General features: G+C 37.2%; 10 protein-coding genes across 18 annotated transcripts; 7 read left to right on the forward strand and 3 right to left on the reverse strand.

Moving 5' to 3' along the window:
• The first annotated feature begins 33,394 nt into the window (after positions 1-33,394).
• LOC128021199 (nectin-2) lies at positions 33,395-40,997 on the forward strand. Its single transcript, XM_052608227.1, has 9 exons — positions 33,395-33,692; positions 34,349-34,714; positions 34,798-34,916; positions 34,998-35,151; positions 35,279-35,394; positions 35,511-35,664; positions 37,154-37,564; positions 40,089-40,182; positions 40,271-40,997. The coding sequence occupies exons 1-9, from the start codon at positions 33,632-33,634 to the stop codon at positions 40,365-40,367; spliced, it is 1,572 nt and encodes a 523-aa protein (XP_052464187.1). The 5' UTR covers positions 33,395-33,631; the 3' UTR covers positions 40,368-40,997.
• A 2,090-nt stretch (positions 40,998-43,087) lies between these two features.
• On the forward strand, positions 43,088-47,562 carry LOC128021200 (RNA-binding protein 25-like). Of its 2 annotated transcripts, XM_052608228.1 has the most exons (6): positions 43,093-43,241; positions 44,005-44,124; positions 44,257-44,320; positions 44,455-44,522; positions 44,635-44,708; positions 47,078-47,562. In XM_052608228.1, the coding sequence occupies exons 1-6, from the start codon at positions 43,235-43,237 to the stop codon at positions 47,510-47,512; spliced, it is 768 nt and encodes a 255-aa protein (XP_052464188.1). In that variant the 5' UTR covers positions 43,093-43,234; the 3' UTR covers positions 47,513-47,562. The 2 variants fall into 2 exon arrangements, with proteins under 2 accessions (XP_052464191.1, XP_052464188.1); XM_052608231.1 differs by lacking the exon at positions 44,005-44,124 and having other exon boundaries at positions 43,088-43,241; positions 44,153-44,320.
• A 2,193-nt stretch (positions 47,563-49,755) lies between these two features.
• On the forward strand, positions 49,756-51,668 carry LOC128021202 (mitochondrial import inner membrane translocase subunit Tim10 B). Its single transcript, XM_052608232.1, has 3 exons — positions 49,756-50,035; positions 50,169-50,264; positions 50,971-51,668. The coding sequence occupies exons 1-3, from the start codon at positions 50,009-50,011 to the stop codon at positions 51,496-51,498; spliced, it is 651 nt and encodes a 216-aa protein (XP_052464192.1). The 5' UTR covers positions 49,756-50,008; the 3' UTR covers positions 51,499-51,668.
• A 1,382-nt stretch (positions 51,669-53,050) lies between these two features.
• Positions 53,051-72,639, forward strand: LOC128021203 (integrin-linked protein kinase). 4 transcript variants are annotated; one of them, XM_052608235.1, is made up of 14 exons: positions 53,054-53,223; positions 54,675-54,754; positions 56,205-56,486; positions 65,729-65,894; positions 66,176-66,271; positions 67,006-67,102; positions 67,242-67,325; positions 67,485-67,570; positions 67,651-67,760; positions 68,577-68,704; positions 68,934-69,055; positions 69,685-69,784; positions 70,161-70,291; positions 70,952-72,639. In XM_052608235.1, the coding sequence occupies exons 3-14, from the start codon at positions 56,398-56,400 to the stop codon at positions 71,099-71,101; spliced, it is 1,359 nt and encodes a 452-aa protein (XP_052464195.1). In that variant the 5' UTR covers positions 53,054-53,223; positions 54,675-54,754; positions 56,205-56,397; the 3' UTR covers positions 71,102-72,639. The 4 variants fall into 4 exon arrangements, with proteins under 4 accessions (XP_052464193.1, XP_052464195.1, XP_052464194.1 ...); XM_052608233.1 differs by lacking the exon at positions 54,675-54,754 and having other exon boundaries at positions 53,051-53,223; XM_052608234.1 differs by lacking the exon at positions 54,675-54,754 and having other exon boundaries at positions 56,210-56,486.
• A 376-nt stretch (positions 72,640-73,015) lies between these two features.
• On the forward strand, positions 73,016-77,851 carry LOC128021204 (sphingomyelin phosphodiesterase-like). Its single transcript, XM_052608237.1, has 6 exons — positions 73,016-73,494; positions 73,775-74,550; positions 75,027-75,198; positions 75,674-75,750; positions 76,073-76,218; positions 76,730-77,851. The coding sequence occupies exons 1-6, from the start codon at positions 73,279-73,281 to the stop codon at positions 77,116-77,118; spliced, it is 1,776 nt and encodes a 591-aa protein (XP_052464197.1). The 5' UTR covers positions 73,016-73,278; the 3' UTR covers positions 77,119-77,851.
• A 10,340-nt stretch (positions 77,852-88,191) lies between these two features.
• LOC128021205 (thrombospondin type-1 domain-containing protein 1) lies at positions 88,192-94,892 on the reverse strand. 2 transcript variants are annotated; one of them, XM_052608239.1, is made up of 5 exons: positions 94,716-94,892; positions 93,880-93,999; positions 91,691-92,650; positions 90,893-91,051; positions 88,192-90,816 (listed from the first exon to the last, which is right to left on the reverse strand). In XM_052608239.1, exons 2-5 carry the CDS (start codon positions 93,935-93,937, stop codon positions 89,378-89,380), a joined length of 2,616 nt encoding a protein of 871 aa, XP_052464199.1. In that variant the 5' UTR covers positions 93,938-93,999; positions 94,716-94,892; the 3' UTR covers positions 88,192-89,377. The 2 variants fall into 2 exon arrangements, with proteins under 2 accessions (XP_052464199.1, XP_052464198.1); XM_052608238.1 differs by having other exon boundaries at positions 93,880-94,004.
• A 603-nt stretch (positions 94,893-95,495) lies between these two features.
• Positions 95,496-104,317, reverse strand: LOC128021209 (vacuolar protein-sorting-associated protein 36). The gene is made up of 14 exons (XM_052608245.1): positions 104,077-104,317; positions 103,751-103,819; positions 103,554-103,624; positions 103,338-103,452; positions 103,026-103,115; positions 101,696-101,782; positions 101,343-101,375; positions 101,186-101,263; positions 99,775-99,909; positions 99,564-99,629; positions 98,433-98,497; positions 97,169-97,253; positions 96,240-96,316; positions 95,496-96,151 (listed from the first exon to the last, which is right to left on the reverse strand). The coding sequence occupies exons 1-14, from the start codon at positions 104,170-104,172 to the stop codon at positions 96,070-96,072; spliced, it is 1,149 nt and encodes a 382-aa protein (XP_052464205.1). The 5' UTR covers positions 104,173-104,317; the 3' UTR covers positions 95,496-96,069.
• LOC128021207 (proline and serine-rich protein 1) lies at positions 103,379-111,138 on the forward strand. Of its 3 annotated transcripts, none has more exons than XM_052608241.1 (13): positions 103,379-103,467; positions 104,864-104,994; positions 105,133-105,198; positions 105,279-105,347; positions 105,433-105,527; positions 105,622-105,715; positions 105,824-105,934; positions 106,036-106,119; positions 106,227-106,305; positions 106,491-106,583; positions 107,559-108,993; positions 109,888-110,035; positions 110,163-111,138. In XM_052608241.1, the coding sequence occupies exons 2-13, from the start codon at positions 104,950-104,952 to the stop codon at positions 110,286-110,288; spliced, it is 2,445 nt and encodes an 814-aa protein (XP_052464201.1). In that variant the 5' UTR covers positions 103,379-103,467; positions 104,864-104,949; the 3' UTR covers positions 110,289-111,138. The 3 variants fall into 3 exon arrangements, with proteins under 3 accessions (XP_052464201.1, XP_052464200.1, XP_052464202.1); XM_052608240.1 differs by lacking the exon at positions 103,379-103,467 and adding an exon at positions 104,441-104,520; XM_052608242.1 differs by lacking the exons at positions 103,379-103,467; positions 106,491-106,583 and having other exon boundaries at positions 104,466-104,994.
• Positions 111,139-112,024: 886 nt separating this feature from the next.
• Positions 112,025-115,968, forward strand: LOC128021210 (stomatin). Its single transcript, XM_052608246.1, has 7 exons — positions 112,025-112,186; positions 113,799-113,902; positions 114,280-114,352; positions 114,582-114,664; positions 115,058-115,261; positions 115,355-115,489; positions 115,599-115,968. The coding sequence occupies exons 1-7, from the start codon at positions 112,138-112,140 to the stop codon at positions 115,785-115,787; spliced, it is 837 nt and encodes a 278-aa protein (XP_052464206.1). The 5' UTR covers positions 112,025-112,137; the 3' UTR covers positions 115,788-115,968.
• LOC128021208 (solute carrier family 46 member 3) lies at positions 115,741-121,147 on the reverse strand. 2 transcript variants are annotated; one of them, XM_052608244.1, is made up of 7 exons: positions 120,981-121,147; positions 120,627-120,867; positions 118,881-119,534; positions 118,415-118,661; positions 118,237-118,320; positions 117,849-118,005; positions 115,741-116,296 (listed from the first exon to the last, which is right to left on the reverse strand). In XM_052608244.1, the coding sequence occupies exons 2-7, from the start codon at positions 120,807-120,809 to the stop codon at positions 116,197-116,199; spliced, it is 1,425 nt and encodes a 474-aa protein (XP_052464204.1). In that variant the 5' UTR covers positions 120,810-120,867; positions 120,981-121,147; the 3' UTR covers positions 115,741-116,196. The 2 variants fall into 2 exon arrangements, with proteins under 2 accessions (XP_052464204.1, XP_052464203.1); XM_052608243.1 differs by having other exon boundaries at positions 118,415-119,534.
• Positions 121,148-121,896: the final 749 nt, after the last annotated feature.

Consider the following 121,896-nt stretch of genomic DNA (forward strand, 5'->3'; position numbering starts at 1 on the left):
TTGTAAACCGAATCCTGTTATCGCTTCACACTGCTCATTATTTACCCGGGCTTAACAATTTATCAATTAGTATTCATAATGATGTTTCAGACTGTAACCCTGGGATAACCTTCTTATTTAAACATTAGGGATAACATTTAAAGGTCCTGTTTTTCGCGCTTTTTTGAAGCTTTGATTGTGTTTACAGTGTGCAATATAACATGTGTTCATGTTTCGCGTGTAAAAAAACACAGTATTTTTCACACAATTCACCTATATGTAAACTGCTGTTTTCACGGTCACAAAAACAGGCTGATGACTTCCTTGTTCTATAAAGTCCCTCCTTCAGAAATGCGTAACGAGTTCTGATTGGTTCTGATTGGGCCACGAAAATCGCATTTGTTTATTTGCACAGCCCTGACATCTAGTTAACAAAGCTAAACAGTGTTGCCCTTTGTGTAGTAAGTTACAGAAACTGTTAAACGCACCAACTTAAATAATAAAATACACTTACCGATTGTGGTCCATAAACAACGCCTTCTCCAGACAAAGAGGGAACTGCTCCATCTTTCAAGAATAATTTTTGTGCGAATCCAGCATTAAACTGATTGAGATTGAGGAAGCTGTCCTCAGCATAATGTGCTGCACATAGTTTTACATGTGGATTATAATTTTCAGGAACTGAGTTAAACATAATCTCCAAGTACAGCGTCCATGAGAAGGCCAAACAAAGATAATTGGACTCCGAGATGAAAATAACAGCGTTTCAACGACATGGCGACAAACACAAATGCAGCTCTTCCTCCTTCTCCATCGGAGCACAACAAGACCACGCCCCCCCCCCCCCCCCTTTGTGTATTCATGTGGGCAGGGATTAATATAAAAACTGTTTTAGTGACGTCATTACTGCAGGAACTAGAGAGCTGTAGTCCAAAAGGGGGTGGTTTTTTTGTAGGCGAATTCTGTTAAATAAAATATCTCGTTTGGCATTGATTATTATTTATACTCTATCAAAAACATTACAAACTAACTAAAGTTTAAACCATGGGATCATGAAGAAGGGGACCTTTAAGCGATGCTTAGCTTTTCTGGAGCTTGGTTTCATATTCCTGAATAAACAGCGGTGATAACCCCCTTAGCCGTGTTATTACATTCCTTCACCTGGGGTTAAAAACGGAATTTAGAAAGACAATAACCGGGTAAGCCAGTGTAAAATATCCTATTAAATGTGTAACTGTAAGAATGATTAATTTGGATTTATTGGGGTTATTATTAAGATGATTCATAAAATTTCATTGTTATAGTGTTTTAAGATAATTATTTTTGTTAATGTATATCATAAATATATCTATGAGTTATCATTTTAATATAATAATATAATATTTCAAATATGAAAGTGCAATAATTCAGATTAAATGTAAAAATTAATTTTAACTATTTTACCAGTTTAACCGTTATCATGCAGCCTTACTCACAGGTAATTTACACTATCATAAAAAAGCCACACACAAAAAAAAGATGACATTTTTACATAAATTCAAATACTGCCAAAAGCGTCAAGTATGATCATAATTAAAAATACAAGTGGTTTTAGTAGTGGACAGCAGATGTCCATATTTTATATGGATAGATATTTGGATAATAGGATGGACAGTTTATTTGGATATATATATATATATATTCATATTCTATTTAAAATAATAATATTAAGTAATACTAATTGTAATTAATGTAAAAAAATATTATTACTAATTAAGAATATTTTTTTTTTACAATTATATTGTAATTAAACATATTATGTAACATAACAGTATATTCTATAAAATTATGTTCATATTTTGTAGAAATAAAGCAATATGGAGCATTGACACACCCATCAAGGTGTTTTGAGAGATACTGTTTGTTTTTCTTTTCTGATGGGGTTTGGAGAGAGTCCCATTAGCTAAATGGACTTCAGTGTCACATCAACAGATGAAAATCTCAGACAGAATGTAGCAAGCTGGAATGTTAGAAGCTTCCCATAGAAACTGTAGAGCATGGAATATTTCTATTGGATTGAGAAGACCTTTGATCCTCTAATGGTCTGATGCGGCTTGTGCTCTAGAATATAGTCAAGAATTATAAAATATAGTTGTGTCACTGCTGCTAAGTAAGCCATTGCTCATTGTTTTGCACTGGAGTCAACAAGCTGATTATTAAGTTCAGTGGTTGTCAAGCCCAAGAATTCGACCTTCAAATGTCAACAAACACAATGGTAGTAGATTTTTCTGCAAGCAAAAAGACAAAATTAAATATGCATTCTTAGCTTTGTATAAATCTATATAGGTTTTAAATAATGTGTGTGTCTCAGCATAGCTTAAAAAAATCAGATCAGCCAAGTAAATGAATCGATGCTTGAATGAGTAATGAAGGGATTTCTACAGTTTTGCCAATTTGCTTTTAAGTTTAATTTAATCCCAGGCAGGATTAATAGATTCAATGTGAATTTGTTCATCACCAAAGCCCCTTTTGGCAAGGATTTTATTTGTCAAAAAGTGTTTGTCAAAGATCTCTCCTTTAGGTAACCATGAGCCAGCCTGTCATCCTCATATACTCTGGTTAAGGCGCGGATTGTTTATGCATTGCAGTCTGCTTTGGATAGTGATGACAGGCACATGCACAACGCAGACAAATAAGCATATAATGGTGCACATTTAGACTGTCACGTTTATATACACATTTTAAAGAAAGAAAGAAAAAAGTGTTAATGCTACATTATGCAAAGGCACTGTAGAGCAGAGCTGTTCAAATTGGGTTTCCTTGACATCTTATGGCCAAATGGGGGTGCTAGTGGGTTCGCAATTATTGTTATTATTATTTTTGCTAAATGTTTTTAAGATATCAAAATTAGCATTTTATAATAAAAACTGTAATTTTAACATATTCATTTAATTATAACTTAATTTAAATTTTAAAAACTCAAACATCATTAACACATTTACTGAATTTTGCAATGTTATTGCATCATCATAATAAAAATACAGTTATTATTCCTGCAATATTATCAAATTCATAAAACGTATGTACCATTTATTATTATCTATTTGAATACATTTAAAGTGCAATTTATTCCTGTGCTGGCAAAGCTGAATTTTCAGCATCATTAAAGGGGGTTGAAATGCTATTTCATGCATAATGAGTTTTTTACACTGTTTAAGAGTTTCAAAAATTAAGTTGTATGTTTGAAGGAGTATTTCTGTTACAAAAATACTCCTTCCGGTTTGTCACAATTTCCGGAAAGTTTTTTTCGAGTATGGCTCTGTGTGACGTTAGATGGAGCGGAATTTCCTTATATATGGGTCCTGAGTGCACGTCTGCCAGAAGAGCGCGCGCTCCCGTATAGCACAGCACTAGTGATGGGAAGTTCGATTCTTTTCTGCGAACCGGTTCTTTCGGACGGTTCGATTCAATAAACCGGTTGAAAAAAACGGTTCATCAGTTCTTTCACGCTCGACGTAATGACGTCATTGGCGATGATGTAATGGCGTCACGTCTATCAAACATTCAAATATATAAAGTCAGTAATCATAACTTTAGTCAGTTAAAACCTCATAATCATGAAAAGTTTACATTTGAGTTTTGCAACAACACCTACATACAGTAACAGCAATAATGTGCATATGAGGATTTAAGTCTTGAAGATATAAAGTAAATAAATTAGGTGTCATCAGCGCAGAAACCATGATCCACTGTATTTGTTATTAAATGAACTTACGTTTCGCCAGATTGCCCTTCATCCAAGCCCTCGAAATACCCGCGCTCATAACATTACTAGTACAGAATCAGAATCAATCACCAAAAGAATCCCTTCGGTTCAGACATGCTGTGAGTCAGTTGGCTTCACGCTGAATCGCACATGCGCAGTATCATCAGTTCATCGGTTCTCAATTCAGACGCGTCCGACAGAAACGATTCTCGGTTGAGTGTACTGATGATCCGAAAACCGATGCAACCAGTTCTTGACTCGAGAACGAGAATCGCTCTAACCGGCACGTGCTGCAATTCAGTGTCATCAGCTGCTCTACTCGTGTTCATGTTCTGTTTACTACAAACTCAATTTGTGAATGTCATCATTAACTATAAATACAGTACAGATATCTCATAAATCATCCCTTATTCCTATTAAACATAAGAGTCTTTAGAGTCTTAATTATTGTCCAACTTCCCTGAAAACCCATTTGGCCCATACATACAATATACAGATTGGAAACATTAATCTTAAAATAATAATAATAAAAAAATCAAAATATAGTTATTTTATCACACTTTCCAATGTTTAACAAAATACTTACAAAATTACACGCATGCGCAATATCATCAGTTCATCGGTTCTCAATTCGGACGCGTCCGACAGAAACGATTCTCGGTTGAGTGTACTGGTGATCCGAAAACCGAAGCACAGGTTCTTGACTCGAGAACGAGAATCAGCTCATCGGTTCTCAAATCGGACACGTCCGACAGAAACGATTCTCGGTTGAGTGTACTGGTGATCCGAAAACCGAAGCAACCGGTTCTTGACTCGAGAACGAGAACTGCTCCAGCAGTGGGCGTGTTTGTTCATTATCTGGCTCGGCTCGGTGTTCATCTTCAGTTCGGTCTTCATAGCATTTCATTCAGTGTACTGTTTGAGTAAATGGATTACCCCGGGATATTGGTTTATTCTGACTCAGAGGGAGTGTCAGTCACGTTAAAAAAGTTAACAGTTTAAGTAATTTGTGGATTTATGCTTATTGGAGACGTGAACCATTTCAAACGATTCAGTTCGATTTGGTGAACTGGTTCAACCGGTTCACTAAAAAGAACCGGTTAAATTGAACGATTCGTTCACGAATCGGCCATCACTACACAGCACTGGGAGCACAACAGACTTCACTGATCAGAGCGAGAGCGTCGCGAAATGTCACAAAAGGAGTGTGTTTTTGGTTGCCAGGGCAAGACAACCCTGCACAGATTACCTAAAGAGAAACAGCATTAAGGGACCAGTGGGTGGAGTTTATTTTTACAGAGCATCAACGGAGTTGTGCAAGTGTTTGTGTTTGTTCCCCTGCATTTCGAAGATACTTGTTTTACAAACAAGGCCCAGTTTGACGCTGGATTTGCACATCGTTTATTTCTTAAGGATAATGCAGTCCCAACGAAAAAGGGTCACGATCATGTGTTGGAACCACAGGCGGTGAGTAAAACTGCTTCAAATATATCTGTGTTGTTAACTTAGCTGTCGGCGCGTAAGCACATCAAGTAAACAACATGCGATGTTGTCATCAAACTGCACTTTCCACATGTACAGCTTAAAAAAAAAAAAAAAAAAGACGACAAAGTGGAACTTAGGCATTTTCCAAACCCGCTAAGCAAATATATACAGTTTCAGTACTTACCACATAGAGACATTGTTGCTGATGCTGCTCTTGTTAAATTTCAGCCTCTGTATCTGATTCTGGATCATAAATATAAGCTGAATCTGACTGTTAGCCATGGTTTGTTTTGGTTGGTTTTGTCCTCACGGTAATGTCACAGCTTCCAAACGCTCTCAACGCAAAAGCCTACTGGCGCTCGTGATTCTTTAGCTCCGCCCACACATCACGCCTACAGACGCTCGTGTTTTTCCGTGAAAAATCGGTACAGACTATCTTTCTCTTATGAATATAATAAAACTAAAGACTTTTTAGAGTTATGAAGGATGCAGTACTACTTTATAGGTACTCAAGATTAACAGGATATTGAGTGAAAACGAGCATTTCACCCCCCCTTTAATCTAGTCTTCAGTGTCACATGATCCTTCAGAAATCATTAGAATATTTCTTCTATTATTATTTTTACTAAATTAAATTCTGTATATAATAATTATAATAATTACTTTAAAAATGTATACATGAAAATATATAGTTTTATGTTCCTGTTTTAGAAAACTAGTGCTTCCAACTTTTTGGGACAACAGCTTGAAGCATTTTTTGTGTTCCATCATTACAACATGTCTGTTCAGTTTGAGTGTCTAGGTACTTTTGGCCCCATAAGTAAGTTCCTCAGTTTCCTTGCTCTCTCTCCCCTCACGCATATCCACACACAAACACAGATGCAGTCATGCATAACAGCAGACTCTGCAACATCTATGCTGTATTTCAGAACAGTAGGGAATTGTTCACGAATGGAGCAGTGCCAGAGAGTTCAGTGTGGACCCAGAGAGAGAGAGAGAGTGCTGGATGCTCATCAGATGGGATCGGCCAAAACTAGGAGAGCAGTGTTCTCGACGTTACTGGAATCACAAAACCAGCTTCCCCCCAAAATAGCCTGATGCATCCGAGCACTTGACTCTGAGGCCTATAAAAACAGACAGCCGAAAAAAAAACTGGAAAAAGAGAGAACAGGACAGTGCACGGGACAGTTTGAAGAGTCAAATCCCCAGAAATATTATTTTCTCTTACTTGTTCTATTGTTAGAAGCCCCCCACCCCCCCTACACCCCCCCACACCCCAAGATGTCTCCTACCATCCACCTCCCTCTTTTCGATAATTCCACACACTAACAACCACAATTTCTAAACTGACAGACCCTGTTCACTTTAATAGTTTTTTGGGGGGGGAGGGGGGGGATTATTCACAAATCCTCTTTTGAATGTACAAAATCAGCAGATTTCTGACTTTACTCCTCATAGCACTCACAATTTTCTTCCCCCGCTCTGTGTTTCAGTACAGACCTCAAGTGAGCTGGCATTTAAGAAAAGTATATATGTTCCCAGACAGCATATAATCCAGTGCTATTACAGCTGAACTGTATTGCAACAATTGCCATAGGTGGCAGGACTAATTTACAACAACAAACGGATGAGAAAGTCTGCTACTTTTGAAGATGAGTGTTTGAAGGAAGCTGTTCTGTTGTCTGTGATCTCAGGAAACATTTTTTTTTCTTCTCTATGCAACCATTTGGACTTTTAATGTGTTCTAACAGAAAGACTGAAAGAAAATCTATCAAAATGAGTAATAAGTGGAGTTGCAGTTTTTAATGTCACATCACTCCACCATCAAATCTGCTTTTGCACACCTTGTCAGTTGTTGACATGCCCAGTGGCGCCGAAACGCTCTTGTCATTTCCATTACCCGATTTCTGTTCCATACGCATCTCCTTAATCTTCTCTGTAAATCTCTTGTTTGGCTCCTAGAAGGGTGTTTTATCTGATCAGATCATATACTGTTGAAGTTATTTATAATGTAATTGCTCTGTAAATCTTGTTTTTTCCAGTCATTTGATCAATCTGCGAAGTGTAATTTTCTAAAATATGGATTACAGGAACTTTCATGCAAACAAGAAGATTAAGGTTTAAGCAAATTCAGTGTGGAAAAGTTGAGATAATGTTTCAAAACCATCACAGGCATCATCAAAAACAGTGAGATAAGTCTTTTTACCACACAGACATTCATCCAGGGGGATCATTTTGCTAATCTGTTTACAGCGTCATCTCTGAGCAGGCATATGTCCAGTTATAGGATTTCTGCCAAAATGTATCCTAAACTGACCTCATTTCAGCCAACTCTGTTTAAAAGCGCATGGCAGTGACTCAATCATTTCATCTTCTTTTACACAAGAAACATAATAAAAAGTATTAATGAAATGTAAAAAAAGAAAAAAAAAAAGAAAGTGAACTATCAAAAGGAGAAGACCCCTGTCATATCACTCATGGAACAAATTAATTATGGCTCATTTTTGAATAGTGCATTTACAGTCGTGTTGGTAACTGAAACATTTGTGGAATGCAGCATCCACACCACTAGGTGTCAGTATAAGGTAAAGACAACAGCCATTACAGCTAGCTCAAACAAAGGGGTCAGCTTGCACCGTACAATGGCTAAAATTTGGCAGAAATTGTAAGAGTACTATGATAGTATGCTGTGTATTTAAAATGTCTCGCCATTACATTACACAAGAATAGAATAAAAGACACCACCAGCCTTGATAATGTTCAAATGTTCAACAGTTCAGCTGATGCAAGAAAACAATAATCTATAATCAGAGCAGATATCATTTCCAAAACATTTATTCTTAATATTTAATATGCATGAATGACACTACAAAAGACATTCTCAGGCCCCATCAAAGTCATGTGACAACAAAAGATGTCACTCAAATCAAATCAGTGCTTTTATAATTAAATTTCACTGCATGTATCTGTTATTTATCAACATTCATATTTAATATTCAGTCATGGCTGCTTTGCAGTATCCTTACTTAACCAGATTCTATAACAGTTAGACAACAGATTAACTCTGTTGCTTCTCATTAAAATTCAACTGAACAGTAAGTAATTTATATTTAGAACTAATTCAATATTTATGAATTACATCTGTTAATAATATTTTTGTTGATTACTACAGTATAAATGAGTGCTTTGAAAGTCAAATATGCATTCACAACTGAATAGCCATAAATTACAGGGATAACAGTGATTTATAATAGCTCTACAATTAATTAAAAGCTGATCTAGATTTAGCTACATATACAGTTTTGAGTATTTCAGGAATAGCTTTTCCAAACATGCTACAACCAAAAAAAAAAAAAAAAAAACAATTGGCCACCTTCAAGACCAAGCAGTCTTGTTGTGGTCACTGATAACAACAGAACATATAGGGCTCAAAGTATGAGGCAAACTAAGGTGATGAAAGTCTGTACCATTCTCACTGACACTCTGACAGTAATAATCCAAAAATGCCTGTTTTTTTTTGCCTGCCATAGCAAGCAAAGCATTATAACGGCCTGGAGAGAGGATTGACTGTACTGACATAACAATGACATATTCACCTAAAAGCCTACCTCTTATTGAACCAGAATGTAACAATAAATTGACTAAGCCTGAAGCGGTCTGGCTTGACTCAAAGATATTTCAGTCACAGAATCCGTCTTTGCATGCAGGAGTTACTAACTCTACAGTACACAAACGGTTTATTCAGCCCCAGCATCAACACACATACAGCGTTCAATGGGAAGCTGCAAAAACACTGTTTCAAGTTCATCTCAATGAACTCCAAACACTCCTGATGCAGAGTTCACTTTAAAAGTAGCTCTGTTTTCAGCAAGGGGTGGATATGGATACTGGAAACAAAATTCTGCTTCGCTGTGCAAACCCGAAATCAAGAGACAACCCCAAAGCTGCAAAAAGAGGGGAAAATTGTATAAGAGTATGTTGACTAATGGTAGTTTAGCAGTATGTTTAGTCCTTTAATGCAAAGGCCTTGGGAATTTGTCTTGATGTCTCTCTTTATACTGCAGGGACATCATGGAGTTTTGCCTTCTAAAAAGTGCCAATAAGGCTGGCCAGAAACCCTGCTGATGTACTACAAACTCTAGAAGTCAAACTCTAGGCTGGCAAATGACAGAGCCACTCAAATTACTCCCATCCCATCCTGAGGAAACATTAGCAATGATATGTTGTGACTTGGAAAAATGGTAAATAAAGAAAAAGGGAAAGAAGTACTTGTACTGCTTCAGACAGAACCTGGTCCCATCATAATAACGCTGACCCCATCTGGGACCATCCCAGATGATAATATAACGGAGCTCTCCACTGAAGAGCTCCCTGGCACCCATCTCCTCCATGAGAACTCCTCTGATCTTCTGGCTTAACGCTCTTCTGCTTTCAGACTCCCTTATCTATCAGAGCTGCCTTTTCACATTTTAAGAAGACAAATTAGAGCTCTCTGATGTTAGAAAATATCTAGAAGACTCTCTTAGTCCCTTTAAAAATTAAGGCTTTGGAACAAGCTGCAATCAAAGAAATGAAACCTAGTTGGCCTGTATCAAAATCAAGTTGTAAATATTTCACAAATCAAATAAAAAACACTCTCTTTGCCATAACCCTGTTTAACCCTGCACTTGGAGGGCCAATGTCCTGCAGAGTTTACCTCTAACTTGTCCCAACACACCTGTCAAGTTTTTAGCAATATGGCCTTGATTTCAGGTTTGTTTAATAAGTATTGGAGCTAAGATTGACTGGATGCTGGCACTCCAGAAGCAGGATTTACTAATACTTCTGGATTCATTTGCTCTCTGGTGTATTATCCTAGTAAACAACTCTCATTTGGAAAGACTTACATTCTTTAACCTGCACACTTACCACTGAAATTCATTGGGCTTAGTGTTTGGTCCTTTTTTCTTTTCTCAGTTTTCACTATGTTACTTTAAATGTTCATTCAGTATGGCTTCCCCCACATTCCACTCTCCGGTCCCCATATGTACAGTCTCAGAAATGTTCTCTGCATGCCTCTTTGATAGGTAAAACTAGATGGCAACCGATTACATAAAGCGTGATTTTAATGACTGAGCTCCACTTCCACATGAAATCGTTCTCTGTCTTCAGACATCAGAAGACTACAGAGAACGGTTCGGACTTCTGATAGGATTATTGGTGCTCCCCTGCCCACCCTTCAAGAACTGTATACACCCAGAGTGAGGAAAAGGGCTCAGAAAATCACTCTGGATCCCTCACATCCAAGTTATCCCATCTTTGAGCTTTTGCCATCTGGCCAGCGCTACAGAGCAACGAATACCAGGACAGTCAGGCACAAGAACATTTTCTTCCCCCAGGCAATCTACCCCATGAACAGTTAAATGTTCCCCACTTATGCAATAAAAATGTGCAATATCCTTATTTGTTACCCCCCCCCCCCCCATCCTAGTACATTCCTGCATCTTACTTAATCCTATTATTATTTATAGCACAATTGTTTAAACACTTATTTATTTGCAAAGGGTTTGTGTGTGTGTGTGTGTGTGTGTGTTGTTGTTGTTGCCTCTGTGTACTGGAAGCTTATGCCACTAAAACTAATTCCTTGTATGCACAAGCATACTTGTCAATAAAGCTCTTTCTGATTCTGATTCTGGTTGATCTAGCTCTACTCAATAGATCTCAAAATGACTAAACTTCTGCAACTCTCTTCTTAACAGCCATTTGAGTGCACCTGAAAAGGTGATCCTGGGCTTGCTTTTAACATCTGGAAATTCTCTGACCTTGCTCTTACTACTTTCTTGATGTGCAAGAACTCAATTCAAGACACTGTTCGTGGCTTACACTTTTAGCAATCACTTACCATGACTGGCTGCCTAACTCCCGAAACTTTCCTGAGAAAACTGGCAAGTGGCATCTGAATATCAGCAGTTCCACTCGGATTGGCTTCATGCAAATTTCAGAAGTAAGGGCACAAAGGTGTTTTCGAGTCTACCTGGAAGCAATACAATACAGCTGATACAATGGTTGTATTTGAGGAAGAATCAAAGCTCACCAGGTTATTCAAATAAAAGATTCAGAGTTTTGTTTGAGGCACTTCACTAGCAAGTTAACTAGATTCACAAGCAGAAGACGATAAGAAGTTCAATGCATTTTAATTAACGATGGATTCCTACTTGACTTTAAAGGCCAAGTTCAGTATTCATCTTGCATTCTCAACCTTGGTAATTATCACTCACATGATTTGTGCGTTTCTATTGCACTTGGCTTTAGTAGACAGCATCTGTTAAGATCATAAATAGATAAGTACAAAGTTTAGGTGAGATGCCCATTACAATGCTGTCATACAGTAACCTGGAAGTGCCAATCTCAAGACCCTTCAGTCAACATGAAGACTTGCAGTGCTCTGAACCCGAAGGACATGTTTCCTCCCTACTCCTGTCTTTCAGTACTGTGTCTTCTCTACTCCTCTCACTAAAGTGGCTACTTACAGGCTGGCAGTGAGGAGACAAGTGGGATAGAAAGAGAAAGAGAGAGTGAGGATAGCAAGAGAAAAACATGTCTGAGTCTGAGTATGGCTGCACGATTATGAAAGCAGTCATAATTGTGAATTATGTTCCTCGACACTGCAAATATTACTTTTGATGAATAGAATTTACATATATAAGATTCATGTCATAAGGACCAGATGTTGCCGATTAATTTAAACATCTATTTTGTATATAGTCAGTCTGAACCTAAATGGAATGCTATAAAGTGACATTTTCCAAGATTGCTTAAACATACAGTAATGTTGATAATTTTTTAGATGAATTCTGCAGACCTATGTCTGATTTTAGATGTTTAGAAACATTTGTTCGTTAGAGAGACAGGAAGAAAAGATGAACTGTGCAGACAGAGAGAAATGGACAAGAAAGGTGGAAAGAAGAGAGTGTGAATGTTTTTTTACTTGTCTTGCTTCGGGGAAGTTATGTGTGGCGATGCGTGTTAGCTGCCTTCACACTGCACCTTTTCTCTGTTGTGCAGGAGAATGATACAAAAGCACATCTCACCATAATGACTTTGATGAAAAGTGAATGAACTGGTTTATGGCCGAAACAGCTCTCTGTCTGAACAAGGCACAAGAAGCAACTCCCTAGGAAAGTTCTGAAAATGAGGTGTGGAAATGTCAAAAATGAGAAATTCAACTAATAATATTTTTGTTTTGTATCCCTGGTGAAGGCCTGGCTGATCTCAACAAAGTACGATCATTACTTTGATAATAAATTATTTCCTTCACTGCTCTAGAGGAAGTGATAATGCTCAGAACATCACATTTATAAATAGTAGAAGAAGAAAAAACAGCATGTGTCAGTAAAGCCAAAACCACACAGCCTTGAGCAAAAAAAAAAAAAACCCTAAGAAAAGTCCCAACTACATTTACTTCTTAATGTGGTTTTAGGCAGTTGCTGGTGGCAGATATTTGATATGGTACTGAGGTCTTAGTTTCACTTCAGTGATTTAAGGATGCTAAACCTCTGTTATAGTCGCAGCTAGCAGAGCTCACGCAAAGTCCCTGGTTCACATTTCAGATTCACCCAAGCAACGGTGCATCAGTTGTCTAGCAATGTGCGTCACACATAATAGTCTGTATTTTGAATGTAATTAAATGATAAAGCCAGTCGCAGATAAAACATAGCTTCACAGGGATTTGTTGGAAATGAAAAAAAAGGTTGTTATTGTACAACTGTGAATCTAATGTTATCTGAAATTATGAGGTATGGTATTACAACGTGAACCTGACCTGAATTTAGCAAGCAATTCCCATATGGATCAAATTGCACTTCCGTCTATTCAATGACTTGCAAATTGTCTGCCAGTGGTTTGGGTTTTTTTGCAAAACCCCTAATTAGATCTGGTTATTTACGTATCAAATGCTGAATGAATAGAATTATGATTATCTCTTACCAACAATTTCATCACACTCTCTTCTGTCATTGTTCTGATGATACAGTCCAGATTTGCCTTTTGATGTTCATCTTCATCAAAGAGTCTGGCTCATGCAACTCCTTCTGACACGAACGTCATGGTCACACCTTGAAAACATCAAGAATAAATTTTCTCAATTTAAAGACCTTCAGCTGGCAATAATTATTTATCATGAGACATTGGCTGTTTGTTTTTGGGGTTTTTTTGCAAAACATCTTTACCTAGAGAAAATTTTGAGTTTAATTCAAATGAATCTAGTGGTCATTGCATTCATTAATGTTTGTTTCTTCCTCCGCTGTTCTGGTCTCTAGTTGACGCAATCACTTCTATGTGTAGAGTCATGTTTCATTCATTTTTGCTCTCTTTTTTTTCTCAAAACAAAACCTTTGAAGGAGAGATTGTCTTCTGAAGAGCTTTAAAGTAGGACTGGCTTGATTTTAGAGCACTTCAATTTTAAAATGTGAACTCATCATCCATTGTGTGTTTGAGTGTGTATGAGTGGGCATATGTATGTGCCTCTTTATTTTCTGTTTTGGGACTACTCAGCTTACAATTTACAGAATAGAATTAAATTAAATCAAACATGAGAAAAAATCTCATTTGGGTCACAAAAGAGTTGTTTGAGGGCTGCTTTCAGTTAAAAAAAAAACAACAACAAACAATTGTCCAGCTCGTTCCCTGAGGATAAAATTGCTTCTTTTGATTTTTGTGAGGTAAAAAAAAAAGTACTCAGTGGATGTTTGCATAGAAACTCTCCTCCACCTCCTACATCCTTTTCAGATCCTACACTCCACTTCTGAAGCATGTCCTGAAGATAAATCATGCCTAGCATAAAGAGGAAGTTCAACATAGGTAAGATGAAGATAGCTAGTCCAACTCCTGCTGGCTCATATGTCAAGATTTATGCCCTCTTTAAGGTCTGGATTGAAGGATCACAATTCAAAGAGAATCCACTGGCTAATAGAAACCAGAGTGAAGAGAACTGCCTGCCTCAGATACGCAGAAATAGAAAAAGTGATACTGAAAAAACAATGAAGTATACAGCATAAAGACGGTGAGTAAATATAAATATAAGAAAATATAATAAGTAAATATAAGAAAAAGAGTTATTTCGAATTATTAGGATGCACTGGCTACATTGATTTAAACAACAAAAACTGACAACATTACAGTTTCTGCTTTATGTGAGCTGTTCTGTAGCCCAAACAGTACAAATCAAGGTCCGATACCAATGTTTGATTCTTGAGCAAATAATGAACTGGTAAAATGTAATCTAAGTCTATAATACAATGTTTATTTTTTTGGGATAAAAGCATCTGACAACTGCATGAATGTAAATGTTTTGTATACTGAATAAGTGGTTAGTTGTGTCACAGTTTAGAAGACCCAAAAGCACAGTTTTTCTCTGAGTCTTTTTATGTCTTATGCCAGGCCTGATATATCCACCTTTTCCTCTCTTTTTTATAAGGTATAAGCAGCTGTGAGGAGAGCAAAAGATGAGTAATTGAGGACAGGGTCAGATTTGAAGTACCCTGATTCATTCCAATGATACACAATGTGACCTCGGTCCAACAGAACGCTGAACCTCACCATCACCAGACACAGAACTGTTACATCATCAGAAACACACATGTGCAAACACACATGCTAGCTCACTTACAAACACATAGTACTCATGCGGGCAATCCCTAAGACATGTCACATCGTATGTAAATAAAAAAAAGGGTTCACTAGGTCACAAGGTATTTTTTAGAATAGGCAAGTGCCACACAAAGGCTTTCAAAGGCTTTTTTATTTTCCGTTCTGAATTTTAGAATGTAATCCTTAGCCTGAAACTGTAAAAAAACCCACTTAGCAACTCACCTCGATGACTCACTCACAAGTAATTAGCAGATGAGAATAAGTTAGAGGCGTAAGAGCTAGTTTCCACACGGAAAACAAGGTGGAGTGTACTGGCACTCTGAGCTGGCTTCAAGGCCAAGATATTAGGAATCACTTGCACATGAAGTATCAAGATATTTGCTTTTTTTTTTTTCAGCAGTCATGTTTGACTTGAATGTTGAACTGAGATGTGTGCTCTGTAGTAAAGCAGTAATGTGTTATTCCTGAGTCACTGTTAAGTAAACAACAAAAAAAAAAAAAAATATATATATATATATATATATATATATATATATATATATATATATATATATATATATATATATATATATATATATATATATATATATATATATATATAGGTGTCCTGAACAGAACTCTCTACCTGCCACTGACTGAACAAAAGTTTAGTCACTTATTTAAAAAGTTAACGGTTTTACCATTTATTTATTTATTTATACACACATTTTGTAAATGGATTTATGTTTGTAAAGAGTGCTAAAATTCTCTGGGACAAGTTAAGCTGTTGAAATGTAGCTGACAAGAATTAAAGATGACAGCAAAACTCTTTCAGTGCAAATGAGGCCCGGTGAATACAGTCAGTCCTTGAACCTCAGTAAGACACACATGTATATTTGTGATCAATAGATGCACCCCTCAAAAAAAAAAAAATGAAGTGAACACTCAACTACACTTGAAATTGATAGCAGACAGTACAAAGCATATAATAATGTGCAAATTAGCTTGCACTAATAGTGATTAATTACTGCACATTGCCATTTCTGGTTCTGTAAGTGCAGTCGTATTACAGACAGCTGATAAACCCATCTCATGCCTTCTTTGTTTAATCCATCTCTACAGGTGTGGGAGTATCTGCAGCGTTTCAGTGAGTCATTACCACTCATTCTTCGGTTAATGCTGATCTGACAGCAGCTGAGTGTGCCAGGATGAATGGCCCATCAAAGGAGACTCTCAGTGGAGGTCCCACTTCCTCTCTCTCTGTTATGACAGCGAGGACGCCTCAAATTCTCCAGCGACAGATCTGTCGGAACAGCTTGACATTGGTTCACACCCCCACAGTCCTGCGCTCAGGTATGGCCCATCCAGACGAGTTGAGTCACGGATCAGTTTGTTAGGTATTATCCATGTTGCTGTCTCAAAAGGGGTGGTGGAGTCACCAGGCTTACACACTCATCTCCAGTGAGGGATTTGCATGACACCAGATTTACGTGTGGTACATTAGTTAAATTTATGGGTCTGAAGCCCATAGACAAACACTTTTATTGTTTTGGGGTTCTCTAGAGAACTCCAGCTGTCTCTCAGTAAGGAAATTAGTCATTACTCATTAGTCACGGATTGGCTCCCACAACATGCTGCGGAAAAAGACTGTTTGCAGATGAATATGGAGCTTGTTTGTGTTGCTCTTTGGGATGTTGGATATTTACTGAGACAGCCATGCCAAACACTTATCCAGAAGACGAGTGTTATTCCCACTTGGGACTGAGATAGAGAACCTTATTATCATGTGCTGGAATATTTGCACATTCATGACTACAAACACACCAGGCGCTTGTGGTGAGTTTGGGTTATTTTAGTCCCATATGAATTCACATTTTAGGTTAATGTTAGCAGTTTTCAGGCAAGAAGGAGTATGTTTATACACATAATACCATTCAAAGTGCTGGGTTTATATATTTTAATATTTTTGAAATAAGTCTATTTTATGTTCACCAAGGCTGCAGTTATTTGATCAAAATACTGTAAATTCATAAAATATTTGTACAATTTAAAATCGTTATTTTTATATTTTTATATATATATTTTTTTAATGTAATTCATTCCTGTAATGGCTAAGCTGATTTTCAGCATCGTTACTCCAGTCTTCAGTGTGACGTGATTCTTGAGAAATTATTCTAATATGCTGATTTGATGGTCAAGAAATATATTTTTAATGATCTTTATTCAACAGAACAGCATTTATTCGATGCAAAAATCCTTGTAAAAATTCCATCTGTCTATTTATCTATATATATAAAAAATACTTCTTAGGCAACATCATCCATTACTGAATATACAATCCCAGAATGCATTGCAGTCTCAGAGGAAAAATAAATCCAGATGGTTTTGATGTTGTTCATAAATATAATTTATTCAGTACTGAATTGTATTATTATATGAATACTTTAGAAAACAGCCTTATTTTTACCCAAAAGTTTGTGTTCTATGTTTTTTTTTTTGTTTTGTTTTTTGTTAGCTTATTAGAATATTACATTGCTCTGCTTTGCTATTTTAAATTTACATTTCACAATTAGTCATTTTAGGATGTTTTTATCAAAAGCATGAAGAACATGACAAGCAATTAATCATTTATAAGAGAACAATACTAAATACTGCAATGTCAAGTTTTGGAAGAAGAACAGTACAGAAGCTCCAGCTGAAGTAAAAATGCAGAAATCAGTTGTGAGTCAAGTCTCCCCTGTGCCTTGCGTGTAGAACTCTGATTGTTTGACACACTATGTTGAAAACTGTTCAAAACAGTCACTTGCTTTTGATTTCATGTTGCTTTAGTAGGCAACAGTCTGTGTTGGCAATGTGCAGTGGTTTTAAACAGAAGTAAAAGCACACATCTTGGTGGATCTTTCTTTGTTGCTCTTTCTCTCTTTTGTCCCTCACTCACGGTCACACACAGCATACTAATAAATGCTGCACGGGCTACCTGTCGTTCTTGATGCTAATTGACATCTTTGTGATGGCAGGAGCCCCTGTCTGCGTGCGTCTCTGTCAGGATACGGTTAATAGCTTCTGGCACTCTGCTACAGTAAGTGGTCGTGAGATCTGATCAGGATGAAGAGTCTTGCTTTTCCTCATGGGGTTCCCTTTAGCACTGCTGCTCTGAGGAAAGAAATGAATCCCAGGAATAGAAGGATTCTGAGACGACGGCATCCTGTGGAGGATCGGTAAACAATTACCTGAAGCTTGAAGTGGGTGTTGGTATATTAGTCACTGAAGAGTGCCGTGAAGGTTATCTTGGAAAACATCAGAATATTACAAAATCATAGTTAACATCACTTTACTCCAGCTTAAAAGGGATAGTTGATCCCAAAATATATATTTTTCTTTTTCATTAAAACAATTTTTGTTTACCCGCATGTCATTCCAATCCTTTGTCACTAATTTTGACCGGATGAGAGTTTTATATAAAATAAATAAATAAATACATTTTTGCATAATTGACTACACGATGACTGCATGATTACTATTGATAAAAAAGTCCATAATACTGTTTCCCAAATCACGCATTCACAAATTCATCCAGCTGCCCTAATGTTGCTGTCAGATACAAATGCTAATTTTCTTTGTTCATTTAAAAATATATACAATTATATTCTTAAACACACAAACAAACCAATATAATAATAGTATAAAATAGTATAAAAATTGAATTAAAACTATAAGATATTGTTTAAAATAATGGCTATTATTATTATTATTATTATTATTATTATTATTATTATTATTATTATTATTATTATTATTATATATATATATATATATATATATATATATATATATATATATATATATATATATATATAAGTGTAATCATTTTATTGAAAAAATATATAATTATATACTTTAAAAACAAATAAACAAATGATGATGATGATAAAGAAAAAATAACAGTTGTTTGCATTATTATCATTATTATTAATAGTAGTAGTATTAAAAATAACTTGTTTGTCTTCTTCCTCTTCCTTGGCTTCTTATTCTTCTTCTTATTAAAGGTGCAATGTGCAATATTTACACTGATCCATTTACAGAAATGCAATAAAATATGAATAACTATGTTTTCAGAGGTGTATAAAGACCTTTCTTAATGGACCGTTATATTTTTATTACTTTAGATTGTTCAATTTAAATCTACATACTCCGTGGGTCCCCTTACATGCAAGTCACCACGATGTTTCTACAGTAGCCCTAAATAGACAAATGCTCAGAGCACGTTTCGTCACTTTGTTGTTCTTGCGAATAAAACACTGACACAATGATGAACAAGTGCATTAACATTTGCAATAACATCGATATATTGAATAATTAAGTAAATATAATTCCTTGATTTACCTTTGTAAAGAAATCTCATTGCTCTCTGTTGTCTTTACCGACGACATCTTTACCTGTGTCGGCCTCTGTAGCTTCTCTAAAGGGAGGGGTGTGCGAAGGACTGTGCCGGTGTTTGCAATTCACAACCTCACCAATAGATGCCGCTAAGATTTACACACTGCACCTTTAATAAATCAAGAAAAGTAATAAAAGTTTTTAGCAAAGGTAACATGAGACCCAGTAACACAAATCCCTCCACATTTGCAACAACAAAAACAAATTATCTCAAGGTCTGGCAATATGTAAGGACATTGTGCCACCTCACTTTTAAATTAATAAGAAACTGTTCTACTTTAAAGCACTCGCTCAGTAGATTAAGCATATCCTCTTGTGGCTGGGAACCAATTTAAAGCCTGATTAATTACATGATAGACACTAAATATCTGAAGCACAATCCTGGAACCTGTACATGCCCTGGACTTTAACCCACGTGCCTTTACAGGGCGATGGCATGGATGACACGATCCTTAGAAGGGCATCTTTCTCAAAGCCTCAGAGCGTGTTTATGTTATCCAGCATAGCCTGAAACATCTACAGGCTCAGTATCAGTCATTAGATTAATGAGCACTTCCCTGGAGATCCTTCATGCTAAACAAAGATGTCACAACAGGTTGTTCTTCATGATGAGATCTGTCTGTCCCCAAATAGTGCAACTGACACAGCGTAAGAGCTCCTTATGCACATTTTGTTCCTCTATAATCGACAAATCATCTCTTTTCGGTTACGTTGTGTCCTGAAATGAACAATGTATGCCACTGATGCAAAAAGGTTGGAGATTTTTTTCTCAAGAGTAAACAGTTTGAAAGTCGATTATTAAACAACCAGCACGAGCCGAGTAACCTTAACCACACGGTGTGAGATTGAGGGTTAAAAGACCACCAGAAATTACAGTTTCGGAAGAAAATCAATGATATAGGCTGAGATTAAATCAATCTCCTGCGGATAAGACTCCAACCCTCTATTCAATGTAAACAAAAGTCAAGAACATTTTACTTGTGCACCGCAGACGTGTTCTGACTAGTGGACGTCATAGAGTGTGTGGTTAACTTTCAATTACAGATAGTATGAAGGAAACAAAGGTCAGACCTTCAAAGGTAGCATTACACATCTCGAGGGAGGTTCAGTTTAATCTCCAAAGCAGAGCTGGAAGCAGCATCAGGGGTTTAATTAAGAGTGAAATTTAATTTCCAAACTTCTCTCGAATGAACGAAGACAAACTCATTATTAAAGGCTGCATATAAACAAGCCAATTACACAGAGAGTGAGGTGTGAAAAACATAATAGCCTATGAAATCATGTATTAAATCAATTTCAATTTCATACAGTTAAAATGGAATGAACATTCGCCTGTTGGACAGAACATTAAACAATGGTTAGAGGTGTCGATGTTAAACGTTGGTTTTGGGATGGCACAAGACCGAAAGAAGTCCATTCGTTTAATGAAGCGCTCATTAAAGCAGATTCATGCCACAGCACCAGAGAGCCTGGAGGAAGGCAGTATGAGAGAATCAAATGCAGAAAAAGCCATGTTAGCGGACAGAGAAAGGAAAACAGAAGTTTGATTTTAGCTATCAGAATTTTCCAGGTATTGTATGGATGAGATGTGTGCAAAAAATGGAGTACATAAGGAAAGGTCGGCACTAGTTGTCACACTTTTTGTATTTTGTATAATAACACTTCATTTATAATCTCGAAAAACATAACATAACATAACATAAAAATAATATAATGACATACAAAACAATTCATGAAACTCCAAATGTGTAACATTAAAACATATAAGAAAAAAAATTATATGATTATATGATGTAAGATACTGTTTGAAACAAACAAACAAAAAAGTAATTAAGAATAAGAGGAAATTATTTCTTAATAATTCAATTATAATTTGAATGAGAAAAACTGCAGTTAAAAAAATGCAGGACATAACATTAATGAAATTTATAATGTAGCAAAAATATGATACTGGAAATTAACAGAGCAAAACATTCACGAAAAGAAATATTGAGACAGTTTAGATTTACATTTTAAGAAAATTCTTACACAATATAGAAAAAGAAAGCCTTTTGACTCAAAGATGTTAGTGAAAGTTATAGAGGTATGGACATATTTTAAGTGTCTGTAGTCTTCTACAGTTATGGATGTGTTTAAGAGGCTAAGCAGAGGGAGCATTGCTCTCCGATCCTCCCCTGAGCTCTGTTGTCAGCTGCTAAAGAGTCAGAGGCTCTAAATGAATCGTCTCTTTACACGCCAGTTAAAAGGACTTCAGAGCCACACAACACCCCAGAGAGCAGCCTGTCCAGCTTGCTTCAGCCCGCTATATCCAACTCCTGCCAACCGTAACTGGCCGAAGGTAACAACAACATTAACCTGGGCCGGGTTTCCCGATAACGATGTATCTTAGCTCTTAAGAGCGTTTTCTACGTGCAAACTTACGAACGCTCGCAGCAATTCCACGAGCGTTTCCCAAAAATGCACTTAACATGAACGCGCGAGAACGCGCTCTACGTGCTACTTATGAGTCGCTGTCCATTCGCGAAGTGCTGAAATTTAACCTTATATGGAATCGTATTCTGAACGTTTAACCTAATAATTGTCATCTGTTTTGGATTACCAATCAAGACAATCAAGTCTATATATAAAGCACCTTTATACAGGCGGAGACGCTGACAAAATGGCTGAACAAAAAAAAAACAAGAAAAGATACCTTTCAAAAGACTGAAATTAATGTCCTCTTAGAGGAGATAGAAAAAAACAAAGATGTGATTTTTACCAGATTTAAAGGACACCATACTAATAAAGAAAAACAAAACATCTGGGAGGACATTGCTACCAAACTAACTGCAACCAGGGGTGTTCAAAGGTCAGGGAAGGAGGTCCGCAAGAAGTGGCAGGATTTTGCAAGCCTGGCAAAAAGGAAGAGGGACTGCAATTAAAAAAACAGGTGGTGGGACCAATGAGTCCCCCGTTCTTACAGCCGAGGAAGAAAAGGCATTGTCAATACTTGGCACAAGTGCTTCAGAAGGAATTAGTGGTGGTATTGACATCCATGGAGGAGTAGGGATAACTCAACCTGAGCCTGAACCTGAGTCAGGTCCTTCATGCTCAGAGGAACCATCAGTTTCATCTGCCATCTCCGAGCACCTACCATCTCCTAGTCCTCCAAAAAACCCTCCCAGGACACAGCCTCCATCTTCAGTGGTCCAGACTGCAGCCACAACAACTCAGCAGTTTGAGAATGTCTGTAGCTGTAGTCAGGACCTAGTGCAGCTGGAGAGAGAGAAACTAGATGTCTTGAAAGACATTAGGCAATGCCTTCAAGAAGCCAATGAGAGAGACAACAACTTCCAACAGCAGCTCATTGAGCTCAATAAGGCCAAACTGGCCTTAGAAGAGAGGAGGCTTGCACTAGAGGAGATGAGTTTTGCAAGGCCCTCAATTTCTGTGCCAATTATCTTGCCAGAAAACACAGGTAATGTGATTTATTGTTTCAGTAATTTGTTCAATGTGAAATGTTTTCTATATGTAGTTATGACTCATCTCACTGTACAATGTATTTTGCTGGTTGTGGGGAACTGAATAACCCAAATTAATAAAACTATGCAATGTTTTTTTTATTAATAAAGCTATATGCAGTGTTTTTGATGTCCATGTGTTTGTTGAACCATGCACACGAGGCCTAAGACCATATGAAATAGTATAATATTTGTTATGAGGTCTTCCAAATGTTTCTGAAGTAAATGGCTAATGGTTGATGATTATTTTCAGACATAAGCATTTAAGTTTCAATATTATTAATATAGTCTATATATTTGGCGTGACAGATAACACAAATATATATCCAGTACTTCATCTAGCCAATACATTTCTACAGGTATAGACAAAAAAATCAACAACATTTTTTACCAGTACTGTTCTATGTATACATTTTTATAATAAGCACAACTTTTCATCATTATGAACAGAGGATAGATTAAAGGAATATAATGTGTAATCTATACAGTTTCTAAGCATGCCACACCTTCACTTTCTTCAAGGTAGGGCCTAATGTCATTACTGAAATTGATGATAGGCAGTGGGATATGTGAACATTATCACAGCCTGATGACCTTCACATGGTTTCTTCAATTAAGCTAGGATTAGTATAGAGTTTACACCTCACTAGACTTGCAGAGGAAATCATGGCTGCACTACAGCGTGTTCTTCAATTGAGGGTCAGAGAAAGACAAAGACAGAGACGACCACGAAGTAGACTGGTGACTTTAAATGCCTTCATCAGACAGCATCAAACCCCCTTGGATATCCTTGATGACATGGGTATAATAAGGCGATACCGTCTGCCAAGAGGACAAATAGCCCAATTGCTAAATAGCATTGGACCTCAGCTGATGCGTGCCACCAGGAGAAATTTTGCCTTGTCCCCTGAAATCCAACTCCTATCAGCCTTGAGATTTTATGCAACAGGCAGTTTTCTCCAGGTACTTGGTGATGGGCTTGGACTAAGTAAGGCATCAGTTTCAAGAGCAATTCAAACGGTCACCAATGCATTACTTCCACTTGCTGTGGAACACATTCAATTTCCAGCATCAAGACAGGACATCACAGAAATACAACAGTATTTTTTAACACATCATCACATCCCACAGGTCATTGGAGTGATCGATGGTACCTTGATCCCTATCCTTACACCATCTGTGGATGGCCATGTATATATATGCCGCAAAGGCTATGCAGCTATCAACTGCCAGGTGATCTGTGACCATAAGGGTTTGATTACAGACATTGTGGCAAGGTGGCCCGGAAGCACACACGACTCCTTCATGTTCACCAATTCATCTGTTGGTCAGGAGGCACAAAACTTACAGGGACAGTGGAGGCTGCTTGGGGACAGTGGTTACCCACTGAGGCCATATCTCTTCACGCCTGTAGCTAATCCTATGAATAACAGGGAGACAAATTTCAACGAGGCACACCGTGTTGCACGTAGTATTGTGGAACGCACAATAGGGAGGTGGAAGATGCGCTTTCGGGCAATTCACCAGTCCAGCAGTGGTCTTTTGTTTGCTCCACAAAAGTGCTGTGCAGTAATAATAGTAACAGCTATGCTGCACAACATTGCAGTGCAGATGAGAGTGCCCTTACTTAACAGGGAGGAAGATGAAGAGGTGGAGGAGGAGGAGGATGTGGAGGACGAAGATGGCATGGGACCACATGGCCAACCAAGAAATGCCCAATACATGGCTGGTTTTCGTGCACGTCAGCAAGTCATTGACAGATTTTTTTTAATTCATTCCTATTTTGCCCAGTCTTTGAAGCAAATTTCCCACATTACTTCTTTTATGATTTTTTTTTTTTGTTCATTCATTTAATTTAGATGTGTTTTTTTATCTTGTTTTCCCCTTTTTATTTATTTCATTTATAAATTCATGTAAAAAAAAAAACGAGTACAATAAAGTGTACAATAAAGTACAATCAAAATATTATTATATTACTCGCGTTGCAGTGTGTTAAATCTAGATAAAAGTGTAATCTGCCGGTTGTCCTGCAGGTGTCCTCATAAATCTGTCTTCTTACGATGCACTTGGGGATGTACGATTACTCCAGAGCACTCGTAGATCTACGAAGATTTTCAAGTGCTACTTAAGCTACGATGCTTTTGGGAAACAGACCGTAATATTAAGATCAATCGTACGATCGTTTTTACGATCAACTTAGGCTTACGATGCTTTTGGGAAACGCAGCCCTGGACAAGATTTATATGTCAGTTATGAATCAACATTTAAAGAATTCCCAGAAATTTCTGCATACAAACTGTTTAATGTCAGTGAAATCAAGCGTTCAATCGTGAAAATTGTTTTTTGTGTGTCTATGGGCTGCATACATGTCAGATGATGCTTTAACCCTGTATGCAATTCTTTTCCCCAAATTAATCTTCACAAACTCAATAACATGTATACATACATACATAAATACATAACAAATAAATGTTAAATGTTATTATAATTGTTAATGTTAACAATGCATTCAATTTATTTGTTTATATTGTTTAAAAATAATAATTTAACATTAACTTTTTAGTTATTTTTACTTATTAACTTTTTACTCCTTATTTATTATCCTAATTTCCAAATTATTATTATTATTAAATAAAAGTAAATAAATACATAAATGATTACAAACTAATGAAGGTGGTAAATTGTTATTACTGTATAAGTAAATAAATCATAATAATAATGTATTATTATCATTATTTAATTAATAATTAAATACATATGAATTATTATAAATATATAAATAATTAACTATTTTTATAATCAACAAATTTAATCAATAATAATTATTATTTTATTAATTAATATGAATATATGATGTATATAAAAATTAATAAGTAACAAATACATAAATAAAAATAAAAATAAGACAAGACTATAAGACTAATTATTATTTCTATTATTTTTATTATTATAACAGTGAGTAGACCGCAATAAATAGTCCTCTGACATGGGCACGTAGTGCTGTAGGTTTGATAGGTTTCAGTGTGCAGAGAGGCGTTAGAGGCTGTGGGCCACTCAGTTTCTGACAGCATCACTGCAGAGAGGTGCTGGAGCCCCCTAGAGACTGACCTGTCTGAGAGAAAGAGAATTTTATGGCCCCTATGTATGGGTCAAACTGATTGTTCTGGAATGCTGGAGAAACTGTGCTCCTATGAAAAGAGCACTACTGTACATATACAACCTGACAAAAAGGGCCACAGCAACCATGCGTGTGGGAGTATTTGATTCAGACATTGAGTCATAGCTTAAAAGATGTGAGCAGGTTATCCATCAAGGTTTATTCACTCAAACTATAGGCTACAGCAGCTCAATGGGCTGATTGTATTGTTGACACAGGTCAATGCCATTTTAACTTCTTCCTCATATTAACACTGTTGTCAGTTTTTCAAAGATTTCTATTATTTATCCAGATTTAGATTCAGATTTATTTAGAGATCCAGACCGCAGCCAGGATAACAGACCATGGTGGAGTGGAAGTAGAGCTGGTGACACCAGGGGGCTGACAGAAATACATTAGACTGAACTGGTGGAAGAAGAGCCCAGGATAGAGCAGTAGAGACGCAGAGCCAGGTTGACACCAAGGTTCTACAGGACCAAGGTGGAGCAGACGGTTCAGGCCACCGAGGCGGAGACGGAGATCCAGAAGACCACAGTGCAGCCAGATCGACAGAGGACAAAGGTGGAGCCGGAGGGAGAAAGGACCCTGAGGGAGCCAGAGTTAGGGAGGGATGAAGCAAAGCTGGAAAAGCCATGTCCTGAGGCAAAAGCTGGTGTTTCTATATGGACTAAAATATTTTTTTAATGAGTAATAATACATTTTTTGGTCGACTATCCATTTAATATATAAAAAAAATAATGTCTTTTGGGCTAAGATGACAGAAATCACAGTCAGAGAACGTGACAATAGAATGTGGGTGCAAAAAATGGATGATGACGGAAACTGGAGAGATCAGTGGACAAAGAGCAATGTGGAACATCTCGTCTCTCTCCATCACTGACGTGTCACAGTGGTCAGCGCAGGTTTGAAGCAGTGTCGAGCTTCTCAGCTCTCAGTCATACTGGGTTAATAATGTCACTGCACTATAGAAAAACAGGAACTTGTGGGCTGCCATCCAAAAAGCTGGGAGTTTCAACATCGCTGCTGGCATGCTAGTTCTGTGACAACTCCATGAGATGGCCACTGTGTACCACTAGCATGCCCTTAAGCAAACCACTTAAGCCATTTTTGCAGCAGGAGACAAGTCTTATAGTGCAGCCTGACCTCGCTGATGGATAGAGACTCAGCATCACCCAAGACACCACAACATCCTGTCTAAAGATGACTAATGAACATGAGCTAGTGACGTACTGCATCTTTGCCCTAGATATGAGTTGTTTAGAATAGAAAGTCCAACATAATAAATTATTTTTTATAAATAAATAAGAGAAATGGCAACATAACATTTTTATTTGTTTATAACATTCTGCATGTTTTTTTTAAATAAATAAAATAAAAATCTTTACAAAAAAGAATGTGAAAGAGATAGAAACTGCAATGTTACATAACTACGACATGTTTGTCTTTTCAATAAATAAAAAGGCCTTATAAAATTTGTGCACAGTAAGAAATATTTTTTTTATATTTTGTACCCTGCTTATACCACACCTTAATTTAGCTTAATTTCACCCACTCAGTGTGTTCATGATAATGTGTGACCAAATGAGACAACGATCAAATGAACACGTTCTGCTTATGTGCAACATCTTCACTGAGAAAAAGACTTTAGTTTGGTGCATTGCTTGTGTGCAGAATACAGAAATAAATGACGGACGTGCAAACCGAGGGAGTGAGCTCTTCTCAAAACAGCCTTGTTCACCTTAAAATACAAGTGAATACATAATGCCATACAATGGAGATGTGCTAGCTAGCCTTAAATGTCATAACTGGGCTATTAAATTTAAAACTGCCATGAGGGTCAGTTGGACAGCTTGGTGCCTGATGACAAAAAACTGCTTTATAGTGTATTTAATCATAATCAAAATATATTTATGTCTAAATGACATACCACAAATCACATTATATTATAAAATCTAAAATGGTAAAATTAAGCATTTTATTTTATTCAGTTAGCCTTTGGTTAGCAAACAAACAGCTTATTTTAATTAAATAATTTAACAGCTTAGCGACATATCACATTATGACAGAGGTCAAAATGGTCAAATTAAAGGTAGGGTAGGTGATTTTGGATAGGCTAGCAAAAGCAAGCTAGCTTTGAAAGTGTAAGATCTCACCCTCCCTGCAAATCACTCTCCAAAGCCACACCTCCCCCAAAACACATGATTGTGCACAGGCAGAGCAGAGGCTAACCAGCAACACGAGAAGTGCTCTTAATGCAACGCTGTCAGAGAACCTCATGTCTCATTCACCAGTGAGAAAACATTACAATACAAAGCCAATTATATTACAATAATAACACCTTCCATTCACGCTCAGTCTGCAACAGTGTAAAGGAACATGCTGATGGCATATCATGTCGAACGGGTATGTGGAGGAATGAAAATACATACATTCACAGGCAGGTAGGACAGCCTATCATAGCCTTCAGACTAGGGCTGTAGTACTCGAGTCCGGTCTTGGACTCGAGTTCGGACTCGAGACATTTTCCTGTCGTCTCGGACTTGTCTCGGACTCGTTGAATTTGCACTCGGACTTGTCTCGGACTTGGCCATTGGACTCGCCAAGTCTTCTAGTTGGTCTCGACCGAGTCCAGCAAAAAAATTTAATAAAAAATGTATCCTTCAAAATAAAACCACATTTGCATGATGTCGCGACTGAAAACGTGTGGAAAACGCTAGGCGCGCCGCTCTCCTTATTTCCAAAGCACTCTGTAGCCTGCGCTCGCGCTCCAGTGGCGTCTGCTGTTGCTGGGCAACCATGACCCGCTCTCCATGATGACGCAGAAGTTTCAGCAAAGAATAAATGGAATTCCAGCACTTAAAATCACTTGCAGTAGCTCTGCTAATAGATTCATTTAAAAAATGGCTATCCTTGAACAACTATGATCATCTGTTTCTCCATCTTGCCTTAGCTTTCAGTATTGTTCCGGGAAAGGATGTGCATGACCAGTGGTGCACTTACTGCGACCTGAAAAGTTTAGATGTTTCTAATTTAATTTTCTACCTGTTAGATTGTGTTTTATTTACGTCTACACCTAGATAGCCTTTTTTTGATCAATAAACGCGTATTAATGTATAGCCTTATGCAACAATTACATATGTACATTTTAAAAACTCTATATATGACATTACATATTTACATTTTTCATGTAACAGCCAGTATTTGTATCTGTAACAATCACAATTTTTTTCCTATCTGCATTCGGATACAACATCGTACAGTTACTTGATACGACTGTTATGACTTTTTATATATTTTTTCGTAGTTATCACTGAACAAGTATGTCGTGTTAAACTGAAATAATTATTAATTTCTAAAATAATATTTATCATGCAAGCAGAGAGATGTCATGACAAACGTTTAGTGATCATTTGAACACGACTGAATCCATTCAATGCACACATTCTCATTACGCAGAACACTTTGAGCGAGTCTTAATGTTAATGAACTTCACTAAACAGATGTGTGTGTTCCGCCCAAACCAGCAAAAGGTAAATATGCAAACATGTAGGATAAGTAGACAATGTATCCGTATCGAAGCTGATTATTAACCTAATATTGAGAGAGAACTGATTTGGTTTTTGAGAGACTGAGACGCGCAGCGCGGCTGTTTGATTGGTGAGCCTGCTGTGCTTATTCCATTCATTCGTATCATGGTAGCCTAAGCTTTCAATATTTGCCTTTTTAAATATATACAAATAATATAACGTGTAGCTATGATGTATTATTATAGGTAAAATTACTCTTGCAACGCTCTGATTTCTGAGAGATGCACAGAGAGGCGACAACAATGGGGTGTTTGATTTGCGCTCTTTTCACTCATAAAGTTTACATTCATTCACTTCTGGCGCTGATGCCCTGGCTCACCTGTTATCTAGCAAACACCAGACTCTGTCAGCTTTAGCCGAGTATTCAGGCAGAATTATTCCTTGAGCGTTATTCGTTTTTTAAGCCATTATCCGTGCCATTCCGAATAAGGTATTCGGCTTCAGGCACAACCCTAATTATTACATTACATATTTTATTTTTACATGCAACATAGATAAGGTCATATAGTAACAGCTCCACGCAATATTGTAATTCTAAAATTCACGTCGTACTTGCAAACACTTTGTGTGCATTATGGTTAATACATGCTAGAGTAGTCGATTGTTTCCGACAGCGCTTGACTAGTCTATGCAAACACTAGCACAGTATGACAAAAATTTCGCTGTATTTATGTGCGCATGTCCAGTAGAGCCAAACGTATCCATTCTAGCCTTGCTGCGCGCATTTGTCATATCCCGAGCTTTGCGTGCGTCTGTGCACTGTGCCAATTAGGCATAGTCATATACATTTTTGACCACAGATATAATGTCAACAAAAAATAAAGTACATAAAAATTATTTGACCTTACAGTTCCAAACTTTGTTTGTTTATCCAAGTTTAGCTCCCAGGGGGTAAAACCAGTACTCATTACCAGGGCCCCAAAGGAAGAGAGGGCCCTTGAAAAGTATGAATCTGAAATATATATTTTTTACCTGGATATTTTCATGGGTGGGGGCCATGGGGGGCCATGGGGGCCCATCAGGACTGCCTATGCATAGGGCCCAGGATCTTGTTTAACGCCCCTGTTAGCTTTAACCCTAATTATACACACTTGAACCTAATCAAGCTCTTACTAGACACACTAATCTTCCAGGTGTTTTAAGGCCAGTTGGAGCTAAACTTTTCAGGACATTGGCCATCCAGGATGTAGTTTGGAGACCCCTGTCCTACAGAGTTGTTACTTTGCACATGCTTTTTGATCATTACAAATAATAATGTAAAATGATTTTCTTAGAATAGGAGATATGCTTTCTCTCGCGTCACAAACATTATCAGTAGTTAAGTGTGTGGTCTTGAAGAGGACCCTTTTTTCTTTCATTTGGACTCGGTCTTGGACTTGGACTCGAAACTTTTGGACTTGGACTTGACTTGGACTCGAACCTCTTTGGACTCGGTCTTGACTCGGTCTCGACTAGTCCTGGACTTGGACTTGACTTGGACTCGACAAAGCCGGACTTGACTACAGCTCTACTTCAGACCAAGGAATATGATTGGATAAACATTTTATGGTCCTATGCCTTCCAGAGATATTAAAGAGATCATATGATATCGCTAAAAAGAACATTATTTTGTGTATTTGGTGTAATACAGTGTGTAGGGGTGCACCGATCAAATGTGCATTTCGTCAGTTAACAACGGCACCGTGTAGTAACAGCTGCTCTATGTGAAATTACAGAATTACATGAAATTTACAGCTGATTAGAGAACCAACTTTACTGACGAGATGCTCATTTGATCGGCCGATCTTGATCGATGCACCCCTAGGTGGTTTAAAGAAAAGGAAACAATCCATGTCATGGGACCTTTAAAAAAATTAACCATGGTTTTATTTGTAGTGAAAAAAATAAATAAAATACATGGTTACTATAGTTAAACCATGATAACCACAAATTAACCATGGTTTTGCTACATTAACCATAGTTTAACCATGGTATTTGTAGTAAAACTGGTTGCACAAATGGCAAACAATGCACCAAAAATCATGTTTAATGGTTAATTTTCATAAGAGACAGAAGCTGAAATTTTCTTTAGATGAGGACCACTAGGGTAATCCTAGCATAACTAAATATAAAATACAGTTTGGTGAACTCAGTGAATCCCTTTTTGAAACCTCATTATAGCATAGCTAAACATGATTTTGTGCATTCCAAGTTATTGTTCATTTTTGAATATCTGATTAAGCTTACATCAGAACTTCATTTGGTTTACTGCTCTTGTCTGGGTGCAGTTTATATCTGTTTACAAGCTCAAAGACATTCATGTCATTGCTGATAACGACAAGCAAGATCGAATATTTTGCGCATGATTGCCTGATTACCTGATTTGCACAATTTTATTCATCAAATTATTCATTAAAATGATGCAGGCTGCATTTATGATATTCAGCCTCACTGAATTTGCCCCAGAGTCTTTGCCTCAGAGGCTCTCTCTGTCTCTCTCTCTCTCTCTCTCTCTCACACACACACACACACACACACAATCGCATTTTTAGAGGTTATTAATATGGATTACATCAGACACTTTCAAGACACTCAATTTCTGAATCAAATGCTTTGCTCACAAACACAAAGTCTCAAATGCATGTTCTTTTTACAGGCAAATATTACAGATGACAGCAGATCTTGACCTTCTCAAGTAATACGATTTGAGGACATCAGATCATATATGTACAGATTAAAAATTTCTCAATTTGTATTTGTTACTCTGTATTATCGAGCATGTCTCTGTAAACACTATTAATGTCTATATCAAAGTATGCATGTCCCCAGTATACTTTATCGCATTTCCTCATAATTACCAAGAAGCTGCTTTGATTTGATATTTTACAGCTTATATCTCCCCAAGCTGCTATCAGCTGCCATGTTCATTGATCTATAAACGTCTCTTATATCCCCTCCAAAAGAATTTAATAGAGCCATCAATTCCCTCCCCATTTTCAGCACTCATGGCTTCATTATTATTGGGTAGTCTGTGATTTTCATATTTTTCTACAAGACAGTGATTATGAGCTTCAGACCCCAGAGGCCATGAGGAATGGAAATGGCACAATTTCCGGTTCAGGTAGTTAGTTCAGAAACATGAGATATCTGTGAGTTTAAATCAAACAAAACTCTCGGCTCTTCTGATATTACACACAAACACACAAACACACACACACACACACACACACACACACACACACACACACACACACACACACACACACACACACACACACACATGCACACACACACACACACACACACACACACACATATACTCACCTAAAGGATTATTAGGAACACCTGTTCAATTTCTCATTCGTGCAATTATCTAATCAACCAATCACATGGCAGTTGCTTCAATGCATTTAGGGGTGTGTTCCTGGTCAAGACAATCTCCTGAACTCCAAACTGAATGTCAGAATGGGAAAGATGGACCGGACTGAGTATTTCACAGTCTGCTCAATTACTGGGATTTTCACGCACAACCATTTCTAGGGTTTACAAAGAATGGTGTGAAAAGGGAAAAACATCCAGTGGCAGTCCTGTGGGCGAAAATTCTTTGTTGATGCTTGAGGACAGAGGAGAATGGGCCAACTGATTCAAGCTGATGATGTTGAACTTAATGTGTATGCGTAGGTTCGTGCGTGCGTGCGTGTGTGTGTGTGTGTGTGTGTGTGTGTGTCTGTGTCTGTGTCTGTCTGTGTATGAGTATATGTGGCCGCAGCTTGTCACATAGATGCATTCTGACAGGAAATTGAGGAAGACATGCTGACTGTCAACATTTGACTGTCAACGCAACAAAATAAGGTCATAATTATCCACTGAAGAAGTTTGCTGTGCTTATAAAGAGTATCAAGACCAACCCCTTTACTCCATCTTGTCTATTCTAAGAGCATAAGAGCTTATATCCATTAGGAATCCTTTGCTGTTCACTTAAAAAATTAAATTAAATAAAAAAAAATATTAACTGTGGATTCCGAAAGACTATAAAAGAGAAACAAAACGAAAGAGATAAACCAGTTCCTGTCTCTCTGGTGGTGTAGCTCACTTCCTGTGCCTCTGCTGCTTATGTTTGACTCTCTCTCTCTGTTAAGACTGTTTCCTCACAGATATGGATTTTTTGATGGCACAGCCAACTTATAAACTTTTTATCTTTTTGTGCATGATACGAGGTAAGCGCAGCTTGAATTTTTATTTATATCTACAAAGAAAAGGTTTACAAGCTTTTAAACTGATCGGTGTTTTGGTTAGGAGGTCTATGACATGACACATATTTTTGTTCTATTCATTTACTTGAAATGCATTCAGAATGCCATTCATTCAAACAGTGATGTAACAAATAATCCTATGAGCTTGTTTTTAATCTCTGTTAAAATAAATAAAAGCCAAAGTTCTGGTTTCATAATAAAGGTAAAATATTGAAAAATCAGACAATACAATCTTTTCTCACAAGGCAAGATTTGTTCAAGCTGTAATGATGATATTTATGGATCAATGATTAATGGCATTTGTAATATAAAATACATACATGTATAACATTTTATCTTGAAAAATAGTTTGAACTATTTTAATATTTTAAATAATGATTAAGATGCATCCACATGCATTTAAGGTGTGTGGAAAATACATTGCGTTTTCCTTGATGGTTACATTTTTTTCAGTCAGTAAATATGACCTTTTCTTGACCTCTCCAATAAGGTGTCTATACATAAAATGAAATACAATTATACTCCAGATGACACTGGAGATTTTCTAATGCTTCAATAACACATGTATTAAAATAATCAACAACACATTCAGACTATCACTTATTGAATTGGTTTATCAGGAACGTATGGAGTGCTTATACATTATAATGTGAATGCAACTGCTGTCGTGGGACAGAACGTCAGCCTGCAGTGCATTGTGGGAGAGGAGCATGATGTCACAATTATCCAGCTGGAATGGACTAAACAGCATAAAGAAAATGAGAAGAGCGATCAGAAGATTGTTGTGTTTCATCCTGGGTTCCCAACACATTATTTTCAATCTGGTCCTCTTCTGGAGACAGTGCCCAGTTCAAAAACTAGGAAGTTGCAGGGCTCAATCCTGACCCTGTATAAAGTTTCAGTGTATGACAGTGGAAACTATATTTGCGAAATTACATCTTATCCTAATGGCTCAATTAAAAGAACCACAAAACTCCAAGTCACAGGTAAACTGCTTACTGTTAACCTACATTCTCACATTTAATTCACATTTAAAAGAAAATAAGTTTGATCCGTCTGCTAATTTTAGAGCCTCCAGCATCAGTGAAGATGTCATATCCATATGGATTCATAAAAGAGGGAGATGACGTGAAAATAACTTGTTCAGCTATCCCTCCACCACTCCGTTATAAACTTGCAAGGTCAAAGGTGAGTCAGGTGGAAAGAAATACACATTTCTATATGCCGCAATTTATATAACTATTGTGCTGATCTCATTCATCTCATCAGGACAAGATTTTTTGGCTGGATAGCCCAAATGGAGAGTTCACTTTACCACATGTCACTAGAAGCGACAGCGACGTGTACATCTGTTTACCCGAATGGGACTCATTAGTACAAAATCAGCAAGGCCTCAATGCCACCATGGAACTGACTGTGAATTGTGAGTGTTTGTATTGAGAATATATATCAGTTGCCCCTAAAAATATGTTTAAATACCATTACCTGTTGAATAAAAGCTCTTACAAATAAGCAAATCCATATTAAATCATCCCTACTTTTTCAAACAGTTCTTGATGGCATTGAGTGTAACACAAGCAGCCCTTTAAACGTCAGTGTGGGTGAGGATGTGATCATTTCTTGTAAAGCAAAAGCATCGCAGTACTTGCAGTATAAGTGGATGAAGGTAAGATTGTGAAATATTAAGAGATTGAAATGACATGTTATAGCAGTATTGCTTTAAATAAACCACTTATAGTGTATTAACTGTCTAAAATGACAAATCCATGTGATGATTTTTAGGGTGACACAACACTGTCCCTGTCAGACACTTTGTCTCTGACCTCCGTAACATCTAAGCAGTCAGGAACATACAAACTGACAGCTGTCTTTCTGAGCAATCAACTCCAGACAGACATGCAGTTTTCTATCCATGTTCTCTCAAAGCAAAGCCAAGGTAAGAATTTTTTTTTTTTTTTTTTTTTTTATAACTGCGATCACATGGCAATTTAAAATTCCTTTGTAATAAATAAATAAATAAATAAAACTATTTAAAGTGAATAATAAACAGTAAAGTCCCATTTTGCCCAAAGCAAAGCACACAGCACAAACAACGAAAAAATAAAATACCACTGAAGCCTTTGGGATTTAATTATACATTTTGGAACAGAGGTTAATTGATAAATTTCCCTCTTTTAAAGACTTCCGGGCCTGTTTTAGGAAAAGCTGTAATGGTGTTTTTGTGTGTGTGGGTTAGGTTTTACCTGCACTGTGGGAACTAAATGTCCCCACAAGGATAGTTAAACCTGAAGTCATCCACATTGTAACCAGCCAACGGTCCCAGTGTGGAAAATGCCCTAAAAAACATGCTAAATAATCTTAATGAAAATATAAAAATGCAGAAGGTTTGTGTGATGGTGCGATTTAATGGTAGGGGATAAACAGTATCATTAGCTCACAAATGTGTGGACTGTAAGAGAAAAAAAAAATGTGTAGAAAAAAATTAATATGCTGGTGACATTCTGCCAGGACATTATCTGTTAAATAGACCAATATAAATTCTGTCATTATTCACTCATCCTCGTGTCATTCCTAACCTGTAGGACTTTCTTTCTTCTGTGGAGCATGAAAGACGATATTGTGAATTAGTTGCTAACCAGAAGGTTTCCCAATGACCTCCATTGTGTGGACAGTGGACTGAAACTATAGGTTGGAATGATATGAGGATGAGTAAATTATGATAATTCAATTCATTTCAATTCAAGTGTATATGTATAGCGCTTTTTACGATACAAATCATTACAAAGCAACTTTACAGAAAATTAAGTTTCTACAGTATTTAGCAGTAGCTTATAAGTGTTGACTGTCAGTTTATGTGCATATGACAGCAATTTTCAGAAAAATTCATACAAGACGTAGTCAATAATAGTTTTGATTTTTTTGCTAGACTAACCCCTTCAAGTTTACTGAAATTTAATTTAACCTTAAAACACAAAACAGTGCAATTCATGATTTAAATATGGGTAAAACACCTGAGGAAAATAAATACAGAAAGCTGAGTCCTGTTTTACAAAATCTTCTTAGATTGCGTGTGCATACTGTTCCACTGGCACACATTTTCGTAAACCCACAGGTGGGTGAGCATTTTCTATGCATGTCAGACTAAATATGAATAGAATAGAATAGAATAGAATAGAATAGAATAGAATAGAATAGAATCATTGTATAAACTATATTTACTGTAACTATTTACTGTAGGCTTATGCTATAATACAATACAATATTATTTTCTATTCTATTCTATTCTATTATATATTTTTCTAAACTACTTGACATGTAGGTCTATATCATTATTGTAATATGTATTGTAGTATGTAATTGTAATATGTCTTAATTTACATTATGTATATATCTCATTTTCCCTTCCATTATGATTTCTGCTGCAGAAATGACAACTTCTTTGCCAGTAAGAACCACCAAACATCTGAGCAGCTTCACCTCCAATGGGACCAGCTCATGGAGCACTGATACCACTGTGTCTACAACAGAATCTGGACACTTCATGGCTAGCACAAGAAAACCAAATGCCACTATGACAACCCCACAACCCAGACACAGCAGTCATCCCACTGGCAGCTCTTCTGCTCCACCTGTTGGCAATGTGTCTACATTACATGCAAGCACTGTCAAATCTACAGGTACCTCTACAGACAGTTTGAGCACAACTCCAGATCCAGCTACCAGAAGAGAAAGAGTCTCCACTGTTATAACACAGAGAAACATCACCACTGTTATAACACAGAGAAACATCACCAATGTTATAACACAGAGAAACATCACTGTTACAGCACCTAAAGGTAAATCACACACAAATTACTCAATAAATTCAGTATTATAATGTAGATTCATTTAAAATTAACTTAATTTAATACTTGTGCTTGTATAATACAAAAGAAGAATATTTTGCCAAGCCCTGCATAATAGTTAACACACAATAGCACTAATTTACATAACCTTAATATTTAATGATATTTAATTATTTCTAGATTACATTTGATACATTTCATTTTCATTAAAGTGACTAGTTTGTAAACTAAGCAATCAACTCTCATTTAGACTTAATTCTATTCTGGTAAGAAACAGCACATTTTCAAGATCAAATAATGCATCATGCGACGATCATTATTAAATGTGTGTATTATTTAATTTAATTAGTGAATAAATAGTATGAGCATCACAGCCTATAATGTTTTATAGCCTAAATTCAATCAAAATCATATTAGGCTGTAACTGGAATATTCCCTTTGAATATTGTTTTAATCTGTTTTATATCATGGAATTACAAGTGGTCTTTAAAAAAAAAAAAAATTGTATCAAATTCAATACACACAATAAAGTAATCTGACATGTTTTTCTCCAATGCATGTTGGACACAATTATTGGCACCCCTAGAAATTTTAAATATAAATTAAAGTAAAATATCTCCGGAGTGTATTCCCATTTGTATTCATAATTATTTAACACACATATATATATTTCTGATGTGCAGAACATTGATAAGCTTCACAAAATAGAAAGTGACTATAAGAAAATAGCTAAAGCATTGAAAATCCCCATTTCCACCATCAGGGCAATAATTAAGAAGTTCCAGTAAATTTAAGATGTTACAAATCTGTCTGAAAGAGGACATGTGTCTCTATCGTCCTAATGCACAGTGAGGAGGAGGAGAGATTGGCCAAAGACTCTCCAAGAATCACAGCTGGGGAATAGCAGAGTTGAATCTTAGGGACAGAATGCCTAAAAAATATCCTCCTCACTCATCCACAAACACACTGCAACATATTCAGCTGTCAGACGCGACTGAAACTTCAAATGGGACTGGCTTTTATGGTCAGATGAAACAAAAAAGAAAAAGAGCTTTTTGGCAGAAAACGCACCAGATGGGTTTGGTGCAAACAGGGATATAAAAAAGAAAAAAGTCCCCCGTTGTGGGCCTAATTTTCTGCCGAAGGTCCTGAGCATCTTGTTCATGGCATCATGGAATCTATCAAATACCAACAGATTAAAAAAAAAAAAAAACTGACTGTAATCTTATAATGGGCCATGGCTGGCTCTTCCATTAGTACAATGATTCAAAACAAGCAAAAACATCAACACAAAATTGTGTCACTGAGCTCAAAATTAATCTTCTCCCATGGCCATCTTAGTTCCCTGACCTGAAGCCTATAGAAAATGAGTGGAGAGAACTGAAGAGAAGAAGCACCAACATGGAGCAGGGAAAGGATCTGGAGATATTCTGTACAAAGGAACGGTCTGTGATTTCTTGTCAGGTGTTCTCCAAACTCATCAGGCATTATAGGAGAAAACTCAGAGCTGATATCTTGGGTAAAGAACGCTGGGTGCTAATAATTGTGGTCGTGACCTGCAGTACAGACCAAAAGTTTGGACACACCTTCTCATTCAAAGAGTTTTCTTTATTTTCATGACTATGAAAATTGTAGATTCACACTGAAGGCATCAAAACTATGAATTAACACATGTGGAATTATATATGGAATTATATACATAACAAAAAAGTGTGAAACAACTGAAAATATGTCATATTCTAGGTTCTTTAAAGTAGCCACCTTTTGCTTTGATTTCTGCTTTGCACACTCTTGGCATTCTCTTGATGAGCTTCAAGAGGTAGTCACCTGAAATGGTCTTCAACAGTCTTGAAAGAGTTCCCCGAGAGATGCTTAGCACTTGTTGGCCCTTTTGCCTTCAGTCTGCGGTCCAGCTCACCCCTAAACCATCTCGATTGGGTTCAGGTCAGGTGACTGTGGAGGCCAGGTCATCTGGCGCAGCACCCCATCACTCTCCTTCTTGCTCAAATAGCCCTTGATGCCTTCAGTGTGACTCTACAATCTTCATAGTCATGAAAATAAAGAAAACTCTTTGAATGAGAAGGTGTGTCCAAACTTTTGGTCTGTACTGTAAAGAAAAACATTTACTTCATAATGAGATTTTCCCCGAACTTTCCATTGTTTAACTTCAGTGATAGGTTAGATTTTTTTTGTGAATATTAGTGGAAGGCACTGTATATGACGACAAGCTGTTTGATTTAAAGTGTGTGATCTAGAGAGGAATAGAGCAAGGCAGGTGGAGTATATGATAATGAGTGTGTGCCACTCACCAGTCTCGAGTCCCACGGAGGGGAGGTCCCACTGCTATCGGCCCTGCCCCACTTATCACAGATTGATATCAGAGTTTTTGTTCTCAAACAAACATGCACATGACAGTATAAACAGGATATCAATTTGGGTCAAGATCTGAGCTAATTATAAAACCAGGGCTTTTCTTGGTTGACTTGTCTACACATATCTTGTGTTTTTCTTTCAGCCTCCAAAAGCTCAGTATATATCGCCATCCCGATTGTGTTGTTGTTACTCGTGTTGATTATGCTTCTATACAGAAGACACCAGAACCAAAAAAAGTGAGACCGCACATCCTCTGTCCTTTTACATAATCACATCCTACACATTTTCAGTCCATTTATCTACATTTTTACTTTTTCTTTTCAGAATGGATATGCCACCTCCATTCAAACCTCCCCCTCCACCAGTGAAATACACATCAGTGAGGAACAATGATGTCTACATTACTGATATTCTCGTGTGACTGTATCATGTACTTGACAGCTCACAAACCGTGGGCCACAAATATGCTGACATGGACGATTTTTGCTTCAAGGCCTCACCCAAAAAAATATTTTCATTAATTACTCATCCTTGTGAACTTTTGTTCAACGTCAAAACGCAAATGAAGATATTTTTACATACAGAGATTTCTGTCTTTCCACTGAAGGTCCACGCAACCAGTAATTTGATGCTTCGAAAAGTTCATAAAGAGAATGTAAATATAACCCACGTTTAATTCAAGTTTTCTGATGAGGCAGTCACTTTATATGATGAACAGATTGAATTTAAGCTTTTATTCACTTGTAAACATCGATCAGTGCATAGAGCATCAAATATGTTATATGTTTTTGGAAGTCTTATGGATTTATAATTTTGGGGTGAATGAATGAATAACATTTTATTTTGTTATATTTGTGGTTATTGCGAGGTCACTCTCATTTTCATGTTTTTGTGTGTTTTTTTTTTTTTTTTTACTTATTTACTTTGGGTTTCTGAACTGCATCAGATCTGTTACTCTTATAAATAATTACAGTTTGTTATTTTTTAACTGAAAACGAATGTGACTGAACTTTGCTAACCGTGCTTTGCGGACATTAAATATATTATAGAATATGTTGAATATCTTGAGTTTTACTTGGCACACACACTGCTCCTACATCAGAACTATGTAAAAAATGTTCCCTTAAATGTGTGAATTTTCAAAAACAAATGTTTGTTTTTGTGAAAAGTGGGGACATCCCATAGGTGTAATGGTTTTTATACTGTACAAACTGTATATTCTATGGCCCTGCACCAATCCAACACCTAACCCTAACCCTCACAGGACACTTTGTGCATTTTTACTTTCTCAAAAAAAACTCATTCTGTATGATTTATAAGTGTTTTGAAAAATGGGGACATGGCTTATGTCCTCATAAGTCACCCTCTCCTTGTAATACCTGTGTCATACCCATGTCATTATACAGAGTTGTGTCCTAATATGTCACAAACACACACACACACACACACACACACACACACACACACACACACACTCACACACTCACACACCAACACTGACCTCCTGTTGTGGCTGCGTGCTCAGTTAACAAAGCGAAGGCTACCAGCTGATTGTTTCAGGCCTCATAAAACCTCAGTTTCCACCAGATAGTCGAGACAAACCAACTGCCAAAACCACATCAGACAATGACCAGCAGAGACGGTGTGTATCATTAACCTACAAATACAAAATTCCAGCTCTGGTCACTATTTATTATAACTTGCATAACAGCACGCATGGTGGTTGTTTATATGGTGCTAAGAACAAAGTAGAATTTAGTTCTGTTCTGTTTAAAATACAGTTTACACCTAAAAAAACAAGCGTTCATTCAGTTTGGGAGAAGATGGAAATGAAAGGCATTTCTGATTAATGAACACTGATTAATGACTATTAGAAAGTATATGTGTGTTAAGACAGAGAAAACTAGAAAGAGAAAGAGAGTGTGAGAGAGAGAGAGAAAGAGAGAGAGAGAGAGACAGACAGAGAAAGAGAGTTGCTTTTTGTACTGAGTTTTGTGCATTGTGGTTCTTTGCTACAACAGCGACACATTTATGCAGAGGGACGCTTCCTGCTCTTGCTTTTGTGGTCGGAAATGGAAAATTCAGAAAAAAAGGATTGATTGTTACAATGTTAAAATCATCTGTCTCATGCACTATATACAATCAGGTATCCAATGTACTATTGTACTTCATGATGTATATACATGTAGGTCATTTGCATTAATGAATGAGAAAAACAATGAGAAAAAACTGCAAAATTCTATTGCCATTTATCTTTTTCTGCCATATGCACATAAAACAGTCACCACTGATAAGCTGCTACATATTGGAGAAACTTGCTTTGCAATGATTTGTATCATAAAAAGTACTATACTAATAAACTTGAATTGAATCTTTGCCTCACAGAATAAAGTACAGTGCGTGAAAATTCATTTATACAGAATACAGAAAGTAGAAAAAGAAAAATCATGTTTTTTGTTTGTTTTTTTAAAGTATCACCTGAATACTGAAATCACTTAAATATTATAATAATTTTTAATTATAAGGACATTTGTTTTCATAATAAGTTTGCCTTTGACTTTGACATTTTCGTTTTTTTTTTTTTTTAGTTGTATATTAAATTCAAATGATGATTTTTTTTTAGTTTTCCAATCTTATTTAGCAATAAAATTGCTGTACAACAAAACATTTGATCTCATGGATGTAACCAAATATTCAAGACTGGGGTAACAATGGTAAAATTATGAGAATTGGTCATGGAAAACCCCATATTAGTCAAGTGCTAATCTAAATATTGCAGCTCTATCAGTGTCTATGGAAGATACGTTTGATTTCATACTTTTCATCTAATTATATATATATATATTTTTATATTAGACTCTGCTCACGCTAAATAAATGCAAGATAAAACATAAAGGCAATATACTTTTTAATGTCGAAAATCAAGATAACAAACACAACAGATTTGACAAATTTCACAAAAAGTAATAAGGAACTTTCAAAAGGAAATTCTTTCAAAAACATTTCACACTTACATTTAATTAAATACACTGACAACTGTAAAAATAAAATTCTCAACAACAGAGAGCGGTTCATGACACTACGCAATGTAGACTCCATGTGTTTCTTGTGATGTGAATGCTTGCAACGAATAAGGTAGCTGCCACATTTCCTGTTTGTAACCGAAAACGTCGAAAGACGATAAAAATAGCAGCAACATTGGTGCACTTCTTGCTGAACATGCTCACATACAGGTGAAAGGGTTTGTCAGACAAGGATATATTGGACATTTGACCCTATAAATTCAGGATGTCACGTAAGAGGAAAAATGCTTTATTGCTTTTGTATTGTTCTCTGCTGACGGTATTCTAACACGCTGAGTTTAAATGAAAGCTGTTTAGTTGTCTCAATCAGTAGTTCATCATTCTAATGGCAGACTCAAACTGCATTCTCTGGATTCATAATTGTATTTTTGCATGTTTTCTTTATGGTTCTCATTAATGGTTTGTTCTTAAGGCTAAGAATAGTGATGGATTGAAATCAAACCTTGACATAAATCTTCTTTGAATAATACAGTAAATTACACAGTAATTTATCTGGACAAAACAATTAGTGTTCAATAATGATATGAATGATAATGACTATACTGGAAGAAACTATTTAAATTCTTTCAATGTAATGACATCTACGGAAACTCAAACAACTTTCCGTACTACAATAATTTTCTCTATAAATAAATAAAATGTTAAATTTAAATATAAAAATATTTATTGAAAGTTTTAAGAACTAAACAAAAAGAAGAAAATGACCTGTAACACTTTTTTGTAAATAAAACAATATTCAGTTGAAATATCAAAATATTACTTTTTTTTATTATTATTAAAAAATAATTCTAAAATAATGTTTGCGCCAATTGCTTGTTGTTGTTGCTGTTGTTTCAGTTTATATTGATGAACGTCAGGCAACATAATGGTTATTGTGTAATGAAATTATTATAAAGGGTTGTAATATAAATATTAGATAAGATGGGAAGCCAATGCAATATTCATTTAATCATGATCTGTTAATTCTCTCTTTAGAACCAGATCAGTGCATACCTCAACATGTGGCCATTGGTCTGACATTGACTGGACTGCTGATATCTGTGTGTTTTAATGTTGTATTCTATTTATTAAGGAGAAAGAAAAAAATATATTCAGGTATACTTAATTCATTTGTCTTTTACAGAACATATAAAAAGATGAATGAATTCTGACAAAACCACAACAACAACTTGAGGTCACAGTTATAACCTTTTTTACTTCATTTTTATTATATATTTTTTAAATCAGCTAATGAAAACATGCTGGAATATAGAGATGAGCCATTACGTCAAGATTCACTTCGGTCTTACAGGTGATAACAGCATTGTTTGAATTATAATATTTTTTTTTTTTTTTTACAAAAACGGGGAAACATGTTTTGACTTAAATTGTAATAAGCAACAGCCCTTTGAATCATTTAAATACATTTGGTTATGTTTTATGCAGGTTTGAGGATGATGAGATGGAAAGACAGGAAAATCCCATTTACGGAAATATCTGTTTAGATGGTGGAGGTAAGTATATTTCATAAATACAGTAATCCAATTTATGCCTACTAGTTACTGATAATAATTATGCTGTTAGGATGACATTGCTATGTATTTAATGCTTGTTAATAATGCGCAGAACCTTTTGAAATGTCTCCGGAGGTGTGCTATGAACAAATGTCCCATGCAAACACAGCAAAGCAGCAATTAAAGGTATGGTCATCAACAAATTTAATTGAAATTGCTAACATTTGGAGGCATTCAATGCACATTATCTATGTACAATCATGTTTACATTAATTTTTACACTACTGATCTACATTAGTTCATATAAAAGATATTTTAAAACAATGCGTATTAATCCATTAACCATAAAAACAAGGAACTTTTGTACGCTTAATCAATTTGCAATATCCATCCAAATACCAATGCCCTTATTTATTTATTTTTTCCAATTATCCGTTTATTTGTTTGATGGTTTGTTTATTGGTTGGTTCGCTGGCTAGCGTTGGTAATTTGATGGCCAACCTTTAACAAATCACACATTAATAATTAATAATTTTTTTTCAATCTCTCTGTCTTGTCTTATACAGCAACTATTTAATTAAATATTTTGAAAGTCAAACCTGCTGGTTGTTGCATAACTTGTAGTATTTTTCTAACACGTTTAAAATTAGAAAGCGCGTCTTCATATATTAGTCTGTATTGTGTGAAATTTTTCATAATCACTTCAATGGCTTAATGGTTTAAATTTAAGACGTTCACAGAGAAGCGGTGCGTGAGAATGCATACTTGATAACTATTTTAGGCATGCACGCCTACGCTTTTTACAGAATTCTAGACACGTGTGTAGAAACAGGTCTTTTAATGAACGCAGCTGTGGTCAGAGTTCTCAGACCACTCTACTGCAGTATGTGTGTCACAAGCTGCATTGTTATGCCACATAAATAGCTTTCCAACTGAACATTCATGTGCATTGTTGTTACTTCTGCAAGATATTGAAAGATATTTGTTAAGTCAAAGTCACCACCCTAAAAAAAATAATAATATTGCAGTGTTTATTATAAATGATTCATCTTTGCACATTATTTTTTCCATCAACCTTTTTTCACAGACTTTGATGAGGCATTTCCAAAGTTTTTAATGTCATAAATCTAGCAAAGTTTATATATACGTATATATATATATATATATATATATATATATATATATATATATATATATATATATATATATATATATATATATATATATATATTTATTTTTTTATTTTTTTATTTTTTTTACTTTAATACATTTTCAACATTATACTTTGTGTTTTCTTACCTTGGCATAAATAAAACTAGTTAACACTGCTGCATCTGTTTCTAAATCAAAGGATGCGGGAGAGACGGCAAATTTGACTTCTCTGTCTCTTTCTTGACCAAAAACATGTTTTTCTTCTTTTTGAAAGTCAGAAATGCTATCTTGGAATTTAAAAAATATATTTTGTTACTGGCACAAATGAGAATACACCAATTTTTTTTTTTTTTTTTAGTTTTGGTGTAGTTATGAGCCCCAAATTGTGAAAAGGGGCAATCTTTAATCAAAATCTCTCATGATGTGTTCACCGACGACAATAACAACTTCTCTTCAGTAACCTTGTCTTTGTAAAGACAACGATCCAATTAATTTCCAATGGACAAAATATGTTTCTCGTTTGAGAAGCCGTTTCACTCAGATATGCATCACAACAGGAAAGAAAGCACGATTATAACTTCTGTTTCATGCTGATTTTAAAATGTGTCATTGAGTTTTATGGTGTTTTTGCACTTTGTTTCTCACGGCTTGTTTGGAGCATGTGTTTCGCAAATTGGCACATTTTCTTTCCAAGTTCAGTTTAGGTTTATACAGTAATAGCGCTCAGATCCACAACAAATTGATCACCTGAACGTGATAGTCTTGGCCCAACTGCAAACAAACAGGTTCAGTTTTGCTGTATAATAATTAATAATAGGAATAATAATTATAAGCTGTATAATAATTAATAATGGGAAATGTACATAAAAAGCAGAAGTCTGATTTTCTGGGTGAGCAGTGTTGAGCACATTAGTTATCACAGTTGAAAACCAAAGAGCATCTGATAAATATTATATATATAGGAATAAAGTTTGAATTAAGTGTGTGTGACGACAGCTACATTTATAGACTTGATGGTTGTTGTACTTATAAATGTGACTTGCATAAACACAATTTTGTGCGCTTTGAAATATTGTCGTATGAAAGCAAACTGAACCAAATAGAAAATGCAACCATTGTCACAATTTGCTGTTGCGGAACACAGCGAACAATCTACAGGTCTAAAAATGCCTTTAATCTATTTCAGCACTAAAATGATTTCAGTCATTTACTGGCTGAGACTTGATTTCTACTAGTATTGTGCAACTTATTGCGCAATTCTTTTGATGGCCTTTGTTGTGTTGCAATTTAACCTGAAAGCCAAACTGAGACACGGTACACTGAGTTAATCTGTTTTGTTTTTTCCACTGCATTGAATGTGTTACATCCTGAAAATACAGCTTATGTTTGTTATTATCTCACAGGTCAAGCAGGGGGATGTGTCCTATGCCTCTCTGGATCTGACTGCCAATAAAAAGCGTAGGAAGAAGAGAAAATACCACAAACAAGCTCAAGCTCACCAAGCCCAGACACATCCTCAACCTGCATCCCAGCAGGACTGCATGGATGAGGAGGACGAGGCTGATGTCATCCTCCCGTCCCGGAGCAGCAGCCTCATGGTTTCACGTCATAGCATCTACCTCAACAGTCATCAAGTAGCCCTGGAGGCAGAAGAGAGGGAGAGAGAGAGGGAGAGGGAGAGGGAGAGGGAGAGAGAGAGGGAGAGAGTAAGAGAGGAGGATATGGAAAGAGAAAGAGATGATAATGCAGCGATAGAGTTTGAGATGCACAGAAATGTGCATGAAGACTTTGATTACTCCCTCAGTAGATCAAGACAAAGTCTAGAACAGGACAGTTAACAGTTTTAGATTAAAAAAAAAAAACAACTTTAGCATCTTTAAAGATGAAACATAGGATACTGTGGGGTGGTGTTATTTAAAGCTCATCGCTAAAGTAAATAAGTCACACCCCGAATCTTAATTTCTGTCTGTTCAAAAGCATGCAGAGGAGACCAGCTATCTGTTCTTAGGTTGTGTCCAATCGAGACACATCTAAATCAGTTTATCATTTCAAATATGCTTTCTTCTTTCTTGTATTTGAAAGTTGGTCTGTTTGTTGTTGTATTCAGTAGGAAGAATATGTTAACAAATATTTATGTTTTATGATATTTTTCAGGCTCACATAAATGTATATTTGTGCAAATGAGGTTGACTCAAGTCATGTGATGTACACCAGGGCCCCCCACGCTTTTAATATCACTCGTCCCCCGCACTTTTTTTGGTCAAGTGTGTTCGCATAGAAGTTTTCAAGAGCTCCATAAATATAGATTTAAACTCAAAGACACGGGATAGTCTGCGCATGACCTGATATTTTATTCGGACCCGCGACATGAACATCACGGAGCACTAAACACTGCTCACTGGAGGGCGCTCTCGCGCAGAAAGTCGTAACCAGAAAACTCCTAATATGGACAAGAGCTTCCAGCTATCGCTGTATTTTCAAAGAAAACCAGAAGCGTTTTGAAACATGAAAACATTCAACATATGATTGTGACAAGATATGGTTTATTTGTTTTTAAAGTCATCTCCAGGTAGCCTAATAAGCCTAATAAGTAGCCTATATGAACAATGCAGTGCTGATTCATTATTACAGTATAGAAACTATACTGCCTTATGTGATTAAAAAACGTGTTTGTAGTTTATAAACAAATCATTAGACTATTCTTGGTTATTGTCCAGCAGTTATAGATTTAATATGCCTTTAAATACTACCAGTCAAAGTTTATAAACAGTAGGATTGTTAGTTTTTCAAAGAAGTCTGTTCTATTCACCAAGCCTCCAAACATTATTTGATCTAAAGTACAGCAAAACATTACAATATAATATTAAAATATAATTTATTGTGATTTCAAAGCTATTTTTTTAGCATCATTACTTCCAGTCACACGATCCTTCAGAAATCATTCTGATATTCTGATTCGCTGCTAAAAAGAAAGAAAAAAAAAAAAACATTATTATGATAATGTTGAAAACATTATATATATATATAATATTAAATATTATAATATATAATATTTTTTTCAGGTTTCTTTGATAAATAAAAAGTTCAGAAGAACAACATTTATTTGAATATGAATATTTTGTAACATTATAAATGTCTTTATCATCAATTTTGATCAATTTAAAGAATACTTTCTAAATAAAAGTATTCATTTCTATAATCTCTTTTTCTAACATTTTTAAATTATCCTGACTATAGCTTTTGAATGGTATAGTGTATAATGTTATAAAAGTTTTGAATTACAGATAAATTCTTTTCTTCGGATCTTTCTGTTCATCAAATAATCCTGAAAAATGTACTAACCTTTTCAAATATTGATAATAATAATAATTTTAAAAGGTTTCTTGAGCAGTAAATCATCATATTAGAAAGATTTCTGAAGGATGTGACACTAAAGATTGGAGTAATGAAGCTGAAAATTCAGCTTTGATCACAGAAATAGATTACATTTTAAAAGAAATTCAAATAGAATCAGTTATTTTAATAGTAAAACTATTTCACAACATTTCTGTCCCACTCACTTCTGAAATGATGGCTATGCCAGAAGTACCTGTGCACAAGATAATAAGGCCTGTTTTATAGCAATTATTCAAGAGTTGCTGCAATATTTATATGGCTTTGTCCTGATATTAAAGGTATTGATGACCCTATTTTGTATGTAATTGTTTATTTGAAAACTTTGAAGAATGTTTCTCATTTAGTTTTGCTAGGAACTGCTAAATGAAGACGAAAAAAGGAGATTGATTGCAAAAGCTTTTCTTAAACTCATTAGCATTTTTATTAAAAAGAAAATAAATAAATAAAGTTAAATGTCATTTAACGTACAGAAGCGACAGGCAGGGAAATGCACAAGCACAGGCTCACTACAGCAGCGAGCTGAGGACTTTTTGCAAATTTCCGTCGCAAATATTCAAGACGGGTTTTAAGCGATAAGGGATACAGCTGCGGCTACTGGGCATGCGCACATAAATTTAGCGTCATTTTTGTTTCAATTACTTTTTTTGCATTATTGTAAGGGATAGGTTTAGGGTTTGGGGTAGAGGTGAATGTTAGTAAAGCAATCTAAAATGAAGACATTTTATTTATTGTTTACTTCTGTCAGTAGCGGCATCCCTTCTAGCCACAAACGTCATGACGTTCGCTCCTGTGGTCACGTGATGGTAAACATGGCCGCGCGCAGTTGAAAGTCATGCGATAGCTCTTGAATATCGTTACTTATTTACATCTCTTTAAATTAAAATTCATTTGCAGTTATATAGACGTTTATCTTGTTATATACTGCCACCGATATTGTTATGGACCCCACCGGACAACTACGAAATGTAAGTATAAAAAACAGCGTGTGCAGTCCTTGTATATATGAATGTGACAAATATTTCATAATATTGTGATTTTATTATTATTTGGTGACATATTTACTGTGTGTGTGTGTGTGTGTTTGTGTGTGTGATCTAGTTGCGGGACTTCCTTCTCGTTTACAATCGCATGACGGATATCTGCTTCCAGCGATGCACAAGCAATTTCAACTACAGAAATCTGACAATGGATGAGGTGAGGCAAATTTATTTAGATTAGATTAGATTAAACTTTATTTTCATTGCACATGTAAGGTACAAGGCAACGAAATGCAGTTAGCATCTAAACAGAAGTGCAATGAGCTGTAAGTACAGGATATACAGTGTCTACAATATGTTACAAACGTTCTATAAATATACAGATAAGGCAGTACTATGGACATTATAGATAGGTGTTCTATGAACATACTGTACAGATGGATTATGTAATAAGTGCATGTACACTACAAACAAAAACTATGAACATACATTTACAAATGAAAATTCTATTAAAAGGCAATATGTTAAGCTGTACAAAGTAGTAGTCAAATGGACATTAAAAAAGTGTATAGAAAAATATTCCCATGTGCAAATTGATCATTCACTAATTTGTATGTACAGACAGTAGTGCAAGTAATAACAAGTGTAACAGGAAGAAGTGTGAAGTACAATGAAAGTTTTTTTTTTCTTCCTCTCCATATTCTAGTGGTTGGGAGCAGAGCTAGTTTTATTTATTTATTTATTTTTTAATTAATTATAAAGTGATGGTGAGCAGTTGGAAATTATATTTTCGATATCTGAAGTGTTACTAAAACAACTCTTTTACATTAAGAAAACAACAGTGTGTTCCCCATCAAACCTTCATTATAAATTTAATCACTATGACGGTTATGTAATGTCTTTTGTTTGTGTTGTTTTACCAGGAGCGATGTGTGGACAGTTGTGCTGGCAAGTTAATAAGGACCAATCACCGTTTAATGGGCACCTATGTGCAGTTGATGCCCGCGATGGTTCAGAAAAGGATGCAGGAGATGGAGAGCAAGGCTGCAGAAATGGCTAAAGCTGAAGCTGCAGCACAAGAGAGTTCATCAGCATTAGAAAACCCATCTACTGCCATTCCAGCCACAACAACGATGCTTGAGAGCACACAGATACCTTCAACTCCTAATAATCCATCAGATAACAGGTCCTCATTAGTGACTGATGTCTCAGCTTTTGGACAAACACAGTCATTGTTAGATGTGCACACAGTCCCAAACAACACACAAACCTTTACAAATGAGTCTTTAGAAGGACTAGTAGTGCCATCGCCAGTGATCTCAACATCTGGAGATCCCGTCTTGAGTGCAGTAGAAAAACTAAATCTGAAGCCCAGCAGTGTAACCACCACATTAGTTCCTGAAGCACAGTCTGAAAGGGGAGCAGGACAGAGCCCCCAAAATCCATCTTGATGGCGATGTGCAGAAAAGAGACATGGACAAGAACATTTGTCTACAAGGTTTTGTTTATGCTGCATATTTCGTCTTAACACCCCAAAGTCACTTAAGACTTTTACGACGGTTGAACATGGAATGGGTTTCATAAATACTTAAATATCTCTATTAAAACATTAAATAACTAACTACGGGCGACTATGTGTCTTTAATGAAATTGCATCATGGAAAGATAATTTATTTGACTTCTTTATTTATCAATAATATTAGGATAAGTGTTTTGTGAATTTAAAGTGGCATATGAGTATAGATTATACATAATAGGATTAAAAAGAACAATTTAGAACCAAGAACCAAGAGAAAACAGAGCGCCCTCTCGCGGCTGTAGACGGTAATGTTTTCTCTTGGTTCATGTCAAATTAATTTTGATAAATAAGTCGCATCTGACTATAAGTCGCAGGACCAGCCAAACTATGAAGAAAGTGCGACTTATAGTTCTGAAAATGCGGTGTGTGTATATATATATTTATACATTACATTTATTGTACCTTTTTTTGTCTAGCTTTGAAATACACCATGGTAACCAACTTTATTATTATTATTATTATTATATTATGATATTTCATAATAAATATAATCCAGGATGTGTTTATTTATATATTTTATAAAATTATTTGATGACAAGTGGATACTAATAATACTAGTAATATTATTACTTATCTTAATACTTTCTGGCATCAGTATTTAGTTACAATACTTCGTCCCACAGAAGTTATAACTGTGCATCTTTCCCAAAAAAATATTAAAAAATTTTACCAACAGTTTTTCTGCCTCATCATTTGACCAAAATCTACATTGGATCACAGTCAGAAGTTATTACAAACACTCAGTGATGATTGACAGTGACTTTTACGTAAAAGTGTTTTTACAGTGTCTTATTTTATCCATAATTTATGTTTCCCATATATTTTCCCATATATATTCCCTATATATTCCCATATATATTTAATTAAGTAATATAGCAAAATCACATGAGTTCATAAGATTTTTAATTATAGTAGTATATTGGGATCAGAGGGGTGTGGGTGGGCAAGCAATGTAATGCCAGAGTAAAGTAACACAACATTTTACGCATGATGTGTTCAGATCAGCTTTTCTCCTGACAAAATCAGTGTAATTGCAGTATTTCCATCCCCTGAATATAAGCTTTTCAATTTTCCAAGATTTCCTGATGCACCGGTGACTTCATGTGCCTGTACGAATCGTGCAAATTATGAAAATAAATCTAGGAATTATTTGATTTCAAATGGGGTTGAGGCATCAAAAGTAATTAGCCTAAGTAACGAGCTGTTTTATGAAGGTAAATGTAACTGTAATATTTGTACTGAATTCTTATCAGTAATTAGTTACACTACTAGTTATGGCAAAATTAATAATATTACTGTAACTAGTTACTTGTACTAGTTAGTTGCTGCCCCGGACTCGGAGACGGAGTATTCATAACCCCAGCCATAATCCTGAGGGAGAGAAAATCGTGTCCCGAGGCGCTGTTTCCTTCACTCACCAGACGGGGGCGCTGCGGTGGTGTAATTAGCGGGGAGTGAGTGTGTGTGTCTGTCGGCGGGGAGGAGATCACAAACTCGGGCTCTAGTAGTAGGGTGTGGACGCTAGAAGAGTGTGGGTCCGGACTGTCCCAGTCATCACCGTTGGTTCACTCCAACTAAAAAGCGGCCATATAAACAGGTAATGATGGTTGTTATGATCGAGTGAGTGTGAGAATCGTGTGTCCAGTGACTGTGGGCGTAACGTTATGTGACCAGATGCTCTCCTCCCATGTTTGTATGGATACTAATGATTTAATTAGAATTTGCCGCCTACAAATTTCCTTTTAGTTGGGGTGACGCGTCATTTCCGATTAGGCTATAAATAGCGCATTTCCATTCATGTCGAGAGGTACGTCACCTCCGATTGAGTGGGGGTTCCCATTTGCTTCCAACGTGCGGGTGATTTGACTGCGGCTGTATGCCAGCTTTTGCGTGCTCCTGAAATGATTTCTTTCGGCACATGTAAACCAACGTGTGACGCTACAGGATCAAAACAAATCAACGAGCGATCTAGAGTGGTTTGTTTTAAGTGATTGACATGGTTCTATCGGCGGGTGTCTGAGATCTTTTCCTCTCTGCCTTTCTTCCGTATTTAATGCGAGGAATCGCCGTTGTCCTAACCTACTGTTTTGTGGTTTTTGTCTGTTTTTATTTAGTCTGATTTGTAAGAGTGGTTTGTTATGTGGGTTGGATGATGTTATTAGTAATTTGTTTTGTTTTTTTGTTTCTTTGTTTTGAGATCGTGTTAGTGTGAATTATAGTTTTCAGTGAAGTGTTTTTGGATTATTAGTATTTGTGTTTTTTTGCTGTTTATATTGACTTCATTGTGATTTTTCTAATCGTGATCTTTTTCTTTTTTTTGTGTATGTGTGAGCAACTGTAAACTCTCTTTCTGCTAGATGCCAGGGGCTTCAGTCAGGAATCCTCCTTTTCCTCAGCGTGCTGGTGGTGGTTTTGAACACTGGGTGCTGTGTGCAGTGAGACGCACCGATTTTGTGTGTGAGTGATAAGTTTACTCTACAGTGTGTGGTTTGGTTCCTTGTTCTTTAGCCCATGGCTGAAAAGCTTTTGAGTGTAAGGTTTTATTGTATGTTTATTTTGTAGTGATTGACTTTTGAATGATTGTAAAACTCCTCTGCCTCTATAACACATACATTCGATGGTCGGATGCCGTGAGGAGTTTTGCCTGGTACGCCCGGTTTACTCCTGTCTGCTTTTAATAATAAAGAACTCCTTTTGTATGATTTGCATGTCTGTTCCTTACTAGTGCAACGAACTTGTGTGTCTTAAGATAAAGGGTATCATTCATTCTCTGATGTCAGAGTGGCGTAGTCGGTTTTTGTAAAGTTGCAGTTATTCTATTCTAAAAAGCTAGGCCCTAGTGCCCCACGAATTACGAGCTCCCCTCGTTCTGCCACAGTTATATGTCTGCTGCTAACGTTAGCGGCATTAGCGCTCTAGCTTACAACAGTACAAAACTACTGTTGTATATCCATAAATAAAGTGTGGAGTCAAAAAAATATTTCATTGTGCATGATTAAGTAAGATATAATTCATACTGTGTTTTTTTTTCTTTTGGTTTACCCATAGTTAAAAGTCTTTAGTCACTCTTTTGACTGGAGTGTCCGTTAGCTGCGCGGCTAATGCCACTTACTGAGAGAAGAACACACGTACGTTACCTGTCTGTCTGTCTGTCTGTCTGTCTGCTGCAATTATCTAGCTAGCCATATGTCTTGCCTTCTGTCAATCTTGCTTTCTTTCAATCTTCTTGAACAAATACTCGCCCGCTTCGGTTTAAAGTGTCTATCTGTAACTTATATTTGAGTCGGTCTGTCTCTCTTTCTAACTATATGTCTGTCATCTTATTCTGTTTGAAGACTTTCTTTTCTCTGTCTAAAAATACCTGTGTCTGCTCATGCATATATACACACTTCTAACTTGTTGCTTGTTTGAACCATTCAATCTGTCCAGCTACATTTCTTTAATTCTATTTCGATATCTTGTTGTCTGTCTGTCAGTTGAAACAAAATCTGACATCTACCTGTCTTCTATTAAAACTCTCTTTTTTTCAGTGTAGACCTGTCTGTCTCTTTCTGTGTGTTTAATAATTTTCCTCTTTCTGTGAGTATTAACTATCATGTGTACCTGGCAGTCTCTTTGTGAGCGGATGCGTATTTAACTGAATCAATAGCAGCCTGCTCTTATCTAATTTGTCTGTCATTTTCTCTAAGTGAACGCAGTTGTTTTCCTTTATGACTGTATTTGTTCTGGTTTTGAAAAACAAATCTCTCCTGTATCCCATCTCAAGGCACTTTGCAAAGTATTTCTTTCTTTAATTCTCTAATAAAACAGACAAGTAGTTTTTCATGAGTAAGACGGGTCTTTGCGAAGACCTCTTAACTGAAGTATGAGTGATGTCAGAGTATTAAAGAAACACATTCTGTTGGCAGAGGGTTGTTTTTGACTCCGTAAGGGAGTCATATGTGTGTTATAACAGGCCAAAACCTGTACAATTACACAAGTATTCATCACCTGTCAGCATTCAGTGAACAAATATTTAAACCTTTGGTGAAGAGTTCATCCAAAATGTAAATTTTGTAATTTATTAACCCTCATATCCTCCTAAACCTGTGTGACTTGTATATTATATGTATATCTGTTCTTGTGTGGAGCATTAAAGAGAAATAGTAGTGTCCATTATTAAGAAATGGCATTTTTTTCATCCTTTTAGTTTGGTTTCACGTGTTTTTGAAAAATTTAATTTAAGTTAATGACTCTTAAGAATGTCATGTGGCATGTTTTCTTTACAACAAATGCATTTTAAAGATACTTTTCAATGTGATGTATTAGTAATTTATAAATATAATTTATAAAGTCTTCTTTGGAAATAGTTTTATAAACTTTTTATTTTTAATGAGGAAAAAATAAGGTATTTCCAATTATATAATGAATAAATAAATAGATCATTGAACTTTTCATTTCTGGGGAACTGTTCTTAGAAACTACTTGTTATTGTTGTGTTTTAGTCACTGTTCCCTGGTGACCTGAACTGTGACAGTATGTTATGTGCAGGCTGTGTTCAAGACAGCTCATCTGAGCTTCCTTCTCGTTTCTCTGCAGTGTAGCGCAGACACCAGACACTTGCCCTGAGGCTGTGAAGAGACTGTCCCACCGCACCCTTCCCGTGGCTGGATGTTCTGTCAGACCCTCGCCTGTCGTCTTTAGGGTACAGCAGCTTCAGACACCTCTCCCAGGACACTCCTGGTAGGGGACGAACGATTCCGGTGGACGTGAGAGGAGAGAGGGTGCCGAGATGGATGACATCTTCACTCAGTGCCGTGAAGGCAACGCGGTAGCCGTCCGCCTCTGGTTGGACAACACAGAGAACGATCTAAACCAGGGGTGAGTGTGTTTTTGACCATTGTATGAATTTGAGTCATAATATGAATTTAGTCAGAGCTGTTATTAGGTAAATTGTAGTGTGTTTGTAGAGACATGTTTGTAAAAGTTGAACTTGGATGCTGGCAGTAGGGAGTGGATTCTTTGGTGTCCACGCCCCCCTCCAAACTTTGAAATTCAAAATGTATGTGTCTTGTATGTGAAGAAACTGTCCTGTCTGTGAGGATCTTCTGTCAGGCCTTGTCCCTTTGTTCACCCCTTACTTTTATCTGTCTCCTAATCCCTGGGCGCAGTGGCGCAGTGGAGAAGATGACGAGGGTAGATTGTATCGCTTTTCATCTGTGTTGTGGGTTTCATTCAGTTTTTTAGGCTGTCGTGGCATACACAGCTTTAAGATTTAAATCAGATGGTTTTGAGGCATTGACGATTTCAGTACTAGGTTGTAATTCCTGCATAATTCTGCTGTTACTATTTAACATTTGATACCAGAAAAAACAAGGTCTTTCACCCATACAAAACATGCCGTCATATTGTGTTCCTAGTGCTTTTTTTAGTTGTGCCTCATGGTTTCAGCGGTGTTCTGGGCAGTTGCTAAGTGGTGACCTAGGTCAGAAGAGATCATTTTCATGTATATATGATAGGGGAATGCAAAAATAGTAAAATTGTCAATCTGTAATTATTAGGGATGCACCGGTTGACCGGCCATAAATCGGAACCGGACGGTTTTTGCTTAAAATACGCGATCAGCAACTGGCCAGTTTTTGGTCTTTTTTGGCCGATTTTTCCGGAAGTGCGTTCGCTTGCACAGACTACATTGTAATCGTTCGCTGTGTCATTTGTGTAGAAGTATTTCGAAATCTGTCCGCAGGACACAGGCAGCCGATCAGTACTGGAAATGCAGAGTTTGAGGTCTGAGGCACAGATAGCAGGAAGCGATCAGCCGTTGGTGTACTGGCGCACAAATAAGAGCCTTTCCTGCGCACTGAAGCTGCGCGAGCGTATACTGTACCGGCCTGCGCCCTGAACAGGATTAGACGGTGAAGAGATGTTCAGCTCAACTTCTCACGTGTTGGATGAGAAACGAAACGGACTAAACTGTGACAAAACTGAAAGGTTTTTTTGGTTTTTTTGCATACACGTTTGAAAAGCCAGAAATAAACGTCAGTTCTGCATTAGGATGATTATTTTTATTTTACCTTAAAATTACATAGACTTAATTTGATTTAAAAATCACCTGCTGTAGAACACTGATTACTTGAGACAATAAGTTATTTATTTTTAATTGGCTCAAGAAAAAAAAAAATTGATGTGAATCATTACCCTAATTTTTTTTTTTTTTTTTTTTTTGGATGAATGAAACACTTTGCATCTTTATTTATTCGCACCAACATTATTTGATTTTAACATTTTGGAAAATGTATTTATATAGCATACTTTTATTTAGTCTCACTGGTAAAGACCTTTTTTTTATTTAAAACCACATTTAAAAACTAAAATACTGAATGCTGATTAAGAAACATCTTATAGAATGTGTGTTGATTGTGGTGTTTGGATTGTAGAACTAGCAGTTATTGCCTTTAATTTCACATGGTTACAGTTAATCTTTTATTTAAGGCCAGTTCTCTGTAGTTTCAACCCAATTCAAAAACAGAAGCTAAATGCTAATGTCTGTACCATCTATGTTTGTACTGAATGCAGGCTACTTATTGTGCAGTTACTGCTGTTAATTTCAGATGGTTACAGTTATTGTTTTCAATAGCCAAAAGCAAGTTTGGCCTATTAAATACCAAGTATCTTGTTTATGCACACTTTCCTTCTTTCTTGTTTGTGTCTTAAAAGAAAAAAATGCTTTACTTTATCAGTTTGCTCTGCTTGAGCTTGAATGCTTTTGTTATACATCTAGTTTACACACATTTTCAACTAAAAAGAAAAGCATGAGATATAATGTAACATGGATGTAGAACATTGTTGTGTGTAATGCCTAATCATAAGCTTCCTCAGAAATGGTGACAAAAACGTGATTATTAAACGTCTTTCTCATTAAATGTCATTTAAAGTAACAAATATTTGGATATTTGGTTTTTTTTTTTTATGAGCCCAAATATTCAAATACAATATTTTGAAAATTGGCTATTTCTTATGTATGATATTGTGGTGCCTAGGTATGTTTAGGCTATTTCTTAGTTAAAATTATTTTCAAAGTTAAGTTTCACGAGTTTTAGGAAATGTTTTCAGTATGTGTATATTATATTTAGTATCCAAAGCTTAAAAAAGGTTTTTATTATTTTATTTTTTGTAAAATCCAGGGAGTTTTTTTTATGTATAATTTATTCAGACAAAATAACATATAATACTGACTTTTCCTTTTGGATTTAGTTGTGCAGCCCTCCTGTGAAACTGAATGTCGTTAGCCTAGTTTTAAAGAAATAAGTCCTGAAATATGCGTCTTACAAACTAAACGAACATAATTCCATTTCTAGCCCTATATGGTGTAAAGCATACACAGAGTTGAGCCATGCACCCTCTTCAAATACCTCCACCTTTGCCAAACTCCCTCTCACAAACACCCTTGACCCTCCTTTCTTCATGAATACATCCCCGAACAGCTGGGAAGCACAAAGGAAAGGGAAAACGTCCTGGTCGATCTCCAAGAACCTTTAAGGATTCTGATCTGGATGGATCTCTTGCTGTCAGCCACATGATGTATAACTGAAAGGAACGGGTCAGAGATGAATGGTTCGCCTGTGCCGATTCAGCACAGAATCAGCAGATTGCAAGCAGCGGCTACTTTAGTTGAAGCGTCTGATGTAGATCACCATCTTAGGCCTTTCTTGTGCTCTTCACATGGCTGAAGCTGTGACTTTGAAATTATGTGACAAAGGAAATGTTGGACGGGAACACTAACTCAACTAGCACAAAACCAAAAATAAGACAATGAGCTTAGCGTTCCCTACTCTAAACAGCAATGGATCCTCTACAAATCTGCCGGTCAGGCCAGTGTGAGTTGGAGTCTATGTCTAATCTGTGACTCAGAAGACAGGGAGGAGGGAACGGTCTGGGCTAAAATGAAATGGTTGGGATGAATAGTTTCCATACGATGAGCTCACCAACCAAAGCATGCTGACTTGAGCCATACGGTCCTCTCTGTGTCACTTCTCTCTCTCTGTTTCTCTCCCTCCCTCCCCGCTTACCAGTCTCAAAGTGTTCTCCTTTTCCAGAAATAGAAAAATTCCAGCTAAGGGATTCGCCTTTCGCTTTTGCCTAATGTGGTTTGCCTAATAAAATGGTTTTGATCCTTTGAGAAGAGAGGATGTTTGATTCAGCTCTTCTGAAGGGCCATGAGGAGTTTCAGCATGGTTTGAGATGTTACAACCTTACGTGTTTGTGGGAGGAGACAGGAAACAGCAGACATACACGGGCGTTGTTTATGCTTCACATTACAGCATGGCAGTCAGCAGACTGGACTCCTGTCTTATGTCTTATCTTCTAGAAATTCATGACACTTTGGCCATTATGCCTAAACTTCCATTTTTGATTTTTATATTGTTTTTAAGTGTTGACATTTAAATTAAAATAGACAGTGTTCATTTTCTTAAAGGGATATTTCACTCAAAATTCTGTCATTATTACATTATACTTTCAATTTGATGCAGACCTGTATGAGTTTCATCTGTTGGACACAAAATTAGATCATTTGAAGAATGTTGGTAATCAAACAGTTGCTGGTAGCCATTAAAGTCCATAGTAGTGGAAAAAATACTATGGAATCAATGGCTACCAGCAACGTTTTGGTTACCAGCATTCTTCAAAATATCTTATTTTTCTTTATTTTCTTGTGTTCAACAGATGAACGAAATTAATACAGGTTTAAAATGTATTTTTGTTTTTAGCCTTCATACAAACAAGAAATGTGAAATCATTGTCAAATAATTGTCTCAGACTCGCTTTAATATCTTTAACTTCAAACTATAGACAGACATACACTACCGGTCAAAAGTTTTTGAACAGTAAGATTTTTCATGTTTTCAAAGAATTCACTTCTACTCACCAAGCGTGCATTTATCTGATCCAAAATCAGCAAAAACAAACATTCAGAAAGATTTGTACTGTTTAAATCTGTTGTCTATTTCAAAATATTTTAAAATGTGATTTATTCCTGTGATTTCTAAGCTATAGTTTGAGCATCATTACTCCAGTCACATGATCCTTCAGAAATCATTCTAATATTGTGATTTGCTGCTCAAAAATCATTTATGAATACGTTGAAAACAGCGGAGTATAGTTTTTTTCAGGTTTCGTTTTTTTATCTGAAATAGAAATCTTTTGTAACATTATAAATGTCTTTATAATTACTTTTGATCAATTTAAAACATCATTGCTAAACAAATGATACATTTTTATAATTTTGTTTAAAAATTAACTAGCTCCAAGCTTTTGATTGGTATAGTGTATAATGTTTCAAAAGCTTTTTATTTCAGATAAATGCTGACCTTTGGATCGACCTATTGACTGTTTTTGTAGGCTGATTATTCTTGTAGAATGAAACTTTTTTTTTTGTCACTATAAAAAGTATGAAAAGTGCTCAGAGTTGCTGCAGAAAAAAAGAGCAAAAAGAAAAGAATGTTGCTGCAGACTGGCTTATTGAAAATGCAAACTGACTCCCTGCCAGCAGGAGGCGCTGTGAGAGCGGTAGAACTGGGTAGAACTAGCAGTTTCGGTTGTAATCAAAGCAGTTCCGCTCACGAACGCTTCTTTTCTTTATCAGAAAAAATCAAAACGCCATCTAAACTTTTCTGAAGACAATCCTTTCACTTCCTTCATATAAAACGCCGAGAGGTGTTTTGATTTTGAAATGTGCAGTGCTCATGTTTATTCATGAAGTCAAATGCCACAAATAAATAAATGAATGGGAAACATATAGGAAATTTGTTTAAAAATCATATCACCGTTATTTAATTTCTTTTAAAATAATGATTAAATTATTGAATTGTCCCATTCTTGTCTAATACAGGCTTCTAGTTGCTCAACTGTCTTCTTTGTCGCATCTTCCTCTTTATGATGCACCAGTTGTTTTTTTATGGGTGAAAGATCTGGACTGCAGGCTATCCATTTCAGTACCCGGATCCTTCTTCTACGCAGCCATGATGTTGTAATTGATGCGGTATATGGTCTGGCATTGTCATGTTGGAAAATGCAAGGTCTTCCCTGAAAGAGATGACATCTGGGTGGGAGCATATGTTGTTCTAGAACTTGGATATACCTTTCAGCATTGATGGTGCCTTTTCAGATGTGTAAGCTGCCCATGCCACACACACACTCATGCAGTCCCATACCATCAGAGATGCAGGCTTCTGAACTTAGCGCTAATAACAACTTGGGTTTTCCTTTTCCTATTTAGTCCGGATGACATGGTGTCCCAGTTTTCCAAAAAGAACTTTCAATTTTGATTCGTCTGACCACAGAACAGTTTTCCACTTTGCCAGAGTCCATTTTAAATGAGCCCTGGCCCAGAGAAAACGCCTGTGCTTCTGGATCATGTTTAGATATGGCTTCTAATTCGAGCTATAGAGTTTTAGCCGGTAACGGAAATGGCATGGTGGATTGTGTTCACGACAATGTTTTCTGGAAGTATTCCTGAGCCCATGTTGTGATTTCCATTACAGTAGCATTCCTGTATGTGATGCAGTGCCGTCTAAGGGCCCTGAAGATAACGGGCATCCAGTATGGTTTTCTGGCCTTGACCCTTACGCACAGAGATTGTTCCAGATTCTCTGAATATTTGGATGATATTATGCACTGTAGATGATGATAACTTCAAACTCTACAATTCTTCTCTGAGAAACTCCTTTCTGATATTGCTCAACTATTTTTTGCCGCAGCATTGGGGGTATTAGTGATCCTCTGCCCATCTTGACTTCTGAGAGACACTGCCACACTGAGAGGCTCTTTTTATACCCAGTCATTTTCCCAATTGACCTAATAAGTTGCAATTTGGTCCTCCAGCTGTTCCTTATATGTACATTTAACTTTTTACCTCTTATTGCTATCTGTCCCAACTTTTTTGGAATGTGTAGCTCTCAAGAAATCCAAAATGAGCCAATATTTGGCATGACATTTCAAAATGTCTCACTTTCAACATTTGAGATCATGAGATTTGTAAATTATTCCATTCCATTTTTACTCACAGTTTGTACAGTGTCCCAGCTTTTTTGGAATCGGGTTTATATAATACTTTGTTACATTGTTTGTGTTTCAAGTTGTTTTGCAGATGGGATTTTTGTATCAGCATCCAAAATTTTGCATCTGTCCTTCTCTAGTAGTGAATGCCATCTAAGTTGACTGTGGGTCTGCTCTCAAATTGTGACTCAAAGAGGAACTGACCCACTTTGTGGCTGTTTTTCATTCTTGATGTTTGGACGGGAACTCCGAGCGGCTAATGATAGTAGAAGAACAGAAGACTGAAGCAAACTAAATGCTAGGTTACGGCTGTGTTTGTTTCTGTGGCTTTAAAACAGAGACTGAAGCTGCTGAAGCTCAGGCTAATGAGAAGCATTTTCAGTGTTTGGGGTGAATAATTTACTGCTAAAAATATTACCTGTATTTTAACTTCTTGTGTTTAGCTATACTGTCTAAAAATAAAACACTTATACATCCGTTTTAAATGTGTGTTTTTAAATCGGAAGGTACCTCTTAAATGTTAACAATATTATAAAAAAAATGTTTTTGTTACATTTCCTGTCACATACGTCACTCTGGCCCACTTCACAAGCCTGTTAGCTCAGATACAGTTTTAGACTGAGGCGCCTCTCTGATGTGCGGTTTATGATCTAATTCAGTATGAGCTTTCACTCAACCAGATTGTTGCTGAAAGGTAGAAACCTGAACTCAGATGTGGAGTTGTACTTTTAAATCATCACTGAATGAAACCCCAGAACAGTTTTTGGCCAGAGGAAGCTCTTAATAACTGCTTTTCAACTCTTTGATCGTATAACTGCAGACTCAAGACGTAATCCTCAGCTGTGTGACTCCAATATCGTTGTTTGCATAGTCTCACTTTATACATTTGTAAGTCTGTTAGCATAAACGTTCATTTCTGCGTGTGTGTGTGTGTGAGAGAGAGAGAGAGCGAGAGAGAGAGAGTGTGTGTGCTGGATCACAGTTCTTGCTTCACGTCCTTACATGGACAAGAGAAACTAGCTGGATATGAATTGTCCAGAGCACTGTAGGAAGGGAGCTACTAGCAGTGGAAGAGAGCGTGGAATATTATTTCCTGTGTTTCCAGATCTGGTTTCCGCAGTCCGCCCCTCTGCTGTGTTGGAGCACTGCTGAAAGTTATGTGACAAGTGTCACCACAGATAGCTCTCTTAGGACTCTCCTTTTTCCTCTTTTTCCCTCACTTACTTTCTTGCTTTCTTTCTTGTTCATTTCCTGTAGTTTTGCCGTTTAGCTTCCATTCTTTCCAACCTTCCAACTCCTGTTTTTCTTGGTTTCTTCCTTAGACTATTCCTTCTTTTTTCCCCAGATTCTTCCTTTTTTCATGTTTTTTCCTTTAAAGCTTACTTTTCATTCTTCCTGTCTTTCCTTGTTTTTTCTTTCCCGCTTCATTCCATTCTGTCCCATTTTATTTTTCATTTTCTGCTTCATTCTGAACTTTCTTTCCTTCCTTTACTTACTTTTTCTGTTTACCCTCTTCTTTTTCAGATTATTTTCCAACTTTCTTTCTTTCCTTCCTTCCTTACTTCCTTCCTTTTCACTTCCATTTTTCCTGCTAGCTTTCTTTCTTTCCGCATTTTTTTCTTTTCAGCTTCCTTTTTCCCATTTTCCCCACTACTCCTTCATCCCCCCCCTTCCTTTATACCTTCCTGTTTTCCCCAGTTTTCTCCTTTGTTTCTTTTTCCTTTCCTTCCTTTCTTGAAATGTGCAGTTTGGCCAGATATAAAGCACATTCTGGAATTCCCAATGGGAAGCTCAGGACTTACTGTTCAATTTTATTTTGTTTATTTAAGGATGGGGGACTTCCTGTCTATTTGTCTTTAACCCCTTCAGTTTCGACTAAGCCACATTTGACTGTGTGTGTGTGTGTGTGTGTGTGTGTGTGTGGTCTGGTCTGGTCTGGTCTGATCTGATCCGGCCGGACATTGTGAGTAGTTCCAGCAGCTAGCCTAAGTTTAGCTGCACTACTGGTTTTATCATTTACCCAGAGACTTCCTACTGTAGTGCACACACCCAGCCCTTCAACAAACACTTCATTATTGAAGACAAACGCTTACAACTAATTACTGTGGGGATGAGCACGAGCACAAGCTGCATTGCCTTCATTTATTTATAGCAAACTATCAGCAGTTGCATTCCGTGGTTTAATAGTAAAACCCCCATGTGGTTCATTCACATGTGCTCTCAGTAGCAGCACTAATGCACAGGCTCTGATCTGATCTCAGTGTTGTTATTGTAACTTTAGGGTCACCGTTGACTGTAAGTGCAAGTTTTGCTTAAGAGTAAGTGTGAGTTTTACTGCATTTATGAAAAGGAAATAGGAAGGCCTGAGTACAGATCTCAGACACAAATGGGAGGGGGGTATACATGATCTGAAGGAAAGGGCCAGTTAACTGCTGTTTATAATTAACTGGCTGGAGACATACAGCTGAGAGCGGGATCACCAGCCAGACTGGAGACTGGAGACCAAACACTGCAGCAAAAAACTGTGCCTTGATTTAAAGTCCACCCAATTACAAACCTTCTGTCATTATTTCTAAACATGTATGCTCTCCAAAAATATTTGGGCCTAAATTTAAGATGTATGCATTTTAATGCTTATGAAATTTCCATGCTGTTGGATTACACAGTTTTAACCCTCTCAGGCTCAAATTAAGTTTTAGTAACTTAGTAACTTTAGTAACCTTTAGTAAAGTTTTCAGTACTCCAGATAGAGTAATAAGGTTTTTAGTTTGTAACTGTTGCAAATCTGCAACGCCTGCCTTGAGAGGGTTAACATAAAATAATAAACTTCATGATGCATACATAAAATAAACAGGCAAGATAAAAGAACATGAACTATTATGTTAAAAATGTATAATCTAACTTAAATGGATGGACACTTTAAATGCAGTGATTATTGATTGTATTATAATATATTACATTTAAATTCAAATGCATTAAAGTAGAATTTAACTTTTTTAATAGACATGCACATGATAATTATGATATGCTACTGACACTAAATATGCTGACGTGTTTATTTCTTGCAGGGATGATCACGGGTTCAGTCCGTTACACTGGGCCTGCCGTGAGGGCCGTTCAGGTGTCGTGGACATGCTTATCATGAGAGGGGCGCGCATCAATGTCATGAACCGCGGCGACGACACACCCCTCCACCTGGCTGCAAGCCACGGCCACCGGGACATTCTGGCCAAGGTGCGAACTAATTGTAGCAGATAAACACTCACAAACACACACACACACACACCAGCACCTGAACAACCACAGTGACCAAAGTCACGGAATTGTGTAAACAAACACACAGCTGCTAAGAGCAGTTCAAAATATCCACACATGCAAACTTTAAACCCTCGAAAAGGAATACGGAACTGACAGTTTCCATTTTATATACCTTTTAGTTCCATTAAAGAGATTTTGAATGGATGTTTTATTATTTGCTTTGGGTACTGAATCATATTGTGGTTTGTGTTGTCTAGCTGATCCAGTGTAAAGCAGATACCAATGCGGCAAACGAGCACGGCAACACCCCTCTCCATTACGCCTGCTTCTGGGCCCACGACCTGGTGGCAGAGGTTGGTTTGAAGCTCCCTCTGCTGGGAAAAAAGAGAAACTCTCTCGACTGTTTTGTTGTTGATTTCCATGCAGTTATAATGAATGGGGACTAGAGCTTTCAAACACCATAACGTTATCATAAAAGTGGTTCACATGGTTCTTGTGCACTATATTTTTCTGTAGTCTCCTGAAACTATAGGATTATATATGTGAGTAAAATACATAAAATGATTTTCATTCTTCTGTTTAAGTTCTTGGAGTTTGGTCTGTTCTTCACATAAAGCTTTAGTAGGTTTTCAGAAAACCTGGAATATAACACACAAATATTGGAATATAGCACAGTCATATTAACCACATATGTGGTATTTTTATTGAGTATTATTATTCATTTTTAGTGTATCTATAACAGTTTTCTTGTTATTATTAACTAAGAATAAAACTATTAAAATCACTTTCGTTGATTGAAAGACAGTGTACAATAATGTACAATATTATATACATACAATAAATATACATAATTACTAGAATTAAAATGGAAACTAAATATATAAAAATAATAGCTAATTCAAAAACAAGAACATAAATAGAATATAAATGATTCTCGAAAAGGGCAACCACTACATTACCTTTTTTCCTTTAACGTTTGAGCAGAATTACCTTGGAGATGGTTAAACATTTGATATTCAGTGCAATTCAAAGGATAACAATGTCATTTTAGTCATACCAAATATGTTATCATTCATATTCTCTCCAGGATCTGGTTAATAATGGTGCTCAGGTGAGCATCTGCAACAAGTATGGAGAAACTCCACTGGATAAGGCCAAACCACCGCTCGCCGCACATCTGAAAGGTAAACTCTCTTCTTTAATAGTGTAGCAAATGTAATGTACGCAGTAGATTTTTAAGAAGGCCCGTTTGCTCGCAGACTCAAAGGTCTCTTTCTGTTATGTTACATCAGCCATAATAATTCTGTTGTGTTTATGAATCAGAGCTGGCAGAGAAACAGGGACAAAGCCTGGCCAAAGTTCCTTTCAAGGACTCTTTCTGGAAGGGAACCACTCGAACGCGACCACGTAAGCACCCTCAGAAAATCTGATTCTCATTTACATTCATAACACTAAAGCATTTTAGTGTCACTCAGCATTACTGTGTATAGATTGCCTTATGAAATTATATAAATTGTCCCCAACCAAGGTTTGATTGTTGTATATTTTTTATATACATGCCTGCAGGTAATGGCACACTAAATAAACATGCTGGCGTAGATTATAAGCAGCTTTCCATGCTGGCCAAAATCAACGAGAACCACTCTGGGGAGGTGAGCTCATCTCCCAAACCACTACTCATTTATGCCCAGTGTTTATTGCAACACTGATGTCTCTGCTCTCCTCCTGGCAGCTGTGGCAGGGCCGCTGGCAGGGCACAGAGATTGTGGTCAAGATGCTGCATGTGCGAGAATGGACTACAAGAAAGAGCCGTGACTTTAATGAGGAGTACCCTAAACTAAGGTGACGAACCGCTATTACAGTGTGCCTGCATTACACAGATTAAAAAGACAGAAGTTTGCCCAGAAATGAATATTGTCATCATGTACTCACAATGATAGTTAATATAGTTAACTAAAACCTTAAAAACTGATAACTGAAATAAAGTATTAAATACATTTTCTTTTAATTATTTAGGTAATAATTTAATTATTTGGCATTTTCATTTTAATTTGATGTATTGAAGTATCTAGAATAGGGGAAAAACTGATGTTAAAATTAAAAAACGATATTAGACTAAATTACTAAAACTTTAACTAAGATTTCAATGAAAACTGGAAATATAAAGATAAAAATTAATTCAAAATGGTAATAAAATGTGTAATTTTATTGATACTAAAATAACAGTGTTCTAAAGCTGTATTGCTAACTGTCTTCTGAAGACATAATAAGCACCGTAAAGAAAACTCATGCACTGAAGTCATTTGATAGCTTTGTGTGACAAACATAACACAAATTGGATCATTACAAATCATTCAGGCTGGTTTTGAACTGAATCAGCTGATTTCAGAATCAAAGTTAGACTCAATAGAGTGATTAGTTCACAAAGTAGACTGATTTGGAACTAAAATTTTATTATATTCGATTTATTTTCACTACACGATTGTCAAGGACTAAAGAATTTGCAATAATAAATTGTGATCTATTCCCGCTTTCATTTAAAAAAGGGAAAAATCTTGGTGAACTTTTGAATGTGTGAAACGTCTCCATCATGTTAGTGGTCTGTTGTTTCTGTGTGTTCATGTGTCCCTCTCCATCTTGGTGTTTCCCCTGTTGTAGAATCTTCTCCCATCCAAACGTGTTGCCCATGTTGGGGGCGTGTCAGTCTCCACCTGCCCCTCATCCAATCATAATTACACACTGGATGCCCTATGGCTCCCTTTACAATGTGCTTCACGAGGGGACCAGTGAGTAAAACATGTTACTGTCTCACACAGACCATTTGTTTTTTTATTTGTTTTTAGCTTCATTTGAATGTTAGTAATATGCTTGATTGCTCTTTAAATTCTGGACATGACAAAAGAGGAAGTCTTTTTTTTGACTGGAGTTAAACCTAATTCTTAAATTTAACTTGAAATTTAAGTTAAACCCACTCAATCCTTCTCCTGTATCTTCCTCGTTCTTTTGTCCATCTAGACTTTGTTGTGGATCAGACGCAAGCGGTGAAGTTTGCTTTGGATATAGCGTGTGGAATGGCTTTCCTGCACACACTTGAGCCCATGATCCCTCGGCATTATCTCAACAGCAAGAGTGTCATGGTGAGATACTTAAAGCAGACATTTCCTGCTAATCTTGGTTTCCAGAGTGTCTATTTTTGTTCTACAGGAGAACACGTGTATAGTTACGGGCATAGCTCTAGATTCATTTCCACAGACTTTAAATACTTCGGGTCAACTGCTGATTGCAAAACACAAGTTCAAGGTTTGTTTATTCGCTGTCATGGTTTGTGAAACCCATTCAGCGGAACTTGCCCTCCATAAATTTAGCCTCAGTGGATAAACCACTGTGAACAGAAACTGCTATAAACACTCTCAGTTCTCTGAAGTTTCTGTGCATCCTGTCCCAAGTTCAGAGTTTCAAATTGTGGAGTAATGCAGTGAAAGTACATTCTTTGGGAGTGGTTTTCTTATTGCCTCTTAAGATTTTGTAGTAACAGACATCAGTGGTCTGTAATGTCCCATGGAAAAGTCAAAATGTAAAGGTCACTATCAGTTTAAAAGCACAATGGTCAAATAAAGCCAAGCCACAACCAAACGACTTCTCAAAATACTAATAGCTGTACTGATCACATTACATTACACACCATCAACTCTCAGAAGCTTGTCCTAGCTGGCTGTTTCATGCTAACATCCTAATGAATCTGTTCTCATTGGTTCATTGACATCAGATTGATGAAGACATGACAGCCAGGATAAGCATGGCAGATGTGAAGTTCTCCTTCCAGTGTCCCGGCAGGATGTACTCTCCTGCATGGGTGGCACCTGAAGGTACTGTCCCTTTCCTACACTCTCTGAATACTTCATTTCAAATTTCTCTACCGGATTTTACATTATCCGCGTTATTTGTCTAAGGTATGATCACACTAGTGAAATTTCTATGAAATTTCTCAGGCAAAAAAAGGAACATTTTCTATTGCCAGTAGTGTATAAATCAGTCATTGCTGTAATACTGCACGAGCAGCTTGAACCCATTGTGAAATTTGCATGGGGAAATATTTCGTTGTTTTTACGATCGGTGGATTCCTTTTGAAATGACTGGATTGCTTGTGGAATTTAGCGTGAACAGAGGTAACTGTGACCACACCTTAAACAGGACATTTTGATTCACTGATAGCTTAACATCTCGCTTCACGTCTCGTCTCAGCCCTGCAGAAGAAGCCAGAGGAGATTAACCGGCGCTCGGCAGATATGTGGAGTTTCGCTGTGTTACTCTGGGAGCTCGTCACCAGAGAGGTGCCCTACGCTGACCTCTCAAACATGGAGATCGGCATGAAGGTGAGAAGATTATATGACTTTGAAAAAGCAAGAGCTGAACCGAAAAGACCTCAGGGTCAGAAATGTAGTGGTACTTGGGGCAAAAATGCCCCCGAAATAAACAAAAATGCTCCCCAAATTCAAGATACAGTTAAACTAAAATTATGACCGCCATCACCATTCTTGTGAGAGTGCTGAACAGTTAACTAATTGAGCACTTCAGTCATGGAGAATATTCTTTGCTTGCTTTCTGAACAAAATGTATTCACAAATTCGTTGCTAAGATAACCGGTTTGAAGAGATATGTAATAAATTCTGTTAACCAACATTACCAATCAGTATTACAATATCAAGGGCAGTAATTGACAATGATTTTTATAATAATATTCCAACCTTTCACTGTTACTTTTCTAATTGGCTGATGTAAATATTTGACAAAAGTTCGAATGCACCAGGAAATCACTTTTAAGATGCAAATATTGACCCTTAAAGGAATAGTTTACCCAAAATTATAATTTGCTCTCATTCGGGCCATTTCAGATGTAGATAAGTTAATTGGAAAATAAATGTAGTATTGCATCACTTGCTCACCAGTGGATCCTCTGCAGTGAATTCAAAGCAAAAAAATAAAGAAAAAAAAAAATCATTTCTGACCATGGCTATCCCTTCTTTCTTCATTAGGTGGCACTAGAGGGACTGCGGCCCACCATCCCACCGGGCATTTCACCCCACATCTGCAAGCTTATGAAAATCTGCATGAATGAGGATCCTGCCAAGAGGCCCAAATTTGACATGATTGTGCCCATCCTTGAGAAGATGCAAGACAAATGAGATTGCCCTGCTGGAGTTCACAGTATTGCCTTAAAATGCACCACTCACCAAAGTGCTCTATGCCACTGTAGCCCTCTGCTAAAGAAAAATGCTTTTATGGAAACACTGTTGAACATTTTTAAAAGCCACATTCTCATTATCGCCTATATTCTTATATGCAATCATTGAATAATGACGTGTTTGTGCATATAAATGTTCATCAGTCCATTTTGTGAGTGTTTACAAAGCAACATTTACCCTTTAAAACCTCTTTTCTATAGCCATTAAACAGGAAGTGGTGGCGGCAACAGTCCTTCGAAGCAGTGAATGTAAAGTGAAATCAAGTTTTCAAATCCACACCCACATTTTATCCATCAATTTTCTTACTTGCTTCATTTCACTCCGTTAAAAAGAGATCACAGATCATTTCATCAGCTCAAAATCTAAATTATTTGCAAATGTGTGTAAAACGGCCGCTGTTAGTATTTAAAGTATCGTGTCATTTCACTATGTGTTTTCTTTGGATTGTCACTGAAAATGAAAGTCGATAGGCTGAGTTTGCCTGAGCTTGTAAAAAAAAAAAAAAAAAAAAAAAAGTGTAATAATGCAATAGCTAATGCCAGTTTTATGCCTTATGCAACAATTAACCAAAATATGAAGTGCCCATAATATCATAATTTGTACTGTCCCTCTCATAGTAGGGAGATAACATGTTATAAAAACATGTCATGTTAGATTAATGTACCATAAGTTCAAAGTTCATTTACACACACCACATCAAATGCGAGAACTCGTTTGCCACATGCATCACGAGTCATGTCTTCTATCCTTGCTCCAGAAATCTACATATTTACTTGATCCATACAAATGCATGCTTGCTCCGTCCTATGTTATGTAACTAACACTCCACCTGCTCCTGTATTCTAATTTACTTAACATGTTAAGCATGTTACATCTGAGATATTTTTATATTGTATACATGTATTATTGTTTTTTCATGGGCAATACATTAGGGAGCCTATGAGTGCCTTTATTTTATTTTTTTTTATTTTATAAACACTACATCTATTAACTTCTTTATTTTTCTGTTACTGTGTTCCTTTTTTCAGCTAGCCATTGTGTAATAGGAAACCAAGAGACGAAAACAAGCATACTTGACATGCATAAATGTATCCTTTTTTTATTTCACAGTGTTTCTATTTACGTTTTGAAAAGCAAACAGCGATGATAATGACAAACAGACTGATTATCTAACTTATGCTTACTGTTTTCTGACCTTGTGTCAGAAAGGTTTTTAATAAAACTTTATGTGGCTTTTCTTTATTCTTTATTTTGGAGATTTGGGCTGTTTATATTTTATTCGTGATAACTAAAGTTTACTAAAAGAAAATAAGAACAAATAAAATGTCTTGGTCATGCTGAATGCTTCAATCTGTGTTCATTAATCAGTCAGAAAATAAATTATTTGGTTTTTGACATGACATAATATCGAGCAGTGACAGCTGTATGTTGTGATGTGATGTATAAGCTACTTCTAAATAAAAGGCTTTTTATATATATATTAATTTTGTAAAATGGGAAAGGAGTCATGAATTGAATTTTTCTTTGCCTTCTATACATTAATAAAAGAGTAAAGTTTGAAGGTCATGTTTTTGGAAGAAAATTTCTTGAAGTTTACACATACAATATTAGGCAATATTATGTTTAAACAAAACTGCTTCACTTATAGATTTAAATATTTTAAAGCATGTGAATATGCAATCTCTGAACAGTCCATTTTTTAATAGTTGATTAGAACGAGCGTCGAATTATTTTACTACAAGCTAATATATAAAATATCTTTGTTACGTTTACGTTTACAAGAGCGATCGGCCTGCCACGTGACTTGTCAGCTGTGGTGTCAGCATGTCACGTGATCCGTCAGCTGAATGTATATAAACTGCTCGGGACGTGTATCGTCAAAAGAGTCAACTGACGGACTCCTCAAGACACAGATTACTATTCACGACTGCCTTAAAAGACGAGGATTCGCGGTATTCTGATTCTTGTTGTATTAATACATACAGCCCAAGCATACCACTACTTATATTCAATAATAAAGACGGTTTCCTGGAGTCGTCGACCGAGACTTCCTATGTTCTGCCGGGAGACTGAGGAGAGTTTACCGCAGTGTAACGTTAGTTGATCACGCGTATAGGATGAAGCGTCTGGTGCTCGGGGTCTGCGCGGTTCTCACAGTCTGGACACTATTTTCGGCGCCGTCGGGTTCCTCACACCCTCTTGAAGGAGGAACAGAATCGGCGAAGCTGAGGTTCGTGGAGGAGTTTGATCGGTTTAAGCTCGGGTTCGGTTGGCATAACGTGTCCTGCGCGGTGTGTAAAGCGATCTTCATCATGCTTGACATCGCGCTGCTGGTGAGGCGAACCTTTACTTTATCTGCTTATTGTCTGTTAAAAATTCACCTGGCTTTGTTGAATTAAAAGTCGCATAATTGTGTATTTGTATAAACATTTTATTTTTGTATATTATCACTTTGTTTGTTTATTATAAGAATGATAAAGTATTTTATATATAAACTTTTAATATGTATTTGTATAATCTTTAGGTACATTTAATTACTAATATATTTTACATTTCTAAATAATTTTATAATAATTAATATTTCTATGCTTTAACCCAAACCTTTATTAACAGAGTGAATCAAACATGGAGCGTGTGGCACATGCTTTGGGAGAGGCCTGTGTTCGACTGCATCTGACCGAGCCTCAAGTATGTCGAGACATCACTGAGCTCTTCCGAGACGATGTCATCCGTGCGCTCCAAGAGTCCTTCCTCTGGCCCTCGGAGGCTTGTGCTGTACTGGTTGGACCTACATGTGGCCATTTTGATATTTATGCTCCCTGGAATGTGTCTCTCCCACGGGTCCCCAAACCCCCGGTTAAACCGCCTACTCCTCCTAAACCGGGGTCTCCACAGAGCAGAATCCTCTTCCTCACGGATATCCACTGGGATGCGCAGTATGCTGAGGGCAGTCTCGTGGACTGTAAGATGCCACTGTGCTGTCGGAATGAGTCTGGAAGGGCCAGCTGGAAGCACACTGGAGCCGGATACTGGGGCACGTATGGTGACTGTGACCTTCCTCTGCGCACAGTTGAGAACCTTCTCCAAAACATAGCCAGATCTGGCCCGTGGGATTGGGTGTACTGGACCGGAGACATTCCAGCCCACAACGTGTGGTCTCAGACCCGTGCACAACAGCTGAACGAGCTCGTCACCATCACTAGACTCATACACAAACACCTGGGGCCTAATGTACCCGTTTACCCAGCGGTTGGGAATCACGAGAGCACACCGGTGAATAGTTTCCCACCTCCATTTGTACATGGGAACCGGTCGTCCCACTGGCTTTATGACACAATGGCAGAGGAGTGGGCATCCTGGCTGCCAGAGGACGCCTTAAAGACGATACGGTAAAGTACTGAGAGAAAAGACTTAATAAAATTGTATAGTACTTATAATAATTGTTTCTTAGTGTTATTTATTATTATTATTGTGCGTTTTATTTAATCATGTGACTTTATGTATGAAAAATCTGGAGTCTGAGGGTGCAAAAATAAATCAAAATACTGAGAAAGTCGCCTTTTGAAGTTCTCCAAATGAAGTTTTTTAGCAATGCCTATTACTAATCAAAAATTACGTTTTGATGTGTATATACAGAAGGAAATGTAAAAAAAATCTCCATGGAACATGATCTTTCCTTAATATCCTTATGATTTTAGGCATAAAAAGAAAAATGTAACACTTCTTATTTTACTGTTATTATTGTTATTGTGGTTATTACCATTTAATATATATTTTTAAACCATTTTATTATTACTACTATCATTATTATTATTTTCAACATACACTTATTTATGTGTGTGTGTGTGTGTTTTGTCTTCTCTAGGCATGGAGGGTTTTACACAGTGGAAGTTCAGCGTGGTTTGAGGCTGGTGTCTTTGAACATGAACTTCTGTGCACGAGAGAATTACTGGCTGATGGTGAACTCCACAGACCCGGCGGATCAGCTGCAGTGGCTCGTTCACATACTGCAAGAGTCCGAGAACAAGGGAGAGAAGGTACCAGAAATTTACAGAAAGAAACCAGCAAACATCTTATTTTGTATTAAGGACACAGAAAACAAAAAGATGTTGAAGCCGTTTGCTTGCTGCAGCAGTTTAACAAGTTGCAGCGTTAGTGTTTGTGGGTTAGAGGTGTTTAAACATCCAGGCAACTGATCTCACGTCAGACCAGCTTGAACGGATGTGTGACCATTGGTTTTTGTGCTGTGTGCAATTAAGCTGTTGCACATTTGGTTGAATTTGGCCATTTTATATTAGATGCCAGTGATCCTTCTATAGCTAAATGTTACTTCAATTATTTTGTAAGATAGACTACAACTTTTATTTTTATTATTTTAAATCAAAACCAAAAATCTTGGTTTATCTTCTTTTAATTAGCATTCATTTTAAAAAAAATTTGGTGGGGTGGGTAATTTAGTTTTAATAACCAGATCTAAGCAAAGCTCTGTCCGTCGTCTCTGGTCTCTCTCAGGTCCACATCATCGGTCACATCCCCCCGGGACTCTGCCTGAGCAATTGGAGTTGGAATTACTATCATATAGTGAACAGGTCAGTCACTTTTCTGTGAACACATAGCATGGCCAGTCCTGCTGTACACAAGAGTTCACTTTCGTCTGTTATAACCCGTGGCTGAATCAGAACAGCTGCTTGACTGCAGCTTAAAGGGTCATAAAGGCTCCACAGTGTCTTTTATGATCACAAGTGTCACAGTGTTGTAAATATGAGTCATGTTGACTATTAACTTCCTGGTTTGGAGATAATTGTATTTATTTGCCATATGTACCCGGATGTGTATGTAATGCAGTGGTTAATGGTTCACTTTAGCAATCAGTCTGGTTCCTTACTCTATAATTCTCTTTTTTTTTCCCAGATATGAAAGCACCATAACTGGTCAGTTTTTCGGACACACGCATGTCGATGAGTTTCAGATGTTCTACGATGAAGATACATTGACACGTCCACTAAGTGTAGCTTTCATTGCCCCAAGTGTGACCACTTATGTCAACCTGAACCCAGGTACTCACTAAACCATATTAGTTGTGTTTTTTTATTTATTATTATTTATTTTTTATTTATTTACAGGATTGTAATACTTTTCAGCAGCTATGTACTAAATTAATCAAAAGTGACAAAAAAAGTTAAAAGTAAATACTGTTCTTTTGAACTTTCTATTCATAAAATAATTATATATCAATTATATATATATATATATATATATATATATATATATATATAGTATATATATAGCTTTCTCCACTATTCTGTCTGTCTATATATATATATAAGATATAATAGATATATTAGATATAGATATTATTTATGTGTATGTATATGTATATGTGTGTGTATATATATATATATATATATATATATATATATATATATATATATATATATATATATATATATATATATATATATATATATATATATATATATATATATATATATATATACAATTTTTATTTTAGCATTACTTATTCACACAAAATGGTGGCTTATTGCTGTAATATGCTTTTATGTTCAGGATATCGTGTGTATTACGTGGATGGAAACTACCCAGGCAGCAGTTGGATGGTTTTGGATCATGAGACTTTTATTCTTAACCTGACTCTTGCCAATAACCTGCGCTCAAAGCCTGACCCCAACCCGTCATGGACCTTACTGTACCGTGCATCGGAGGCCTACGGTTTGTCCACACTCTTCCCTTCAGACATGGACACTTTGATCAAAGTCATGAAGAATGATGACCGTGTCTTCCAGCGCTTCTGGTACCTCTTTCATAAAGGCCACGTCTCAAAGCCCTGCACAGACACTTGCAAGACGTCACTAATCTGCTTCCTGCAAAGTGGACGATACGACCTTCTAACGCATTGTAAAGTGCTACATGGAGATGTTAGGAAGACAATGTGTTGAGAAAATATGAAACTTGCCATAGAGTTCTAATGGGTTTAATACCACGCCGACGTTACAGACTCTTGATTCATTTAGCACTTTCGTTCGAACTTCTTTTTGTAGCATTTGTTACATATTGTCCTTGAGATCATCAAAAGTTGACTTGATATGGACATTGTTGATATTAAAAGTCTGCAGTTCTTGTGAAGGTGTGTAATTTAGAGCAGAGAACCAAAGTATAATTGGTTGAAAGTGCAACAGGTAGTGACTTCACTGAATCATGTGGTGTGTTAGTGCCTCAGAAAAACCACAGCTGCTCAAATGTCTCGGTCCTCATTCTCACTTATGTTATTCAGTCCTCATTCTCACTTATGTTGTTCAGTTCTCATTCTCACTTATGTTGTTCAGTTCTCATTCTCACTTATGTTGTATGGTGTGTTTGCGTCATTCTAGGGTGTTTTGTGTTATCACTTCCTGCATTGACCTGTAGTTTGCACACTGGAGTCTGTTGAAGACCAGTTGTAAAAGATAATGGTTTATTATCATTGAAAACACAATTGATTTAATTTGTAATGGAATGATGTTTTTCTGAAGACTGTGGTCATGTGTGTAATTTTTTTTTTTTTTTTTTTTGTGTGTGTGTGTGAACTGTCGCACTTGCTGAAAATGAGTTTGCAATTACAGCAGGATTTTACGATTGTTTAATGGATTGTCTGAAGGTCTTTATTAAATAAAGAAATATTTTGCAAGGTGATTTGTTTGTAGATTTAAGTCATGTAATGTTCATATGTTTGCCATGAAAACATTTTTGCTGTTGAAAAAGCAATTTTATTGAGCAGCTATGCATTGCAATGCAAACGAATCAAAAGTGACAATGTTATCACAAATTTGTTACAAATAAATGCTATTCCTTTCAAAATCCAATACATAATTTAATTTTCCAAACAATGTATTGCAGTGTCCACAAAACTAAGGAGAACAACTGTTTTCAACATTGATTAAAAATGAGAAATGATTAGGTGCCAAATCATCATTTCAGAATGATTTCTGAAGGATCATGTGACACGAAAGATTGATGTAATAATGCTGAAAATTCAGCTTTGCATAACCGGAATTAATTTCATTTTAGAATATATAATTTCATTTTTTAGAATATAAAGTTGCTTGTGCATCTTTTCCTATCACATGTTTTCCTTCCAGTCAACGTTCTATGAATATATTTTGATACGCACTCTGTGAACAGCCAGCCCTTTCAATAATGACCTTCTGTGGCTTATCCTCCTTGTGGAGGGTGTCAATGATTGTCTTCTGGACAACTGTCAAGTCAGTAGTCTTTCCCATAATTGTGGTTGCATGTTCTAAACTAGCCCAACAGGTACCCGTATTTATACTCAAAATTAATCAAGCTCAGAATGGAATATAATGGTTTTTTTTTTTGTTTGTTTTTTAAATACTGAATTTTAAAATTTCCTAAGATGTAAGTTATAACTGTCAAAATTAAAAAAAAAACTCAACAAATCTAAAATATAAGAAAGTTTTCTTTTTAAAATTAAATTACATAAAATAAATACCTTTTCCATGATAGTCACATTTTTGAAGATGCACCTGCATTTAAATGATTCTCATTATTTCATATTAAATCGATTTAAGATATGGCATTCAAATTCTAACTACAGAGCCTGTTGAAACTGTAAATTGGGTCTCATGACTGCTGTAACTCAGTTTTTTCGAATATAAATATTCAAAATCATACAATGCATAAAACCTGTATAGTGTGATGCAGGACAGAACCACTAGGGGTCATCACAGATCATATCTAATGACAGCATGCACTCAAGAAATTTTTAAACATATTTTCAATGTGAGCAGGTGTTTGATATGTAAATACTCTCCTTCTGTATGATTTCCCTCACATAATCATTTTAACTGCTGCTAAAGATGAACAGAAGCACAGTACAACTACCAAAAACAAAAGTACTGAAAAAAAAAAATCATATAAAAAGACAACCAAAGAAATACAAAGTAATTAAAACATAAAAAAAAAAAAAAACATTCAGATTTTATATATCTGTAGATTTATCTGGAGTATTTACATTGGCTTCTGTTTGCAGCTCATCATAACTATACCCCAAGAGACACATTTACTTATAAGAAAAGACTAAAATGGAAAACATCATCCACTGTCAGAAAATTTTGTACTCAAGAGTCTGTGAAAGACGTCTTGATTAAATGCTTTTCACTTACACATTAACTTTTTTGTAATCTAATCCAGGATTAAAGTGCACGGATGTAATTTTTTACTGGAAAGTTTAGAATTTCTCTCTGGAAAATATTAATAATAGTAAATAAATAAATACATAAATATTTTTTAATCAGACTATTTGTCCAATCAGGCAAAAAAACACACACACACACACACACACACACAAAAAAACATTTTATATCTATAGCTAGAAGGCTGATTTGCTGTAGTTCGACATACTGTATATTATTATTGTTATTATTGAGAACATAAAGATGATAGTTCGACCTGTATTCTGCTACTGCGATTCTCTCTGATGATGCACTAGCCTAAGGCCTGGTTCACACGGGACGATTTTAAAATTGTCGGCAGATTTTCCAAACCTGAGAGACCCCACACACGGCGATAAAAAATCACGGGTCTAACAGTTTTGGTCGCTCCGTGTCAGGGGGCAAGGAACTCGACCGGAAGTTGAAGTCGGGTGGGGGCTGCCATCTTTTAGCAGAACTTCACTTGCGTTAGCATTTCCATTGACTCCCATTCATTTTCGCGTCACTTTGACAGCGAATAACTTTACATCTGAGGTGTTTAAAGACTCTGTTTGTCCATTATTTATTTCTAAAGATACACGACAATGTATAAAGGGCTCCATTACCTTCTATGTTACATTATGGCCCCGTATAAACAGTTTTTGTAAAAAATAGGCTAACGATTGCGTCATAACCACTCGTCTCTCTGTCACATTACCGTACAGACAGGAGGAGAAGCTCGCGGGCAATTAACTTAATATGGCGTACTGGCGTTACATTTTAAAATACTATACAAAATAATTAATCAGAATACTTACTCCTGCTCACTCACGCCAAAGAACTCCCCAATCAAGCTCGCCATCTCTGCAAGATTAATGATGGCAGTTTGCACGCACAGCCACTTAGAAGATTTACATCTGTCAGACAGGTTGCTGACGTCGTCAAGCTTCGTTTGAGTCTGCGCGTCAGAAACGGAAGTGCTAAAAAACGCTAAAAATGGGCTTCACTTGTCTCAATTGAGTTCCAATGGGGTCGCTGTGTCCATTTCTTTTACTGTCTATGCTCCGTGTGTGGTGTGCAGCCACACGGCTATAGAGGTCGGGATCGTTGCGTCACGTCGCAATGCATTGTGGGAATCGCGGTACAGAAGTAGATGTACTGTATAGTAGGCATTAGGTAACGTTGGTCATTTGGTCATTAATTTTGATTATTTTTTGGAAAATGGTTCAGTATTGCTGTATTGTTAACTGCTGTAATCGGTTTCATGATCGACAGGGCAAACGCCTCGTGAATCATATTAGTTTTTAACATTTTCCTACTTGGAAAAAAAACACAAGGTGTCTGAAATCACCAAGAGGCGTCAGATGGCTTGGGTCGCCACTGTACGGAGGGAAACCATCACCTTCGATAATATTATAATACATAGTTATGGTGAGACATGTTGTGTATGGTCTCTCTCTCTCTCTCACATACACACACACAAACTCAGACACAAACACATTACGTTTTCTCTAGTTTTTGGCCAGTAAGGGAGTCAGTTTAGTGTCTGTATTTTTTGTTTAAACATTTTCTTTTGACCCAATCCTGAACTTAATTTGCTTTTTGATATTTTTGTGCTGACTGTATTTAACAAATTTGAACAACTTGTTTAAAAAAAAAAAAAAAAACTGGAACGAACTTCAAAATAGGAAGTTAAGCGTCTTGTTTTGGTGAATGGTGGGTTGTGTCTGAGGTGAATGTTCGTCAATATTATACCGGATTACAGAACTACCGGAGGAAAACAGTGGATTTTTGCAAGTATGATAGGTGAGTAATTACTCCTGAAGTGTAACAAACCCGCATAGACAAGCTTCATAGCTCGCAGAATCTGATAAGTGTGTGTGTGTGTGTGTCACCACTGATGCTTGGTTAATGTTAACATTTCCTTAGTGAAAAAGATTGTTTTCTCCACGTTTAATTTGCAGATCCATTTATGATCTGCAGGTGAGCCTCCAGTGACTTTTTAAAAAGTGAAAGTGACATTTTTAAATTGATCGGAGGTGTAAGCGCTCACTCCACAGACCCAGTAGGATAAATTATCAGGGAAACTGAGGCTTGGTAAACTTTCATGTGTTCATAGGGATCGATTCCGCCTACAACCTCTTTTTTTTTTTTAAGTAGCGTTGTTTGGCTTCATTATTAAGTTTGTCCGTATAGGTATAGGCAACTTTTTTTGTCACGTTCTATAACTTTTTCTGGAGACTGGCTATTATCTTATTACAAACCTGCTTTGCGATGCCTCTAAAATGGCCGCCGTTACCCACAATGCACCATTCCATGACGTCTACGCCCGAGCTCTATATCAACACATCACACACGAACCGATTTGACTCCCGAGCATTCCCAGGTCAGACGGGAAATCTCGCAAAATCCCTCGAGATCAAACGTGACTTTAGAGTAAACAATCATGGCGGACAAAGAGGATGCAGTGGCCATAGTTGTGCTTTGTTTTTAACGGGAAAAAAAAACATAAGAAAAATAAGAAAAGGCGATGGTCAAAGAGGTGGAGACGACGCGAGCATGGACTATACTTGCTATATCATGATATGGAGATAAGTTGTTGTTTTATCTCATAGAAATGTTGTTACGTACTACACAGATTAATAACCGTTGAAATAAACGTTCATATATTAGTTTCCATGTACTCTGGTGGACTGCAGTTGTGGATGTAGTTATGCCCATCGACTTTATTTGTATTTGTTATATTATATACGCCGGCTGTTTTGATTTTGTTTCCCGGTACTATCACTGCCTCGTCACCTCGCTTTCTGATTGGCTACACGCCACAGTCCACAGGCTGCGTGATTGTTTGTCCTCGGGGGACACCACACACGAGAAGAAATCGGGCAAAATAAATCCAACATGTTGGATATCCCCGATTTGAGATCGGAGCGGTCCCGACATTCTTCCGAGCAGAGGAGATTAGTCTTAACACACCACACACGGCAGGAATATTTGATCAGATTATTTTACGATAATCGGAGCATCCTAAGATTGTCGGAAGGGCTGAATCGGGGCTAAAATCGGCCCAATTATCCTGCCGTGTGAACCAGCCTTAAGAAAAAAAATCCTCTGTCTGTCTGACATTAGGTCCGTCAGACATAAAATATTTTAGCGGTAATGTGACCAAAAATATTTAAGACCCATCGATACTTCCTCTACAGTCAAAAATCTTTGTGTTATATTAAGGCTGGTTCACACGGCAGGATAATTCGGCCGATTTTAGCCCCGATTCAACCCTTCCGGCAAGGATGCTCCGATTATCGTAAAATAATCTGATCAAATATTCCTGCCGTGTGTGGTGTGTTAAGACTGCTCTCCTCTGCTCGGAAGAACGTCGGGACCGCTCCGATCTCAAATCGGGGATATCCAACATGTTGGATTTATTTGGCCCGATTTCTTCTCGTGTGTGGTGTCCCCCGATGACAAACAATCACGCAGCCTGTGGACTGTGGTGTGTAGCCAATCAGAAAGCGCGATGAGGAAGTACCGGGAAACAAAATCAAAACAGCCGGCGTATATAATATAACAAATATAACAAATACAAATAAAGTCAATGGGCATAACTACATCCACAACTGCAGTCCACCAGAGTACATGGAAACGAATATATGAACGTTTAATTCAACGGTTATTAATCTGTGTAGTACGTAACAACATTTCTGAGATAAAACAACAACTTACCTCCATATCATGATGTAGCAAGTATAGTCCATGCTCGCGTTGTCTCCACCTCTTTGACCATCGCCTTTTCTTGTTTTTCTTATGTTTTTTTTTTTTTCGTTAAAAACAAAGCACAAACTATGGCCACTGCATTCTCTTCGTCCGCCATGATTGTTCACTCTGAAGTCACGTTTGATCTCGAGGGATTTTGCGAGATTTCCCGTCTTACCTGGGAGTGCTCGGGAGTCAAATCGGTTCGCGTGTGATGTGTTGATATTGCCGTGTGACTGCACACCACACACTGAACGACCAAAACTGTTAGACCCGTGATTTTTATCGCCGTGTGTGGGGTCTCTCAGGTTTGGAAAATCGGCCGACAATTTTAAAATCGTCCCGTGTGAACCAGGCCTTAGACAGCAACTTCATATTTCATATTTCCCATGTTACAAAAACTGCATTCTTTTAATCCACAATAATTGCTGTTAATAATGTTCATCGTCTGGCTGACTACGTCTTGTATTATTTTTTCTGAAAAGTCCTGTCATACGCGCACAAACTGATAGTCACCACTTAAAAGCTACTAACTACTAAATATTGTAGAAACATAATTTTCTGTAAAGTTGCTTTGTAATGATTTGTATTGTAAAAAGCACTTATACAAATAAACTTGAATTAAATTTAATTGAATGTACTCGTCTTTCCCTAACATTACCTGCTAAACACTACCATAATTTGCTGCTGCTAAGTGGAACCCTAGCTAACTTGTTTTCCAGAAACCCTGTTAGTAATTGGACTATTACCAGTAATTTATCTTGTAAATAATTAAATACAAAAATAAAATGGAATTAACAACAAAAACATTTGCTTGTAATCAAATTATCCTTAAGTCAATCTTATCTCCATTATGTACGTTAACGCCATCATGTTTCTTCTTTTCCTCCTCTTGCATTTTTTCCCAACTTCTGGCTGCCAGAGGGATAAATCTTCTTCATGGTCAAATTAACAAATGCACGAGTAAGCGCTGTACCCCTTTGAAAATGCCGGCGGACGCATCACGAGGAATAAAGCAAGCACATCCTGCATAATGCGAGGGGTCCCTCTAGGGGGGGTGCAGATATATTGCTCCATGTTAAGGCTATTAAAGACATTTCAGATTGTTCAAATAGTCAGCTGTCGGGGCCCCCTCAAAATGCTGGGCCCCAGGCAATTGCCTGCCTTGCCTGCCCCAGAGCCGTTAAAAATTATACATTTAATGGCTCTGGCCTGCCTATTGCTACTCCTCTGTGTAGGCCTACTACTTTGCTCATCATAATATTGAAGGTTTTGTGTTGAACATTCCACACAAATTATAAAAAAAAAAAAAACAATTTTAGGATGTTAGTTCTTGTATGTGTGGAATGGGGGCAGATGAAGCATCTTTCTGACCCAGTGGACAGTCTAATGTGGACCATGTGGAACCTGCAGTGGCTGTAAATATTAGAAATGAAAGTCTGGAGGGCATTTCATTGACACATAATCTGGAGATGGGTAAGAACACTAAGTTCCCTTTCAGTCAGTCACGTTCTGCGTTATGTCAGAAAGAAACTGACGAATGGGTTCTCGCCCGAGAGCCCAATCACCTTCAAATAGTAACAAAACGAGCCAATGGTACATAGAGTACCTAGCTAGCTCCTTCCGTTTAAGATGCTATCGCCCAAGTGCATTTTCGAATGCATTTCTCTGTTGTATTGGTTTGCAGGACTGAAGGACGCGTACTTTCCTGTCTCCATTCTTCCTCGACACAGACCGTTACGAGGACAAGAGAGCGGTTCCACTGAAACTGTTTCAGAGGCTCCTGGGGCATATGGCATCTGCAGCGGCAGTCATACTGCTCGACTTGCTCCATATGAGACAGCTTCAGCACTGGCTTCACGACCGAGTCCCGAGATGGGCATGGCAACAGGGCATGCTCCAAGTGACCGTCACTCCGGCCTGCCTCCAAACCTTCACCCTGTGGTTGGACCTCTCGTTTCTACGGGCTGGCGCGTTGTGGTGTCAACAGATGCCTCTGCCATGGGCTGGGGTGCCATGTGCAACAGGCATGCTTCGTCAGGTTCCCAGACAGGACCCCAACTTCAGTGGAATGTCAATTTCCTCGAGTTGCTAGCAGTACAGTTTGCTCTGCACCGCTTCTGAGCCCTGCTGAAGGACAAGCACATTCTGGTCCGTACGGACATCACTGCAACCATAGCCTACATCAACCGTCAGGGTGGTCTGCGCTCCCGCCGCATGTTGCAACTCGCTCGCCACCTCCTCTTGTGGAGCCAGAAGCATCTGAGGTCGCTTCGTGCCATTTACATCCTGGGCAGACTCAATCTCGCAGCAGACAAGCTTTCATGGCAATAGTCTCGCCCAGAGGAATGGAGACTCCACCCCCAGTCGGTTCAGCTGATTTGGGAACACTTCAGAGACACTCAGGTAGACCTGTTTGCCTCTCCAGAAAATGCCCACTGCCAGTTGTTTTACTCCCTGACAGAGGGCACCCTTGGCATGGACACTCTAGTGCACAGCTGGCCGCTGGGCCCGCGCAAGTATGCGTTTCCCCCAGTGAGCCTTCTTGCACAGACGTTGTGCAAGATCAGAGAGGACGAGGAGCGGGTCCTCATGGTTGCACCTTTTTGGCTCAGCCAGACCTGGATCTCCGAACTCCTCGTGACAGCCCCTCCCTGGCCAATACCTCTGAGGAAAGACCTTCTTTCACAGAGAAGAGGCACCCTCTGGCACCCGCGTCCTGATCTTTTGAACCTCATGTGTGGGTTCTGGACAGGTCACAGAAGGTTTAGGTACCTTGCCACCTCAGGTGGTAGCTACCATCACTTCAGCTAGAGCCTTGTCTACCAAACATGCCTATGCTTTGAAGTGGAACCTCTTCATCACTTGGTTTTCTTCACGTTGTGAAGATGCCTGGAGATGCCCGATTGGGTCAGTGCTTTCCTTTCTTCAGGAAGGGTTGGACCGAAGGCTGTCTTCTTCCACCTTGAAGGTCTATGTGGCCGCCATTTCAGCTCACCATGACTGTTGATGGTAAGCCTCTTGGGAAACATTAACTCAGTGCCTTAGGACCTCAGACCAGCTCTTTGTTTGTTACGGAGGCCAGCAGAAGGGAAAGGCTGTCTCCAAGCAGAGGTTATCCCACTGGATAGTGGATGCTATTGTCTAGTTGGTTCCTAACCTGGAACTATCACTGGAACACAAGAAGACCTCTGTAAACAATACTGAAACCTCACCCACCCTACCAAGTCCTGTCTCCAAGCAGAGGTTATCCCACTGGATAGTGGATGCTATTGTCCTGGCTTATCAGGCTCAGGGCCTGCAATGTCCCCTAGGGGTGAGAGTTCACTCAACTAGGAGTGTAGACTCCTCCACCTCACTTACAGACATCTGTAGAGCTGCAGGCTCGGCGACACCTGCAAGATTTTATAATCTCCGTGTAATCTCCATGCCCTATCATTTTGTAAGGGACTCCATTCGTCCATTAGTCTCTTTCTGACGTAACGTAGAACGTGATCGACTGAAAGGGAATGTCTAGGTTACGTATGTAACCCTCGTTCCCTGAAGGAGTGAATGGAGACGTTATGTCCCTTTGCCACATCACTGTTCCGCTGAACGGCCGGGTCACTGGCTCAGACTTGAGTGTGAGTTGCTTGCGCTGCTCCTTATATACCCACACAATGTCAGAGTTTGCGATGCAAATTCCTAGACCAAGGTACTCTGTGTACCATTGGCTCATTTTGTTACCACTCTGAGGTGATTTGTCTCTTGGGCGAGAACCCATTCGTCAGTCTCTTTCTGACGGAATGTCTCCGGTCCCTCCTTCAGGGAACGAGGGTTACATATGTCCTAGATGTTCTGTATAGATTTATATTTAGTAAACCTTTATTGATATTCTGTTAAAATATATGCCTGCATTGCTTATTTTTCTACTTGCATATTTTTCTAAATAGTTGCATTTCTAAACATTACAATGTTTAAGGAAAAATTAAATGGATTTTATGTGTTTTTATTCTTGGACAACACATTTCTCCATTTCACGTAAAGAATATTAGATGGTCATGTCACAGCTGGTGTTTATCTTAATGTTTCATGCCGTCACATTTCTTTAAATATTAGTAAGCTTGAACAGAATTTCTACAATATCTAGTCATTACGAAGAAAAACAGCCAAAAGCAGAAGAATAATGTTGCTTTTGGTTTATTGAGGCATGGGAAGAATGGCAAATATCGTAAGTGTCAAAACTGAAGGAAGAGATTCGTAAACTGAATAATATATTGCTGATTGGAGAATGGAAAGTTATGCATCTGCGTAATCACAGACTGTCTAGTTGGCTCCTAACCTGGAACTATCACTGGAACACAAGAAGACCTCTGTAAACAATACTGAAACCTCACCCACCCTACCAAGTCCTGGAGGCTCATTATTAGTTCATGCCAAAGGTTTCTAAGAATCCTGTGCATGTTGTTAATTTGTGGTTAAGCCTTTTCATTATTTTATGAGAATTTATTATTTTCTTAAATTTGAATAAAACACAGTTAAAAGAAAGTTTATCACAAAATATTTAAATATATATGACAGACTAAAACCAGAGAGCAGATTCTACAGGATTAAACCCAAACTGTCACTTGAACCATTTCTTGTATACTGTATAAGATGGAGGGGTCTGGACTGTGACTGAGAAACAGATCAATGAGAAAGTTGATTTCGACAGGTAAGTTTGATGTTTTAGATGGTAGTAAATATTTTTGTGGAAAATTTATGTTCTTACTTTCAGACTCAAATAAAGATAAGTATGATAAATTCAGCATTTCTATTCACAGTAAGTGGGAAGATTAATAAATCTTCCCACTATGGATTTGGCTATCTTCAGTCAAGCAAAGATGAATTCTGGCTTGGGAATGATTGTAGTCATACCCTGCTTAGTGATGGTAAGATTTGTATACAAGTTGATCAGTCTGCTTTTCTGCTTTAAAATAAAACTTTTTAAATTCTCTTTAGGAGAAAATGTGATGAAAATTGAATTGATGGACTGGAAAGGAAAGGAGAAACATCCTATGCCATTTACGACAACTTCAAAGTGTCAGATGAAAAAGTATGTTTTTTTTTTTTTTTTTTGGTTCCTACCTTTAACACCTTAATGCCAGTCTGTGCAGGTTTCTAGGATTTAACAGTGATGAGAAGTGTTGGTGGTATAACAGGTAACGCTGAGGGCTTTTCTCAATTTTATGAGCATAGCTTTTTGTACACTAAACTCTGTGTCTTATGTTACATGTTGCTTACTTACAGGTGTCATGCAGCCAATCTTAATGGGAGATTTTTACAGAGGTGGAGAGTACAAAGCATGATAATGGTGTGGTCTTGGGCACCTGGAGAGGACTGTGGTACTCTCTCAGATGCACGGCCATGAAAGTATGTCCCAGTTCCTACATGGACAACTTAGGGAGTGGAGGAGGACCTAGCAAGACAGCTGAACAGTCTCATCATGCACATTTGTGTATTTTACAGTATACTTACTATAAGATTCACTGTGGTTTAATAAATCTACCAACCACATGACTGGCAATCCTTTGTGCATAATGCAAGAAAGAATCTTATAGGGACAAAGGAAAAATCTTACCTTGGTAAACTGAATAAATTAATTTGATTTATCTTTACAAAATATTACAATTCGATATTAAGTCAAATACTATGCTTTTATGCACATATTATTATATGTGTAAAGTGGTAAATACAATTATAAATATTGTAAGATTGCATGCATTCATACATATGATGGCATAACGTATGCATACCATAATAAAGCAGCATCTAAACATACTGAAAGTCTTGACTGAGATTCTAAAACTGCATCAGACTATTTTCTCTTCCATTTTATATATTTAACATAGCTGATAGTAAAAGAAACATTCATAAAATAAATCCATAATTGCCAAAACCCTGAGAATTTGCATTTTCCAGTGTACAAACAAATCCAAATGTGTACAAAATATTTTTTTGGATGAATACGGTCCATGTCCATGACAGTGGTTTGCAAAATAATAAAAAACTTTTCAAATTAATAGAAAAGAAAACATAAATAAAAATTAAATTGATCATAGGTTTCATTTGAAGTCTTGAAAACAATCATATGAAACACAGAGCCTACAAAATCTGATATGCATGTCCACATGGAGCAAAATATTCTCCTACTATTAAATACAAGCACTTCATTCTATTAAGACTTTTATTTTGAAGTTTGAGTTTGCTTTAGCAGAATGCAGGAACGCAGGTTTGATCAGGTGAGTTTATGAATAGTCAGAACCTCTACTCCATTATCCTCACCCAAGTATCCAGAAATGTCCATCATGTGCTGCTCTGACTCTGTGAGAATATATGGGGTGTTGCTGTAGTCTGCAGAGAGAGGAAGGCTACGACAGCGTCCCCTGCTCTGCTCTGAGGTAGAAAATGTGGAACTGCGTTGCCTGTGGCCAGTAGATGACTTAGCCTCTCGTAGCTTTCTGGCTAGTATGTTCCTCTGGATCGGAGAGGGACCTCTTCTGTTCCAGTTCTGTTCTGCATGTTCACATTGGTCCAGTGCAGAAGATGGGCTTCGAGCCATGCAGTGACGATCCATCAAGGGCTCTCTTGTTGGTGTCACTGGAACTGAATCTTTTGAATTTGACTGAGACCGGGGAGTGTCAACCCATGGTCTTCTCCTGTGGTCCACTGAGCTATCAGTTATTTTAGGACTGGAACAAGACCAAACCTCAAGTTCAGGAAGTGTATGCTCCCAGGGTCTATGTCTACAGCTCCCCTCTGGTAGCTGGCGAGGAGTCACCTGGGTCATGCTTCTTTCTCTGTAGGGTCGGGAAAGGAGCAGCTGCTTCTGGTTGTTCTCGTGGAAGCTTGAAGTTCTCCTGAAGTTGGGATTTTTGGAGTATGGCATTCTACTGCGCTCTACCATCTCCACCCAGTCTGCCGTACGCTCAAGACGATGAGAGCTGGCACTGAATGAAGACTTCGTTGGACTCAGCAACAAGTCCACCTTTTGTCTGTCTGATAAAGCATTGTTTTTGGAAGGCCATGTGGGTTCTGGAAAGGGAGACCTTATGCGGAAGTGACTGCTGCTTGACTCTTCTGGGCTGTCAAGTTCTTGGGGCACTGGAATTAGACCAGAAGGGGTTGAAGCCATTGCCTCTAGCATGGTGTTGTCGACTGGACTCTGGGACACATGGTAGACTTGAGTGGTCTCTTTTAAGCCCTTCTTTTTCATCTCCTTGAGCTGGCGTTGAGCCAACCGGTAGCCAAAAATAGGAGGAAGAACCTTTTGGCCAGAAGGAGACATCCTATCTGGGTCTTGAGAAAGGGGAAGAGGAAGGGACATGCTCTGTTGATGTGCCAACACACCTCGGTCTGAAGGTCCTTGCTTTGCAGGCAAGGTAAGTCCCTTCTGGAGGGAAGCTGCCTGGAGACTTTCTGAGAAACTGGGTCTCTGCATGCTGTGACCGTAGATAGAAGCCTCATCAGAGTTCTTCCGACCACTGGGAGAGTGCAGAGAGCCACGTTGCATGGAGCTGCATTTTGGAGCACGGCAAAGTTTTCTCCACACTGTGATAAAGATGGTGGCCAGGATCACAGCCAGGCACAGGAAGATCCCAGCTACTACCACTAAATTCCCAATTAGGGGAGAGTTCACAGCTGGCGGAGGGGTGAGAGGTGGAGGCAGGAGCTCCTCTACATAGAGAAAAAACGGTTTATTCTGAAATAATTTTAAAAAAAATGTAATGGATGAAAACAGTCAAATGGTTACCAGTGCAATCTTCTAGCGAACAGTGTGACTGCTCCATAACCATGCCAGTGCATTGGATCCCACCAGTAGAGGGCAGCAGACATTCACGAACACGCTCTCGCACCCCTTCCCCACACGTCACACTACAACCACTCCATTGCTGCCACGGTCCCCACATTCCTTTAGAGCAATGATACAGTATTATAGAAACAAAAATAAAAAATACATTGAAAATAATGGATATCATGCATACACACACCTTAAGCAGCATTAGTAAATAGATTTTGTCTCAGGAAATGGAAATGATGCTTGACTGTCAAAATCCTTGCTAAGATGCCAAGGTAGTTTCTAAGGCATTTCCAGAGTGTTCTTGGTTATTTTTAACTGGTTGCAATACTACGTTTAATACTTTAGTTTAGAGGTTAGGGCAGGGCCGGGGTGTCCAGTGCTACCCCTGGAGGGCCACCTTTCTCCAGAGTTTAGCTCTCAAACATGGGTTAGAATTAATTTAGGCTGGAGGTAAACTTGGTTGGAAAGTTGCCCTTCAGAAGTAGGACACCACTGGGTTAGGGTTATAGGTTAGAGGTTCAAATCAGGGTTAGGGGTTCAAATCCCTAATCCGAAGTATAAATTACAGAAATAGTGATAAATGCCTTATTCAGCACTACATAGTGAAATTAGCAAATTAATTAGCAAATACAAATAATTTGCAAAGTTTGCTTTGTGATTCTGTCAGACCTTAATCATTAAACATACTGGTGCTGAAATACAGATTAAATTAGCTATGGTTTGTACATGCTTTGATAAAATCAGACTCACGTGTATGTCTTTGCACAATCACACAGGTGTGTGTCAAACTGGGAGCCTTACTGTAGACAAGTGTGAAATGGAAGCAATACTTATTCCTGCCCGGGTCAAAGATGGAGCAGTTAAACTCAGTCTCATTCTCCGCTTGCGTGAGGAAATTGAACGCCAGGTGAGAGGGAGCAGCCATATCATTATTCTCTTCTTTATAAAGCAGAACTTTTCCATTTGTAACCGTACAGGGAGGAGCGATTCGACGAACAGTCACGGCTCCCTCACAGCCACTTTTGTAAATGTTATCCACAAGAAGCTTGTAGGAGAAGATGCTGGACATGTAAAGGGGACCAGAGGATTTTAGTTCTTGCTGGGTGTGAGGGGATTTTAGGGAAATCTGGATGAAACCACGCTCTGTCAGAGGGGATGCACATGGCATCTCCACATGTTGTGACCTTACTACTTTAATATTATGCCTTATCCGGTTCTGCACCTTCTCAAAGGTGTTCCTCCCTATCTGGACTTGTTCCAGGTAACTGACGTCAAGGAAGAGAGCTGAAGCTTTGTTGCTCGAACAAGGATGGAAGTTGTTGTTAGTGTACACTCCAATCCTAAAGTCATTAAAGCTCCTGTTGTTGCTGCCACGATCCACAACCAGGTGAAAGGTGGGCCAATGCACATGTAGAACCGGACTCCACCACCAGACGGCACTCATGTTAGACAAGGCGAGGATGTGCTTCTGCTCAAGTCTGAATCTGAAATTACCTGCATACAGGAAGCAAGAGCAGTTGAACTCCATTGACCCTTCTGACTGGTTAAAGGGAAGCGACCTAGAGAGTACTGTGACATTCCTGTCAATGTCAATCAATGACACTGTCAGCCTGTGGACGGTGAAGTTGCTTTCAGTGCTGTAATCCACAAACACACTGGCATTGCTCAAGGCGATGTGTAATGATGGCCAGAGATGGATACCAGCCATTGCTTTAAAAGAAATAACATATAAATTAAAATCGATCAGTACACATAAAGATTAGGAGGCAAATTTGATGGAAAGTTTGTATCTGTGCTATTACCAAGTTCCCTAAAGTAGCATAACATAACCAAAAGTGAAATTTTAGTTATTCTTAACCATGCAATATTTTTTCCTTTAGCTATGTGTTTGCTAAATGATTCTGAGTGGTTGTTAGCATGTTGCTATGCGGTTACAAGAATGTTCTATTTACTGTCCCAACACTAAATACCCCACTTTCAAGTTGTCCTTCTCTAGCTCAGGAGCTTTTTGCCCCATTTATTTTCCCTAAGGAAAAACATAAGACTTTCCAACTACAGGCCTGGAAGAAATTTCACAACATTTTCTAACTTTTCTTTTTGACTTTATTGACACTTTTATTGACACTTTTATTGACAGTGACTAGGACAGGGGGTAATGGGGAGATAAGGAAGAAACAATCTTTAGAATACACAAACTCACCACCACCATTATATGCACCACAGCCTATTGTGACAGAACACGAGCTAACCATTTTTTTTTTTTTTAGACATGGATTAGACCTCATGGTTGGCCTCTAATATTACTGTAGATTTTCACATTTAAGGTTGTGCCTTTTGAGCGAGATGAAAATATCATGTTATACTCCTTAATAATAATGCAACACTGTAACACATTCAAGTTCAGGTAAATTTTTCAAGTTTTAGATAAGTTCTACAGCTGTACAGTACTGTTGTCTAGTCCTGCAGTATGAGAACTTGAGAAGGCTTTGTGATTTATGAACGCTGCATGTGTGGGTCACTTCCTGCAGAAAAAACAAATGCATCCAGGGGAAGAGAGGGCAGGAAATGTCAGTGACCCCCCCCCCCCTCCATTTTCCTCTCCAACTATTCACCACGGTGCACTTGAAACTGGCAATCACTGACCTTCATTTAAACTCTATTTTTTGTATGAGAATCAGAAAAGTTGGATTATATAACTGAGCATTTGTGGGGCTGTCAAGATTCCTGCAGATGTAATGAGAATCCAATGGTTTTATTACACCCGTTACATTGTAGATTTGGATTTCCCTTCCTTGCCACAGTCACCTATGGTTTGCACATTCTGCTGGGCATTAAGGCATGATTTTCTATAAAGTTGAAGGCATAGGGCATACAAATAAAATTGATTTGACTAAGCTCCAAGACAAAGTGTTCTTTAAAATGTAAGGATATCTTCTCACCAAATCCCATCAGGAAGAGCAACACAAATGGGGTCACTGTAGGGAAACCCTGTGTCATTCCGACTTCTGCGGCCTCTTATCTTTCTTTGTCCACATCACCCCTGTCCACCTTCATTCACTCTGTCCTGAGACAGACACAAGGGATAAATTAAGTACATTTATTCTACTTCCATACAACACTTATTTGTTTTGGCAGTCGCCTGACTCTTTCATGAGACTATTGAACGGTAATGTGGAAATATGAATTTGAATATCTTCTTGATAATCTCACATTTTAACACATAGTACATAAACTATTCATTACATACATACAATCCATAGCCTACAATTACACTTAATAAAAATATAGGTTTTATACAATTGCCTTTCTTTAATTTTTAATTCTTGAGCAATATTTATGGGAAAATATGTATTGCTTAGAAACGTCTATTAAAACACATTTTCAATATATATATATATATATATATATATATATATATATATATATATATATATATATATATATATATATATATATATTATTAAACAATACTATATATAATTTTATTACTTTAAAATGAAATTGGGTTTAATAGATGTATAATGACATTATGATGTTGCTGGAACACAATAGGCTACATTTTAACACTCCAGAAACGTCCACATTCCCGTTACTTTGTTACTTATAACTTCTTACTCATATTTTCCTGATATATGTTATCCTTATCTTATACAAAATAAAATAAAAACTCTCGTGCATTAGAGATATAACCAAAACCAGTCAATATATTACACTTAAATGCTAAAATTAAAAGGTAAATAACCTAAGGAGGTAGATGATAAAGTATTCTACTTACATATCAGATTGAGTCGGACGAATACGGTATGTTCTTGTATCCTGGTCGAGCTGAATGACACCGCGTTACCGTCAGTTTTGTTTTTTAAACGTTAAATGAATGAACGTCACGGAGCGACACCGCTCTCAGGCACGCTCCCACGAGCGCGCTCTCATGTTTGCAGACCGTGAACGCGCGTTCCCTTGCTTCCTCTACTGGCTGTTTTTAGGGAAATTAAGTTAGGATGCGGTCTGATCTCCCCCCCCCCCCCCCCAAAAAAAAAAAAAAAAATATTATATATAGATTTTATTACACATATTCAGTGTGAATCACTAATTTCTCAGCGACCGTGCAGATAGCTCTGCTGGCTCTCTATTAATGCAGCCAATTATCTACTATAGTTCATGTTACCAAACATAAATGTCAGAAGTTAGCGTTTAATCTCTTCTGCTTATATATATATATATATATATATATATATATATATATATATATATATATATATATATATATATATATATATATATATATATATATAGATTAAACCTATCCTCAATAAATCTCATCACAATGAAGAGGTCTATCTCAAGAGGATCTATAATCGCAGTTGTCATTACTGGCTCACATGTTTCCATGGAACAGACCTTAAAAAATATATAATAATAATTTCTAAAATAAAATCAATTAGTACCATAAAAGACAATTAATGCTGGTGAAAAACCTGCTATAACACCCGGATTGAAAAATGCCAGCAAAACCTGATAACACACTATAAATACTCAAGAAAGATAAATGAACAAATGAAAGAAAAATGTTTTTTTATTTATTATTTTTTTAGATATATTATTTTCACACAATGGTCCAAATTAAGTGTGGAAGAATTTATGCTTCCATAAGGGGAAAAGTAGATTGCTTTCATTAAGAGTGTCACTGAATTATTTTGATGATTTTCTGGTTATTTTGTCTTTTTTTTAGTTTTAATAACATTTTCCTTACATTCTTTCTCATGTGTTTACACAACAGTTTGATGCATATGTAATGCACACATATGTTTATGCATTAAACATGCGCTGGAGTCAAAATATCAACATAACTGATTTAAACAAGAAAACTGTCCTCTGCGTCCTCATGAACATTTCTGTCATCTCCATTTCATTAAAGGCTGTGGAAATCACTAAGCATGTTAGGCACAGAAACAAAAAAAAAATGATGTGGTAATGTACGCAAGTACCTTAACCAACATTTATGAAAGACCCTATTGACAAATACAGTGAAAAAGTAGGTGCCCACTAAAACGTTATCAGTTCTGAGAGGGATCCGTGGGCCAACAGGAGCTAAGACCCAGCTGGGTTTGATAACATATCGGCCTCATGCGTCAGAACAGGTTGGGATAAAATCGCAGACCTTCTACTGAATCGTCTCGGCACAAGTGACCCATTTTTTCAGCTAATAACAATCTGTAAAAGAGAGCGATACATCAAAATAGTGAGAAGGCACTTGAGGGATGAATTATTGATGAAATAAGGAAAAGGCTGTCTCCTGTACCTTTCTTTAGAAAGCAGAACTGACAGTCCCAACAGCTTGGCAAACTCTTCGGCTGTGAGGGAGCCTTTATCGGACACCTGGGAGAGGAAAAAGAGAAGGAAACCTCAATTAAACCAGATGGATGCCCACCAAAAGCACTGCTCTGTGTTGTGGGGGAATTGCCAAAGCTAAAAAAAATATAAACAACACTATGTTGAGATTAAGGTAAATGTGTCACAGTGCATTTATACAATGCGTGTCTCACACTAAAATTGAAAGGGAAAACTTGACAAAATTATTTTTTTTATTAATTATGACAATTAAGCAGAGGTGGGCCGTCAGGGCCAGCCTAAACTCTATCAGAATCACTGACTTAGTTTTAATATATATTTGTCCATGAATGTGTATTAAATTATTTCCAATAGCCTTTTATCTTAATTTCATAGCTTTTCTCTGGGTTGCGCTGCTTCAAGTAGTGTATATTTTCATTACAGCTTTCGCTGTAGCAGATTTCACCAGATTCACCTATATAAAAAAATTAACGGCTGATCCAATATGAATAGAGAAATAAATGCCATCCCATGTCAACTGATCTCTCCTTCACTCTTCAGGGATGGAAATTTCTAATCTGATACGCCTCTCCTTCCAGCTCTTTGACCTAACACACCACCCCCAATCACATCTGCTAGCTGTGTCTTGTCCAAAAAGACTTTGAAGGTGGTTCAATTCATGTAATTTCTAGAATGAAACCGGAAACTTCTCTCACTCTTCTAGCCTCAACCATTTAATAGAAGAGGAAGAAATTGGCAGTACAAGTTTGTGGTTATAAGTCTAATCCAATTTCCACTCTATGAACCCGTAATTAAACATGACAGGAAGTTTCTGCATGATGTTTGAACGGCCACATAAGTGATCTCACAGATGAGGGAAAAAGATGGCACGACACTCACGTTATCTAGAGCGGAGGCAATCATTTCCTCTTCACTGTGGGACTGGAGCTGAACCACCATAACGCCGCTGTCAAATACTCGCAACCTGACAGGGAAAGAACATATATGTTAATTCTGTTGGTTACTTAACGGGAAAGTTCACCCAAAAATGAAAATTAACCCATGATTTATTCACCCTCAAGCCATCCTAGATGTATATGACTTTCTTCTTTCCGAAGAATACAATCGGAGTTATATTAAAATATGTCCTGGCTCTTTCAAGCTTTATAATAGAAGTGAATGGTGGTTGAGATTTTGAAGCAAAATAAACTGTGTCCATCTATCATAAAAAGTGCTTCACATGGCTCCAGGTGGTTAATAAACGCTAATATATCCATATTTAAAACTTTATAAACCTTAATCTCTAGATTCCTCTAGCTGTTGTGCGTGTGTTCATGAGAGAGTCGTGTTCCAGCGGATGACATGTGATGTGGGAATATATGTTACTTTCATGATAACCAAGTTTTGTTTACAGTATCAAAGGATGCAAAGTTTCCTTTGTTTAGCAAAGTCTCCTTTCAAAGTCATAGTCTCCTCTTCAAATCCTCTGACATTTTTCTTTACAAATCCTCATATCTTCTTAATTCATGACCAGTGTTTTGTTTTGCTCTCTACTGTGTGCATCCATGTTCATCACTTTTTCACCAGAGCTTATGCTACGCCTACGTCATACGCTGAATGCCACTGTCTCATCTACTCGCAACAACAGTTGGCGGAAAACTACAGATTGATAAGGTTTTAAAAAAAAAACAAATGCATCCATTCTGTTCAGAAGGCCTTTATTAACCACCGTGTGCCATTTTAAAACTTGGAGGAGCCAGGACATGTTTTTACTATAACTCCGATTGTATTTGTCTGAAAGAAGAAAGTCATATACACCTAGGATGGCGTGAGGGTGAATACATAATGTGGTAATTTTCATTTCTGGGTGAACTATCCCTTTAAGAACACAAGAAGAAAACATTGCTTCGTAATCTAACTGTATGCAACCTAATTGTGGTTTGTGAGTCAAATTGTTGTTTTCTTTTGAAAGGTGGAAAATGCAGCCAACAGACAGAGGGCGGACATGGGTCCTGAAAACAGGAAGTTTGCCAGGAAATGGCTGACCGATCCCACACTGACCTGCTTTGGCCTACAAAGACTGGCTTACACAGTCCACATCCCCATTTGCTCACTTTTACTCACGCAAACACACACACACAAATATATATGTTCACACCCTTACCGTAGAGGAAGCTTGAGGGATTCAAACATCTTGCAGGCATTGACTAAGTCCTCAGGAGAGAGAAGCTGAGAAGAAATTAGCGAGAGACAGATTATACGACTTGAAAAGATCCATCCAGAATGTTTCAATTAATACAAAAATAAAAGTATAGCCTGAATGCACTGTAGGTCACTTTGGATAAAAACGTCTGCTAAATGTAAAATGTAAATAAATATGTATATTTCAAAGAAATGACCCTAAAAAGTACTTTTCCTTACAAAACATATTTTCATTACACTTTGAATGTGTCCACATCTTAATCATTAAAAAAAAAAAAGTTTTTAGATGTCATTATGATTCTTTTTTAAAGAAATTAATACTTCTATTTAGCAATAGTTTCAATAATTCAGTTGATCAAAAGTGCCAGTAAAGAAATTTAGAAGAACTTAAGAACTTTATATTCATTAAATAAATGTATGATGGTTTCCACAAAAATGATTTAGCAGCACAACTGTTTTCAACACTGATAATAATAAATGTTTCTTGAGCAGCAAATCAGCACGTTAGAGCAATTTCTGAAGGATCATGTGACACTGAAGACTGGAGTAATGATGCTGAAAATTCAGCTTTGCATCATAGTAACAAATTACATTACTCATTTCATAACATTAATTATTATAAATACATTTTAAACTATATAGTAATATAAAACTTACAATGTAGAACTTAAAACTTATTATAAATTGTTTTTAGTTTATTTAAAAAAAATATATATATACACATAAATATCATTAGGTTTTGGGGAGTCACACAAAATGACATTTTAGAACCTTACTAACCTTACTGTCAAACCTTGATCAAATGATCTTTCATATGACCTTTATTTGTCAGACAAAAGTTTTTAAACATCAATAATCCATTTTATTACATTTCATAAACATTTTAGTATATATAATTTTAAATGATGAGATGAACCTGAGGGCTAGTTATACTACATGTGACAACATTCTGCTAGATGCAAACTAAACCAATGCCATCACACTTTCTACTCTGCCATCATCAGCTTCACTCTTAATGCTTCTGGGAAGAAGATCAGGATCTGATCCGATTAACTCAATAGCAAGACATACTGTACCGATGTGTCCATCTTACCTCCATTCCACGGGCTCGGTTCACCAAACAGTACACTTCAGTGAGGGCCATCATTCCTCCACGCTCCTATAAAGAGAAAGAATAACATAGAACAGCAGATGAAGAGTAAGGAAGGAAGAGTAAGCCAACCTAACAATATCATATCATTTATGTATGCAGGTGGCCATGGAAATCCGTTTGGTAAGCATAAGAAAAACCCACAGTTTATTACCTCCAGTGGGGCCTGCAGTATGTCTCCCAGCTGTCTGGCGAGTTGGATGTGGTATTGTGTGCCTGAGCCATGTGTCTCTCTGGTCACTGGGTTGGCTATACCCATACTCAGCAAATAAGACTTGAAGCGGATAGTCTTTTGTATGGCAAAGAAAACAAACATAACAAATTTAATTGCAGCTCTACACTACATATAATAATAATAAAAAAAATAAAAAAAAAAAAAAAAAAAATTATATATATATATATATATATATATATATATATATATATATATATATATATATATATATATATATATATATATATATATATATATATATATATATATATAATAATTCCAGTTTTAACATTAACATAACATTCCTACAGATGAAACAAAACTTCTTATCTACTCATTTTTAGATGTATCAAAGTTTTTCCTTGTGTGGTCTTCTGTAATAACTAGTGATTTTCTGTGCAATAAATATTTATGTCTATTTGGATGCAATGATGCACTTGAGAAGCACGGTGGATGTCAATCCTGAGTTCTTTTCAGCTCAATTCTAGGTTCTATTTATGTCGCTGCTAATGTTTGCCATGCTTTGGAATTATAGACCCTCCACACATAGATAATCAAATGTATTATTTTACTGAAGAGAGAAGGACTGATATCTAACCTTTTAGAAGCATGTATGTGCATATGGAGACCAAATAAAAAACAAAACAGATAGCTGCTGTATAACACTACATCTGTTATCTACATGTAATCTAAGAAAGGCTGTTAACTTCAGCAGGATCACAGCAGTAATAGAGTTTGAGGAGGAAAGGTTTGTATCTCTTCTTACAACTACATATGTGTAGGAACCAGTGTTTACATGTCTGGGGTCAGTTACTTTTTTTTTTTTTTTTTTTTTTTTTTCAGCAAGGATGCATTGATAAAGACTTTTAAACGGTTTAAAATTTGTTTTTATTTCAAATAAATGCTCTTCTTTGGAACTTTCTCTTTATGAAAGAACCCTGAAAAACTTTATCACATTTCTACAAAAATATTAATCAGCACAACTGTTATAAAAATTTCTAATAATAATAATAATATGAAATATCTCCTGAACAATTTAGCGTATTAGAATGATTTCTAAAACATCATGTGAAACTGAAGACTGGAGTAATGATGCTGAAAACTTGCATTTTAAAATATACTCGAATAGAAAAAAGTTTTAAAATTGTAATAATATTTCAAAATAGTACCGTATTTTTAACGTATTTTTGATACCAAATAATTGCAGCCTTGCTGAACATAATACACTTTTTTCAGAAACATAAAAAAAAAAAATAATAATCGTACTGCCCCAAATTAATTATTGGCTAATGTCAAATATCTCGGCTAGTTACGTGATAAAACACTAGTGCTTCAGGGTCTTAAAGCTCACCTCATCTTCTGTGATGTCACCCTGTTTGTCTTTGATTTTGTTGGCAATGGATTTGGAGACCTCCACCATCTCTTTGGCCTGCAGGAAAAGATAAAATTGACCATGGCTGTACGGTGCATGATAACAGGACGACCCACCAACCTACTGAATGACTGACCTTTTCCATCAGTTTACTGAGATCCTCAAAGGCCTGAAAGAAAAGAGAGATGTTACAATAGAAACATGAAAGAAATTAGATACAAAACACCTCTTTATCAAGTGCTGAAATCACCTGTAAATCACTGGGTGTGCCTATTTTATGTGCTATTTTTCTCTTTCACTATAGCTGTGCCAGGAAGTTAATCAGAGCTATGAGGTCATCTAGCATTAAAAACAGGGTCCCGCTTGCTTTCAACATCAGGGGCCCCTCACTGCCTGATTGTGGCCCACAGCTTTCCTGATTATCTCAAGCTGGGATTCCTGTGCTGTGTGTCAGATATGACTACCTGTCAATCTGTTTCTCTGTCTTACCTCAGAAATGTTTTTATCTGTCTCTTTTCTCTTCTCTTCCAGCTTCCGTTCAATACCCACAATCCCCACTGCACGTGTTCTTCCTGCCTACAGAAGCACAGAACGCAAGAGAAAAAATGAGCCACATTCTTTGTTGAACATGCACGCGCACAAACAATAATTCAAAAACAGGCAAACAAATCACAAAGGAACAGGAAGGAAAGGGTTTGCCCAGGGGTTACTGCTTCAGGGCCACGGCCTGTTCTTAAAAAAAAAAAAAAGGCAATACAAATGTTGCAAGCTAACTATTATGTATAATAAATCCAAATATCCAAAGTAAAACAACATTTTTTTAAGTATTTGAACAGCTTTATGTCACAAATGACAAGTGGCAAACAACATTACGCACCACATGGATATAATAAATACTGCATAATTATTCATTCAAAACTGAATTAAAAGGCAATTCACAAAGATTCAAAGTGTAAACAGATCCCTAGAGTAGGAAACTGATCAGGGGCCAGTTTTTCCAATTAAGAACAGCTGAAAAAAATGTATCTGGTAGTTATGCTAATTTATATATATATATATATATATATATATATATATATATATATATATAAATCATGCCACTAATTGGAAAATAAATAAATAAAAATAATTCTTGCATTATTCAGTTATCCACAAAATAATATTTACTATTTAAAAAATATATAGCTACAGTAAGTTAAAACAAAAAATCTTAAAACATTTTTCAGTAACTGAAATAAAATAAAATAAAAATATTTGATGAACAACTTTAAATGAAAAAATATATAAACAGAAAAGTTGTTTTGGCAACTAACTGATGTAAATAAATTGAAGTAATCATTTTTAGAAATATTTTATTTTACATATTTCAGTAAAAAATATTTTATTACATTGCCAAAACTAATACAGATATAAAATGCTGATTTAATAAAAAATGAAAGCTAAATAGAAATATTAAAATGAAACAAATTAAAATGTCAAAAGTACAGTCTTAAAACAAACTTAATTTAAAATTAAACTTAAACGTATGATAATAAAATTTTATCAAAATATTAATAAATATTTTTAAATCATAAACTAAAAATATATATTTAGACTATGATAAAATAACCAACTAAAATATACTAAAATAACATTAGATATGATAACCTAAGCCATTTTATTTGCATTTTTTATATAATGTATCCCAAACTATTAATTACATAAATATATTTTTAAAAAATGTTATTATTATTATTATAAAATAACTATGAAATTAATAGAAATATCGAAACAAAACCCAGTTGTTAATGCATCATTCAAAGTCTGAGTTTAAGCTGACCTTGGTTCCTACTCCTGTGGGGATGGGCTGTGAGACAGGTGTATTCTCCCATCGCTTCTGAGTCATCTCTTCAGTTAGACGTCTGTAAAACTACACGCCACACACAGCACAAGTTACCTTACTTACAGCTTTCTATCACTTCTGCTCCGTTCCTCTCGAAAATGTCATGACTGCTTATAGTGCACAGCACACTTCAAAATGTAAGCCAGAGTTAGTGGAGTAATAAGCTCCATGTACGTGCGGAAGCAGAATTAATCTATGCATCATCATCAGCTGAAATATTTTGGTGACATTACTCCTTAAGTTACTGACCTCAATTTGCCCATGTTCTTTGAAGGACAGCTTTATATAAGAGTACTTGCTCTGCTGGTAGGGGCCCGGCTCCTTATTTTCCGGGACAGGATGCAGGTGAATGACAATCTTGGCACTGCAGGTTGGAAAGGTAACGGTTCATAATTTCCAATATTATTATGCCATGCTACACAAGTCAGATGCATTAATCGCACACTGATGTTAAAGCGCAGTCACCTCTTTCCAATGCCTGCTGCTTGCTCCTCAAAGAATATGACTTGTGACAAGGGTATGCATATACAGCATTCCTACAGAGTAATGAGAGATTTCAGACATTGTACTTCATTTAAAGCTTAAAAGTGTAAAAAAAAAATAATAATAATCTGACATAAGGTTTAAAAAATGGACATAATGTAAGAGCAGTAAAAATATACATTATTTTTCTGGTCTCTCCAGAGAAGGCGATGGGTGCTGAGTAGAACAACTCCCACATCAAGTTTAGCCTGTCAATGAGGAAACAGTATTAAATGGAGCATTATTATACACTGTCTATTCAAGTACTGCATATCCTATCATTGCATTTGGTAAAACCCAATTCCCGATTCTAAAATGTATTTCTAACAGCACATGAAAACGACCATCCAAAATATAAATGCTTAGCTGTAATGTTTACATCATTGTCAGGTCAGTATCTTCCACATGGCTGTCATGTCAAAACTTTCAGTAGAATCCAAACTATCTTTGGGAAAAAAAAAAATACCTTGTCTTCCCCATCGTAAAGTCTCACTCCTCTTTGCTGAATTACTAACGTTTCGTCCATCTCAAGTAGCCCATTTGTCCAAACAAACCTGTCCATGTTTATCAATGTAATAAACCAAAAGTGAATAACAGAACTAGAGAATATATTACATGTAGCTTCAGCTGTTTACTTCCGCCTAAGTGTCCGGTAATGCGCCTGTTTGAAAAACACTCCAATCCCAACAAAACTTCACTCTCCGCTTTGCTTTTAACGTGTGGTATAAAAATCCATATGAATAAACCATAATAATAATAATAATACTATTTGTTTAATATTAAATAAAACATAGTATCAACTGCTCTTAAGGCGTATTTGTAAACAGACTCTTTCATGCCGGGGTCTTGACAAAGGAAGTCGCAGACGAACTGCATCCTTTAGCATCTCTGCTAAACCTTACTGTTCAAGGTAAACCCCAACGAACAGCGACGATATATCAAAATTATCAAAACTAGCGCGTGGACAATGACCTTCAATCATTTCAGCGAAACATGTAAATGTGCAAACATGATAAAAGACTTGCATGTATGTGAAGAATGGTGCATTTGAGCAGTGTGTGATTTAGCATTGGACTATTATTGTTCCTCACGTCATGCCAGCCTGAACTTAAAGAGACCGCCGCTCTTCCTTAATACATGCTGAACCTCTCCGAAATTATTCTTGGTTCACTAAAAGGATAAATCATATCCAAAAAGTTGATAAATTCTTACATTGATGCTGTGAATAAGTATAACAGGGTTACTGCGTTAAGCACCAGCAGGTAAATGAAGGGTTGTCAGTGAGATGCTGTAGGAGGAATTGGTAATCAACACAGTGATCGGAACATCGGCAGAGAAGATGGACAAGAAATCCTTTGATATCGTATTGGACGAAATTAGAAAGGTATTGGATTAGTTATATTTACGTAGGTTTAGGTTGCCTTTCCTGGAAAGAGGCAGTTTTGGTCTGTTTGGGTGATTATGAATATTGAATATGCAACAGAGAATAACGTGAATACTGTCATTTTTGTTTGTTCTGAAGTGTGTTTTGACAGATCAACGTATCAAAGCTATAGAGCAGGTTCATGGGTATTTCTCCAGTGAACAGGTATGTTGAACTAGCAAGAGTAGAAAACTGTAATTCCACAGTTTCTTACATCTGCTTACATGTAAAACGTCCTTCCTCAGGTGATTGACATTCTGAAATACTTCTCCTGGGCAGAGCCACAGATAAAGGCAGTCAAAGCCTTGCAACATGTAAGAATTCTGCTTCTTCTTTATTTTATTTTTTTAGTTGAGCTAAATGACTTTATTTAACTACATCACATGGTTTTGCCTGCAGAAAATGGTTGCAATTCCTACAACAAAGGCTGCAAACATCCTTAATTGTTTCACATTCTCAAAGGACAGAATTATTGTACTGGAACTCATAGCTCTGTAAGTTACACACTACAGAAATGATGCACATCAACAAATATCCAAACAAATTAAATATCATGCAGCAATGCAATATGTAATATATACTTTACAGAAATATTTCTGATGCCCAAAATTTCCGCCCTGTGGATGATGCGTTCCGTACTCACCTCGCTGAGAAGCGGTGTGCAAGAAAAATCCTAGAGCAGGTAAAACTTAGACTTTCATGTGAATTTGCAAACTGTATGCTATGGCCAAGTGTAGACTATGCTGAATGAATGAGGATTTAATTGCAGTACATGTCTGTAATTGTTTAGGTGTGTAAGGTGGGATGTAAAGCTCCAGTAGCTATGATTTCATCCTGTGGGATGATCCCAGGCAACCCTTACCCCAAAGGCAAACCCAGCCAGGTCACTGGAACATTCCCTGTAAGTTCCTTCATGTAATAAATCTGTTAAATACCCTTTAAATGCATATTGTTTCATTCAGCTCTTTAAAATTAATTGTGGCTTTTATTGGAACTTTATAGAGAATTCCTGCCAAAAAGGATGGAGACGATACAACCCTGGATGGAAAGGGGATTGCTGCACGCATCCTTGGACCAAGCAAACCAGTATGTTTTAATGGACTGGTGTTATTGAACAAACATATTTGTTCTATTAATATTTTTCATTGACGGCTAAGGATTTCTTATTAAATCCATTTTTATTTTTCCGTAAGTCACCATCAACGTACAATCCACACAGACCTGTGCCATACCCCATCCCACCATGTAGGCCACATGCAACTATCGCTCCAAGTAAGACCCTTTTTTCATATTAGAAAAAAAAATTACCAAGAATAAATTGAATGCGTAATAATCTCCCTAATGTACAAAAATAGTAGACTATGCATATGCCAGCAATATGTCTGTAGGCAATATTGAAGTTAATTTGGGGGACTGGTTGCAGAATGTTCTTACCTTTTTCTCCGGCTGCTGCCCAGGTGCATACAACAATGCAGGTCTGGTGTCATTGGGTGGGGTCATCACTGCCAGTGTGCCACCCCCACCCTACCGAGCCACTCCCAATTTGGCAGGTACAACGTATAGTTGCTGTTGCTAGCGCTGTGTGCTGCCTTAACAGCTGTGACAGCAATGCTGTCTCTAGACGCTACCTCACCATGGCATGCTCTAAATCTGCCTGCAGCACCTATAGCATGCAGTTTGATCGTGCTTAACACTCTCTCTGGGGTTTCTTTACTGATCTAACATAATTAATATGGTAATTTCCATATGCCATAAAATGCTTATAGAGAGCACAGATTTTAGCATACGTATTGAACGCTTGCCATGCTCACTAAACGGCATTTTAGATTTTTCGGAACCCATTCATGAAAGTAATGTTCTGGGAAAAAAATGGTTACTTTAAGGCACTTAAAAAAAATCAAAATACGCACATCAAAAAAAAAAAGTCTTGACCAGGTGCAAGATCAAAGGATGAATCAAAAAATAGAAAAAGGATCTGCACACTGTTATGCTCCCTTTATTTCAATAAGTTAAAACCAGCAGCGTTTTAGTCAAAGACCTTTGTCAGGCAAACACTTTATTTAAGGCACTTGCAATAGAAGTAAACCACACAGTTTCAAGTTTGAGAGCGCATGTGCAAAAAATTTCTTAAAATCTTTGTGGTGAGACTAATATTTTAGACTTGACTCAGTAATATGCCTAAATTTAACATCAGTTAAATTTGACAAGTTGCTTTTTTTATTGAACCCAGAAAATTAATTAGTATAGGGTTGCAACAACTTTCCCTAATTCATTTTAACTCAAAGGGGCACTATGACATGTTGTATATTGTCAGTCCATGTTTACAGCATGAATGCTTGCTCTGCTGCATTGTGTTTCTTATGGTGCAGCTAGTGGGTTGGGAGATTTCCTGAATTCTCTCCGGCTTTCTAATGCATCTTTCAAATCAAACACTAATAAACTTAGTCATGTGGTACCTTTGTCTTCATTTCATAGGACTTTCTTCCTTTTAATATTTAATTGTGCTGATTGTTTCATATTTTCAGGTTACAGCCGACCTGTTGGGCAACAAAATCCAATCTCCAACATCTCTGGCACACCTGCTATTTCTCCTCATAATTCCACCGCATCCACTCCTGCCACCTCCCAGCCTCAGCCTACAACACCAATCACTCCAGTTTTTCCTGGCATGGTCCCATCCCAGAACCCTGTTACCCCCTCCCCTACTCCTGCCCCCTCGCCCTCAGTAATCAAAGGGCCTCCTGTCCCAGCTGGCTCTCCCCAAGTTGCCTCAAACTCTAGTGGCCACACCACGCCAGTTCCTTCTCCGTTCGCTGGCATGCCCCCTTCTGGTCGAAACACCCCTTCAGTCATCAGAAGTCATACCCCATCTGGAACACCCTGTGGAACACCTGGGCCAAGTGCAAGCGTCCCTCCTTCTCCCTTCCACAGTGCTCCCCGCTCAGAAACACCTACTGGTGGACTCGCATCTACTCCCAGGGCAACTGATGATCCCTTGACTCCTCATGGAGCTATGGGATTACACTCAAAGAAGGGGTACCCACCCTCCTCAGATTCCCAGTCAGCACTTTCGCTCCCTGGCACTCCCTCTACCCAGTCACATTCAGTTATCCGTAGTTACACACCCTCAGGGATGTCCTCCCTCACTCCTGGACGCTCTACTCCAAGCATGCAAGGTGTTGGTGGATTACCAGTGGCGTCCAGTCCTAGTCCTAAACCCTCTCCTGGACTGACCTCTCAAACAGCCATGAGTAGCCCTGCTGGAGCTTTGTTTATGGACCAACATGCTAGCTCCATGGCCCGCCAAGGTGGAGGTAGTGGAAGCAACAGTCCTGTCCCTTCTGCTTTTAAAGGTCCCTCCCGCTCTAGCACTCCTTCTATTAGCTCTCTAGTTATGCCAAACTCTGCTGTTCTTGCCCGACCCCTTGGCATGGCTCATGGTGCTGCCTCACCACAGTCTTCTTTGCCCAGCACTGCTGGTGTATCTGCACTACACAGTCTTTCCTCGGTTCTGGGCTCTCAGTCTGGAAGCAGCCCTTCTCCACATTTTCCAGTGTCTCCTTTCTCTGGAGCCCAGTCCTCCATTTCCACCTCATCCACTTCTACTCCTCCAGTCTCATCTGTATACTCTGGCCTGGCTCACTCTAGTGCTCCCTCGCCCTCCCCCTTTGGCCTGGGATTGACCACAGCTCCCTCCGTGTTCCCGGGTCTTCCTTCCGGCCCAAACCCTGCCTTCCAAGGTTTTGGAGGCTCAGGGCACACTGCATCAGGTAGTCCGGTGCTGTCCTCATTGATGGGGCTTCCAGGAGCCTCTTCCTCAGTAGCCACCGTTGCACCTCTCCAGGCAGCAGCAGTCGCAGCAGCTGCTGCAGCAGGAATCTCCTCCTCTTCTCCTGTGCTTCCTGGATTCGCCTCTGCATTCAGCTCTAACTTCAACCCCGCCCTTGTTGGCCAGGCTGGGTAATTTTATTTTCTTCTATTTAAGTTGCACAACTTTATAAAGTATTAGGTAGAGAGGTTTGAATACTATTCTAGGGTTGAATTAGGGCTGGGCTACCAAACCCTGTTCCTAGAGGACAGACTCCAATTCCAACCCTGCTCCAGTAAATCTGCCTGTTATTTTAAAGTAATCCTGAACACAGCTTATTAAGAATTGATTAGCTGATTCAGGTGTGTTTAAAAAAACACCTGCCAGACGGTAGCCCTCTAGGAGCAAGGTTGGCTACCCCTGATTTAGGATTATTTGAAATAAGCAGAAAGTGCTAAACCAGGGGTGTCTAATCCTGTTCCTGGATATCTACCTAACTGCATAGTTCAAATCATCTGTCTGCAATTATCAAGTGCCCCTGAAGATCTTTGCTGGAAGGTAGACCACTGGGAACGGAATTGAGCCCCTCTGTGCTGAACTAATATGGATCATCTGCATTGTCAATCGAATGGAAAAATGCTGCCTTAGAAGGCCGATGTAGATCGCAGTTAGCAATACAGGTCACTGGGTTCTTGAACTGGTAATGTCAAACACTTTCTAGTTGACATGTTCTGCAAAGTATATGTTTTACCTTCTATGATATGTGTTCCTCGAATATATCATATATCATAATATATACATTTGGCTAATTAACTTGAAGTTTAGATACCAATTCTGTCAGCAACATATGGAACAAGTGAATTATTGCTCTCAAGAAGTAGTGAGCACATATGTGTGATAGCTTTTCAGGTAGCACACTTACCTTTGAATTTAGTTTTACAGATAATTGTGAAACTACATAAGTGCAATCTATTTGTGTTAGTAAGATGATCATTAGAATTGAATTATTAATAGGCTAATGCAATGCTGCTTAATGTGTTAATTAGGCTAACTGGTAGTCTCCAGGCCCCTGGAGGTGCAGCTTTTCCAGGGTTGCTGTCTTTCCCCCCAGGGATGCCCAGCTTCTCCGCGACAGCATCTCCTGCTTCCCTCTCTGGTCTTCACAACTCCGCCATGCAGTCTGCTCTTTTGCAGGTAACTATATGTTAATTAGAGGCTGTGGCTCTTTATTTCTGTGCCTGCTATTATAATTACGAGCAAGATTTTTAAAAGAATTTACTCTATGCAAATGTTAATGTATGTTTTGTTTGTGTGATTGCAGGCTCACTCTGCATCAGCGCTTGACAGTTACCCTCCTCAGCCAAATGGATTCACTAACTACCCCGCAGCCGCAGGCTCGAGCTTCCCTTTGCAGCCAGGCCTGCATCCACAACTGGGCTGGCAGTAACTCATTGTGAGTTACAGAGTGCAGGCATATCGAAAACTACGTGACATTTTGTGTGAAGCGTGCATAAACAATGACGAACATTGTGGACTGTGGTGCTCTGCATGGAAAAAGGTGTCATAATTGTCATAGCACAATTATGGGTAAAATTCAGAAACTAATGTGGAAACTACTCTCCAATAATTTCAATAGAAGATACAAGTTTCAAATCAAGATGAGCTTGTGGTTTAGCGCACTGCACTAGTAATTTTAACATAATTTTGATTGACTTTTGAAGGCTGGACTGTATTTGAATTAAATGAATACTGTTCTTTAGTATTATTATTATTTTTTGGGGGGGGTTGTAGAAGTAATTAGGGCTTAACTCTGTTTAAGCATCGTAATTAAAAAAAGAATGAATGCTAAAATGAATTTTAATACACCATTAGAGTAAATGTGAACAGTGCGGGTGTCTAAATTTTACTAAACTGTTTTTCCCTGTATCATGAAAGTAGTTAATGGACCTTTTTTACAAATGTCTGTCAAATGCTGTACATGTAAATACCCTTTGAGAATGGGTAAGTTAGGTGTTTTTTATATTTGTACTGTAGCTGTTCTGTTTTTTTATTACTATTATTATTTTACTTTGCAACTCCTAAGTGACTATAGTGTTATGTATTTTACACTCTTGTGCAATTTTGGTGATATTAAGGTCAGGACCATGAATTTTACATGTATACAATGTAGATCTGTACTCACAGTCTACAGTACTCACATTTGTTTTCATTATATGTTATAAAGTATAATAAAGAATATGGTAGGTTTAGTCTAGTATGTTCGAACAGTATCATGAAATAAAAGTTCTTTTCTTAGATTTTTTTTGTTGTTTGTCGTTATTCATAGCAGTAGGTATGTCACTTTACCCTTCACCTGTTCAGGACTTTCCAGAATGACCACTAAACCCACAACACCTTTCTAAATTGAGATACATGCAATGTAAGCAGACACTACAGACAAACCAAAACAAGTTCAAAATGATTTGCTGCTGGAATTCCAGTAATACCAGATTAAATATTAAAGATTATTGAAATTATTTAATTGCAATTGTTTTTTACCTGGCAAATTAACTATTGTGGTCTTTGATGTTGATTTATCCTGCTTATACTTTTGGTCACACAGTGCGATTGAAATAATTACTTTAATCTTTTCCACAGCATGAGACTCCTGCCATTACTAGTTTCCACTTGACCCTTCGATCACTTACCTGGTGTTTGCAATCTATTGCAACCTATGAGTTCCTGCATGTAAGCGATGGATGAAATTCCTCATTAGATATAGGTAATACAAAATATTTATATAGTAAATCTAGTTATAAAAGGATTAGAAATATTAATAAAAAACATTTAGCCTCAGAAACCCCCATAGTTTAGCAGCAACGTTTGATTTCTTTAGATAATCATGCTTTACTGATATACAAAGTTGAAATAACTAAAAAATGTTATACTATTTTATAAATCACTTAAATGGTTTATTAGTTTTACTAAGAGTAAAACGAGAAAAAATTGTTGGAAAAGGCATTCAAATCTTGATAGGGAAAAGCACGCTTGCTTGATAGCTGAAGAATAAAGTATCTTGGTCAAAAGCAGACACAGCTTATGTTTCAGAGAAAGCTTGATTAACAAACATCAGGCTCATATTGCACAGTGGATGGTTTCATAAGTCCATTAGGGTCTGTAAAGATCTTCTAATTGCATTGTAGACAAGGCCACACCCTTCATGGGAAGTGCTTTTGCAGTACAAATATCTCCCTCAGTCAGCCACAAAGCCAGCACCATCTTCTACACATCTCGTGTAGCAACAAACCCACATAGAAATGGAGTCTAATTTGGAGCGAGGAACCCAGAGCAAGCAGAATCTAATCAGTAAGATGATCTCAACTTTTTTTCCTCTCTCTCTTTTGTCTATGAGCATTGGACTTTTAACAAGTATGTACTGAGAATATAATATATTAATTGTTTTAACTAAAACTACTACAGGAGTGTTGAGATTGATTGAGGTTGTATTCTTTAACCATCGTCAGTTAGATTTGTCATCTGCATGCATTAGTGTTTGGTTTGCAAAGCAGTCAATTTCTCACACCAACACACAATTATGCTTGCATGAGGAAAGAGGAAGAATGAAATATGCAGTACATATATGAAGTCAAATAGCTGTTTGTGTTATTTATATTATTCCTAGTCAGAAACTGTTTTGAGTTAACTAAGTTAATGTTGTGTCAAATTATCTAACAGTACAGTAACTGCTGGACTATTTAAAGGAACCTCAAAAAAAGCTAAAATGGTGAAAAAGAAATGGTGACAGTCGCAGAACACTTTACCCCTTTTTTATGTAATTAAATGTATTTAATAATTTTGTACTAAAATCATGATGTTGGATTCACAAAAAAGATTCGCAAAAGTCCATGCTGATTTCAATAATCACATCAGATTCTAAAACAAATCATAACTTTATAAGTAAAATGTTGAAAATGTAAACACGTTAATCTTTCTCTTAAAAGAGTATGATAGAAAGGTAGCTACTGAACATAAATATGGCCTTGGTTTGAAATTGTTTGGTGTGTAGTATGTGTGTGGAAAATTTAGCATTAGGTGTTCACCACCCACCCACTTATAAAAGACCACCTAGAGCTGATTTATGATGAAGAGGGTCTTCCTGATGAGACGTTTATCTGAGCTACTGCTGATCCTGTAATTTAATTTCTGGTGTAAAGTGTTGGCCAACTGACCCAGTGCATTGTGATTGGCCTAACACTGCAAGCACTTGTCAGAAATGTAACGCCCCTTTCCATAATCCTGAGCTTAATCTTTCACAATAAATGTAAAGACAGTTAATAATGTCCATAGTTTGACCATCAGTTCAAGTGCGAATGAAGAACAGAGTGGCGTGACAGATACAGTGATGAAGCTCGTATATGTTTGCATATACACACACACATCGCGCAAAACTCCACATTTAAACATTCAACAGCAAATACTTAAACTGATAACAAAACATACTTTCAGTAGCTGATTCAGAAAGGTCAGGTTGTCGTGGCAAAGTCAGAATGACCTCCTCTCCTATAAGTTCATGAAACGGTTGTCCATAAAATGTGTTGCTTTTCTGTTGTAACTTGCATAATCCTAAAGAATCCTAAATACATCTACTTTCGGAAGGTCAAATACAGTGTTGTTGCTTTTGCCTGATACACACAGTTGCACAATCTTGTAACACTCCAAAGAGGAAGGAAAACTTGAAATCACATCATATGACCCCTTTAAACTAGGATGTGGGGAAAGTCCTGAAACTGCATGGTTCCGTTCTTCCATAAGGCTATAGCCTTTATTAGTATAACTTCCATGTGAGGCATCAAATCAAATTCAGTATGCACTGAATAAAACATGTAATTAGCAAGGTGTTCTTGAACAATTTGTCCTATTTATCTTCATGTTAGTCATGTGCTGTTTTTGAGAACGACACCATTTTTTGTGACTGCAGGTGAAAATAACGGGAGTCTGGGCTGCTTTGGGTGGTTCCTTGTGATTACCTCTGCATTTTTCTCCATCTTGTTATTTCCAATCAGCATTTTCGTCAGCATTAAGGTACAAAACACAACAGGACAAACTAAACATTTTGTCATGTTGAAAAATACTATTACTACGCTCTCTTGGACCCATGTTATTTTAGTATAATTTTTATTACTATTTTGGATTCATTTTATTTTTATTTTTTAAATATACAAAAAAATATATATTTATATATATAACATTTTTTTTTAATATTTTGCATTTATTCAAATTGGTCACGTATTCATTTGACTATAGCTATTTATAATAATAATTTATACAAAATTTGATAACTAAATACTTTAGTTAAGTCTTGCACTTTAACAGGAAGTTACATCAGGAATGTTTTACACCCGCAGTTGTTGTTCAAATGTTTTATAACCCACTTTATATGTTTGTTTACTGTTTTACAGATTGTGAAAGAATATGAGCGTGCCGTCATATTTAGACTGGGGCGGATAACAGCCCGAAAAGGCAAAGGACCAGGTAAACAACAATGTTCAGTTCTTGAGTATACTGCCAGTCTCTAAGATCTTCGATTCAGTAGATCACGTTAAACAAATACTGAAGGCTAAGGAGATTAACATAACTTGTTCTTAAAACAATAATGTGACCTGCTAGCTCAACTCCTGAACATGGAGTTTAGTTCAAATAACTAATCAATGATGCATGACACAGATAACAAATATAATTCTAAAATGTTACCTGTGTCTAGGAATCTTCTTCATCCTCCCCTGCACGGACACTTTTGTCAAAGTGGATCTTCGAACCATCTCATTTAACATCCCTCCCCAGGAGGTAAACTAAAAATAAATACTAAATAAACAAGAAGTTAATATCGAGTATCTTACATTTAACAAGCAATAATGGCAATGCAGTATCAACTACTCTTTCGAACAAATCTTTTCCTTGAATGATTCAATGACTCGGTCATAAAAACTTGTTTCTTGTGAAGTTTGAGTCTGAATTCAGAATAACAATAAACGGTGCTCTTATTTGTGCCACGTATATACTGTATGAGAAATATTAAGAGCAGAATGCTAGTATGCTATTTTGCATAAGATTGTCAGTAAACTGTAGTCTGATGTTTAATATAAAATGTGCATGAATTCATCCATTTAAGACTCGCAATTAGTATTTACTTATGGCATTTACTAAGTGGCCACATTTTTTTTTTTTTTTTGCATTTAGATCTTGACCAAAGACTCAGTGACAATTTCTGTGGATGGTGTTGTGTACTTCCGTGTAAATGACCCTGTTGCTTCAGTGGCAAACGTGACTGATGCAGATTACTCCACTCGTCTACTGGCCCAGACCACCTTGAGGAACGTCCTGGGCACCAAGAACCTGTCTGAGGTCCTTTCTGACCGAGAAGGCATCTCCCAAAGTATGCAAGTGAGTGTGATAATGCCAGGTATAATGGTGTCGCTTAAATTGTCTGATTCAAGTAGCTGAAAGTTTGTCCTATGATTCTCCTCCCTGCTGCAGATGACTCTAGATGAAGCCACAGAATCATGGGGAATCAAGGTGGAGCGGGTGGAGATTAAAGATGTTAAACTGCCACTGCAACTGCAGAGAGCGATGGCAGCCGAGGCGGAGGCGGCCCGTGAGGCCAGAGCGAAGGTGAGTAATACTGCCACACATTACTAATATATGCAAATGTAATTTACTGCTAATTTAATGAACAACTGTGTGATGCCACACCCTAACAGAATGGTTTGTGATGAAACAGGTCATTGCAGCAGAGGGTGAGATGAATGCATCCAGGGCTCTGAAGGAGGCGTCTCTTGTGATCTCCGAGTCTCCATCCGCCCTTCAGCTCAGATACCTCCAAACTCTCTGCACCATCGCGGGTGAGAAGAACTCTACCGTCATCTTCCCTCTACCCATGGACATCATAAGCCCCTTCATAAAGAAATGATCGCTGAGTATTCCCAAAGTTTACACGGGTTTACAAATGATTTATTAAAAAAAAATACAATATCAATATCATATTTTAGAACATATATCAACATGTAACAACTTTCAAATGCCAATTATATATACAGTGTATGCATGAAGTTAAATAAACTGAAATAAAAACTGATTTTATATTTTTTAAACATTTAAAGTCATTTTCACCCACGTGTCTTCCAGCTGTTCTTCATCTAACCTTAAACAGCTATTCATTCTGATCCCAAAAAGAAACTAAGAACATCTACACTCATCAAAGTTCTTGGTTCCAGATTTTTCACCTCTCCTCTGTTCACACAAGTGTTTTCTAACGTCCCACTAGAGGACACTATTGTGCCAAAGAGTTAGAGGAAATGAGCTCCCGGTGTCTGTCCATGTTATGGTGGTAGTTCTAAGATTCCTGGGTGGTTCTCCATCATCTCTTCTGTCAGTATGATGGATTCCTCATACACATCCAGACGGAGACAAAGAATAACACTAAGGGGGAAGAATGTGTCCATGTGTTACATTTGAAATTTCATCTGTGACAAAATTTAAAATAAAATAATAATAATAATAATAATAATAGCAACACTGAATTATTAACACTTAAAATTAAAATTTGATTTGCATTCAGTTACTACTACAGAAAGCTTGATATATAGTGCACAGGTCATGTGGACTACTTTTTTGCAAGTAACTAAAAATCATTCACTGATTTGTTCAGGGAATAGAGTTGATTAAATTACTCTAAAAGAGTAATTACTCATTTTCAACAGTGTAATTAGATTACTGTACTAATAAGGCCTACTCTCTCTAAAATGTGTTGCATTACAAATTAAAAAATACTTTCTTAACCTCGACCAGCTGAAAAATACAGGGATAGAAATGAAAGTGCTCTTTTAATTATTTCAGATAAATAATATATAATTAAATAAGTTATTATTGAACTGATCAAATTATTCAAAATTGAGACAGTAATATTAAAAACATACATTTCAACATGTTATATTGTTCTATACAGAATTGTTCTATAGTCCATACACTATTTAATGTAATTACATCAGAAATAACCGTGATTAAATTGCAGAAAAACTGAGAGAAATCCCTTACTTTTACTAATTCATGGCAGGTGGGGGATAAAAATTGTTTTTTTGTTTTGTGTGTGCATGTTCTTGTTTTTGTGACATATCAGGACACATCTCTATATAATGACATGGGTATGACACAGGTATTACAAGGAGAGGGTGACTTATATAACCCATGTCCCCATTTTTCAAAACGCTTATAAATCATACAGAATGAGTTTTTTTGAGAAAGTAAAAATGCACGAAGTTTCCTGTGAGGGTTAGGGTTAGGGGTAGGGTTGGTTTTGGGCCATAGAATATACAGTTTGTACAGTATAAAAACCATTACGCCTATGGGATGTACCCACTTTTCACAAAAACAAACATGAGTGTGTGTGTGTGTGTTATTAATAGTTTGCTTGGTCAACCAATGACCTGCTCTTTCACAGTCCTTACTCGAATGCGATTGGCTCGTCAGACTTTTCAAAAGGGAGCGACTTAAATGAAAAATAGTCCTGAAGTAAATGAAACTGATTATTTTAAATAGACAACAACACTTTTTGTACAGTTTAAGTGAATTGCCATTGTAAACTTTAGCTTTAGCCAACTGCTCCCCGGGCGCCGCAGCATAAATGGCTGCCCACTGCTCCGGGTGTGTGCTCACAGTGTGTGTGTGTTCACTGCTCTGTGTGTGTGCATTTCGGATGGGTTGAATGCAGAGCACAAATTCTGAGTATGGGTCACCATACTTGGCTGAATGTCACTTCACTTTTTCACTTCACTTGTATGGCAGTATGTATTAATTCTTCAGATTTCTACATTTATGTTCTACAGACAAAAACAACAGCATTTGAATTTGGAACGACATGACTGAATCACAGAATTTATGATTTTGCCTAAACTTTTCCTTTAATAAAACCAGATGTTTTCACAAGTAAAATGGATGCAGTTTAGGAATATAGGTCTAGGGGTGGTCTACTTACCAGATCAGGGTAGCTGGTATGAGAGTTAGGCCTGCAGCCAGCAGGAAACTAAACCCGGAGAACCAGGACAGTGTAGCTGCATAGATGCTGCTGAACATTGTAAATGCGACACCAACACTCAGCATCTCCACAAAGGCTACACACGCAAACATGGCACCTGTACACAAACACACAGCCACAAGGAACAACCTTACAGTCATCAATAATTCAGAGTTCAAGTGAATTGGGAATGTTCTATTTTTTTTGGGAACGCCTGGATTTGCCTGCTGGGAATGAACAAAAAACTGTAACAAATACAATTTAAATTAAAGTCTATTCTATTCTATTCTATTCTATTCTATTCTATTCTATTCTATTCTATTCTGTTCTATTTTACTGTGATTTTTACCTTGCTCAGACCCAGACACTATTTTGGACATCATGGATCGTAAGACAGGAGTTGGCATGATGGATAGCAGCAAAGGCAACCTCACTGCAATGAATAAAACATACACAGTTGTTCCACCTGAAAATAGACTATCCAGCCACCCGTTAGAAACTCCATAAATGGCCAAACTCAGTCTTACCCAGGAACATGAGCAGGGTAGACTTCGCAAACGCTGCCATGATAAGGCCGGCTGCCACAGACATCAGCCCCAGGAGGATGATGTAGGGTTCAGGCAGATAGCGGGACAGCAGCGTCACACCGGCGAAACTCACCAGATAGATGGCAGTGGAGAGAGCCGAGCCATAACCCACAAACACCTCACTCCAACAAAGAGGAGTGTTCAGCTCATACAAGATGAAGATGGACATGCCACCCTGCAGGGCTACCTGTGAGGGACAGTAATGATAAAGAAGAGACAATTCAAAAGAGGAGCGCTTAATTGAAGTAGAAATATTTTCAATATTGTCAATATAACTTGTTTGGAAGCATCCATTATTTCTTAAATGTGTCTTTCCGTTTGGTGCCACTAAAAGCACTTCACTGTGACTTCTGATGTACCACAAACAGATGGAGCGTGTGAATAATGCCAGGATGATCATAATCACCCTGAAAAAGGCAAAAGCAGCCAGCATGAGCAACAGCACAATGTTCCTTCTCCGCTTCGAGGCCGCAAAGAGCAGGTAGACGCCCTGCAGACGCACAGTAAGAGCCTGAGACTGGCTCAGTCGAGGGGCTTCAGAAGCCCCAGATGAAGACAAACTGGGATTTGGAAGAACCAGGGACTCCTTCAAGACCACCAGCACATAGAAGAGGTTTACCAGATGCAGAAAGGCCGCGGTGAGGAAGGGCCAGGTGAAGCCGGCAGCTTTGATGTAGAATCCAGTGCACAGAGAAGCTAAGCCAGTCAAAACCCCTAAAATCATGTCCAGCCGAGCCATTCGGACAGTCTTCTGTCCTTCTAGATCTTCTCCGCAGAGGTCGGCCACATAGGCGAAACATCCGCCGATCAGAGTGGTGGGGCCGCCCATCAGGCCCGAGAGGAAGGAGGCAGCTAACAAGTAATTGAGACTGAAGGAGAATCTACTGACCAAAGCATAGCAGAGGGCGAACAGAGTGTCGCCCACCAGAGGAGGAACGATGGCAACTTTACGCCCGCAGTAATCACTGTATGAGACCAGGAGCAACGCGGAAATGAGGCTGGGAATGAGAAAGCACAGTTCACTCTTGAAGAGGAAAATTGAGGTCTCCTTCTGCACTGCCTGAGAGAGGAGAGGGAAAGAGAACATGAAATAAGACACTGTTAACTCAAATATCTCAAATGACAGGCAGCTTGTGAAGTGAAAAGGAATTTTCTTACACACACAAGGACCTCAAACAGAAACAAGTACAAAACATGAGCTCAGCTAAAGCAAATATAACCGGTTCTGCAGAACTCTTTTATTGAAATATGAACATCATCAATGTAAACTTTAGCTGACAAAGCAAACTGTTTAGCCTCTGTGCGCCCTCAATCTATTTCAGCTTTTTAATATGTCTTTCTCTGAGCTGTTTCATTTGCTGGCATTTTTAAATGTTACATATGTTATTTTCATAGTATTTATCTTGTTCAAAAATATAAAAAATGTTTATTGTTGTAATTTATTAGTATTCAGCATAAACTTATTTCAGTTAGTTGCCAAGGCATTTTGTTTAATTAGATTTTTTTCAAAAATGTTTTTAATAGTTTTATTGATTATGTCCAGATGTTTTATTTCTCCTATATGATCAGCAATTTACAGTGTCTTTTCTAGGAACTCAATTGGAAGTTCAATAAGAAGTTCAATTGGTACATATTAAATCTTATTAACAAAAACAAATAATTACTGTCCTTAACAGCTGTCTTCATCATAACAGAAAACGGTTGCACTTTATTTTACAGTACGTGTACTAACATGTACTTATAGTGAACTTACAGTGTATTTATCTAAGAAAGTTCTGGTAACACAAGGTAACTACATGGGGTAGGGTTAGGTTTAGGGGTAGGTTCAGGGTCAGTACCTATTACATAGTTATTGTAATTACTATAATAAGTACATAGTATGTACATGAGGAACAGGACTGTAAAATAAAGTGCTACCCAGAAACTAATTACTGTAGTTTATTATTCATCAGAAACAATCCAATTCTTTTTCATTTGTATACCTTTTGAAGTTATAGATTCAAAGTTAAAAGTGGCTAATATGTTGTGTTTTTTAACTGTCACACACCATCACACAGATCTACAAAACGCATGTGATAAATGGCTTCACATAGAAACAGAAGAAGATTTTGAGTCAGAGGTGGCCATGAGTGAAGCAGCTAAAGGCTCTGACCTGGTGAATGGTGACATAGCTGTGGTTGTTTGAGCAGTGAGACAGGCTCTCAGCAGGGTAAGTCGTGCCACTCAGCTCAAACCACAGCCTACGGTACACATACTGCTGCAGCAGAGGGTAGATCATAAACATGGCAAACGCATACAGGCCAACTGCCGGCTCGATCAAAAGCACACGGCCCATCCCACTTCCTGCTCGACACCGGCAAAAATACCGGGAGAGTTGCGTGAGAAAACAGCCACTAAACCAATGGAAACCAAAAATAAAACAGTAAGAGAGGAAACTGATCATGTATTATGAATATATAATGAAAGTCTCTTGGTTACAGCTGTAGATGGACTTGGTGATTCTTACCTGCAAGTTATGATAAGAGAAATCGTTCCATATTTAAAGCATTTTTTTTTTCTTTCTTCAAATCCACTCAAAATGTCACAGGGCACAGTGAAGAGAAAGATCTGTTTATCCGATCTGATTATCCATTTGGGACTTAGAGCCTGGAAGACTGAGACTTCCACTCCTCGCGTTTGTTTGTCAAGACTACAGATCCTCAAAGGAACACACACCCTCCGAACACGTAAGAGTGTTTGTGTAGCAGAAAGAAGGAAGAAGTGGAAACGAGTAAGGAGGAGAGCTGGAATAAGTACAAGAGGTGCAAAATGCATTTGGCCAATTAGAATGTCACTGTGTTTGATAAAATACCAAACCAGTGGCATTTATTCACAGCAAGTGAATTGAAATAACAGAAGAATTCTGTTCTTCAAACACATCGCCTTCGACTAACAGGTTCTCTCTGAAAAAACTTTCTTCCAGTAAAGTTACTTAAATGTTCATTCATAGTTACCTGCTCTTAAATAATGTTCTCAAACTTTTGTCTTAATCTAATGTGATTATATTTATAATAGTTTTTAGGGCCATTTTATTAATTATTATGCACAAATAAGCAAAAAAGCATGTCATTTTTTTATATTTTAATATTCTTCCCCGCCCCCCTAGTGAATACAAATGAGTTATATATAAATTCTTTCCATTCCTTGTTATTATATTCTCTATGCTACAGTTACAGTATGAACCATTACAAGTTAAAAACATACACAGGGAATCAATGATCCGCCATGACAAACATGCATCGATTACTGTGCACTACAACACAATAAATACCTTACAAGCAAATGTAAATCCAGTCAAAAAAGACATAATAGAAGTCAAATGCTAGTAAATACACAGATGGACAAATTTCATTCAGTACAATAAGTGACTCCATTACTCCTAG

Source organism: Carassius gibelio, chromosome A10 (genome assembly GCF_023724105.1).
Source record: "Carassius gibelio isolate Cgi1373 ecotype wild population from Czech Republic chromosome A10, carGib1.2-hapl.c, whole genome shotgun sequence".
Lineage (NCBI taxonomy): Eukaryota > Metazoa > Chordata > Actinopteri > Cypriniformes > Cyprinidae > Carassius > Carassius gibelio.

Bases quoted from the DNA above. Each gene is read 5' to 3' on its own strand.
- LOC128021204 (XM_052608237.1), top strand. From the start codon at position 73,279: ATGAAGCGTCTGGTGCTCGGGGTCTGCGCGGTTCTCACAGTCTGGACA. The intron at 75,199-75,673 runs GTACCAGAAATT...GGTCTCTCTCAG, and splicing joins CCGAGAACAAGGGAGAGAAG to GTCCACATCATCGGTCACAT. The intron at 76,219-76,729 runs GTACTCACTAAA...TTTTATGTTCAG, and splicing joins TTATGTCAACCTGAACCCAG to GATATCGTGTGTATTACGTG.
- LOC128021200 (XM_052608228.1), top strand. The intron at 44,321-44,454 runs GTGATAACAGCA...TGTTTTATGCAG, and splicing joins GATTCACTTCGGTCTTACAG to GTTTGAGGATGATGAGATGG. The intron at 44,709-47,077 runs GTATGGTCATCA...ATTATCTCACAG, and splicing joins CAGCAAAGCAGCAATTAAAG to GTCAAGCAGGGGGATGTGTC.
- LOC128021208 (XM_052608243.1), bottom strand. From the start codon at position 120,809: ATGGGCCGTGTGCTTTTGATCGAGCCGGCAGTTGGCCTGTATGCGTTT. The intron at 118,321-118,414 runs GTAAGACTGAGT...TATTCATTGCAG, and splicing joins TACCCTGCTCATGTTCCTGG to TGAGGTTGCCTTTGCTGCTA. The intron at 116,297-117,848 runs GTAAGTAGACCA...CTTCCCCCTTAG, and splicing joins ATACCAGCTACCCTGATCTG to TGTTATTCTTTGTCTCCGTC.
- LOC128021203 (XM_052608233.1), top strand. From the start codon at position 56,398: ATGGATGACATCTTCACTCAGTGCCGTGAAGGCAACGCGGTAGCCGTC. The intron at 69,056-69,684 runs GTGAGATACTTA...CATTGACATCAG, and splicing joins TCAACAGCAAGAGTGTCATG to ATTGATGAAGACATGACAGC. The intron at 69,785-70,160 runs GTACTGTCCCTT...GTCTCGTCTCAG, and splicing joins TGCATGGGTGGCACCTGAAG to CCCTGCAGAAGAAGCCAGAG.
- LOC128021210 (XM_052608246.1), top strand. From the start codon at position 112,138: ATGGAGTCTAATTTGGAGCGAGGAACCCAGAGCAAGCAGAATCTAATC. The intron at 115,262-115,354 runs GTGAGTGTGATA...TCCCTGCTGCAG, and splicing joins GCATCTCCCAAAGTATGCAA to ATGACTCTAGATGAAGCCAC. The intron at 115,490-115,598 runs GTGAGTAATACT...GTGATGAAACAG, and splicing joins CCCGTGAGGCCAGAGCGAAG to GTCATTGCAGCAGAGGGTGA.
- LOC128021199 (XM_052608227.1), top strand. From the start codon at position 33,632: ATGGATTTTTTGATGGCACAGCCAACTTATAAACTTTTTATCTTTTTG. The intron at 35,152-35,278 runs GTGAGTGTTTGT...TTTTTCAAACAG, and splicing joins CATGGAACTGACTGTGAATT to TTCTTGATGGCATTGAGTGT. The intron at 40,183-40,270 runs GTGAGACCGCAC...TTTTCTTTTCAG, and splicing joins AGACACCAGAACCAAAAAAA to AATGGATATGCCACCTCCAT.
- LOC128021202 (XM_052608232.1), top strand. From the start codon at position 50,009: ATGGACCCCACCGGACAACTACGAAAT. The intron at 50,036-50,168 runs GTAAGTATAAAA...TGTGTGATCTAG, and splicing joins CCACCGGACAACTACGAAAT to TTGCGGGACTTCCTTCTCGT. The intron at 50,265-50,970 runs GTGAGGCAAATT...TTGTTTTACCAG, and splicing joins GAAATCTGACAATGGATGAG to GAGCGATGTGTGGACAGTTG.
- LOC128021205 (XM_052608239.1), bottom strand. From the start codon at position 93,937: ATGACACAGGGTTTCCCTACAGTGACCCCATTTGTGTTGCTCTTCCTG. The intron at 92,651-93,879 runs GTGAGAAGATAT...TTTCTTTTAAAG, and splicing joins GCTCTTCCTGATGGGATTTG to CAATGGCTGGTATCCATCTC. The intron at 91,052-91,690 runs GTGAGTCTGATT...ATTGCTCTAAAG, and splicing joins GATTGTGCAAAGACATACAC to GAATGTGGGGACCGTGGCAG.
- LOC128021207 (XM_052608241.1), top strand. From the start codon at position 104,950: ATGGACAAGAAATCCTTTGATATCGTATTGGACGAAATTAGAAAG. The intron at 105,348-105,432 runs GTAAGAATTCTG...TTTTGCCTGCAG, and splicing joins CAGTCAAAGCCTTGCAACAT to AAAATGGTTGCAATTCCTAC. The intron at 110,036-110,162 runs GTAACTATATGT...GTGTGATTGCAG, and splicing joins TGCAGTCTGCTCTTTTGCAG to GCTCACTCTGCATCAGCGCT.
- LOC128021209 (XM_052608245.1), bottom strand. From the start codon at position 104,172: ATGGACAGGTTTGTTTGGACAAATGGGCTACTTGAGATGGACGAAACG. The intron at 103,820-104,076 runs GTATTTTTTTTT...CCTCATTGACAG, and splicing joins TTTACGATGGGGAAGACAAG to GCTAAACTTGATGTGGGAGT. The intron at 101,376-101,695 runs GTAAGACAGAGA...CTTTTCTTTCAG, and splicing joins CAGATAAAAACATTTCTGAG to GCCTTTGAGGATCTCAGTAA.